This window comes from Notolabrus celidotus, chromosome 22 (genome assembly GCF_009762535.1).
Source record: "Notolabrus celidotus isolate fNotCel1 chromosome 22, fNotCel1.pri, whole genome shotgun sequence".
Lineage (NCBI taxonomy): Eukaryota > Metazoa > Chordata > Actinopteri > Labriformes > Labridae > Notolabrus > Notolabrus celidotus.
The window spans coordinates 13,467,775-13,583,480 of NC_048293.1; the positions used below are offsets into that span (position 1 = coordinate 13,467,775).

At 39.9% G+C, this 115,706-nt stretch overlaps 4 protein-coding genes and 2 long non-coding RNA genes across 13 annotated transcripts; 3 read left to right on the forward strand and 3 right to left on the reverse strand.

The window, feature by feature from the left end:
- The first annotated feature begins 19,569 nt into the window (after window positions 1-19,569).
- Window positions 19,570-31,388, forward strand: chrm5a (cholinergic receptor, muscarinic 5a). Of its 2 annotated transcripts, none has more exons than XM_034674485.1 (2): window positions 19,570-20,229; window positions 28,366-31,388. In XM_034674485.1, exon 2 carries the CDS (start codon window positions 28,436-28,438, stop codon window positions 30,014-30,016), a length of 1,581 nt encoding a protein of 526 aa, XP_034530376.1. In that variant the 5' UTR covers window positions 19,570-20,229; window positions 28,366-28,435; the 3' UTR covers window positions 30,017-31,388. The 2 variants fall into 2 exon arrangements, with proteins under 2 accessions (XP_034530376.1, XP_034530377.1); XM_034674486.1 differs by lacking the exon at window positions 19,570-20,229 and adding an exon at window positions 26,705-26,779 and having other exon boundaries at window positions 28,366-31,357.
- Window positions 30,337-33,633, reverse strand: zgc:194887 (uncharacterized protein LOC571819 homolog). The gene is made up of 3 exons (XM_034674487.1): window positions 33,551-33,633; window positions 33,246-33,427; window positions 30,337-32,194 (listed from the first exon to the last, which is right to left on the reverse strand). Exons 2-3 carry the CDS (start codon window positions 33,391-33,393, stop codon window positions 31,500-31,502), a joined length of 843 nt encoding a protein of 280 aa, XP_034530378.1. The 5' UTR covers window positions 33,394-33,427; window positions 33,551-33,633; the 3' UTR covers window positions 30,337-31,499.
- A 514-nt stretch (window positions 33,634-34,147) lies between these two features.
- Window positions 34,148-74,603, reverse strand: LOC117806096 (KATNB1-like protein 1). Of its 3 annotated transcripts, none has more exons than XM_034674780.1 (10): window positions 74,590-74,603; window positions 36,143-36,255; window positions 35,991-36,031; window positions 35,640-35,910; window positions 35,422-35,537; window positions 35,283-35,333; window positions 35,111-35,200; window positions 34,915-35,010; window positions 34,594-34,687; window positions 34,148-34,491 (listed from the first exon to the last, which is right to left on the reverse strand). In XM_034674780.1, the coding sequence occupies exons 2-10, from the start codon at window positions 36,248-36,250 to the stop codon at window positions 34,459-34,461; spliced, it is 900 nt and encodes a 299-aa protein (XP_034530671.1). In that variant the 5' UTR covers window positions 36,251-36,255; window positions 74,590-74,603; the 3' UTR covers window positions 34,148-34,458. The 3 variants fall into 3 exon arrangements, with proteins under 3 accessions (XP_034530671.1, XP_034530670.1, XP_034530669.1); XM_034674779.1 differs by lacking the exon at window positions 74,590-74,603 and adding an exon at window positions 56,637-56,671; XM_034674778.1 differs by lacking the exon at window positions 74,590-74,603 and adding an exon at window positions 38,013-38,228.
- acp7 (acid phosphatase 7, tartrate resistant (putative)) lies at window positions 37,579-53,162 on the forward strand. Of its 2 annotated transcripts, none has more exons than XM_034674775.1 (15): window positions 37,579-37,645; window positions 39,508-39,592; window positions 39,773-39,893; window positions 40,383-40,583; window positions 40,687-40,869; window positions 42,755-42,780; window positions 44,038-44,135; window positions 48,973-49,035; window positions 49,871-49,985; window positions 50,152-50,265; window positions 51,495-51,561; window positions 51,971-52,038; window positions 52,117-52,188; window positions 52,543-52,680; window positions 52,771-53,162. In XM_034674775.1, the coding sequence occupies exons 3-15, from the start codon at window positions 39,785-39,787 to the stop codon at window positions 52,834-52,836; spliced, it is 1,320 nt and encodes a 439-aa protein (XP_034530666.1). In that variant the 5' UTR covers window positions 37,579-37,645; window positions 39,508-39,592; window positions 39,773-39,784; the 3' UTR covers window positions 52,837-53,162. The 2 variants fall into 2 exon arrangements, with proteins under 2 accessions (XP_034530666.1, XP_034530667.1); XM_034674776.1 differs by lacking the exon at window positions 37,579-37,645 and adding an exon at window positions 37,708-37,830.
- LOC117806097 lies at window positions 59,585-106,411 on the forward strand. Of its 4 annotated transcripts, XR_004629598.1 has the most exons (6): window positions 59,585-59,869; window positions 60,258-60,296; window positions 63,782-63,940; window positions 76,551-76,659; window positions 105,522-105,602; window positions 106,284-106,411. It is a non-coding gene; the product is annotated as an uncharacterized LOC117806097 (long non-coding RNA). The 4 variants fall into 4 exon arrangements; XR_004629599.1 differs by lacking the exons at window positions 76,551-76,659; window positions 105,522-105,602; window positions 106,284-106,411 and adding exons at window positions 67,019-67,888; window positions 70,370-71,076; XR_004629597.1 differs by lacking the exons at window positions 105,522-105,602; window positions 106,284-106,411 and adding an exon at window positions 77,148-77,445 and having other exon boundaries at window positions 59,591-59,869.
- LOC117806098 lies at window positions 99,536-110,846 on the reverse strand. Its single transcript, XR_004629601.1, has 3 exons — window positions 110,780-110,846; window positions 106,336-106,427; window positions 99,536-101,142 (listed from the first exon to the last, which is right to left on the reverse strand). It is a non-coding gene; the product is annotated as an uncharacterized LOC117806098 (long non-coding RNA).
- Between the last annotated feature and the right edge of the window lie 4,860 nt (window positions 110,847-115,706).

Consider the following 115,706-nt stretch of genomic DNA (forward strand, 5'->3'; position numbering starts at 1 on the left):
CAGCTTACTGTGCCGGTAAAATTCTGCCAAACAAAGTGAGATCTGGAGTCACAACAGAGACTGAGCTGAAAGAGAAAAACAACTGCTGCCTTTTGTGTCACAAGTCACCAAATGTTTCCACTCGATCGATGAGGACAACAACTCAAACTCACATGCCAGATCTTAAAGTTTCCCCCTAATGGGATCAACAAAGGACTCGTCTGCAAGGCTAGATTTGGCCAAACTTATGTGTACGTACAATTCTGTGTCCCTCGGGTGCCATTAGAGAGGGCGACTAGGTTGGCCTTGAGTCCCAGTGAGGGGCTAAGCTGCTGTAATTTGTGGCTTCAGAGGAATGGGTAGAGGCGGTCCCACCATGTGGCTGTGTCAGGGCCTCACACAGCTCTGATAATGAGGCAGGTTTGCCTCATTAAAAGCCATGAGACCTGCTCACAAAAGAGCCTGACATCAAAAGCCTCCACACTGCCTATAGTTCGCCTCTGCACACATGCTTTGGACCACAGCACTAATGCCACAACATTAAAGTCACACAAAAGAGTTCTCTGCCTCTGCACAAGCTCTCTTTGCCGTTGTCTGACACCTCAAGGAAGCCGTGTGTCTGCTTCTGGAAATTATTACTCATTCTTTCATATTTTTAAAAGACTGACAAAATAAAAGACCAGTACTGGGCTTTTAGTTCTGTGTGTGGAGGTGGCAGAATAGAGATCATGAAATTATTGGTGGGGGATGCAGATATCAGTGTCTTGACAATTACTCAACTTATTTTTATTAACACATGCAAAGACCATAGCTGTCACAAAAAGGGGACTATAAGGCTGCCTCCATGGTCAATAAGAATATTAGGAAGATCTAGGAATGGAATTATAAGGTAGTTAGCTAGCCTGTTTGGTCCACACTGAAATATTTTGGCTTTTTTCTTCAAACATATATGTCGCCTTATGATGGATTTAAAAAAACAAACATTTATTTCTTGCACACTTGGACATAAAAAGGGAACTTCCAGGTGTGCATGGATTTTATTATAACTTTTGATCCAACTCTCTAGAAATACATAAACACAAGCACATCGGCTCAGCATGGTTGAATACTGCAGAACATCCCGGTCTACCCAATGACACATGTGCTTGCTCACTGAAACCCATTGCAATGAATATCCATTAGCATCGTAGTTCAGACTTATATTTCAAAATATTCTGCACACTCACACAGTTAACATTAGAGCAGGTTACAGGAGGTTCCAGCACTGGATTCATTGCTAGCAAACACAGCTAATGATGAACCTGCAAAACCACAAAATTAAGAGATCTGTAATCAACACGTTAGCACTGTGATTAAAAGAAAATGACAATTCTTAAAATATCACAAGAAAAACAAATTTGTTTGAGTTGAAGAAGTTGGTATTGACAGAAGCACAAAGTGCAATAGTAAGTCCGAAAAAATCTTGAGACACACATCAGCAGTTCATTGAAGTTTAGACCAAAATCCAGAAAAATATGAAATAGAGAAAAGCATTGGATCTGTGTGGAGCACGGAGGTTACAGCAAACTTTTGCAAAATGATAAATGAATCAAACATAAATACCATGTTCCCATCATTTTTACATAATGGACTGGAAATGTATAACAAACCGTCCTTCCACACTGGCTTAAGGGGCTACAAATTTTAGAATAGAAGTACCAACTATTAATCTTGATGAACCATCACTTAGCACTTTGCAGAGGTGGGTTGTCTTATAGGTTTTTGTTGGACGTTTATTCTGCATTTGGACAAACAAGGTACAAGACTGAGGCTGTTTTTGAAACCGCTTACTATACTAGCAGTATGTATTGATTTGGCCAAAATTCACTATGTAGTATGTTAAAAAGAGCAAAATATGCAGTATGCCAAAACTACCCGGAGTACAACATCCGGGAAAATTTCCCAGTATGCATTGGACCAGTTTCCCTCCATGGACAGATGGAACAGAACAGTCATACTACATACTAAATTCAATCGCAGTATGTCGTAGGCTGTACCTACTGCCTACTACATACGTAGGTAGTATGTAGCATACTGTTTTAAAAACAGCCTTAGTCTCAGTTCCGTCACCACTGTTTCTAAAGGGATTTCTGAAGCCCAATATTGCCGGCCCTATTGGAAATTTCAACTCAATCAAACTTCTGGTCAGCTTCAAAGCCAGTGTTGTAGTTGTGTTCAAGACCGACTCGAGTCAGAGTCACCAAAGAAGAATCCAAGTTGAGTTGAGCATAAACCATAAGTTTGTTCAGTGTTTAACTAAAGACAAGTCATATAAGGATGTAGGTTTCATTGCTTATTTTGGTACTTATTGACGTGAAACTTCAAGTAAAGATTGAATTAAGGCATGTAGCCATTAAAAAATCACAGTCCCTACTTTCTCCATAGGCATTTTGATATTGAGCTGTATGGAGTCACTGAGGTTTGCTGCCGTGTGTGTGTGACAATGGAGAGATGAGATGCTCTATGACAGCTCTGCTCCACCACTGCTGGATAACAAATGTCTGCAGCCAGACAGCATATGTACAGAAATGAGTGAGAGAAAGAGAGAGAAGACTGGGCTGTGTTTTATTGGCCCCAGTGTCTGCCATCTGTGTAACATTTTGACCAGTATGAGCATGTTAAACCGTATGAGTGACATGTTGGGGTATTAAGCAGCTTCTTCAAAGCTTAAGGAGTTTGAAGTTGGAGAAATGTCCTTGTGCTTCTACTCTGTCTGTATTTTAAGTATTTAACCATCCCCATATTGTTCCCCAGGTGCATCAGCGTGAACTGAGGTTAAGCTTTAGTGGGTCTGTCACCGGAAAATCCAAAGCTTGTGGACCTCAGGCCATCAGGGGAGAAATGGGTTCTGGGTGAAGATAAGCAGATGCACTTTGCTCAGGCATGAAATGCTTTCCAGGGAGTGCGGACAGAGATATGGAGAGAGGCAGAAAGATGGAGAACTAAAGTGACAGAACCAAGAAAAGGAGGCGGGAAAAGTGAATGAGTCACCGTGCAGGACACAAAACATATTCTGTTGTTCTCGTGGGCATGAGTCACAGCTGATTAATGTACAATGTAGTTTTTGATGGTTTTTCCTTTTTTCATATTGTGGTCTGGTTTTTGCTTGAAACAGGTCAAGTCTTGTCCCGTTAAAGCTCACTTTTTGAGAGATGTCACTCAGCTTATCAAGATTAATCTAGACTTGAAAATGTCTGGTCTGAGAAGCACAAGAGTGTGACCAGAGCACTCTGCACAGCGGTGCAGTGATACGTTCTTATGAGTGTGATTTTGGTATTCAGCACAGTCACCTCAGGGTTTTCCAATGAATGCTGCTGGAGCTCAATATTCACAGAAAAGGCAGAATTTGGCATCAAAGTATTTTGTGCCCAGGCTGTTGCTGCATTACATAAAACAGTGGATATTGTACAGAAGCATAATGCATTTATTAAAATATCCCAATGGAAGCTCACAGTTAGGCTAAGGAAGCAAACATGCATTATTTAGTATTATTTCAGTTTGGGTTTAAGATATTGGGAGGTATACATGTATGTACAAAACATAGATGGTATTGTTGTTAATTTGTCCACTTTGTGCAGGCACATCAGGGCGTTGCAGTTTTTTTGATATAAAGCTGACTCTGACCTTGTGGATGTTGCAGGATCCTCCAGGATCAGCAGAGCAGATATTGCATGCTTCATGGATATAAGATGGTGCACATGACATTATGGTTTATATGTACTGCACATTCACCAAGATGGCAGGCTCTGTTTACACCTCTTCAGTACTATGAGGTTTATTTGCATGTTTACAAGGAAACCAGCTTTACTTACTCAATACACCGCCATGATGCTACTTGCTCAAGAAGATGCTGTGGATGTAGCCTGATGTGTCCCGTCAATACAGAAAAACAGAGCAGATATTAATTTTTTCATAAAAACTTTTAAAATGTTGGCCTAGAAATGTAAGCATGTGCCCCATGTACAGAGGCTGTAGTCCTCTGCCCCGACCATTTACTGCACGTCCCCCCCTGCTCTGTACTCCTCACAATTTCTGTATCTCTTCTGCTGTCCAATCCATTAAAGCCAAAAATGCCCAAAAGTATAACTTTTTTTCATAACTATAACATGTTCATCCACTTATTTTAGAGAAACAAATTTTTTTTTCATGAAGTGAGTATTCTATAATATTGGAAATTTGGCTGTTTTTAAAATTTCACATGAAAAAAAGCTAATATTGGATTTATAAAACTCAATATTAATAAGACAGGCATTGTGGCTCCTGTGGATGTACATTGAGGGTGGACCTCTTTGGCTCATTTTATTAATCTAATAACTCTGTGGTCAAAATGCAATAAAAAAAGGAGGTTATTTGAAATAGTAGTTAGTAATCTGTACCAATTCATGTGCATCTAATCTAATTAATCAATTGTGTTAGATGCAACATAATTAATTGTTTACAATATGTTTTAAGTTACGTAAACACACGTGTAAGTGTACTTCACTAAAAAAGCTTTTGTAAGCTCAAAAAACTTACAGAAGATTGCTTTAATAAAACTCTGTATTTACCTAGTTTTATTAAAGGTGACATATCATGCAAAATTGACTTTTTAATGGTTCTTTACCTGAAATATGTGTCCCTGGCATGTCTACAAACCCCCCGAGAATGAAAAAAATCCATTCTGCCCCTGTTTTGATTTCTCCACCTTTCTGTAAATGTGTGTGAAACGAGCCGTTTCAGACTTCCGTGTTTTTGTTACGTAACAACAATATCTGGTCTGTCACGGAGTCAGAGCTCGGAGCTTGTTCAGCCCATAGACTGTATGAAATAATACTGAATCCCTCCCCCGTTTTTCATTACCTGCACACATGTGTGCTAACAAGGAGCTTAGGAGGGAGGCATGCTAGTTGTAGGCTGTCTTAATAAACACAAAGGTCGGTTTTACTCCCCACGTCTGCAGATTTGAAGATATAGTGGATGATTTTTATTTGTCATGGATAAGTGCTAGCGCTAGTTAGCATAGCCACATAGCTATAGGTTCATAGCTGTAGCTGTAGCTGTAGCTGTGTACCAAGACACACGTCGACATACTGACAAATAAAACAACAAGAAACACTAAATCTGTGACCAATCCTTCATAAAAGGTCCTGCTGCCTTTCTGGTAGAGGTCGGTTTTACTCCCCACGTCTGCAGATTTGAAGATCTAGTGGATGATTTTTATTTATCATGGATAAGTGCTAGCGCTAGTTAGCATAGCCACATAGCTACATGTTCGTAGCTGTGTACCAAGACACACGTCTACATACTGATAAATAAAACAACAAGAAACACTAAATCTATGACCAATCGTTCAGAAAGGTCCTGCTGCAGGCGCCTCTCCGTCAGGATCAGATTCAGAGGGTTGAAGTAACGCGATCTCTGAGCAGCCGTGTATATTCAGCCAACATGTAAACATTAGATCAACGTGCTGGAGAGCCGAGGCACATCCATTTCCGGAGGGGGCGTGGTCAGAGGGAAAACAGAGTGTTCTGATGAGGAATGAAGAAGAGGACTTTTCAGGCATGCCAAAATCTGATTTCAAAGTGTTTTTTTTGAGCATAAACTTTAAAGACATGTTTTGGGGACCTCTTAGACCAATATATATTGATGAAAAAAGCGTGATATGTCCCCTTTAAAGCAATATGTTTATATTCCTACAGTATATATACATATATTTATGTTTGTATGTGTGATTTCACAGTGTAGATTTTATTTTTTAGGAACATTTTTACAAAAGCATCAAATGAAAAGTGATTAAATCTTTGAAAAACTGTATACAAAACTATATTTTATGCTCCTTTATTCAAGCCATAGACTATCTTCATTCTCACTCTTTATATAGTGCACGCCAGCGGTCCTGACGTCCAAATCGTCCGACCTGGTTATAGGGTTGAAAGAGTAATGGAACCACAGTCAGTTAACCACATTTCCGTCTGCTCTTTCCTGCGGGTCTGCAAACCAGGGCTGTGTTGAGTTGGTTTTGAATTCACTCTTTAGATGTGCCAAACATGTAGGATTTTATGGATCTTATGTTGCTTCCCAACTTAAGGCGTAACATTTCCATCGGCATCAAGTTTATGGGCATGGAGCAGAGGCACGAGTAGAAATAATGAGAGGAGGAACGTTACAACAAAACAAACAACAAGAAAGATAAGAGACATCAGGCTTTCTCTTTCTAATGATATGGATCTAGAGTTTTAAATTAGATAAGTGTTTTTGTTTGGAAGGAAAGTCCACAGGTTTCACTCTCTAATCAGCCACTGTTGGGAGCACCTGTGATCTCCCTCAGCTGGTGGCAAGCTATGTAAGGAGGCTAGATCTCTTTGTTTTTTCTCACAAGAGGGTTAACACCTTCAGTTGGCTTTCTTGAATGAATTAATGAATTAATGAATTAATGTGTTTGTCCTATTTAACAATAATTTTCTATACCCCTGAAAAATGACTCCTATTTACTTTTTGGCCAAATTCCTTTGTTAATCTATCCTTCAAATACCCTGACTGACAATGTATAGCAACAACACTGTAACCAAAGGACATGAGCATTCCTCCCCAATGATCAATATGCATTTGTTTGTAGTGAAATTTTAAGAGTGAAAGAGTCTCTCATTGAAATGATCTGATGAAATGACAGTCCATTTGAAACTGCACTGCTCAAAAAACTAAAGGGAACACTTAAAAAACCCATCCTAGATCACGATTAATGAAATATTCCAGTTGAAAATCTTTATTCATTACAAAGTGGAATGTGTTGAGAACCAAATAATATAAAAATGATCAATCATGTTCTTTGGCAAATGTCAATTGGCATGCACGGTGTTGGGCTGTGAGTACAGGCCCCACTTGTGGACATCTAGCCCTCATACCACCCTCATGGAGTCTGTTTCTCACAGTTTGAGCAGAAACATGCACATTAGTGGCCTGCTGGAGGTCATTTTGTAAAGCTCTGGCAGTGCTCCTCCTGTTCCCCCTTGCACAAACGAGCAGATAGCGGTCCTGCTGCTGGGTTGTTGTCCTCCTACGGCCCCCTCCATGTCTCCTGGTGTCCTGGCATGTCTCCTGGTATCTCCTCCATGCTCTTGACACTGTGCTGGGAGACACAGCAAACCTTCTTGCCACAGCGTGCATTGATGTGCCACCCTGGATGAGCTGCACTACCTGAGCAACTTCTGTGGGTTGCAGACACCACCGCATGCTGCCTCTAGTGGTGAGGGCACTGGTAAAATGCAAGTGACCAAAAATCAGGCAGAAAGGATGAGGACAGGGATATGGTCTGTGGCCTCCACCTGCAGAACCATTCCTTTTATAGGGGTTGTCTTGCTAATTGCCTCTCATTTCCACCTGTTGTCTGTTCCATTGATGATTCACAATAAGTGTTGCTTCCTAACTGGACAGGTTGATATTACAGAAGTGTGATTGATTTGGAGTTACATTGTAATTTTTAAGTGTTCCCTTTATTTTTTTGAGCAGTGTATTTGAACTCGATAGCTGTAGAATCAGCAAAAAGCAATGCTGGCTCGATTCCGCCATAGTAATATATTAAATGAAACTTCTTAGACAGTTACTTTCCCTGAGAGTGGAATTCCATTTGAAATGGCTCTAAACATCTGAACTTCTTGGCTGGGTTGTGTTTTTGTTTTATGGGATGTTTGCTATTGGCTTTAACATTAACGGATGGGAAATAAATGTGTCAGTAAGAAAGAAACCTCACCGTACTGTAGGGATAGAGGTGAGAATAAAATGTGTTGATCCCTTGGCAACCAGGGCATGCATATATATTCATTGTCATTGATTACACATGACGAATGATGAATGGAGCATCCCATTAGTTCTTGCAGCGCAGTTTAGTATCAGCTGACTCTTTGATTACCAATCCTATACAAACGCTTACTAATCACATTAAATCACAATAATGGGACCGTTCTTTGCAGTCTGACAATCTTCAGCTGTCACTCTGCTCATGAGGGCTGTTTTCCAAACTGCCTAAAATACTCTTGGTAAGTACTGATTTGGCCAAAACTCAGTATGTAGTATGTGAAAGAGCAAAATCTGCAGTATGCCAAAACTACTCGGATGTCGTACTGATTCAGGAAAATGTCTCAGTCTGCAGCGAACCTGTCTCCCTTGCGTAATGTTTCCCACAATGCACAGTGCTAACTTTCTGCTTTTTCTTTTTTCTTCTTTTTTGAGAGAGGGCATTTTGTTTTTAGGTGCTGTGAAAATGATTCAATTCCATAAAAAACACTTCTTAACTTTTCACATTATAAGTGGATGCTAAAGAAGCATTTTCACGTTCAGCTTGGCCGTTGTTTTCTTCCGCTTTCCTTGGCCCAGCATACTGCATAGCAGATCCAACAGTACAGTCATACTACATACTAAATTCAAACACAATATGTAGTATTCGTAGGTAGTGTGTAGCAGACTGTTTCAAAAATTGCCTTTGTTTCTGATATTTATTGCTTTATATGCCATACTCTGCTGAGACTAGTTATTCTCCTCTATTTTACCACCATATCTGGTGATGTCATTTATCATTAAATGCATAATACGCTCACTGTAGCTTAATTATGTTTCCATTGGGTTTTATTCTGCATATAGCCTCTGTAGGGGGTTGGCATTACAGGATGCATGATATATGTGCAAAGTGTATAAGGGAAAAAAACACGCTTTCAAATAAATTGTTCTAACCTTTAGCTACAACATATGCTTCATATATCATCTGCTTACAACACCTCTGTTCACATGACTTGATTTCATTTGCACTATTTACTCTTTAGCAATAGTTTTTAAAGACATAACTAGTAACTCAATTTTAAATTTCAATTCAGAGGTGGACATTGTAATCTTTAGACATTGCCAAGCAAGCTGTTCACTTGTTTCACATCAATATGCTAAGCTAGGCTGGCCTGCTAGCTGAGGCTTCATTTTACACAGACAAACAATCTGTTTTCTCATCTTACTATGAGAGTAACAGTACAGCAATATGCCTCTACTGTTCTTCATACTGGTTCTCGGTGAAATGATGTCACTTGAAACCAGATTTAAGAAAAAAAACATCACTTAGCTAAAGGGATAGAAAAAAAGGTGAGCTTTAATCTTACAAAACTTGTTTCGCAGTTAAAAAAAAATGTTCGAATTCAGTGTGGTTTTATAAAAGTTAATTCCATGCTGTTTACATTTTCTGAATACTATCAAACCCCTTTGGGCCATGATGGGAAAAAAAGAGAAAACCCTCGCCAGATCTCACAAAAGTTTTTAGAGGTCCCTGCACATTAAAGTCTCAGGCAGCGGTGCTTAGAGGCAAATGTAAGTTGTCCAGCTTGAGGAGCGGCTCTTACTGAGCCAGCTCCCTGTCTGCCTCTTGAAATGAGGTGTCGGTCTTCTCACAGCATGTTCTTCTGATGACTTATTGTCCCAGAATCTCAACCTTTTGAGTTACGAGTGTCTCCTCACAGACTACACTCTCTCCAACTTGTTTACTGACTAGCACTGATGCAATATCTTTATTACTGAAGCTCATCTCTTATTGAATTCAACAAATCTCTCGCTGCACTAAGCTGTTGTTGCTACATTGTGCCTGTAAAGTAAGTAGTCACCCGAATGACAGGCTATTGCAAGGTCTCGTAAAGGTTTCTCAGGTTTTATCTTAAATTATTTCCCCCCTATGTCCTTTAAGGGGCCTCATAGAATATTGCTCCAGGCAAAATCCCGTGTTGGCATTTTTAGCAGCAGTTCTTTATATTCTAGTCTCTGCTGCAGGTAAGGATTTATATTATACATGATATCATTGCTTTATATTCTCACACATTTTATCTGTTGTCATCCTTTAACGCTGCCATAATCATCTTGAGCAGCACAAATGTCAGATGTCATGGCAGTGAAGCAATTTATGATGAATTAAACTGAGTGATGTGCCGCACATCAATGAGGGTTTGCTTTTGTGAGAAAGACAAAGCCTGGTGGGTGTTCTCAAATTAGAACAACTCAATGTGAAGAATAATAAAACCTCAATTCAAATTGCAGAACAGTGTGAGGCATTTGGGAGTGTTCAAAAGGGAAGAAAGAATCATTAAACAACACTTCTGGTTTGGCAAGACCTACAGAACCTGGCATTTTATAGATACTACACAGTAAAAGTTAGCTTAACTTTGTAGTTCATGGGACCTCCTGTGGGGTATCTTTTGACTTTCAAACATTTTTTACTCCGCTATCAGTAAGACGTCTGTTTGTCATGCTCTTCCTGCCTGCCCTTCATCTGACTCATCATCATGAATTCAGCTGCCGTCAGATCTTATTCACAGGTAGAAGCTGTCACTCTGACCCTCCCTCTTCAAGTTTGTGCTGAGGTGTCGAAACAAAAAGAAATACGGGTTAATAGAACACCTCTGATCTTTTTGTCTTTCCCTCATACAAACACAACACAGGTTAGACAAAAGTTTTAGCTCTAGGCCATATAAGGGAGTAATACTTGCAGATTTTCCTTGTGAATGACTGGGAAAGTAGTCTGTCATACTGAATGAGGCCTTTGGGTCAACAAGAACTAGCACTGTTAGAGGCAAAAAAAACTGAGTGTTGTCCATCCCACATTTTTATCTGGGTTATGCTGTTTTGGGTAGCAGAATCTAATCGTGTCTTTCGGGCCCTGAACACTCTTTTGGGGATGGTTTGACAAATTAAAGCATTTTATCTCAGAGTAAGCAGAGACTGCAGCGTGCAGTTGAACTGCAGTCTTTGACTCAGTAACAAGTTGCAAATGTAGGAGCGCTTTGATGTTATGTGTGTGCTCTCACTTGAGAGCCGAGATGTGCTCCATCTTTGAAGCAGTAATTTATATAATTTTAGCCAGGGACATTTGTTGGACAATTTGTATTTGCTTTGACTGCAGCTTCTTTTAGAAGTCAACAGCAGGGTTATGATTCTACTGTAGAGGGGTAAAAAGTGGAGCATAGACACAGGCTATAATCTCCAGAACATGAGCATGCTTGTTATTTGAGCATGAGAACGTGCTGTGGGTGTAATTATGAGCAATGATTGTGCTGAAAGAATGACTTGAAGATCAAAGTAGAGGTAAAAAAGACTGATTCTGATCTTGTGCTTGTCCTCAAAGATAAAACCAGAAACATGTTAGCTTAGCCTAGCAGGAAACCTGAAACTAGGAGTCGGCAGAGTTTCGAGGGCAAATCATCCCAGAGCAGAGTCAGGTGTGTGTGTGTGGCTAATTGGTCCTGATTGAGACGAGGTGTGGGTATATAACTGGGAGTGTCAGTGCTTTGTGCTGACTCTTTGTCTCACTTTCAGAGATAGTGAGAGGTTCCCTCTGTGTTTGAACAATCAAAGTGTGTCTGTATGAAGTGCAGAAGACCTTTTTCTGTGGGTTCGAAAGCAGTTTCTAGTTTATTGCGTCTATAGTACAGTAGTTGGGTTTTGCTGGGCCTATTTTTCACCCAGGCATTTTCTGTTCACCCTTTAAGTCTTTGTGTTTCCTGAAGGAGTTTTTCCAGGGTCTCCCTGAGAGTTTGCTTTCTGATCAGGTTGGCAGCAATGGTTTAGTTTGCTGCCCAGTTTTGTTTTGGTTGTCTCTTGCTCATTATTGTCTTTTTTCACCTTTCCCTTTTCATCACTTGCGATATTAGTGGTCTGGGAATAACTTTCAGAACCTCCCTCTCAGTAAGCAATTGTGTCCCACTCACCTGCATCCTGACAGTAGTGCTGTATGAAACGGATAAGACTGAGGTGTGCAACATCTCATTTTACTGTGACAAGAAGAAAGGAAACATACCAAAATGTTGAGCTACTGTCATGAGTTGATTAGTTCAGTTTTTCCTTGTGTTGCATGCCTCTTGGTTCCTCTTGTGTTTACTCTGTATTAGTTATCCTTTGTGTCCCTTGTGTGTTTTGTGATCCGTGTCTCTTTCTGTACTTTCTTGTGTTTCTAAGTCGTCTTGTGTTCTCTGTTTTGTAGTTCTGAAGCCTGTGTTTCCAGTTACTTTCTGCCCATGTGTGTTTCCCTCCTTTTTGATTACCCTCATTAGTTTCACCTGTGTCCTGTGTTCCACAACTGTGTTAATTACTGTGTATTTAGTTCCTCAGTTTCTCCTGTCCCTTGTTGGATCATTGTTCGTCTTTCCTGTGTTCAGTTTCTGTGTCCTTCTTCTGCTCTCTGTGTGTATGTCTTGTGTTCCCTGTGTCATTTTGGACTTTTTGGATTTTGCTGTTGGACATTTTAGTAAGTTTGTACCTTTTTGTTAAGTAAAACCTTTTTATTTCAAGTCTGCATCTTGGATCCTCCTTCATTTTTCCACACTGTGACAGATACTAGTAACAATGGATAATTGAACTGAACGATAATTTGTACATTTTTCTGACAAAGCTATTTCAGTGGAGACATTGTCTGGTAATACATTAAGTTAATGCAAGTGGATGGATATTGTATTTTAGCCTGTTGTGGCGTCATCATTTTTGTCATCAAGCTGTATGATTTAAGTATTTAGAAATATGATAATGAATCCATGCCATCTGCTGCTGCACAATGTATGTCATTAATTTTTATTTATTGACATGTGATGCCAACCTTAATGTATGAGAAGATACAAATATGTTATAAACCAGGAATTTTTGGTGTCACATCAAAAGATGGATCTAAACATAGTTAAACTAGCAACAATAAAAAAGAAATCACTGTTGTGGTTTTGGTTTTGAGCATCCAGTAGAATCACTTTGGTCATAGATCAATAAAATGACACCAAATTGTTTTTATCATCTACATTCTGTTCCACCGCATGGAGCTAATGATACATTTTTTCCTCACCATTGACCAAACAAAAGACATGATTGCAAAACTTCTTCTGACAGATGAAACTGTCACCAATCATTAGCTGCATCAGAAGAGACTGTCTGTTGGCTTATAGATTTTCCACACTGAGAGAGTGGATACATCCAGCACAGCGTGTCACACAGAAACATACTATACCTCAGGATGTTGCATGAGAAACTGGCACTCCTATTAGGGTTAACGTTGCATGTAAGTAAAGCAGATCAGAACAATATCCTGGGGATGGATACAAAGTATTATCTCCTCGGGGGTGAAAACAACAACAACATGTGAATTAGAATTTTCTCAGCAGGCAAAAGCAACAGTTCAGTGGATTTTATATTTCTACATTTTAATTTGTCAACAGATTATTATGATTAACATGATAGATCTATTTTGTTGCTGTTTGGAAGATTGGAAATCAACACATAAAACCTCCTCCCTTTTTGTGAACCCTCCAATCTCTCACCTCAGAGGAAGGCAGATGGAGGCATCCAGCAGGTGCTCCTGAATTACAGTAATTAAAAAGACACAGACAGTCCTGCAGAGCAGCTCAACATGAGAGCAGTGTGTAGACAGAAAATCAGAGACAGTGAGTGATCAGATATTGAACACCCTTCATCAATTCTTCATTTTAGTCTCTTTTCTCCAACTTTTTCTCTCTAGGATCAGACAGTGGGAGACTTTGTTGAAGTGCTTTCCTCTCACACTGTGGAAATTTGGCTGCTGCTGATAAGATATTCAGTGACACTGGCCGAGCGCATTGAAGCCTTGACACTGTTTTGGAGACCAATAACTCAGACAGATGGTGACTGGAGGACTTGATAGGGAGAGTCTAGACTTCTTGTGTTCATGGTCAATAACCGGATCTGCTTCACTGTGCACATGAGTGCATACACACGTATCACACACCTGCATAAGCAAGGACAATAGAGACCCAGTGATGTCATTGATAGAAAATGGCAGAACCCGTCTCCTTTTGCTTTCTTTTTTCTTGTGTATACCAGTGACATTTACTGACCTTGTAAGCATCAGGAATAACAAAGACATGCAACATACCTTCCTCTGATGTATGGGAGATCTTGGCTCTCAGACAACCTTAATGGCCAGCACTGTTTTCTGATTGATAGTGAAGACCATGAGTATGAATCAAGGCCTTTTATTTACAGTTTGAATCTGCAGTTGCAGATTTAAAGCAAGATAAATGCATATTTCACTTTAAAATGTTAGCCATCACCCCAAAGCCATCTGATCATGACTGTTCTTTTCTTTAGGTACATGTATAACACACAATGTTTACATTTTGACCTCTGTTTCATCCTTTTTTATTGAGTATGGAGATCAACAGCACTGTGTTGATATACACATTTAGTAATGCTCTGTCCAAAGGTCAGCCTCACAGCACCTCTAGAGCTCACTAATAAATACATTTTGTGGCAATCTGAGAGAGATGACATGGCTCCAGGAAGTCAAGACATAGCACTGTGGGACATCGGCTTAGCTCAGCGGTTGAATCGTGTGCTCCATATACAGAGGCTTGAGTCCTTGAAGCAGGCATCCCAGGTTCAAATCCAACCTGTGGCCCTTTGCTATATTTCATCTCCCACATTCTCTCTACCAGTTTCCTACCATATCCACTGTCCTATCCTTGACATAAAGGTCGAAAAAGATACTTTAAAAAACAGCAGTGCGCATACTCGTATGTAGAAAACCACAGTCTTTAGTCATTACTCAAATATCATAACATTTTATATAGAGTGGGACAACAAAGGCAGGCAGGGTGATTAAGTTTTCTTTTAGTTCAATATTTTATGATCTGAACCAGAATAAACCAGCACTAGTCATCAATCAATAGTTTTAGACTTGCTTTACTTTTTACTGATTGGTCACAGAAGCTTACAGATAAGGCTGTGAAGAACAGATTGTTAACTGGCTAAAAAACAACACAGTAAAATGCTGAAATATAACAGATTTTTTTTAGCTTAAAGCAAGGGCAGTTGTAACTCAGTTAGACAGGTATCTCTCAATCAGAAGGTTGAGGATTTGATCCCAGGTCCGATGCTGAATTGGGCAAGACGCTTCTTCCCGAACTGCCCCCAGTGGCTGTGAGTGGGATTAATACTGATTAACGCTTCACATAGCAGCTCCTGCCATCAGTTTCTGAATGTGGTGTGAATGAGTGAATCTTACATTTAATGTAAAAGTGCTTTGAGTGGTCACAAGGCCAGAGGAACCATTTAAAGTACAGTCAATTTAACATTTGTTGTTGTACCTAACTACAGCACTGTTTTTTTTAAGGTCAAAATATAGCATCACATGGCATATGTTGCAGAGCATTGTTACATGAATCTCAGTAAAGGGCCATAAAAGCAACGTTTTTGACAGTTTGGGGCACAAGAGAGGCTTTAATGTGATAGTTTGTAAAAAGAGGTAAAAAAAAAAAGTAACAGCTGTTTTCTAAATTGGCATTTGACACTTGCCGTAATGTGCTATCTACGTATACATTACAGTCATAGGGTGTTGTCTGCAGCTTACCAATATAGCGCAACCTTTTATTTATAAACCTGTTCACACAGGTACTTGCACACTCACACGTGCGCAGGTTAGCTCAGGCTCACATCCAGACAAGGTCACGGTTGTTGACGCAGGCTTGTGTGATGAGTCGGTGTTGGATATCCCTAAAGGAGTGCAAACCACAGGTCCACAATAACAGCTCAATCAGAGCAGCCTGGCACCTAATCTGCTCTGTCAGGGCAGCATTAAAGTTGCATTGAAGAGAGGGATGGCTCATGTGCCACCTAGCCTTAGCTCATTGGTACACAACAAAGCTGGTTGCTCACTCATTAACTCTTGGTCGTTGACCTGGATTCTATAGCTAGACTCTAATTTCAGAGAGCACTTAAGTATGAATGACTCTAAATATAGCTTCTGTTCAGTATAGCTTTGATCATATAGTGTGTACCTTTCAACCAAACAGTCATCAAAAGATTTTTAACAGCAAATTGCTTGAGACATAAAAAAAACGCTGTGTATCTCAGCATCTAAGAGCACCGAACAAACCAGCCTTTTCTATACAGCGATAAAAGCAAGCTCCACAGCAGGGGGGACTTGTAAATCCACCGCAACAGTTCAAGGTATTGGCAAATCATTATGTCAAACAGGAGTTGTTGCTCGGGGCCAGAGGGAGAGATAAAAAAAAAAAGAACAGGGCCGACATAACAGCAGACAAACATTTGTTGCACATCAAAAGACATCAAAGGAGTCGATTATTTCAGCCAGCGTGGAGAGACACGCACGCCGGGGATCAACTAGATTAAAGGGGCTCTAAAGTGAGCCATTGATCGTGTCAGCAGGGTTATACTGCTGGATATTTATCGTTAAAAGTAATTAGGACTTATCTCTAATTTGGTTACTATCAAATCAAGAAACAGTTATCTGAATCAAGGTCATTTACCAGGAAGTGTAAAAAAAAAGAAAAAAAAAGCTTTCAGATCGAGTATAGAGAGATAAAGGGATAAAGAAAAATATACTAGAATTGCGTCATTTAGAAGCCTTTTTTTCCCTCAGCATATTGGTGCACAATTGGGTCAGAAGATAAGCAAACCCCTGGTGACTGTGGACAATCCATATCTGGCTGCGTTGATGTCCTCCCCCATCTTGTCTCTCTCAGTGGCGTGCAGCGATCAGACAGTGACCTGTGGAAAAACTGTCACGCCTTTAGGATTCAGATGAGTAGAGACGAGGACGCCTCAGTTTTTCCCTGACATCTGCTCTCATTTGCTATTATTAGATGTATCGTGAGTGTGTTTTGTTCTTGAGGAGGAAGATCTCAAATCAGAGATATCTGAAAAAAGGACATGGCTTAGTAGGTTTGTTAAGGTTTATTGGTTTACCATTATTTTTTGGCCTCAGGGTTAAAGGTCATTCACCTTCTTTCAGTTGTATCAAGAGCTTTCATCTGCACATTTAATTACAAATTTAATAATGCATTAGCTTGTCACTTTTTGCGATAGACTTTTTGCGATAGACTTTTTGTATTTTAATCAATAAGGCATGTTGTTCAAATATGATATGAACAAGCTTGTAAGGCAGAGCACATTGGTGTGAATGCCTGTGTGTGTTTGTGTGTTGCTGTGTGGGTCTTTCATATGAAAAATATGACAGTGTTCTAAACTTTGTGTTGGTCAGCAAATCAGCGGTAATGATGAGCCAGGTGTCTGTCCTCTGGCCTGCTGCCTAGAAATCAGCATTAGATTAGACTGTCAGGCTGTGAGGGGATATACAGCGCTCCGTAGAACAGTCGTGGCAGGATTTTCATGAAACGCATCAATCAAATCATTGACATACAGGTCTGACCTGGTAGCAAAATCATTTCAGCGGGAGAGCTGCATTATGACAAATGTCAGAATGAGGTATAGGAGGGAGTGACACTAACAAGCTTCATCTGCTGCACAGGGCAGAGTGCAGCTCTCTATGCCTTGTAGGTCAACACATAGGTCCTCTGAACAACTGGATCTTATTACCACTGCAAATCCAGATTATCATGTTCTGTGGGTTTTTATTTTTATCTCACCCCAGCTGGTCAAAAATGCTGCTGTATGTGCTTTGACAAAAATGGGGAAAAGAGGTCATGCTCCTCCCATATTAGGTACTCTGCACTGGCTTTCTATGACATTTAGAATATAATTTGACATTATTCTCACCTACAAATGTCTTAATGGTCAGGCATCATCATATTAAAGAAAAATCATGAAGCTTAAATACACATCTCAGAGTGCAGACATGCTTGTGTACCTAAAATATTCAAAAGAAGTATGGGAGGCAGAGCTTTCAATCTAGAAAGTTAACAAAATGTATATAATTTGCATTAATACTTAAGGTATCGCAGGTAGTTTTTAAGTAAATACACTTGACCTTAATACATTCCCAAACTTTTTGCCTTGTTACCTATAGGGCAAAATAATACTGAACATGGATCCTTTGTCAAAGCTTGCCAGCTGTGTGTGTGTTTACTGTTGATACTTGAATCATTGACTCCTAAAAATATATAAAATCATCAATTAATTCACAAGAAAAAGAAGGGAACATACATTTTTTTTTATAAATTGACCCTACCCCATCAGATCATTTGGCTTGAAGAATACATGCTTGCTTATTTTACCAAAATATCTTCAAGGGTAGTATGGGAGGCACACTCTAGAAGGTAATCAAAATACAAGTCACTTACTTTTTTACCGACATATTGTGATGCAGGGTTGCAGGAAAATGCAAGGTGGGGTGGGAAAATACATAACAAACCCCTAACCTTTTTATTATTTATTATCAACCTTCAAAGTAAAGCCACATTTAAATGTGTCCTAGGCCCCAGCTTGCCTGCTCTACATTGTATTTGGACACAAGCATTTTAAGTACTTCAAATGGCTTTAGATGAATCATTTCAAGGTTCCTGTATATATAAAATGATCTGTTGACACATGCAAAAAAAATAAAAAATACACATCACTACCTTATTATGCTCAATAATTTGGCTTCCTGTGGTACCAAGGAACTCCAAGAGTAGTATGGGAGGCAGATCATACTTTTCCACTGTGATGCAATGCTGCAAGAAAATAGATTTAGGTTCAACAAATTCCTAACCTTGTTATTTATTAACCTTCAAAGGAACGTAACGTCTACACCTCATCTGATCTATATTGTATTTAGACACAAGCTTTTTAGCAGTTTAGATCAGTTTAGGTGAATCATGAGAAGACTCCTGTCAATGAAGAAGGATCAATTAACTCACAACAAAAAAAATCTAAAGTTTGGAAGAAAATACAAATAATACACAAAGCTATTTCCCCACTTGTTACTCATTTCAGATTATTCCATGCTCTCTGTCCTGACCCTTGCGTTGGAACCCATTTTGTGAGACTAAACAATATCAAAGCCTCACCGTTTATCCAGAGCTTAGAGAGTGAGGGTAATTTGATAATCCCGATTCAATAGATGGATGCTGGACAAACAGCCATTTCTTCTCTATGACCTTGTGAATATGAGCCACTTCCATACATGAATTGATGAAAAATACCTACGGTATATGCTGCAGTTTAGAGTAACATATAGGAGCAGCAGCTGGATTTATTAGTCTATCTCTTTGGTGATTTGATGGAAGCTCATGGAACAGATCAGCAGCTCATCATCTGGATTAAAACATATAAGGTCTTTACACCCATCCAGGACAGTTGCCTAATGCCCAAAGAATAATTCCCCAATCAGCACAATGACACGCATCTACACACACTCACACACACACACTCTCTCACACACACACACACACAAAGGTCTGAATGAAAAAACATCTGTCACTTTAGAAGTCTGCTTATCTGTCCCAGCCATGTCAGCGCTCTGCCATGTGAGCATAAAGGCAGGGATGGTGTTTTATGTTTTCAGATGAGTTTCCTGATAACCACACTGCTTCAGCTTCAATGCAGATCAAACACAGAGAGAGCCTGGAGGGCTGATAACCCCAGTCAATGTCTCTTATTGCTTTTGGGTAAAGCGGGCACAAAAGGAGGCAATTAATAGTTTATCTAACACATAAAAAAGCAGGATTTACACCACCCTCCCTCCTGTCCCCACACCCTCCAAAAATGAATCCCTTGAAGCAACCCCCTGGCCACCTCCTCTACTCCCCCCTCCCTCCCTCCTTCCCGCCGTCCTCCTTACTTCTTCCTCCCTCCCACACTCTGAGGTCTGAGCTGCATGCTCACTGTCCCGAAACATGATGAACCATTCAGCCCTATGGGAATTTCTCCTCTCAGCAAGCTCGCGTCAGCTACATCTGTGTCTGCCAGCCAGAGTCGATGCAGCAGCAGCAGCAGCAGCAGCAGCAGCAACAGCAGTGTGGCAGTGACTTCACTCAGACTCACTCTGTTTCAACTTAACTGAGAGGCAGCACAGTTCATTCGGCTCCAGCTCGGACTGGGAGGAAAAGTTATCTCTTCTCTGCCTTTTCCTCCTCTTTCCACTAATTTACGAATGACTGAGGAAGGATGCTCTTGCAACTTGAGGATACTTTAGTCATGTGGACACACGAAGGCTGCGTTGGATGATGAGGGGAACGTGATGCTGCCTTTAGGGATGACCAAAGCCGCCTGCTTCTTCTTCTTCTTTTCTCCATCCTGTTCCTCCTCTGCCTCTGTGCTCCCCTCTGGCATGCGAGGGTCAAGTCAACAGGATTTCTCATCCACCTCAATCCCCCCTGTGACTGGGCTGCAATCCTGCTCCTCAGTGCCACACTTGACCTGAAGGCAAAACAAAGGGATTAACTATGAACTTTGTTCCCTCCTGGAGACACAGTGTGCACTTTAACAGAAGAATAAGAGATCCAGTGAAAGTCAACTGTGAGTATGTATTCCCTTTTACATCAGTGACTTGTCTCACAGTCTTTAAAGAATCAAAAGTGATTGAACAAGCCTTTTTTGATTGATGCAGATAGGCGTGACCTGGATTTAAGGGGAAATAGCATCATGTGTGCACAAGTGCATGTCTGAGAGGTCTCTGCATGTATTTTTAATGTAGCCTTTTACCTTAATGAATGCAACGGAGGAGGTTCTCCCACAGAGATTCATGTGCACGCATGTGTTCTCAGAAGTCTTGGTGAGGGGGAAATTGCCATACATTACATTTGACAAGTATTTATTGGGTCACGCTACTGCTTTATTTTTAAGCCTATAGGTATTATTTCATAGATTGGCAGAGAGGTGTTTAAGTGTGCCTCTTGACAATGTTGAGCATACATTTGAAACTCTTTTTCTGGTGATTCGACATTTAAAAATCATAGCTGTTGTGAATTTTTCATCCATCTTCTAGGTATTTCCATGAGTGCTTTTAGCCTGTAAGTGGTGGACAGTTCTAAATCTCAGTCCTAGTTTTCCACTCCTTGTCTCCCCTTAATCTCCGTTTAGACTTGTCTCTGATAAAAAGTATCCAAAAATCAAAGCTGTATCCTAAAACGCTAACAGTATGGACCTAAAATGATGAATTATTCTATTTTCTCTTATCCTCCAAAAAGAGAGAAAAAATAAATAATTTGTTTCAAAACCTCCGGCGCACAGGCTCTCAGCCTCCTTTCCCTCCTCCCTTTGATTAAGTGGAAATGACAAAACGAGGAAGGATTAAGCAGTGAACCGTGATTTTAACGAGTCCACCCAGTCCCCACAGATCTTGTGAGGTGTGACAACAATTGTGGAAAGGTGCTGGTGCTCATAAAAGCCCAGGCAGTACATTTCCCACAACATGGAAAAGAAATCAGGACCAGATTATTGACTGTTTTTTTTTGCAGCAATTCTAGTTTTAATTGTATTTTCTGACATTTCTATGGTTTGTGTGAGATGTATGCAGGGATATACTTTGGCATTAGACCTTCTTTTTTTGCTCTAATCCTACATACCAGCATGATATATGTTACATAAATGAACAAACTGATTACCACCCACATCCAAATGTGTTAAACCATTAATTTGTTTTTATGCAAACTTTTGTGGGCATTATGTAATAACAGCAGGGAGTAAAAAGGGGACGTTAAACATCAGACAAACTACCACAAGCTTGAAAACTCTTCACACAAGAACACAGATGAGTCTGAGGCAGTGTCATTATCCAAATGATGGGATTTTAATGAAATGTTGCACATAAAAAAGAACTCCTGGAGGCTTGAAGCATTATCGTTTTTATCTCTTCAAAAACCGTGAAACCACTGGGGCGATCATTCAATAAAGATCATTATATTCTTCTAATGGTCAAATTTGTCAACTCCTATTGAAAAAGAGATTTCCAGTCAAAATACAGAAGAGTCAAAACTAGGATGAACCAAAAGCGTTGTACATGCTTTTTTGTTTGTTTTGGTCATATTCCAGCAAAGGCCACCGACATAAGACACACAAAAATGTATTTTAGATTGCATGTTTCAGATTGAGGTCATACACTCAAACATTTATAATCCCCTTTATTTCTCCTCAAACAGACTGGTGCCAGCACTTCTTAGGTCCTGCTTCAGATTGTCACATATGCAAGAATCTGAACCATGGGTCAGTGGTCTGATAGGACGCTCGAACCCTTGTGCCAAAAAGCTCTGGGCTGATTTGCACATCATACATACTCATCCCACACAGACACACACACACACACACACCTACACACACACACACACCGTGTCCTTTGCGCCTTTGCTTTAACACGCCTCTCTTTTGCTCTCTTCTTCTTCTTCTTCTACTACTTCTGTTGGACTCTCTCATCTTCTCTCTTTTTCTTCCACAAATGCCACACACACACACACACACACACACACACACACGCACACACACACACGCACACACATATACACATTTGCACGATTTGCTTTCACATTTCTGCTGTGCAAAGCAGATGTGCTGCAACCAAAGGAGAGTGGAGAAAAAGGTTACGTATGACTAGGAGGCCTGGTGGGGCCCAGTGTATCAGTGTGTGGAGCTACTGCACAGGAGCTCTGATGGCCAGGAGCCAGAGGACCTGAAGGAAGCCACCCTGCAACATGTCTGCCTCTTCACTCGGATGGATAACATCCAAGTCTGTCCTTGCATGCCCATGGCATAGTTAATCACTGGATCAATAACCAATACTTAGACAGAGAACCAAAACAATCATTCAGGAGGGAGTTACTTTTTGGATGATAGCATGTTAAGGGTGTTTTTCATTTTCTTGATGAAAGTGAAAGTAGGACGTCTTTGCACCGCTCTTTGGATCTTGTATTCATTCTTACACACTGTTTAGTAGGTTATAAATACAGGCAGACTAGGTATTCCACAAGCATCTTTAATTCCATCTCCCAGGGCCAGACAGCATCACTTAGCTCTTCCCCAGTGTGCGTCACATTTGATACCAAACTACTTCCGTAAAAAGTCCAAAAACAGAGGCCACCCTGGACCATATCCACTATTTATAGCGGCGCAGCGCCCGTGTTTACCCCACACTCTAAGTTCTGAGTGTACCATTAGAACACTTCCTGCTTCGATTTAGAAGCTATTAGCTGGCTTGACTTGCTCCACCGGTTGAGGTCAAGAGGTAGAATGAGTTCATACTCTGTGTATTTGCGTGTGCCCAGCAGCATAGCATTCATTGGTGAGTCAGGAATCATTCATTCCTCCAACATGTTTAATGTCATCAGTAGTTAATATTATTTTTGGCAAGGATAATCATCAGTTTGGTAATCCACTTTTTATTCTGAAAATAACACAAAACTCAAAACACTCTTTATTCTGTCTTGTGTATTTTGTTGATTCCCAAAACACTGGCTCTAACCCTCCTGTTACCCTCAAATTTAATAACATAATTTATCCTTGAGATCAATTTGACCCCAGCAATTTAAACCTCCAGAAACTGATTGTTACCATGGTTTATATGTCTTTGTTGACTACCTAAATAGCCCTTTAAATAAAATATATTTTAAGCATAAACACAATTTAAAGCATTTAGAAGGACTTTATTTGTAAAACAGAACATCAAACTGCTGCAAGCCTCTCATGCTCTCATCGATCCCCTGCCTTGTTTCTATGTTATCAAAACGTATGACACAGGACACATCATGGAATGTCTTTAGAGACATAGTGGCTGATATTATAATATTATATCTCAATCTACAGGTTGGAAGTTCGATCCCAGCTCCTGCAGTCACATGCAGAAGTGTCCTTGGTTATAGTGACCTCAATATCATCCAAAACAACCAAAACAAATGTGTGTATAATGTTGATATTTCTTATGTTTTATACAGCTAAAACAGCCTGGGGTCAAATTGACCCCAAGGAACACCAATGCGAAACATTTTTTTTCAGGAAATTGGAACATATCGACATTTTAATTTTATGTTTTCCCAGTTGTCCCCATTACATTAGGAAAACACATGAAGCCAAAAAAAATGATGTTAGTCATTCATTGAGAGATGTTAAACATTGAATGGGGTCCAATTAACCCCTAGGATAATAAGAGGGTCAAGTCTGTCTACCATGCAATTAAAAGCATAATCAGTTTGGAAATATGCTTTGAATAACACTAAGAACCTGTAGCTGTGATTTTTGAGGCTATTTTAAGGCACAGCACTGCTTCAGCTACATGCTAACGTAATTAACCTGTAATCCTTATAGTAATACTGCCTAATGTTAAGCATGATAAACATTTGCCATTAGCATGTTAGTAGCCTAGCTTTTGTAAACACTTACTGATTAACAATAAACACACTGACACAGAATGTGAGACAACACAAGACTTGCCTGGTTAAGCAATTCAACACCTTGGCTATTCTTGGGCACATATGTGTTTAAATGCCTAACATGCTAATGTTTTCCATTTGAGCCAAATGGCAACTTCCGGGGCTGAGATAAGAAGCCTATGTGGAATTGAAAACAAGCTGCAGTTCCTCTGATGGTCACTTGAGGCTGGCCCCAAAACATAGACAATCCCCATTGGACCCAATATTAACAGGTCCAACTTACAGCAGATTTAACCACATGTATTTGTAGCCCAGTACATAAGGACCTTTGGTTTTCTTAGCTATTTTTTCTGTACAGGAGATGGAATTTTAAAAGGATCTCACTCTTCTTCTTTTTTTTTTAAAGATAAAGAGCATTGAATTTTTTTTTATAATTGGGGGCATGGCCACTTTGAGTGACAGATGCTGCTGCTAATAACAGCTTCATTCTGTAAACACAGCTAATGTAGTCTTGTTCGTGTTGTTAGTTCCTTTAAGGGATTTCAATGCAAATATTGGACATAGAAGTTGTTTCAGTGATTGAAAATCCAGTAGTTTTCCATGTTAGCATGTTTGCATTATACAGCAAGTAACAATTTCTCAGTGTCTCCTAGCTTGATAGGTGTTTTTCAATATAACCATGGTGGCTGATGTTAAAATGCCAAGAGTGTATTTTCTTTCATAGAGCTGAAGGCTGGTTGGCTTTAGATATCCAGTGCATGTTGTTATTCTGCCAAAGATTTGGGCAAGCTAGCAGCAGGTTTACTTACTTTGACATACTCTAATAGTTTCTTCTAGTCAGAAGGCATGGTTAACAACTTAAGTATGCTACCTCCACTAATGTCACAACTGCTTTATATACCAGCTAATGTGTTATCAACATGGCATAAAGCCAGCAAAATGATACACAGTCTTTGAATTAGCTAATTAATTTTCCCTCTGGATGGAAGAAGGGTAGAAGACCTATATGCTTTTTCTTTATTGTGAGGGTTTATGCCCAGGTTACAAATAAGATTTAAGAGACAAACTGCACAATTTTGCTCACCAGAAATTGGCATGGACTTCTTTGGACAGATTCATACCCCCCCCCCCCAAGCTTAACAGTGTAATGGTGTAGGGATTTGAGTGATGTGATATGAAATGTCGCCATATAACAAGATATGGCAATCCAAGTCCTGCAGGAGGTCCCCTGCAGTGGCTGGAATGTTATTTGTGTGGGCCTCGGGCTGCTGCTGGCTCTCCTGCTAACCTGGAACTGTCAGACGAATGCCAATAAGAGAGGAAGTCATTTCTCAAGAACGGAGTTGGGATTGATTTAATCCAAAGTGTTTCATTATTGGCAGTAGTTGCATCCATACACTTTATGGGGAGCTTTCCAATAACAAGAGAAGATAAGAGGGGAATTTCTGCATAGCACACAAGGGAGTTTATGTGTAAGAAAGCAGCAGAATACATTATTCCACATGAGGTAAGGCAATTTTGGATGAATGTATCAATAAATGCAGCAATTTGGGCATGAAGAGAAAAATTAAGCTGCATACAGGTTTAGCTTTTTAAGAAAACTTAATTTTCTGCACATTTGAATGAGGAATACGTTAAATAAAATACATCATAAAGCTACACTGGAGCCAGAAATGCATTTTTGTAACCTCCGTTTGATATCCCATCCAGCTACCTAAAAGCTGTGTGCCAGAGCATCCACACCTATTTTCCAGCAGTGGAGGAGAGCCTGAAGGTTGAATTGCTTCATCTCCACAGGGCGAGGGATTTTCTCTGTGGAGATGATTAGCCTCAAAGTTCGCTGATGCTCCACACAGAGAGTAACAAATAGTGTCTCCTCTATTGTGGATTCATGCCAGTGCTGCTGAAGTCATTTATAAAAGTAAGGAATGTTTCTGGAAAGTTTGAACATTTGGAGCTTGGAAGATTGAACACCAGACACAGATCCTGGATTGTGACTTGGCACAGAAGATCCCTTATGTTAAACTAAGCAAGTGGCATTGCTGAAAATACCAAAGGCGTAATGCCAAGTTGGCTGGGGTTGTTCCTGCGAGAAGAGTGTTGTTTCTAAATTGACTGACACTGTTATCTCAACTGAAAGTGTGCATTAGTCTTATAGACACGCCTTATGATCAGCTACAGTAAGTAAAAAGTTCGTGTTTCCCCCACAGAGTAGAATTACTCATCCAACCGTTCACAAATGGACATAGCTATACCTCTGGGAATTTAATGCTGCTTCAATACATTTAATAAAAACCTTTGAGGCAAGGGAAAGACCACATGGCACTGTTATGGATTTGTAGGTCATGAAAGATAAAGTATCATGTGTTAGTAATCTCCATGAGTTCATTTTGAAACATATAGGTCCAGGTTGATATGGAAAGCCCCTCTGTCACTTTTGATGGTGCAGAATTTAGAGATGAAAATGTGTGTGTACACCACCGCTCCAATCTGTGAAGAGGTTGTGTGTGTAGGACAGTGTGGAGGGTATGTGCTGCCCTCTGCTGGTTCAGGGCATGTACGGTAGTTATATATAGTTGGAACCAGCACATGTGCACCAAGAGAGGGAGTGACTCATTCTTCACAGGAGAAGTGCTAAAATACAGTGTGTTGCAACATGAATGAAGTGCAGAATCAGGCAGAGCTGCAACATGTAGTGATAATAACACCAGGTAGGGTTGTGCTTATCTGTCAGCAAGATTTCTTATCAATCCTGTTTGCCCTGAAAACATATCAGTTGTGTTGTAAAAGAACTGTCCAGACCTTTCTAGGAAAAACATGACTTGTGCAATTTCGAAAAAGGGCGTATAGGCAGACTAGAAATAGTCTGATTCCATCAGTGATCAATTAGACTGCAAAGAAAGGAGAATTTTGCAGGAAGTGTGCCTATTGGATTATATTACTGTCCTTTTAATACACTGCTAACACTTTTTGTCAGCAAGTTCAAACTGAAAGCATATTTTTTTTTATTTCACCTACCTCAGAGTTTGGCACAGACTGTTTCTGTAATTTTGCACATGTTAATTTAACTTAAATACAGTATGTTCAGCCACCATATTTAGATTCTATGACTCTATTCAAGTTTTATTCCAATATTGACCCCTTCTTATCGAATAAATGCTAGCAGTTGGGAAACTTATGTTGTAATATTGCACAAATAACCTTTGAGACTGCAACCATAAAAAGCAGCATATCAAAACAGGATACATAAACATGTATATTGACCTGTGTACTTGAGGATGGGGATTGCATTTCAATATCTGGGATATAGCTTTGTATAATGATATAGTAGCTATAATGACCTGTCATTGATATTTATATGAATTTACTCATCCACCAGGCAATCAATCTTGTCCCTGCATCCAAAACGTGCAGGTCATATGAATTGCCAATTGGCGCCAGCAGATGTGACTGTGAATTAGCTTCTCTGTGTTTGTGTTGACCTTGCGGAAGACTTCCAACCTTTGTGTATAGTATTTCCAATTTGTTTTTGCCCCTATGCTTGCTGGGTAAGACTTCCCCTCCCACTGAGTTGATGCCATGATTAACAGATTGACGAGGCTGCATGAGAGATCTTCCTCTCTTTGATGCATTCACTCGGCAGGAACTGAACACAGAAACATCACATAGTATCTCCAATCAATCACGCTGTCCTTACACTCAGCACTGAAGTCATCAGGCTTCATTAACCAGAAGTTAACGATATCATTATGGTCCTAATCATTTGTTTGTTAAGAGGATTTTGTCTCAAACGGGCACATAATCAGAAAACGGCCTTCTTAGTGAGATATGAACAGACATTATGCGATATTAAAGTAGCAGCACAAATTCAGGGCAGGAAACAAAATAATGTAATGACCTGTTTTTTTTTTTTTAAATGCATCACAGATGTTTGAAGAGATTGCCTAAAACTCTCCATATGGTGCCTCACATGAGCTTGATTTGATTAAGTGAACAGCGTAAGGACAATAGCCAAATGACTTCATCTAAGTATGGAAGTGGAAGCAACCTTTTCAATATAAAATTCATACAGACTATCATTCAGTAAAACCGTAAAATCGTACATTTGGGATGAGTGACAAAAAATGATTTTACGTTTTTGTTAAAAGAGAAAAAAAGGAAATAAGAGCATGCAAAGGACAACCAGCCGAGTGTGAACATTTGTTGGTCAGTATGCCCGTGTTATGCCATCTTGTGGTGATGAATGGAACTCTTTAAAAGGTAGAAAAATAACATTTTTTCCTTGTTTTCTTTGCAGAATAACTTCAGGAAAATGACAAACTTGGACACTTTTGTCATGGTTGCATGCTACTAAACACAAGAAAACCATGGAGGGAGAGACCATGTTGAACTCCTCTGTTAACACCAGTACCATGGATATCAACCTCGTCTCCCACAGTCTCTGGGAGGTGATCACCATAGCGACTGTGTCAGCTATTGTTAGCCTGATCACCATTGTGGGAAACGTCTTGGTGATGCTCTCCTTTAAGGTTAACAGCCAGCTGAAGACAGTGAATAATTACTACCTGCTGAGTCTGGCGGCTGCTGACCTTATCATTGGTGTCTTCTCCATGAACCTGTACACCTCATACATCCTGATGGGATACTGGGCCTTAGGAAACCTGGCCTGTGACCTCTGGTTGGCACTAGACTATGTAGCCAGTAATGCCTCTGTCATGAACCTGCTGGTGATCAGTTTTGACAGATATTTCTCCATCACTAGACCACTGACCTACAGGGCCAAACGGACTCCCAAACGAGCCGGGATCATGATCGGGCTGGCCTGGCTGGTGTCACTTGTTCTGTGGGCCCCACCTATTCTCTGCTGGCAGTACTTTGTAGGAAAAAGGACGGTCCCTGAGAAGCAATGCCAGATCCAGTTTTTCTCTGAGCCTGTAATAACCTTTGGGACTGCAATCGCTGCCTTTTATATCCCCGTATCAGTCATGACAATCCTCTACTGTCGGATCTATAAAGAGACAGAGAAAAGGACCAAAGATCTGGCCGAGCTGCAGGGGATTAATTTCACAACAGACCAAGGGGTTCCCCAGCCTCAAAAGACCATTATCAGATCGTGCTTTAGCTGTAAATTAAGATCAACTTCACAAGACAGGACTCAAGCCTCTTGGTCTTCCTCTAGTAGGAGTAATGCAGCAAAATCAACAGTTACCACCAACGATGAGTGGTCCAAAGCTGGTCAGCTGACCACCTTTAACAGTTACGCCTCCTCTGAGGATGAGGAAAGGCCAGTATCTCCAGGTGCATTCCAGACGTCCTTCAGGAACCAAGCCTGTGAGACCGTCAAAAGCGGTGTGGGCAGTGAGAGTGAGCAGCTCAGCAGCTACGAAGAGGACAGCTTTTTCCAGACGCCGCCAAAAAGCAACTCTCAGAAGAGCGGCAAAGGCGTCTCCTACAAGTTCAAGCCTGTGGTCAAAGACACTCACGCGGAGCACCACAGCAAGAACGGAGACACCAAAATGGCCTCGTCAACCTTCTCCTCGGCTGAGTCCATGAGCGTTCCATCCACTTCCTCCACGTCGAAGCCCATAGATGGCTCGCTGAAGAACCAGATCACCAAGAGGAAGAGGATGGTGCTGATCAAAGAGAGGAAGGCGGCTCAGACTCTCAGCGCCATCTTGCTGGCTTTTATCTTGACTTGGACGCCGTATAACATTATGGTGCTCATTTCCACTTTCTGCTCAGACTGCATCCCCGTCTCGCTCTGGCACCTGGGATACTGGCTGTGCTACGTCAACAGCACCGTCAACCCCATGTGCTATGCTCTCTGTAACAAGACTTTCCAAAAGACCTTCCGCATGCTCTTACTCTGCCAGTGGAAGAAGAAAAGGATTGAGGAGAAGCTGTACTGGTATGGACAAAACCCTGTGGTTAGCGCAAAACTGACATGAACTATCTTTTCAGATGATGTATGACAGAGATGTAAATTACCTGTTTGTAATATTTAGGTGATATCAAAGCAAAATAAACTATATCAAGGGGCTGGTACAGCATAAAGTGCTGCTTGTAAATCAGTAGGTTGGCTGTAATGTGTGCTAAATGCAGCTCAAAATTTGGAAAATGAAGAATATATCACATTGTTACATTACACTGCAATTAGTGACACTGTAAATAAACTCTTAATTATTAAAAAATTCACAAATCTCCCAAAAATTGATGATAAAATGCAGGATATGCCATCAACTAACACAGATTATTCCATATCGTACTTTACTGTTTATTCAAGCTGCACACTTTAATATCCAAAGATCATGAAAAAATTGCTCCAGTCTATATTGGTTTTAAAATATATAAAAAAAAATACAGATGTTATTCAAGTTGATGCTCTTACATTCAAAATGTCATAAAACGTGCAGGTCTGTTTTACATTGTAGATATTGTGTTAGTATTGAGAATGCACTTTTTGGAATTGCTATTTTATTTTGAAGGGCTAATAAGTATCGTCCTGATGTCTGAATCTTCTTGCTTGGTCAAGATTGTAACTTGATGATAATTAAAGCCTTTTCACGTGTGCCAAAGTCATCTGTCAGAGGAGTTAAAATAGATCCAGCTTCATTGTCTTTCACATTACATGTTCTTCATTTTATACAATCTGTCCTGCAAAATCTCTAAAAAAAAGAAATAATCCCATAAATTATTTTACAGAAAAACTGATGAGTAACCCCAAACTAAACGCTGCAGGGTTACTGTGCAAACTCTACAGTACAAACCTAAAGACTTGATGGTCTTTTTTACAGTTACAACATGCAAACTTGCAAAACAATATCATTGTTTACATTGGAAGTTGCACACATTTTTGATTACAATCTGCGTATATTATTCTTTATCCTCAGGATATTTTCGTTTTCTGTGCACATTAAAAATACAGTATTTGTTTCTCTGAATTTCTGTGGCTCAATGATCATATTTTCATTGTATTTCTGAACAACTTGTTGTGTACTGTGGCAAAAAAAAGCTGTTTGTGAAATGTTCTGTAAGCATTGGATTGGAGATGAAATACAAAATGTGTTTCACATGTGTCATAAGCTAAAATGTCATGAAGCACATTTGTGTAACTGTGATAAACAAGGAATCTGCACTTGTTATTTGGGGAATGAAGAAAATGCTTTGCTGAAAATACTGTCAAGATGAAAACAAAGCTTGAGCTGAGACCATTCTGCGTTTTTATACTGTCTTCAGAGCTTGTGATTCATTTTTTGTTGTTTTATTTTTTCAGTATTCTGTGATCATGTCCATGCATTTCTGAATAAAATGTTGTGAATGAATGTCCATGTGCAAAGAAAACCTTAAGAAATAACTACACTTTCATTCTGGATAGCCTCCACCCAGCACCATGCAGCATAAAAAAATCCTGAGTATGTGAGTATGCCTTCCTTACAGCTCATCCTTCTTGCAGTCTCCACTGTAAACCAGTTTTACTGTGTCTGAGGGTCTCACCATTAGCCATGCATACTTGCACAGTCGCTCCTTGTTGCAGTCCTTTTGCCAGTAGATGACATTCCTGCGATTGAGGTTGGCGCCAGCACAGGCGTCATACCACCAACCTCCTCCTGGGACCCCCTGAAACTCCAGCTTTGCGCAATTTTGGAAGTAGTTGTCATTGTCTCTGTCTTTAGTGGTGAATTTCTGGTTGTCATGCAGGTAGTTCTCAGTATCCAGAGTCAGAGCATCTACAGCTGTGCCCTGGAACAAACCTAGCCTCAGCCTGTACGCCGATGACTCATCCTCCACCAAGACAGGGTCATACTCCCCTAGCTTGGTGATAGCATCTCGGTCGACTAGTTTTACTCCCAGTTTGTAACGGCCAGGACCACGGGTGAGCTGATGGAGATATTCATTCCCAAGCCAATGATCACCAGTCAAAACCCCAAAACCGTGCTTGTACTCAGCCCAGGTTTGATCGAAATTCACGCTGCTGTTGACAGTGATGTGCTGCACCACAGTCCAGCCCCCCTCCTGCATGGCACAGTACGCCACGATGGGAGAGTTCCCTGGTTTTATCAGGTACACGCCATCTCTGGCCTTCCCTGAAGAAGTCATTAGCATTTCATAGCAGTCTCTGGGCAGCCCTGTTGAGCAGATAAACTGATCAGTCATTGCAGTTTATTGAAAGTCGGATTTCTTGTCATTTGGTTGTAAAAGGTCTTTCTCTAAACGTATTCTTTTAATAAGAGCACAAGTATCTGGTGCTCATTTCCAATGTACAGATATTTGAAGCAAAAACAGTTAAAAAAATGGATACTATGCAGCAAGTGGATAGTTAGTTTAGCTAACAAAGACTAGAAATAGCACTAAAGTTGACAGACAAATAATAAAAAATCTGTTAGCTAACATAACATTGATTTACCATATAACATCATAACATTGGTTTGGTAAATCCATAGAAAAATGTTTTAAATGGCTATTCTTTAACACTTTTTTTTGCCTCACCATGATTGAACTGGTCACACCATCATCAAAATGTAAACACTTTGTTTCTGTATTTATACAGTTTAACAAAATGATTTACAATACAGTCATATTTAAGCTTGATAATTGCTAGTGTATATCTTTGATACATTGCTAGTGTTCTGATATCTTTGGAAGACTCCCAGATTTTGTATTTTCTTTTAAGTATTTGCTTAGCTTAAGTAATTGGGTGCTAGCTTTAGCTGCACATTTCAAAGAGTATCGCAGTAGCATAGCGTAAATTACTTTGAAAACTACTCTGTTTACAACTTGAAGATATTTAGCTTTAGCAACACTGTGAAAGGGAGTGATGTCAGGAATTTTTCAGCAGACTATCTGTCAGTCTCCAGGTAATCATAGTTAAACATTGATCATCTAACAAACCATTACAGCTGTTTGTCTGCACAATTATCTTCATCAATGTACCAATCACATTAATGAGTCACTAAGCATTTTTGCCTGGACTTTGATCCTCATTACAAAACCAGGAAACCATGACAATATTCTAAAATAAAGATGATTTAGCATCTGAACACACAAAGACCTGTGCAGGGCTGCACCATTACCAACACTGTGAAGACTCTGAACAAATAAAACAGCTGAAATTAAAATACTTTATGTAAATATTCAGCAAAAAAAAAGGTTAAAACTGAAAGTGAAAGTCTATGTTACCTTTCATTCCAGTGTTTAGGACCAAGTTATGTTGATCTGGGGGAATGAGGTTCAGGTTCTCAGCTTGGAGATGCTCCATGTTAACTCCAGCCACACAGAGAAGCAGCAGCAGGGCAGGCGATGCCAGCCAGTATCTTGAGCTCTTCATCCTTCACGCTCCTCTGCTTTCAAACCAGCTGTGTCTAGATGTTGACAGGGTTCTATCAGTTTCTTGAAAAGTTTAGAACTTAAAAATAACCCCGAAATCTACAAAAATGTGCTAAAGAGGAAATAAAGAAGGTAAAATGTAATACTAGTGTGCTTACCTTCAATAGATCCGTCTGTACCCAAATCTGTTCCCACACTCCGGCTGTATTAAACTACTGACTGACTGAATGCAAACAGTACTTTCAACTGCTGAGAGCTCACTGAAATGCTCCTACACGGCCTTTCCTGCTCGGTTGCAGCTGGACTTCACCCTCAGGTTCACATCACAGTGACATCAACACTCTACTTATCTGTGTCCAGTGGGATAAATCCCCATGTAAATGTAGAGATATGAGCTATTTAAACCATATCTCTGCCTGACTTAAATCACTTCAGGACTGAATGAGGCTGAAGTCCAAATTAGATTGCATTGTGGGGGTTTGACTGAAGTGTGTTGCTGGTGATTTGGCACTTTATTTTTCAGTCTGATATTTCATCTAAGTCCAGCGCTGAGGTTAAGTACAACACGTACAGTTCTACAAAAATGTACTTTTGACTTTTTGCAAAAGTCAGTGTGAACATGCTAATGCTGTCATGTCCTCCTGAACAAAGGAATTATCTACACCTCTGTCACAAATATTCATACAAAGCAAACCACAAAACTTACCAATACAATTTTAAATAAGCATTTATTTATTTGAGAATGTATTGGAGGAGAAATAAAATATAGAACAAAGTTCTTATGGTGAAACTCACAATGTGATCATATTTACAACATCCAACCTAGTCAAAAGAAATAAAACAAACATTTCAATGTATATTGCACACTGTCAGTACTTCTGTTTAAGTTGCTGTGAAAGCCAATAAATACATCAGGTTCTACAGACATCAACACAGTATAAATAAAAATCAGAGTAAAAGGCAGTACTCAGTAGAGAAGACTGCAATCACATGATTTGACCAAGGATTCCACAATTGCACAGAGATTCCACGAGAGAGCTAACTGTTATCTTGCTCTTCGATGTCATCAGGTAAGCTGAGACAGAAAGGAATCAACGACCTAAGGGAAAAAGATGATTCACATTAGACAAGGACATTTTGTATGAAAATTCAGAACCAACTGTGACAGCGGTAATGATTTATTCATACATGCAACACTGACCTTTGCCATGTCTCCTGCAGTACCTGGAACAAACTTCAATGATGGTTCCTGATGCCATAAATCCAACAATTGCTGATTAAAAAGCTGGAAATTTCTGTAACAAAAAAAAAAATACTTTATTACAATGGCTGTGTTACATTGTGCTGATACTGAATATTATGGTAAACTATCACTATATTTACATTTCACTGCAAGGTTGTTTTGCTCTTCAGTTGCTGTTTAAACATGTATTTTAATTTTTTGTTTGCTGTGTGCTATTTTCTTTTCCCCCTAAGTGTTGCTGCTTTAGTGAAATTCTATACAGTAACCCAGTAAACTTACTTATCTGTCGTTGATCCACTAAAGCCACTTGCTCTTAGCTCCTCACACCAGTTTATCAAAACTGAATGTATCCACTTTAAGCCAACATTCAGATACCTGTGGAAATAAAAGAGTGTTTCATTCCTTGGAATTTCTGTACATAAGTTATCTTGCTTTATAAGGCCTGGCTGAGGTCCATTACTGCAGGGATACTCACTCTTCATATGGATTAGTGAGGACTTTCTTAACTAAAGGGAATAGGTCAACACAACAGCCAATGGAGATCCTTGGAGAATCCTCCTCAATGCTGCAGAGAAAAAATATCTGAGTAACATTCACTTCACTTGTAATCAATGTTATTTGATACTTTAAAGATTTAGCTCACTCACCTTTTGCTTATCAGTGGGAGAAAATCAACTAACACGCCAATGTCTTGGATTCTGTATAAAGACAGTGAAGTTTCAATACTTTTACATTTCCAGAGATCCTGTTGCAAGTCACTTTGTTAAGCATTTACACAATATTTACCTTAGAAAGTATGTCAACAGCTCTCCAACATTTCTCTGCCACAGTGTCAAAGACACTTTTAGTCTCAGGTTTCTTCCAAAGAGCACGTCAGTCATAGTGCTGTGATCCCGTGTGAGCTGAAAAACATTGTCAGATTCAGTTTTTATCTGCATATCAGTAACAGTAAAAACACAACTCAAGAAACAGAAGTAAAGTCTGAGGAGTGCAGTATTTCTAACCTCAGTGAGCGTACAGTAGTCTGCTTGTTCAGAACCAGTTCTTCCAGTCTTGTGGTTATTATTGACACTTAAAGGGAAGTCCCAAGGGTCCATGTCAAATATCTCCTGGTGCATGTCCTGCAAGCAGTTCATCTCATTCTCCTTGTTTGCAGCATCATAAGTCCTCCCACTCACTATCTGCTTCCTCCGGGCCACTGCCATGTGATAGGTCTTCCTCTTACATGACACTACCCGCTTCAGTCTGCCGCTGCCAGAGCGACTCACTGGATTCCTGAGTAGGGGGAAGTTTTTTCAACCAAATTGCATCATGCACTTAAACTGTGACAAAGCTACAAAATATGCAAGACCTACCTCTTTTTGATAAAGTTATCCTCATTCTTATCGTACTCCTCCTGCATGTTAAATATATATTTTACATTAGGATAAGTACCACAATTATAAGATAAATACAGTTCTGATATACAAGTGTACATTTGTGTAATATTACGGGTAAAGCAGCTTACATGTTTTGTGTTTCTCCCATGAGTATACGTCACTCTATATGGGGTTTCATCACGATGTAAGGCATGGCCAAGATTTTGGGACTCTCCATCTTCACTGTTGGAGTCCATTATACCTAGACACAGCCACACACAGCCACACACAGCCACACACACACACACACACACACACACACACACACACACACACACACACACACACACACACACACACACAAACAAATTAATCAGATTAAAATACTATAACCCGGACACAAAAAGATCTAACTCTATTCCTTAACTTAAACAAAATATATTGTAAGTAAAGCATTCCAAAATACTGTTTTTGAATTATATCGTATGTTTGTGTCCTAATTATTATGTTTCTTTCTGTTTGTTTCAAATTATGATTGATGTGTTTGTGTTTACATAGTCCAGTACTTTAACCATTTTACTTACTTTTAAACCATCATACACAGTTTTAAGATTGCAATGGCACGTACACTTTAATAGTAATGATGCATATTTCTATTACAGTACGTACTTACATTTTTAAACATTACTGTACTTGTATTACATAAATATTTAAGATAGATATGCTGTTCTTTACTGTGTTTACATTTCCTTACCGAGTTAACATTGGGTGTGCACACAGGTCATCAGGTTTTTTATAAAAATTATCTTAACACCCCCAAGAACCTGCCACTCTCATGCACATGTTCTGGACTTGTCCAAAACTGAACAGTTTTTGGGAGTCCATCTTTAACACCTTGTCAAACGTTTCTGACACTTCATTAGAACCATGTCCTTTTCTAGCCCTGTTTGGAGTGACTCCAAGGATCATCAGTTTGACTAAACAACAGACCAACATGATAGCTTTTTGTACTCTCTCAGCAAGAAGGATGATATTACAAAAGTGGAAAGAACGATGGCCACCTGTATATGGACACTGGGTAAGAGAGGTCATGTACTATGACCAACTAGAAAAGATAAGATACACTATAAAGGGGTCAATTAAGAATTTCTTTGACACTTGGCAACCTTTCTTAACTTTCTTTGAAACTCTAAGTGCTGACAAAATCTTAGTGTGTAATGTGTAGATGTATGTGTACGTGTATATTGTGTAGGTATGTATGTGTATATATATGTAGGAGTGTTTATGTTTTATTATTATTATTTCTACATGTATGTATGTTTTGTCTTTTGATTTCTGGCAATTATGTTCTGGTACTGGTAATGAGACAGGGGGAGGAGAGAAAAAAGAAAAAAGTTTGTACAATGAAAATGAATGTATGTTTACTTTTCTTGTAATATATTAATAAAAAGACCTTGATCAAAAAAAAATATCTTAACACCTGGTTTGTGAGATATTTAATACAACTGTTTCTTGATTATTTAAAAGACGCATAAATTCAATATATGCGGAAAAACCAACAAAAACTCAATTTCCCAGAATCCACGTGGGTTTTGTTGTTCTTTTGTGTAATGACGTATACAGGAAGTCTTTCCAAGCCGAACAGCTGAGTTGTGAGTGTTTTTACTGACTAATCATATCATTCATCAAGTTAAGCTTTCTAATATCAGTTGTATAGTTTTTGAGAATTGTGAAATCCAGCTTCTTTATTGACTTTATCCTGTAAGTGTTAATGAGAGAACAAAGGGCTTTTAATGTGCGTAACGGTGTACGTACGCGACGAAGTTGTTAATAACATGTAAGAATTAGTCCTGTTAAGGGTACATGATATAACACACAAACACCACTGGTTGGCACAGTTAAATATCACAGCAAGTGGTGTGGAAATTATACATGATCCGTATTGTGAATCATAAACACGCTGCAAGACTTTACAGGAAACAAATAACCCAACACTTTCTCATAATGTGGTGTACTCACCATGTTTTCCCTTCCTAAGCAGAGACAAAAGCGTCAAAGGTTTCTGATGACTCTCTAAGACGACTTCAAACAAGCTCACACCCAGTTTGAACTGCTTCACCCGCCCAGCATTAGAGAATAAAGCATCCTATTCATAACGCAGTTTGAGACTGTGCACCCTCTAGCGACCTGTGACACAGAGCTATCAATGGTGCAAATTCAAACACAAACTGAAGCAGTCGTGTACACGTGTAAATCCCAGTCAGCTGATCCCATGAGCCCTGTTTACATGTGGCATAAACATGAACTAGAGAGGCAGTAACCTGAGCTGCTGATACATACCGCAGTAAATTGGCTTGGATTGTTTTTGTAGGTCTTCTCAGCTCCAATCTGCACAGATGAAATGTTCAAACCAAGCCAGAAACCTTGGTGTAGTCTTAGACTCAGTCCTTAATTTCAGCAGCCACATTAAGACAATTACAAAGTCAGCCTACTATCACCTTAAGAATATATCCAGGATTAAAGAACTAATGTCTCAGCAGGATGCAGAAAAACTCCTCCATGCATTTATCTTTAGCAGACTAGACTACTGTAACGGGGTCTTTACAGGACTCCCTAAAAAGTCCATCAGACGGCTGCAGCTCATACAGAATGCTGCTGCTCGAGTCCTAACAAGGACCAAAAAAGTAGACCACATCACTCCAGTTCTTAGATCTCTACACTGGCTTCCTGTCTGTCAGAGAATAGACTTTAAAATCCTGCTGATGGTTTATAAAGCACTGAATGGTTTAGGCTCAAAATACATTGCTTATCTGCTGCTACTTTATGAACCACCTCGACCTCTGAGGTCATCAGGTACTGGTCTGCTTTCAGTCCCTAGAGTCAGAACGAAACATGGTGAAGCAGCGTTTAGTCATTATGCACCACACATCTGGAACACACTCCCTGAAAGCTGTAGGTCTGCTCCAACTCTCACCTCTTTTAAATCAAAGATTAAGACTTTTTTATTTACCACTGCCTTCCTATCTTAGCTTATTTCAACCCACTTTAAATTAAAATTTTAATGTAATTTTTAATATATTTCTAATTTTCCTTTTCTTTTCTGTTTTATTATATTTGTCATTTTAATTATGTTCTTTTATGCCTGTCTGAATGTTTCCAATAGTTTTAATGTTTTAATGTAAAGCACATTGAGTTGCCCTCGTGTATGAAATGCGCTATACAAATAAAGCTGCCTTGCCTTGCCTTGCCTTGGTGAATTGAATCTGTTATATGCTTTTACTTTTTATGAGCTATGACCCTTTTCCTGATCGCTGAGGCTTATCAATTGTTTGTCTTTGCACTTAATTGATCAGGGGCAAGCCATGGCTTGTGGGCTGCTCCCTGCTGTACTTGAGATCACTTTGACAGCAACAACTTCCCTGAATGCACAATGAAAAACAACATCAGCTGCCTTTATTGACACATCATCTCTTTCCATGCAGTTTTCGCTGACTCTGCTGTTTTACTTCTGCAGTTTCACCACTCAGGCTCACTGATGTAAAGGTCCTCATCTGAAACCAACACATGGTCTGCGTGTATGTTGCTGTTACTGAGGTCAGGTAGGATATTTTGGACTTTATTGGCTATTGGTCCCAAAGAGACACATTGGTTATCTCTGTCATGCAATACACTGTCATGTGATGTTTGAATGTGACTTTAAACATCATGTGATTACAGTGATATAAAGCTGTACTTCCTGGTTGTGTGTTTCTACTCTAACCAAGCATTTCTTCCTGCAGTCCAGAATTAAAATGAGACCTGCTCATGCAGCTTGTGCTCTGTTGAGCCTTGCACCCCTGTTGGTGCTTGGTGTTCCTCCCATTTGGACCCAGCCTGAGCAGGTGCACCTCTCTTATCCAGGTGAGTGATTTTCCATCGCTTCCCTTCAAGTGTAATTTGTATGTTGTGCAGGAGTTATTGACAAAACTTTAAAATCTATTCTATGCTACAGCAATCTGTCCAGTTATATGTGTGCTGTTTCATTAAAAGCCCACTGAGAGTCATCAAGGTTAAAGGGAGGTTGACAGTCCCTCTGCTGCCGTACAGCTAATGCAATCCTTGCTTCACAGTCTGCAGCGTCAACTTTATTTTTCCTGCACTGTTCCTTTCAAAGGTAATGCCTTGTAGTCATTTAATGAGGTGATTTCTGATGAACGAGTACCTGGCCAGTTGAAAGCTTAACTCAGCATACCGGTGGTTATAGCAGCAAGATGTAAAGCACCACAGCTGTGCAAAGGCATCCTATTCATTAGCATCACTTGGCTTATATAAATGCACTAGTAAGTAAATGCAGAGGTTCTCTCGCAGTGATTTGCACCATGATTCCAATGATTGGGCTTTTCTTCACAGGAGAACCAGGGTCTATGGTGGTGACATGGACAACTTTTAATAAGACTGAGAGTAATGTGGAGTACAGCCTTCTGGGGGGTCGTCTCTTTGAGATGACAGCCAAAGGTGATGCTACTCTTTTTGTGGACTCTGGAGAAGAGAAGAGGAAGATGTTCATCCACAGAGTCACTCTCAGAGACCTCAAACCTGCTGCTTCTTACGGTGGGTGGAAACTTCATATCACTGACCTTTACTTTTGGCTTGTGAGATAATTTTCCCTCATAAACATGTTGAAATTGTTTTTTCCTACTTGCCTTTCCAACAGTCTATCACTGTGGGAGCGATGAGGGCTGGAGCGACATTTTCTTCTTCACTGCTCTGAATGACAGCACTAGTTTCAGTCCAAGGTTTGCTCTGTATGGTGACCTGGGCAATGAGAACCCTCAGTCTCTGGCTCGGCTGCAAAAGGAGACACAGCAGGGCATGTACGATGCTATCCTACACATAGGTAATCCCCAACCTGAGCTTATTGAATCAATACAAATACGAATGCATATTTGGATAATTTGCAACATCTAATTTTAGTAATTCACTCTTAAGTGGCACAACGTAGCTCAAACCATATTGTAGTAGCATAGATCAAATTGAGAAAGCTATTTACAAAGAGCTCTAATGAAGAAGCCAAATTTCATGTTGGTCATAAATACCATTGGCATGAATGAATTAGCATTCATCTTAAAATGAGTGCGATGTGGGTCACTTGCTTTCACAGTCAAAGATGAAAAGGAAGAGTAGAATCTAAAGAGAGTGCAGGTCTGTTTTGTATCAAAACATGTTTGTCCAGAAAATTGGCCTGAGGCTGTCCTTCACTGACTATTGTCCCCTGTCTGGATTTAATGCCACGGATTAAAGAAACAGCCTTCTGATTTTTATTCTCTCTGTCAGCTTTTCAAATGACTCACTAAGTTAAGCCCTTTTTTACGGCCACTTTTAAAAGCTTACAAAGCTTAAATGTTAAGTCTGTTTTCCTCATTAAACCAGATTAAACATTTCTATGAGGCTGACTGGGGTCCACTGGTCCAGAATACAATATAGTTTGGTATCTTGGGAAATAAGCTTGTGTTTTTTTCTTGCCCAGGGTTAGATGAGACGATTGATACCAATCCTGACTGTTTGCTAAAAATGAAGCTAGAGCCAACAGCAAATTAGCCTAGCTTAGCACAAAGACTGCAAGCACAAGAAATCAGAAAGGGTGGCAACCCCAAGTAAAACAATGAATTTACACTTTTTGTGCAATACAATAAACAAGATAAAACATTTAAAGAGTTAAAGTAGTGTTGGTAGCAAAGTTTGACTTTGGAAAGGGCCAGGCTGGCTTGTCCGCCTATCTCTTTTTTGCCTTTAATTGATAGGACAGCTGAAGAGAGACAGGAAATGTGGGGAGCAGAGAGCGAAAGAAGACATGCAGCTCCCGGCCGGGAGTCGAACTGGCAACCTCTGCAATGAGGACTGTAGCCTCAGTATGTGCAGCGCTTAGACCGCTAGCGCCCCATCCACCGATCTCCATTGTTAATGCAAAGCTAGTCAAATAGCCTGTTGGCTCTAGCTTCAAACTTTGAAAACAGACCTGAAACTGGACCCTGTCTCCTCATCTAAATCTCTTTAAGCATCTGAAATAGCATTTATAAGAATATTTTATTAAAGCAGCAGAGCTTAATGAGTCATTATCAGGGGTCGACCGATCATTGGCCTTGTTTTCATATTCAGCCATTACTCGAATATCAGCATCAGCTATTTATTTTACAGATTGCTAATAAACGAATTGATATAAAGTGTGCTACTTCGGTTCCACTGCCGGCATATCTTTCCCTCTGAGCCTGTTTTCATTCACCACTCTGTCTCCTGATGCTCTGCCCACAACACGATCTGATTGGTTACTGTACAGTAACATCACAGGACTATGTGGCGTAACTGTACTATAACTGGTTAACTGTTAACTCCTGTATATGATGTTGAAAGTTTTAGTTTTGATTAAAAATGAGCTGAAGCCATTTAAATAAAGTCTTGGATCGGAGTCTATAATATTCCAAATTCTAAATATGACAGATTTTTAATTTTATTTTAATGTAAATGCATTTTGGTTCCAAATATTGGTCATCATTCTCATGATCTACGAATAATCAATATTGGTATGGGTTCTTGAGAATTCAATATCGGTCAACCCCTGGTTATTATCTGGACAACTTTTTAGGTGACAACTTTTGGCAAGTGCACAAAACATGTACATATTGTTGTTGCTTTTTAATGTGGGAGGGGGAAAAACTTTAAATGCTGTATAAAAAACTTAAAAGTTCTATTCTAATCGATATTCTCTGTTGTTGTTTTTTTTCCAGGGGACTTTGCCTACGACATGCATGAGGTATTTCCTCTTTCGGCTCTTCGGGATCATAAACTCTGATCACAGCCACTTTCAGTGATTTCTGACAATACATTTCCTTCATCAATTTCCTAAATTCTGAAAGCCTCTCTTGACACTCCACTAACCCCATGATGACTGACGAAATAAGCCAATTCGCCTCTCTCCTCTGCTTCTATCTCACCACGAATGCATTTAAAGTTTGGCTCAGATACACCGCTTACGATCGGTGTTACCGTGAAATGCCTCGGACCGACGGGGAAAGATGATACGTCTGTTTATGTCACCAAAGTATTTCTTGGAAAAATAGCACCATTCATAACCACAAATATGAAATCCGGATATCACTGTAGCTCATCTGTAAACCTTCCAGCTGTCATTGTTCATATTTAGCAAACACAACGCTGCCTTGGATGCTAATATTAATTTTCCCGAATCAAGTTCCTGCGTTATTCATGTTCTTCCTAATATGGAAAACTGCTAAATGCAATCAGCAGACTGCAGAAAAATGAATAACCATAATTCATCCAAGCTGTGTTTGTAACTGGAATGTGCGAGCACATCCTGTGGTTTCACTGATAATATGAATACTAAAACAGAGGGAAGGGAATTAATGGTTTTGGCAGGTAAAATCCATCAGTGCTGCAATGAGCTACAGTGCACTGAAAAGCACAAAGAGGTTTGTTTCGTAGAATTATGATACCTTCCTGAATCTGGCTGGGGGAAAGACTGGTTGGAGCCAAATTGTGCTTTTATTTTGTTGTTGAATGAGAGACATGGTTGTATAGTGTTTTGTATATGTGCATGCAATTTTGACACAAGACTCCAGGTGATGGCAGCCAGGTGTGTGAATTGAGAGTACACAGTTTTCGACTATCAGTGTATTGAAGCATTACTGGAGTTCATCCTTCATTTATCAGCTTACTGTTTTGCTTTCACAAGATTGTTAGAGTTGTGATTGTATGAACTAATCACAATAGACTGGAGAGAATAGAAAAAACTGTAAAAACCCTGATCAGCACAGATCAGCACATCCAAACAGAAAACCCTTTGGACATTATTTTCTGCTATGTGACAAACATGCATCCAGAGCTTGTTTCCCAATTCACCCCTAAGTGACATATTTAAGATAAAACTAGTTTGATAGAAAGTGAGAAAACTCTAATACAGTCGTTCTTTAAACAAGTCTGGTGAAATATTTGGGAATGGAATAGAGTTAAACTTTGTTCTCTAATCTTTGACATCATGTCACTTTTCCAGGACAATGCCAGGATCGGAGATGAGTTCATGAGGCAGGTCCAGTCCATAGCTGCCTACGTGCCCTACATGACCTGTCCAGGCAACCATGAAGCCTCATAGTAAGTGACTTTTAATCTCTTGTCTTAGAAGTCTCTTCACACGTGGATATATAAACACAATTGTTGATTTTAAACACAGAGAAACTTGAACTCTTAACATTTAGAGTGAACATGGAAGCTTTCTGACTGTGTTTCTGTTTGTTTACATTCTGCTCAGGACACATGGGCAGATAATTAATGAGGTTTGGGGTAAAAACATTGGTACGTGCTGTAATACATAGCGGTGAGAGAGCTTTGCCAGACTCCACATGACAAATTACTCACAGAACTGGCTACTGTAAATGTACAGTCTGTGTGCACATTTTTGAAAAGAGAATAACCAACCCCCTTAAAACAACCTCTATGGTCTGCCACAGTTTTCCCCCCATAAAGTACAAACTCTGGCCTGCAGAAGAAAAAAAAACTCTTCATTGTACCACTCGAACAGACGGGAGCTATTTTGGTCACTAAAGGCTGGAGCAGTGTCAGAAACCACCGACATCTAAACAAGGCAGCGCTATCCAAAACAAACATTTATCAGACTGGGAATCATGAGCTTTCACTATCTGTTTTTCAGCTCACAGGGACGGCCCCGTTGTGGTGGGAACTCTGTCTGCATTTTGACTCATCCTCACTGAATGTGTTGATCATATTTGAGCCTGGGAAATGTCCCGGACTGAGCAACCCAATGAATAATTGTTATTATTCGAGCAGAATTTGAAATATCTCTCGGTTCCAGTGTCTCAGATGTGATGATGTGAAGCTTTTCTTTGTCTGGGAGGAATGTTAATTCAATATATTTGAGTTTTGGAGAGTTGGTCAGACCAAAAAATGCAATTTTAACTTGGAATCTGAGAAACTGCTGGGGATGTTTTGGCTTTTTTTTTTTTTTTTTTAGCATTTTAGAGATTAATTGTTAAATTAAAAAAAGATCTACAGAATAACAAACTCTGCTGCTCATGCATATGCATTGGTTGTACATCTACCTTGCTATTGCACTCTCATCACAGTTCTTATGCCCTACATTTAAGACACACAGCCTATCAAATGACCCTAAGTGGCCACCGTAGTTCAAACAGCATTTCGCTGCCACCTTCAACGAACTCAGGCTCTGTTAATGCGAGCTCCAGGTATTGACATTGCTGTTGCTACCAACACTACTACTTAGCTCCTTATGGCCTTTACATCCTGACTTAGAACGAGATGGGCAACAACAGACAACACATCAACAGGGTTATTAAGTGGGCACATCTCTTTGCCGTTGTTTCTTCAAGTTTGGCCCACAACAACTTGGGAGGCTGTAGATTATCAGAACTAGGGGTGTGAATCTTTCAGTCTCTCACAATTTGATTTTGATTCTTGGAGCCACGATTCAATCCAAAGTTCATTTTTGTATTCAAACCGATTCGCAGCTCTCAGCCTCGTCACAGCCTCAAGTCTGTCTGGTGGGTCTTGTTCTCGAGCTCAATGGAATTTTCTTGTAGAGGATTTAAGACTTGAATAAAGCTGAGACAGCAAACCTTGAGCATCCTCATATGCTTTTAATCCCACACATCAGCAGCTGATGCATCCTCAAATTCCAAGCACATCTGCTTGAGTTGGTGGTGTGTGTTTACACATTCAAAGACCTTTGAGGTGCCTCGTCTTGCACCATAATATTTACTTACTGCTGCAATATGGAGACAGTCCTCGCCTGGCCCTGCCATGTGTAATGTGACGACTGCCTGGTTCTTATTAAGGACTAGCGAGCAGTAGTCTCTTTTTCTTGGCGTGGCATCCCGACATGAGAACTTGATATTGCTCGCTTGCTGTGTTACATAACCAGAAATCCAGCTCCTATACCTTAATTTGTGTTTTGCTCTGCGGTGTTAAGACATCCAAATACTCCCAGCAGCTGGCTCCTGCTCTTATCCCTCGCTCTCCCTCTCTATACTTCTCTGTCCCTCTCTTTCCGACCTCAGAAGCTAATGGGTAGAGAGAAATTGAAACAGGGCACACCACAAAAGTTTTTGGTCAGCATTCCAGCAGGATGAGAACAGTGGATCCACAGAAGATGCTAAGGCCCCAATCAAGACTATCTTTGTTCCCTGAGCACAATACGGTTCATCAGACCCTCAGAGAGACAGGGCAGTAACCGTCACTGCCTGAAACAATGTCCTGTGATGGGAGTCAGCGATATGCCTCCTGAAGACTACAACTGCTTCCTTTCATCCCTCTAACGGCGGGGATTGAGCTCATCAGATGATGAAAGGGGAGGTTTGATGAGGAAGGAAAGTCTTGTTGGGACAGTTTAAGAGTCAAGTTGTCCACATTGAATTTGACAGCCACCAGATTTCTATCTCCATAACATTTGAGCAGGAAAGCAAACACACATGGAAAACAAGCGTGCTTTGGGTTACAGAGGATGACTCACGCTCATAAGTTTGTTCTCCCACAGTGCAGATTATTGAAAGAAATATAGGCTTATCATATTTGTACCCAATTGGATTTTCCAGCTCTGAACCTCCGAACAAAAGACTTAAAACTAAGCCTGCAGTTATTTCTACAACTAAACCTTTCCCTCATGCCATGCCCGCTTACATCACTCTGTTTGGATTCCTGGAGAGTGTGTGTATTATAATACTGAATGAAAATAAAATTGTTTATTTCTTCAAAGTTCACAGTGCCTTCCTGTATCCCCTCTGCAGACTTGCCACTACTGTTCTTCACCACAAGATGGGAGCCTAACACCATCTTTAGGACTTTTCTTGCTGTAGTTCCTTCACAGGGATGACAGATTTTCACAAACACCGCTCTGACTCTGCAATGCCCCAAAGAAAATACTACTTTTCTTATATTTTTCATTTAATCAGGAAGTTTCAGCATCTTATTGTGAAGGCTCACATTGATTCATGGTAATAGTAGTATGATTGACACAAATATGGATGAAAAGAGTTGCTGACTCAAGCAGTTTTCCTCTGTGCTGAATGATTAAAGGTCACACACTGGCCTTGCCCATTTAACACTGACCTCAGTGCCTACAGAAACTACTGCTCTCATCATTTCACACTTCATCAGCATTATTCCTCAGTCTCTTCGATCCTCCTCTCGCATCCCTGCTCCTGGCTTTTAACCTTTGACCTCTCTGTTCTCTCGTTACCATTAACCATGCGTTAACTGCAGTCCAGGCAGAATACTGCACGTTTTTCCCTTCACTTATGTAAGATAAGAAAACAATCAATCCCATCACCTTGCTTAGTTAATGGCCCGTAGAGAAGACTGGCTCCTGCCGAAATGAAAAACTGTGAGAAGAGCGAGTCGGGTTGGCGTCTGGGAGAGATTTCCATGAAAGAGTTGTTCTCTTTGGCATGCGCCCATCGTAATATATGGAGAGAATGTAAATAATGGTGCACTCTTGGATGTTATTTTTGATGAATTCTTGTCTTTAAGGACATGTTTGAATGATTTGGTGGTCAGAAATGGAAGTGGTGAGTGTGATAGCAGCGAAAGAAAGACCTTTTTCAGGATTTACCGTTTCCACTTAACCTTAGGATTATAACAATGAATCGAGTATTGAGTAATTGATTTTTAAGAACGTGGTCTGAGACGTTTCTTTCTATCAGATAGAGATATACAGCATGCGCTCTCATATTACATTCAGCCATCAGGGTGGTGTCATTTAAAGCAAAGTGTGCTCCAGGTCTCTGCGATAGCTCTTTTTTATGGGGAGCCATAATTGACAGAACACCGCCCATTACAACTATATGAGGATACCAGGGTGAACTTTTAACGGGACATTACGCCATCTTTGGATACCAAGCACACAGGCTGGTACAAAGTCCCTTTCTAGATAGAGATTTTTTCAAACACTGGCACACCGCTATCTCTGCTTACCAGAAGAATCAGAGCCTCCTGAAAGTGTGATACCAGACTGGTTGTGACCCGGTTACACTCCTGGAATGACTCCTGACCATGTAGACATTTCTGTTCGCTCACTTCTCTTGTTGCAAATTCTCCTCATTTGAGCCTCGCTCTATATGCCAATATTTCCACAGAGATTATTTTATGAGCCTGCTCTGTTTGTTACATTAAACAATTTGCACGCCTCTATATGTTCTGTAGTTATCCAGTAATTTAACTTGTGAACATTTCCAAAGACTACTTGCAATTTGCATCCCAAATCTGGATCAAATGTAAGCCACTAAAACTTAGTGGTCAAATCATTGTGGAGGTCACTTCAGATTTAATCCCTAAAATGGAGCTGCCTGTAAAACTTAAGGAGCTCTTTACGCAAGATGTCATGGTTTTAGAGGGGTATATTTAGAGGTCTGTTTTCCTTGATTGACAGATGCATTACATGATGCATGACCTAATCTCAGCTCCACCCTAGCTCCCTCTTATTGCCCTTATTTTCATTATCTGGCCTCAGAAAATGACCATGATCTTAACTTCAAAACATGCCTTAAAAAGCTTGTAGGGCAATGTCACAGAGGCACGGTCCATGTTCTTTACTACAGTCTTTAATTTGAGGAGGCAGTCTTTGACGGCCGGGCTACAGCAAAGTGTACAGTTCCTTTGAGTATCTAAAAATAGGGACATGTTTTTAAACTTTCACACAGATGTCAGCACCACAGTTTAATGGTCATCTTTATCCAGTGGTATATCATTCTGAGTTCTCTGGCACGGTGACATGGGAAGGAAAAGTTGCAAAAAACAAAAGAATTGTAACAGAACTAGGCAGTCATTTTCAGAATTGCTGCTCTTGGGTCTATTGTGAGTGGACTGTAGTTTTGCTTTTGTTTGCACTTCGTTGTTCATTGCTCTGTCTCAGACATCAGCCAATCTAACTAACCTTTCTTCTTCTCTTGTTTGTTTGCAGTAACTTCTCTAACTACAGGAATCGCTTCAGCATGCCCGGCAACACTGAGAGCTTGTGGTACAGGTGAGTGAGAGGAACTTGTGGAAGAAGTTTGCCAGTTGTTCCTTCAGTTAAAGTGGACTTGGACGAGGTACAACAGGTGAAAAACCACAAGCAGTTTTGGTCAGGGAAGAGGATGCATGCTGTGCACACAGAGCAAGGAAAGAGAAATGATTCATTTTCCAACTGAGGCCCCATGTGAAGTATCATATTTGGGTTTACCAAGCCTACTACTGTATTTCTTTAAGCATTAATGAGCTGTAATAGGCCGCCCAGAGGAGCTGGCCGCAGAGGAGTGCAGAGCTCCCTTCTCTTAGTTTAGTTTACCTCTCCTATCACAGGGACATTGGGATTACACAAAGGAGCTATACATCTTACTGAGTGACTCATAGCTCACTACAGACCCTCTCCTCTCAGACAGAAAGATAAAACCATAGTAGATCATAGACCAGCTGCCCACTCCTCAGACCCAGGGTCTAGACGCAGACAGGCTTGCTGGCTCAGGGCCACAGCTCCATGTGTGTAGTTATGAAAACTGGAGAAACAATCTAACTGCTAGACGACTACTGGAAACTTTTCAGTTCATAACATGCCATACACATGTACAGAACACATGCTTTTCCATGAAGCCTGCGTCAGAACATGGAAGCACTCACAGAAAGTAGGATTTATTATTTTCTCTAAAGTGGATCTGGCTTCGCATTCAGCATTTAAATGCCAGAGACAAGACTTAGTTTTGGAGTATTTTTCACACTATCTTAAGTGTAAAGTGAAGTCTGTTCTTGCTTAACTGCTGACTTTCAGCATGCCTTCTCCTCTGGGTCAAGCTTTGTATCATTTTAACGATGTGTGTCCACAGCTGGAACCTGGGGTCAGCGCACATCATCTCCCTCTCCACTGAGGTTTATTTCTATCTCGAGTTCGGCCTGGAGCTCCTCTTCAAGCAGTACGAGTGGCTGAGGAAAGACCTGGAGGTTAATGACCGAAACAGTTTCATGTGTTGATGATGGCTAAGAGCTCTGCCCACAATTGCCTCTCTGCCTCTAGGATATATTCTCTTCCAAAGTTGTTTCATTTTCTTTTCTCTCTGTGAATCTACTGATATCTTATTGTATTTGAAATGGAATCGTCTCAAACTAGGAGGCCAACAAGCCAGAAAACCGAGCAGTGCGTCCATGGATCATCACTATGGGACACAGGCCCATGTACTGCTCTGATGATGACCAGGACGACTGTACCACATTTGACTCCTACGTATGTAAAAAACAGAATCTTGAATGTTCTTTTTAACACAGTTGCCTACAGTTATAATTTCTGCCACATTGTAAATATAAGGTATCATAAAATTATAACTATAGAAAAGAAACTTGAGAGAAGCTTTAAAGTCCAGCTCATTAAAGGACAGTGATGCCAGCCACTACTTCAGAAAAGTCCTGCAGAAATGGCTTAGGGCCTATTTCCACTAACAGCAGTTTTTGCAATGGACACAGGCCCTAAGCACCAATGCTTAGTGGTTGAGGTTACCGAAGAGTTCCAGCAGTACTTCTACATCCCTTAGTACTTACATTAAGTCTGTTCTTAAAGATTAAGGTACATAGACCATAATCTAATAGCAGCAGTTCTAAACCCTGAAATTACACCCTCCAAAAAAAAAACCCCAGTGTGGTTCGTATCCCCTCTGTACAGACCTTCGTTATTGTAGTTGACAAAGTTGATATCAGCAGTCCCCCCACTTCTTGACTCTGATTGGCCAGTAATTGATAAGTGACATTGACGAGCACAATGGTGTTCCAAAAAGTTGATCTATTTCATCTGAGAGTGCTGGAAGTGAAGCAACAAAATACTGCCCCTGCTAAGGGTGTTTTTTTGCATTTAGAACATTCAGCTCTGAATACGCTGGACTGTATTGGTTTTGTCTCAAAAATAGGTTAGGCCAGCACAAACAAAAAAAAATAATATGCTGCTAGTGGAAACAGGCCCTTAGCTTTTTTCTTATTTTTTTTGCAAAGCATAAAGACTTTATTTCTTTTTTTGCATCAACAAAGCAAAAAAAATGTTGAATCTTCTTTTTCAAAAATCTTCAAACAGACAAGTTTGTTATTCAGTTTTTTCATTTTATACAAAGAGCATTGAGTCAGGATCATAATATACATATATACATGTCTTTGCATTTGTGCTCATATTCTGCTGATTTCCCTGAATCTCTAATTTGCTCCTGCTGGTAGACGTGTCACATTTATTGCAAGCTGGCCAGTACACATTGCAGCCTGTAAGCACATTGAGTACGGCCTGCTGTCATAATCACTGTAATTTGGACTAAATAGTTTCCACCTAGACTTTCTTGTCTCAGCACTTGGCACAGTTTGGACTGAGACTGGCATGGATACAGTGGGGCTGTACCAGGTTGTATTTCAGGTAGCAGGTAGAGTTTCAGACGCTGATGTCAGTTCTTGCTGTTATTATTCCTCTCTGTTATATATCAGGTCCGACGGGGACGGAATGACACCAAACCACCAGCTCCTGGTCTGGAGGATCTATTTTACCTCTATGGTAGGGTTTCCATTTGACAACCAGCAGTGTGCTGCTTATGAATGTTTAAGGTCACACATTTTCACACTCAAATAGACTAATGTTTTACCAATTACTGAGAGCAGACAAGCTCAAAAACCCTTTATTACAAACAGGCTTTTGGTCCCAAAAGCCCATTTGTAAATGTTTTTCCTGTATTACATGTCTCACACTTTTGTTTGTTGCATTAAATTACTGAAGTTGCAGTGGAACTTTGAAGGTTTTTGTAGCTCTGATGTGAAGATTTTGGTCATTTGTGAGAAAATTTCAAAATGAAACTGGCAGTTGATCAGAGAAACATGAGATTTCACAGTGAAATGTTTTTAATTGAGCCATTCAGCTGGTTATTTTTCTACGGAAGATGCTGATTATCATCTAATCTCTTTCACAGGAGTGGATTTGGAGCTATGGGCACATGAACACACTTATGAGAGACTGTGGCCTGTCTACGGCGACAAGGTCAGCTCCTCACTACATTCCTCAATCTATAGTCTTTGCTTTGGATCAGTGACAGAGATGTGTGTTTTTCTCTTTAAGGTGTTCAATGGGAGCAAAGAGCAGCCTTATGTGAACCCAAAAGCTCCAGTTCACATTATCACGGGCTCTGCTGTAAGTAATTTCACATCATAGCATCAGCATTTTTTCCACAGACATCAATGCATAAATTGACAGCAGCATCAACAAAAACAATGTTGCATTGTTCAGAGTCCCTTCTGTGCAGCAGTTGGTCTGCCACATGGTCCAGGGCCAGCTGTTTCTCTGGTTAAGTGTTTTCTGATGTGGTGGAGAGCAGTGCAGGACATGCCTCGTCATCCAACCGCAGAAGGATTAGTCATCAGCATATCAAACTGTAGCCAGACTCACACCGAGGCCCAGCCACAGTTGTAAATGTCACACAGGGTTTTGTGGACTGAGCTGGAGGAGGGCATTTAGCTATCACTAACAGATCCTCTACAAACACAGGGCTGCAGAGAGAGGACCGACAGGTTCAACCCAAACCCTAAAGAGTGGAGCGCTTTCCGCAGCTCAGACTATGGCTACACTCGCATGCAAGTGGTCAACACTACCCACCTGTACCTGGAGCAGGTCTCTGATGACCAGGTGAGCACACGTGAAAAAACATGCACACGAGTACAACAAAGGTAGAAGAGCTCACTAAAGTTATGACAATGTTTTTTCTGTGTGTTCCAGTACGGCAAAGTGATTGACAACATATGGGTTGTGAAAGAAAAGCACGGCTACGCTTCCTGGTTCTGAGGAACATCTTACCAAAACAATCTGCCCAGGGAATGCACTTTGAACTTTAGACAAGCACGTGTTTTGCAAGTTGCACTGACAAATAAATAAACCAATTTATTCATTCCTACATAAATCATCTTTCAAATCAAGAAGAATTAAATCTGCTCGTTTTATTTGCTGTATTTTCCTCTCTGCTTTAAATAATAAGAATGCCACTGTGTGATTATTAAGAACTGTGAATGTATCATGCAACTGGAATTAGCTGTCAGGCTCTCTCCTACTGTTTTGTAAACAGAAAATACAAAAACTTTTAAGAGATTCAATAAATTCTTCTTTTTTATGAATCTGCTGATTTGTCCTTCCTCCCAAAAATTCCCTTTGTTTCATCACTGAAGTCTAAATAAGTTTTTTCAGTTCAACTTTTCATCCACAAATAGATGCTGCCAAAGTATTCCGTTGACAATAGCAATAGACAGCGAGAATCTGTCTGACTCCAGGCGCCGTTCCCTTCAGAGCACATTTCTCATCTCAAAAACCTGGAATTGCACTTACACAGATCAGATCTCCCTTCTATCACTCTGTCTAGATGACAGAGGCTCCCTTGGATAATTGCATCAGGATATTGGAACCTTATTTCACTGTCCATCTGTGTGGCCTTCAGGGCCTGAAACAAAAAGACACATGGATCTCTACGTCTGGATAAAAGGGCAGTTATGTAACAGGGATGTTTGTGGCTTGGGCACATGCAGAGTGAGAGAAGGCTCCTTCCCCAGAGGAGTGTTTATGCCATGACTCTCACCACTATATTGGCGTTAATTCCTAATAAGAGCATGCTGCCTTGGATGAATACTGGCAGACTGGCAGCAGGGATCAACATGCGGCTGTGTTTTCAGTTTTCTTTAAGCGCCAGAGTTTGATGGTGTATCTGCATAATTATGTTGACACAAAATATACAAATCAGTGATTCGTTAACACCACTTATGAGTTTTAGCATACAGCACGTTGCCTGGCAAGCATTTTGATCAGAAGCACATGCAAACTATGAGAGACATTGCAGAAAAGTGCCGTTCATCATCTGAATGGAGGACCGCTTACGGTAAGAAGACAAAACATTACAGCAGCTTTCGCTCAGTCAAGACGTGTCAAAACAAGTTAGCCAAAAGGAGCTGAGGGCTTTTGTAGAAAGTACAAAAATAGTCAGGCGTCAGTAGCATGTGTGTAAATCTATCCAAGGATTTGTTGAACTTCTCTCTGATGTCAACGTCCCGTCGTGCTGTGGTGTCTGGCAGACCAAAGAGACACAAGCGTACGGAGATCACACCTCATACTCACATGCTCTCAGTGTGCCTACCCACTGCTGAACGCCACTCAAACACAGCTGCATGGGTGTTAAAGTATCTTTGCAAAGCAGGCCCTGCACCACTGAGAGTCTGACCTTTGACTTACTCATGTTGTACTGGGTTCATTGTTGTGTCCAACTGAGTGAGAGACAGGAGGAAGAAGCGCTGTTAAAGTGCAGAGTCCAGGGAAGGTATGAGAGGAGAGCGCTGCCAGATTGTAGAGTAGATTGCATCATTGCATTTGTTTACAATTGTTAGCAACCACATTTATAGTCCCATAAAGATTGGTTGTTTTCCAGTTGTTCTTCCAGGTACAATGTATGATGCAGAAAAAAAAAGAAGGAAAGTTCTCGCCGTAAAAAATGAGGATGTCCTGCGGTGTGCACGTTCCTCATCGTTGAGTTCATGTGATTTTCTTTAAATCCATAAAAAAAAAAGAAACATTGATCAGAATCCAGGAAAAAAAGGGCAGGGAGAAAATAACATGTCACATCAGATCGCATGCCTATTGCTGAAATATGATGTGCTTATTACTGCTTATGATAGTGGAACAGCAGGGTTTTTGGTAGTGCGGTTTAAGGCGTTTGTTGACAGAAAATGATTCTTGCTTTTAATAGGGCAACAGATTTTATAGCACTTCCTTGACTCCAGCGTGTATGCCAATTTATTCCTCTCAACTCATGGCTTTGGCAAGTCAGAAATCAGATTTATTACCTTATTACAAGTAAACTGACTTTCAAGAATTTTATTTTCACAACTTTAGGCATGAAGCGGACTGATACCCATGCGAATAACCCATTTCTTTTAGATGGTGTACTCGGTAGGTTTAATTGGAATTAGCTCTGTCATTCTTGGTTGAATACCTAGTAAAACAGTATTTGCTACTAAACTTTCTGCCTTGACATGACCACAAAACCTTCCCACATAACTTAACTGCATTGTCACAGTCTAATTTCTAATGACACTTCAACAGCTATTTATCCTTTCCCAAGCTTTTGACTAAATAAACCCTTCAAGTGATGAACTCTCTTTAGACCACAAGCAAGATTAGGATGCAGATGTCTCTTTATCTCCACCAAACATCCATGAAGCCTCTTTATAAGACTCTCAGAATCCCCTTTGGTTAAACTCTGTGGCTTACCAACATTATTTATCTATTTTCAAGTGTTCCTCGTAGTCCTCAAACTAAAAAACAAACTCCCTAGGGAGAGAGGAGGCGGCTTCTGTGTGGTATTTCTCTCCCTGTGTGATCAAGGGCCGACATTTGATCACAGGGTTAAACTGTGGAGACCGGGGACATGTGTAATGAATTCAAAGCCCTCAGATGCTGGATCTCGGGGATTTTTCAACTATTCAGAAGCTCAGTGTTCTTCCAGACCCAAAGCGCCACTATTAAGCAGCCTCAAACCACCACCTAAACAAACAAGCAAAGTACAGTCTGCCCCGGCACATCACGGCACAGTTCTGCCATAATTACACTCTCAGCATCAACACCACAATGACTTACAGGGCTTCAGAATATGGCATCCACAGGACCACAGCATGTGCTCGTGAACACACTATATTGCCACAGTAAATCTGAGGTAAACACAACAGCGCCACCACTGGAACAAGGTTCTGTTTTTGTACTAAAGTAACGTGTGAGGGAAACACAAAACACATTTTTTTCCATTTGAGAAACATAAACTTAAACAGATCAGACAGAGCACTAGATGAAAGCCGTATATTATTTCTGGGGATATAGGAGGCAGCTCCCTTGGGTCAAAATAACACTAAAGTTAAGTCTAAGGATCTTCATGGACGAGCGACTATAGGGAGTTGAACTGCACGTGTACGGTCTGCACAAAGCATGTAGGGCTCTTAATCACATCAGTGTTACAAGGAGACACGTCTACTTTTAAAATTCCACAGTTTTGAGTGATTCATAAACACATTTACTGTAAATTGGAACCATTAGGATCCAATAGTGCACATGCTGCTCAGCTACCATGTGTGAGTCTAAGTCCACTGAATCCTACAGTCAGCCTCCTCTGCTAACTTTCAGTTCCAGTTGAATTTGAAGTCAGAATTCCTAACCAGGGTTACCTTAACACCAGGTGATTCTTCTACTCTGCAGAAATCTAAATCTTATTGAGTATCTCATTACACTGACCTGACAAGCCCAGACATAAAACTAATTTAAAGGAACTACAAGCCAAAATTAAGGCCTTAAAGGGACAGTTCAGCTTTGTTGATGTGAGGTTGTATGAGGTACTTGTCAATATCAAGTGTATTACGCACAGGAGACGCTTGGGCGGCCCCTTTGTTGGGAAACCAGGCGGAGAACTGGCACAGAAACTAGGCTATCAACTGCTACAGTCGGGGTCAAATCTTCCACAAAATTTAGCTTTTCAAAAACATCTGAAGCAAAATAATACAACCCAGATTAAACTCAAAAGGGCCTTGAGAGCTGGGTGTTAACAAGGACATGCTACCTACCACATTGGCAGACAGAGTTGGGGTCACTCAGTTCAAGAAGTCCATGTTTGGGTCCGTAGAGTCCCCAAACAGTCTAATTTGGCAGACTTCCTATTGTGGGAAGTTGAACTTGCTAAGCTGTGATCTGTTGACATATGATGTCAGACTTTTTGCAGGTGAGTGACTGTGAAGAAAGCCTTGCTATGCTGAAATAAGCAAGATTAACCAAGGGGCATGCATTACATTTTGCACGGGACGTGTTTTGTCATGTCTCGGTGTGGGCTTCCTCAACATCTTACCAATTTTAGACATCTTGCTCCTTTCTCTAAGCCAGGCCACAAGGATCCAACTAATTTAACCACCTCTAATTTTCTCAGGGCTTCGTCATGCCTGCCTGGTTGAGAAAAATTGCACGGAAGAGCTGTCTACTCTCACAGCCTGGCACTGCGGACAAAATGCTCTCACAGAATGCAGCATGCTGTTGAGAACAATGCCAGGCTCATTATGGCCTGTCCTGTGTCCCAAATGTTGCGCATGCCAGGCAGTCTGTCTGCCTACTTCAACTTGTGTCACTGTAAAGTTCTCACACTTAGCTCCAAATATCAGGGAGGCCTACATTGTTGAAATTTCCTAACATTATGATGTTCTTGTTGTTCCTTGTTCAGTCCCTGATCCACATAACTGTAGAGCACAGGCTGTGATAAGGTGAACAGCCCACCTTTGTCTTTTAGGATACAAAGCCTTCAGTCTATCAGCATTTGAGATCAGAGCTCTTGCAACAGAAAAGGTCAGCGACTGGTTTACAATACCTGTCCAGTGCTTTACTGGAATGGTAACTCAAGAGCACAATGAAGCCGTGGTTTTAAAATCCATTTAGATAGGAATGAGGTGATTAATGGGCACTAAACTCTTACCTCTTTAAAAATGGCACAGACAGAGCCTGAAGACTTGGTGAGTGTTCCCCACCTTCGCTGCACGTGCAGACGCCGTACTTCTCACTCCTCACTTTGGGAAGCAAGTACAGGAAAATAAACCACAAGCCCTTTTGAGCCAGTTAAACACATGCCTGCTACTACTATTCAAGATGACAATCACCCAGCAGAAAGCAATCCCAGCGGTGCCCAAAGGAAATCATTTAGCCCAGTCAGAGTGTTATGACAAGGGCATACCCCGACTCTAGACATGAGGTGAAATTTCAACACCTTCCTTTCCATGGGGACTTGGGGCAGGATCTTTTTTTAGGAACTCCACTGGTATCCTGGCAGGGCATCCAGCAATGATAGATCTTTCAGCACTCAGCAAAAAAGACAGCAATGTCAGAGCAGCTTTTTCTCACCCACCTGAGGTAAGCCAGGCCTTCAAGACTGTTCACGTATCTGGAGTTCATGTGTGCAGGAGACCTCTCAAGGTTCAGAGAGCAGCAGAGAGTGCAAAAACACTCAGGAGAGCCCCATGCTGACCTTGGTTTAAACCAAAAAGAGGTCAGCGAGGTAAAACCATTTGTGTTTAGGAGGCAGTGTGCTTGAAACTGAACCAGGAATAAAATATTGAGTGATGACCGGTGGCACTGAAAGCTATCTGTGTCCTTAAAGCCACATTTCAGACTGTCCAGGAGACAGTATCCAGCGTTGTTTTTGTGATCATACAGGACTGTTGCATAGACAGTAAAGCAGCTTTTAGTATTTATGGAGAGATTCAAATGAATGGGTAATTTGGATCTCTAGAGCACCTTGACAAAAAAACATTTTCTCTCTTACCAGACTGGTGGATTGGAATTGAATGACTCTGGCTCACAAGAAAAACACAGATGTCTCCTGTCACAAAAATGAAAGTATTACGAGAATTTGAACAGCAGTAGCAGGTGATTTTGCCATTAGATGAAATTGGCGTCCTTGGCCTCGTGACATGCTACAGTTGGATTCAGCCAGACAGCTATGTACCCAGTCTAGACCCATGAGGATACATTATGTCTCTGGACCTAGATCATCAGATTGAATCAGGCTTGGATCTGGTGCCAAATCTTACCACAGATAAGTAAAAATGCAACCAAAGACTTTTATAGGCTTTACAGACACACAACTAGCCTGCTCCAGTGAAAGGGAAAGTTCATTTTTTGAAAAGGGATTTTATGAGGTACTTGTCAAAATAAGTGTATTACCTACAGAGAATCCAGGTCAGTTGGGCCTGGCGAAAAGAACTGGAACGACAGCTTGGCAATCAGTCTCAATGTTTTTTTCTTGGTGCTATTAATCATGATAACAGCATAGCACTAGGGGTGGCAGTGTTAGCCAATCAATCAGCTGATTTATGGCATTCTGAAATATCTTGATAACTAATTGATGTACTATCTAATGAGTTGGACTTTTTTACCAATCATTTTCACTTATTTCATGCAATGCTGTCTACTGACTTTGATGATTTCCAAACTTTCCAGTGTTTTTGATTTATTTTAACATTGTGATTGCATGATTCAGCCAATTGCAGTGATCTGCTATTAAACTATCGTTAGCCTTTTGTAATAGACTGAATCATGCGATCACAATGTTAAAATAAATCAAAAACACTGACGTTTTTATCTCATTTTCCAACACCACTGACTTTAATAGCGCAACAAGCGTGTCCAGACGTGTGCATCACTATTAGGTGTCCTCTGGAAACACTTCCGTTGTGTTGCGGTCTATTTGCAGTGCGTTTTTCTAATGTGTTGTGTTGTGGTCTTTGCAGCGCGTGTCACTAATGTGTTATGCTGCTGTCTTTGCTGTGCGTCTTTCTAATGTGTTGTGGTCTTTGCAGGGCGTTTTCTAAAGGCTGCGCATGTGTTGTCAAATTGATGAAGATGTTTTCTTAATTTGCTTTTTTTTTTTTTTTTTTTTTTTTGCACAGTATCATCAAGCATTTCCCATCTATTCAAAAATCCTATTTGCACGTTTCTTTGCTTTATGACCAGCTACCTGCAAATGTGACATGTTGATGTGTCAGACAAAACTAATCTATTTCACTTCACTCACCCTTAATGCAACATTTATGTTATTGTTAATGTGCGCCTATCTTTGTTATTGAGGTTTCACAGACAGTGGTAAAGGAGAAATAATCTACAGTATATCTTTATTTTGATCCTTGTGTTTCAGTTTGACTGCTCTGTGATCTACTGGTAATGCCTCTATTACCATGTAGGGAACTTGCTCTGTTTCCTCAGCTAAATACGCGGGAGTGACGCAGGAGCAACATGTGTGTGGTTTTCCTCCCAATTTAAGGTAATTAGCAAATACAAAACATTGTAAACTCACAGAAACATGCCATTAATACTTTTCTCTGTGTTGCTGATATGTTATGTGGAAGAAACTAGTCATGGTTATGTGAGTGTACTTGTAATGTAAGGTGAATGGGTTCATTCCGCCCTTGTGTAGTTCATATGGCAGTGGTAAAGTAAATAGCTACATAAGTAATAAGTTAGAATATTAAAATGCTGTGTGTAATTCATGTGTTTTGTAATGTTTTAGTTAAAAAGATACACTTGTTATGGTACCTGTGGTCCTTAAATTGTGTGTGCTTGTTAACATGTTAATCCTTTGAAAAATATAAATGTGTATTAAAGCTGCTGTTGGTAGGAATGGTGTAAAAAACATTACTTTTTTCCTGTAGGTTTGGAGAAAAGGTCATAATGCCCATCGCTACTCACTGGTAAGTGGAGTAATTTGGAGTAATCTCTGCGTTTTCCAATGCCTTTGTATCAAGCAATGTTATTATTCCCCTTGTTCCCATTATGACAGACCAATCATAGCTAATCTCCAATCCTGATTGGTTGTGGGGTGGCCCCTACTACATCCTCAGATTGGTTATGAATCCGGCACTATCATGACTGCAAACGCCGATCCATAATAATAATAATAATAATAATAATAATAATAATAATGATAATAATACATTTTATTTATATAGCACCTTTTAAAAACATGTTTACAAAGTGCTTTACAGAGTGCAAGACATAGCGAGTGAGAACAAAAATGGGGGGCTAAGAGGAAATCTGGTTGGGAGGGATAGTGTTGACATTCGGAGTCCCTCTCTGTGAACAGAAGTTTACTCTGTGACTACCAACAGCAGCTTTAAAGTTTGAATTGCATAAGGTTCAATACAGGCGTATGAAAGCAAGAGATGTTAGCCACACACTGACAGTATATATCAGTCTTCGTAGGTGATAACAGAAACAGGTGGTTGTACTTTTCGAATCCTTTCAATGCAAGCAGATGAGGCAGCGAACAAAACCATGACTTGCAGTGTTTGTTCTACCTGACAATAAGTATGTTTGACCACCCATTAAATGGACCAAGGCATGACTTTGGGCAGAAAAAGGCACATCATGTCGTGGCTGGGAAATGGTTTTGTGTGGCCACTGGCCGCCCGAGGAGCTTGTTTAAACAGACATAGACTGAAAGACTTAATGACCATGCTGACAACAGTCATTCGAGATGTCTAGTGAGGCTGGAGGACTGTGGCTAACGGCAAAAGAGTCCTGCAGCTGCAGAGAGAAAGGGAGGGATGTTGTGGTCGCTGTCTCTTTATGAAAGCTCCAGAGAAAAGAGTCACAAGGGATTCATTCTGAAGTCCAACTTCAACATTTGTTCTCCCACCAAACCTAAACCAGCAGAATACAGGATATTCAGTCCCGCGGCGGCCTGCTGTGTTTTTCCTGCCACCTCAAACGTGTTCTGTCGTTTGCTCAAATGTCATCTCAATTAGACGTCAGCACATGTGGACAGAGAGCAGCTCTCACTTAAAAGTAGGTTTGTGTTTTTGTAAGGTAGCGGTGAGTTTTGGGTTGCATCCTAAATAATATTGCACATATTTTGAAGTCAGTTTTGCTGACTTGATTGATTCTCTGCAACCCATGTGCAATTCGCACGTGCTTAACACGTGCGGAGCAGCACTGACTACACACATGTTGGGAAAATAGTAGCAGGAAAAGGTTGTGCAGATTCAATGAAGCAACTTCTGAACATTTTGTTCAAGTTTTCTCAAGAACTGAAAGAAATGTTCATTGTCTGAAAGGAAGAAAACAATGTTGCAATCAAGTGTTGATAGTTTTACTTATTTTTATCCCTCAAAAGTGACCTAGTAATTCCCCGATCTCAGACACTGCTCTGCACAGCTTTGACCTGAGCAGATCAGGATAACTGATATCTTTATCCCTGCTGTTCCCCAGGTCTAAGCCCTGCAGAGGGGACCACATGCGTGTTTAACCTCCTCAGGTCTCTGAGCTTCTTTATCTGATAAAGTCGTGATCCCTCCAACTTGGCTCAGGCTAGAGTAATGAAGGGGATCCATAAATCCAAAGCTTTAAAAGCTCATCACAATTTGTATTCTGTACTCTATGTACTGGCTCCCTCTAAAAAGTACGAAACCAAATACTTCTGTTAATGAAGCATCTTTTCCAGTCAGTATAAAGTGACCTGACTCAAACAGCAGACTTTATGCAATTAAAAGTATGCTTTGTGCCAATATAATGAAATAATGGAGTGAAATCATTTAAATGCATCTCCTCCAACTACTAACAAATTTGAATTAACAAAATGACTGCCTTTATTTTCATCAGTCCACAACTCTGTGCTGAGAGACTCCATAGAGCTGAGGGTAATCAGAATTGTGGCATAATTCTGCGCAGGTTCATACACAAGAGGAAGATCTTCTACATTATTCATAGTATTGATGATAAAATGACAATATCATTTGTATTAGAACAGCTTTAAGACTGGGGATAACGTGGCTGCTTTCTGAAACAGAAGAATATAGGACTAAGGCATGCAGCAGGCAAAAGTATTTAAATCTTCTCAAAACAAGAAGGACTCTAACAAACCCAAAAATAAAAACAAGCATACATAAGCAATGAACAGTAAAATTGATTGTTCAAGTTCAGGATGGCTGTGGCTCACTGGGTGGAGTCGGTCATCTATCAATGGGAGGGTTGGCGGTTTGATCTTAGCTCGGGCAGTCAAATGCTGAAGTGTCCTTGAGCAAGACACTGAACCCCAAATTGCTCCCGCTGTTGTTCAGCAGTGTGGGAATGTGCATGAATGAGATTAACTAATACTGATGGCCCTGCACTATATAACAGCCTCTACTATCAGTGAGTGAATAGATGTGAATCAAGCAGCAACCTCAGGCCGCGAGAATTGAAGCCCATGCGGAAGTGTTAAAAACTGCAGTTCATCAAGTTTCCACTTGAGGCTGGCTCCAGAAGTACCGGAAACCACATACACACCAATTCAAAAAAGCTGATCTTTAGAGCAGAAATAAACATGTTTACAGCCTGGAACAAAAAACAAGTGTAGTCTGGATAGCTCATTTCTTGATCGGCACACACTGCACAGGGGTTGAATTTTTTCATAACGCAGCAGTTCGGAAGATTTTAAGATTATGAGTTTTCCATTATGAGAGGCACAGCTGACTTGATTGACAGGGGGGAACACTGTAGCTGTTGGGTAGGAGACTCAAAGCCCAGCTCTTTACCTCACACTAACTCAACAGAAGTTACGTTGACTTCAGCATGTCCAATATGGCTCCCGCCGACGATTGGCCTCAAAGCAGCACTTCTGAAACAGATGGGTGACGTCACAGATACTACGTCCATTATTTATACAGTCTATGGTGTGAATGTGATGAGTAGTGCAAAAGCACTTTGAGTGGTCAGAAAGACTAGAAAAGCACTATATAAGTACAAGTCCATTTACCAAGTTTTGGCAAATTAATAGCCAAATAGGTTTCCCCCCCATCAAAAATGAGTCTGTTTGGACTTAAGTCATTCACATACCAATCAATAGTCTGTTTCATTTTGTCCTGTAACGTCTTGCCCTCAATGAGTCATGAAGATGCATGGGTGAGACCAAGTCATCCCATCGCAGTACCAGCAACAGAGGTGGTAGTAGAGGTATTAAAGGGACTAGACAGGATACGTTTTGTGCTCCCTCAAAGCTTTAAAACAGTGTGAAATCACACACAGGTAAACAAATACTATGGCTTTGCAGGGTCAGAAGGAAACTAGAAAGGTGTGAAGACATTAGAACTTGGTTGCAGTGTTGTTGACATTACAGTTAAGCTTAGTTCACTTGTATTTTCTCAAAATGTGCAAGGGTTAAACCAAGAAAAATGAATCTGAATTGTATTCCTCACAGATTTGACTGGGGAGTAAGAGGAGAAGGCATGAGCAAGCTCCTGGTGGTGATTTAAGACCTCCCAGTCTTGATAATAAAGACGATCATCCACATTCCAGCCTGCAGAAGAACAAGATGAAAAACTTTTGGACAGGGATGCTGGCTGTCCTTCCTGCTGTGGTAAGTACAATTGTCTTCAAAAGAAAATCACAAAGGTTACTGTGATCAAACTTTCCCTGTGCTAGCGGAGATCTGCTTTGCATTCGTCCCAGACTCAGCAGTCTCCTACACCCTGACCCCTGCTTTGGTAAAAATGCCTTTATATGAGAAGTTTAATAAATGGCATCTGAAACAGGTTGCTGTATTTAAGGACGGACTTTATCATGTGGGCTCCACATGATGGCCCAGACTCAAGGAGAAGCAGATAGCTCCTTCTTCAGACAGCATAACTCAGCAAAACAGAAACACACAATACATCTGAGAGAGCTCTAGACGACAGGAAGTGATGGGATAAAGAAACAGGGTGAGCTGCTCATCCTTTTCATCCAACACAGACCTTTCATATCCCCTCAGCGTCTAATTTTAGCTAACCTGGAGCTGGCATGAGGTCAGCTGTGGGTTTCACATCAAGGTGAGATATTCCTCCTGTGTCGAGTTCCTGTCTTTGCTCTGTGTGTCCAGATAATTTGTCTCCTCGGTGGTATGTAAACTGTCATCAGAAAAGCTAGCACTGTGTACCTCTATAAACACACTTTCAGGAGTTTGAAAGGGTCAAAGAGGTGAAGACAAAAGCAGTTACAAAAAGCCACATGTTTGTAGATAAAGTGCTTCAACAAGGATTTAATCTAGAGGGATTTTTATTAGCATCGTTTTTTGCACAACTTTTCACAAGATTTCTGGATCATCTATCTCTGTGTGTGCATGTGTGACTACGTATTTAACGAGCGTGTGGCCTCATCAGCACACACTCCTGTCAAGTATACACATGTGCAGCGTCGTCCCAGTCATGGCTGAGATTCCTGCCATTTCCACGGCTGTGATGGATCCAAACACCAGTCAGTCAGTCAGTCACCGCGCGCCTGCAGAGAAGCATGATTCACTCTTTTAGGCTGCGTGACTCAAAGCTCTCTTTCCCGCCTCTTTATGTCCTCCCCTCACTCCCACTGTCCTCCCAGGACTCCGGCTTGCCATTTGACCTGCTGCCAATTTGGACGTGCTCCCCCCCCGATGGCCAGCTGTGGGCTCGTATTTGGTGCGTCTTCATAGCAACAGTTTGAGGACTTACACTTTGAGGCGTACACATGTAAAAATGGCAAACAGATGGCTGTGGAAGCGGGGTGATTTGCATATTTCCAAATAAGATGATTGATTTCACTTTCCTCCATATTGCCTCCACATACTCTTCATCAGTAATGAAGCAAAAGAGGCCCTGAATCAAGCTGATATAGCCACAACACTGTCAGCTCCAGTGAGAATCAACACGTGCAGATTGTTGCTTTTGGAAAGCAAAGAATTGACTCTTTCATGAGGTGGCAGTCTGCAAAAAAATTCCTTCAAATTGGTCCAAATACGGAGGGAAAAAACTCTGACAAGTCACCACGTCCAGCTGAAGTATCATACAAAGACTGAGCCCGAGCAAGCGGATCTACTGCTGGGTGTTAAAGAGGACCAGATGATGTGGAGAAGGTGTTTTCAGCCGTGGGGTTTCAGATATTCATATTTTTTGACAGTATGGGAAGAGAAGAGGAAATCTGCAGATGTTCAGTGTTGTTCTGCTGCCCTGAGATCTTATTTGTGTTCATATCAATTCAGATCAAGCAGCAACTGAAAGCAAGATGAACTACAGCGGTGGGCAACTGACCTCAGCGGGCCCGCCACTGCAGCATATGTAAAATGGGGTGTGAAGGGAGCCCACTGACAAAAACAGACCCAGGGTGAGATGAGGTTGAATCCAAATGACCTCAGACTCCAGAGAGTTTTCTCTCAGTGCTTCCAGCGAGACGCTTTCCCTCCAGAGGATGTTGTAAAAAGGTTTTCCTGTTTCTCTCCTCGTGAGCCCCGAGCTCATTTCGTCTCTTTCTCACCAGGCCCGTGCAGAATAAAATCCAAGACTATCATAAAACCAGTCACTGAAGTCAAAGCAGAGGGAAAGTTAGTCTGGCCAATGCACAGAGTCATGGTGTCATGTAGGCCTGAGAGCCAAACACCACAGAGGAGCTCACACACAGGGAGGGGCGTCCGGCCTCTGTGTGTCCCTTAAGACCTTAAAAACCCCCTCAAACATGTGTAATAGCCCACATAGGCACATACTGTGTACTGATAGTCATCGTCTAACAACAATAGCTTAACTATCACTAACTGTTGTTGACAAAGGGCTAACAGAATCAAGCACCAAGAGCCAAAAATTACACTTAAGAGACCATTTGTGTTAATGGAGCAATTACATTTAAGAACATTCAGCATCCACTCAATGTAGGGCAGAACCAATAGGAAACCAACACATGTCTTATTAAGGTCCTTTCTGGGGTTTCACTGTTGTTTAACAACACTTTAATTTTACCACAGTCTCTCTCTTCATCTCCTTTATCCCTCTTTCCAACTCTATCTCAGTGAAGGCACATCGCTGTCTAACATGAGTCTGGTTCTGCTTGAGGTTTCTGCCTGTTAAAGAAAGTTTTTCTTTGCAGCTGTAAATGCTAAATGCTGCAAAGTGCTCTGCCCATGGTGGATAAGATGAGATAAGACTGAGTACTGTCTGTAAGATGGGACTGGATCTTATCCTGTCTTGATGTTGGGTCTTTGTTAATAATATAACATAGAGTATGGTCTAGACCTGCTCTGTTTATAGGAAGTCTTGAGATAACGTTTGTTGTGATTTGGCGCTATATAAATAAAGATTGATAGATTGATTTAATTTAGTGTCACGGCAACACAACCCTGGCACAACTGTGATCTAGGGCATCCAAGCGTTTGCTGTCCTTGCAATAACAAAGGAAGAAAACAGGCTGTAAAGGCAAAGGAAAGGCTGACCTTACCTGTAGCGACTTCTCTTTCCAGGCCACCATGCATGGTTTCAAAGACCAGCTCATGCTGCTTCCTTCTTATGACTCCTCAGTGGTTCAGATGACAGTTCATTTGTGATAATAGACTAGACACACAACAATAACTCAAACGCAATGGGAAAAAGGGGGAGAACTTCTCAAAATCTTTCGACGGCTTTTGACAACGGCATCTCTTTCTCTTTTGCCTCCTGCACAGGTGTCTGCCCGAGCTAAATCAAGACCACAGCGTCCCTGTCCCATTGGCCAATTGGTCGCCTGACCAGGGAGGCCCACCCACCTGTAGCTCGACAGCCATAACACCTATACTCAGGGCAGTATCGCCGTAACATTAGTGTCTTATAAATGATCCATACTCTTCTTGTGAAACTAGTCAATATCACTTATTGCATTTGATAATAAGAATAGTACAACTTCATAAAGTCCCCATATTCCAGCACATAATCCTGCACTTTGGCAAATTAATGTTTTGATACTTGGATTATTTAACTAAATGTATTATAGGGAAGCCTCTTGAGATGCAGCATCTCTTTTTCAAGGGGGGTTACAACACAAATACAAAGTAAAGAACGTACAAAAAAAACCATTCATGATTGAAGTGCTGGTAAATAACAAACTAGGCTAATCTAATCTTCTTATCAAAATCTTTGCTTACAGAAGATTAATTGTTTTGCAAAATTGTTGCCCTTTGCCTTTGAAGTTGTAATTTATGAATTCCATGGCAGCATGGTGTTTACTGGTGGTAAGAGACTATAGTTTCAGTATAGTACAAAGAAGCCTGCTTTTTTACTATCCTGTCCAGGCATAACATTTAATGGGAAGCACGTCCAGCCTGCTAATTGTTCTTCTGATCAGTATAATAAAACTGTGGCTGTTCACAATTTACATCAGACCACAAGCTACCCAGAACACCCACATTATCATTCGCCCTTTTACCGTCAGCCAAACTGTTACCACATCACTGAGAGCTCTGCTGGTTTAAAAACACCACACCGGCTGTGAATGAAAACCAAAGCTTACAGCGAGAGCACGTGCCACACACAGCGGTCGACCTCTCTCTTGCGTGTCGGTGAGTAGTTTACAGCATCTGTGTTTTGATATTTGTGCTCAGTTTGTCTTAGCTGGAAAAAAAGTTTCCTTTGTGTCTCAGCTGCTGCTCGGACAACACCTGCTTAACATTTCTGGTTATGTGATTCAGATTCATTTATCCTGGCTGGATTAAACAGGGCAGACAGTTAAACATATTATCTCAACTAATATGATGTTGTTACTTTTCAGAACGCAGACATGATGACATTATTAGCCTTGAGTAGATACAGCTTGTGCCTATGCCTCATACCCAAATCAACACAGGGGAGCCACTTCCTACAATTTGCATGTGCAGCACACGTATGATTTCCATAAATACTATCACAGCTTTTCTTACACGCATTGAAGTTGAACAGACTTACTTCTGCCAAATAAAGCAGAGTTGTGATAAAGGTCTAGGACTATCAGTGTTTCAACCTACAGTTCCTGCAACTTCCAACTGCATTGATGGAGCTTTACATGCACAGTGACGCGTAAAGTGCATACACAAGCTGGTCACTGTAAACAGCGTAGAAAATCTATTAAAAAAGAAGCTTGGGCGCCGTTGGCCAGCGGTCCAAGCACCCCATATACAGAGGCTATAATCCTCATCACAGAGATCGCTGGTTCTGACCTTGACTATTTGCTGCATGTCTCCCCCCACTCCCTACTCTCCACACCCCCTGTCTCTCTTCAGCTGTCCTGTCAGTAAGAAAAAAAAGGCAAAAATGCCCCAAAAAAATATAACTTTTAAAAGATTCTAAAGATGTGCTCAGTCAGAAAGCAAAGCAAATGTATGCTCTTCCATCTTTTGTATAGATTTGACCATCAGTCTGTGTTAAAGGCCGAACACCGGCTGCCCAGATGTTAGTTGTTTGCTAGCTTAACAGGGGTATGGCCAGACTTTTTTTTGACACGGGGTTGCCTAATACAGGCACTGACTTATGCAGGAGTGGTAAGAGAAAGAGTGTACACATATTAATGAGTGTTATTTATTTTCCCTTTCTGTCCCTACTTCAGCTACTGAGATTATTACACAGATGCTTTGGTCCAGAGTGGCAAAATTTTAATCCTTGCAAATAATACTTTGAGGACATAAGAAGAAGATGCTTGTTTAAAGTACTTAAAGAATTGCACACAAACTCATGCAAGTAGTCTATCAAAACCTGTCTTGGCAATGTTAATATTGCCATTTTGTTTTGGTGGGGGGGGGGGGGCATTTCTTCCTTTATTGCAAGGACTCCCAAAGAAAGACAAAGAAAGCATAAAGTAAACTTTTTTGACAGCCATGATGATGCAGAAAACCTCTGTATATTGGGCACATGCCTTAACCCCTTATCCCACCAGTGTCCCTCCAGTAAATGTATATTTGAGACTTCAACAGTCTGCAGGAGTTTGTTTCAGACTATTGAGGGACAGATTCCTCTCCTAAGCACCTGTCTTGTGATTGTGAACTGTAATAATATTCCAGGTATCTTTCACAATTTGAAATACCCCAAATGTTCCACATTTGAATGTAAAGAAAACTACTAGCACCCTGCCCTGGCCACCCGACTTGACACACCTCAGGCTAGCAAAACAAAATAAACGTTACACTCTGTTCAAACACATAGGAACAGCTTAATAACACTGGTCTTTTGGGTTATATGAGCCTTGTCTCAGATTGTGGTTTGAGACATTAGCCATTATATCTTTATTAGGTGATAGTTATGTTAATATTGTGTTAACAACTTGTGCTGCACCCAGCGTCTCTAAGTATATTATTATAATTTAGATTAGGGTATTTCTTGGTGCCAGAAAAGTTGAAGACAAAAGCTATTTACGAGCAGTCCATGTTAACAACAATTCCTCCTGGAGACTTTGAAAATGGAACATTTCATTTAATGGTATTTTTACACTGTAATTTTCACTATAAGACCAATTCTTGCCCTTTGGAAGAAAACACTTCTACTGCAACTAATTTCTTGCTTATTTTCTTGCTGACGGTTAGTTTTACAAATTTTCTGGTCAGAGCAGACTACTTCCAATGAGAAGGAATGATTTGTTGAAGTAAACTGTGCCCAATGATTCTCAAACCTAATGTTTTGGATCATTGAGTGTCTTAGCTTCAGGCAACTCTACAGAGCTGAAAAACAATGGCGCTCTGTGCTCGGATGCTATAACATCTCCTGCTTGCCAAAGTCAATGAACCTAGATTCCTTTTCAAAGCTGGACCAGAGGCTCCAAGCAACAATTAATATGCAACGTGATTTTATCTCTGCCTCTCTCCAGAAAGAGAAACACATTTAGTTGTTTCCACTGGTATCCACTTTTTCTTCTAAAGCTGAAGACAGATGAAGTGGAGTGAAACACAACCCAAGAAGAAGTGGAGAAAAGGCCTCTGCAAGGTCCAGAAGCAGTCAACTCCACCTGGAAGCAAAAGAGGTAAAGGATGGAGAGGTATCTGTATGTCTCCAAGAATTCCGTATGCTGTATTTTCCAGAGAGGCCTCGTGGATAAACATGAAGCGGAGTAGGCTGTCTGAGAATGAGCTGTCAGTGGTCAGTGACTGATCCAGATCTCAACTCCACCGCCTGCAGCATGGTCAAAACAGAAGGGACAAGAGATTCCATAGAGACTCCTCAAATAAGCAGCACGCTGCACGACGCCTCCCTTCACAGGATAACGGGAAGGAAGATGAGATGGAGCGAGACAGAGACCTGCCTGTCCTGTCAGCCAGTGGAATGGGAAAACTAAACACCTTGGTTTAAACACTGAGTGATGGAATCCACTCAGCCGTAGTCAACAGCTCCGACAAAAATGGAGACCTCCGCTTTTGTTTTTATGATTCCTCTTTGTTCTATGCTGTAAAAGTAAACAGCCGTAGTATTCGCTCTACGTTCCAACTCTAAGAATAAATTTCCAAAATAAAGATCATCGCAAGGGTCGTGCTTTTCATGACAGAGTAGCCTGCAGATGCCTTGTGAGTGCATGTGGTGGCATAGCTACTCAGGAATAGCAATCTTGGACCCTCACTTTGGTCCTGACAAGAATGATTTATTGCCATGATTTTTTAACAGACCAAAATACTACTTAGGGGCTGAACTTAATTAGCTTTCTTGATCCCCTGACTCAAACAGCAGCCTTATCGTTTTGATATTTCTTGTCTGTGTGTAAAAATTGGACTAAAAATAAAGTGTTGACAAGACATTATAAGGCGTGGACAGTTTAAGTTGCCATATTGGTTTTGATGGAGAGAGCTAGCGTTTTAGCAGTTATATTAACTATACCCTGCATCAGCCTGTCACTGATAAGAGTCATCAGTCTGTCAGAATATAACAACAAAGAGTCTCTAAAGGTAAGGACTCATCCCTATTACAACACCAAAACTAAAAGGAGGCACCACCCTGTGGTTGCTGATGATGCTGCAGTCATTACGTTTACTAGACCTTCAGTTAAATACTTTGCTGTAACAGGAAAGGCCTTTCCAATCACAGTTTCTTACTGAATGAAGGGCCTTTCAGATTCACTCTGTCAATTACTTTAGCTAGTGGATATACCAGAAAATATAGCATTAGCATAACTTTAAGCTAAATGCTAAACCACAAACGCAAAAATGATAACACAAGAAGTAAGTTGGTGAATATGAAAAATATTATACCTGATAAAAATTGATATATTAGCCAGTTAGTTTTATTTGTATGCTAGCATTGGCAAGTAGCTGAAAGTACTGCTGCTACTTTGTACACTATGACAGATTAGCTACCATGGCTAGATATTATTGTTTTAAACTGAGACTTTTCCTATATCTTTAGTTAAATGTGATAGTAGTGAGGGAGGTTTCCATGTGTTTGGCCTTTATCTGTAAAATATGAATGTTAAGTTTAACACAGAAGCTGATGAGAAGCAAAGTCATCTAAAGATGCCATAAAGATGGAGCGTCTTATAAGAGTAATTGAGGCTTTTGCTTCTTATGCGTGTGTGTTATGTTAAACTCCTGCTCTGCTGTCGGGGCCTGTTTCCTGCTCATGTAGGTGGCCTGTCAGGGATAAATAGCACTAATCTCCATGATGTACACCTTACGTTTCCTCATATATCTTGAAGGAGTACAAACTCTTGGAAGGAAGCAGTAAAGTGAATTTGCAGCACACTGTTTTCCAAGGCTGAAGACACACTGTTTGTTTAACATGTTATTTACAGACTGACATGCTTGAATAAAAATCTAATTATTGTAGATCTTATCATTACAGGTCTTTTTGTAAGCAATGAACATGTCCATAAAAGGGTAAAGGGGAAGTGATGTTAGAGTGTAGCGATTCGGCAGCTGGTCTCCTGTGGAATCCTGGGCGATACTGGGAATGACGGAGACCAGCTGCTGACTCAGTGACTCATTTTTACCTCAGCAGGGAGAAGGAGGGAAGGAGAGAGGGAAATGGCAGAGCAGTAGCTCCCGCCCAGACAAAGACCAGGCACAGCCAGCTCCCGCAGAGAGACGGGCCACACAATTTCAAGTCTGCTTTAGTATATCAATTTGTACCTTCTTTTCCTTTAGCACCACACTCAGATCATGTTGCCATGCAATCATTTGCTTTATAAACAAGATATGATGAAAGAGTCATAGGAAAAGTATTCATCTTTTGGTTCTTTCATTTTTTACTGTGGGAAGCTAAAAATTGTGAAGTATGGTGTTGCATGTAGCTTTTATCTTTCTAGCGAAATGACAGCAACCTAAATGTCTGTTTCTCTTCTTCCCTCTCTATGTCCCTGTTTCACTCCATAAATTTTTGAGTGCAGGCCTGTGTTGTGTCTGGATACTGGCATTAGTAATATTTTAATGTTCTGACAGATGAATATGGAGCAGTAGTTTTCAGTCCTGGCAGGTTGTAGAGTCACTGTCGGAAAGAAAAATGGTACAAACTATTCAAGCAGATGTGAAATTACTTAGATGAAAGTAGTGGAAGATTATGATAAATACTAATAGTTCAATAAAAGTGCTAGCTAGGTAAAAAATGTAGAAAATGCTATTAATTATATTTACTGTCCTCAAGTTTGAAAGCTTGAAAGACATTTCCATTGCTCTCTTTATAATATCTTATGAATATTACCACTGAAACTAACTAGCTCATTGTGTTGCATGAAAGTAGCACTGATAAAGACCTCCCTGTGACCCACTTCAACATTAGACCGACACAGTTAGCGTAGTAGCATAGTGAAGCAAAGCAGAGCAAAACATTTTGCAGCCAAAGAGGTAGACGTTCCAACTCCAGAAGTTAGTGGAAACAAAAAAAAAGGCTAAAAAGCTTGGGACATTGCTCTTACTTCAATGTCATTGCAAACACAGACTGAATACATGCTAATGTAGTTCTGTGTTTTCTGAATGAGCATGAAGACAATTTCTTTGCTAACGTATTGAACACACATGATGTGTGACTATTGTGTTTACAGCTTGTTTAGCTTCCTCAAAGAAGCCACGCTGGAAAACCTGTTATTCCATGGAACAGACGTTTTTAATTGTCATAGAAAGGAAAGTACAGGTGTAACGAATAACACTAATGATGGCTTTTTTCCACAGTGTCCTTGTAAGCCATTCCAGTGGCAAAGCATGGACAATACCAGGAACTGAATCAGCTAAAAGGAATGCAGCCATCAACAGTGTTATTAGTTACATTTGTGCTTTAGGTGCTATGAAAGAAAAGGCAAATGTCTCTACCCTCGTACTTGCTTGATAGTTCTTGTATTCGAAAAAACAACAAGAAGCCAAATAGGAAGATTAATTCAGTTACACCAACTACAATGTTAACTGTTGCAATAACCAATATTTACGTTTGGTTTCTAAAAGGTAACTTGGTTCTAACTTTAGTACGTGTCAATGTTGACAGCAGCTGAACCCTATCAAAGGCTTGAACTCTGGCCCACCTCAGAGCGTCTTAACACAAGAAAACACACTAAGGCACACACTGTTCAACATCACAAATTTAACACAGATTTCCCTTCCTTTTAACTCAGGGATAATAGCATATTTTTCTGTAAACTTTCAGATATTTGAAGCCCCAAACAGCTTTAAGATGTGATTGTGCATTCCTCTCTGACGTTCTTTGTCCCAGATGCTTTGTTTCACAGCTCTAAGGTCGCAACTCCTCACCACACAGTCCTGGAGCGTGTGAGTGTGTTTGAGGTTGTCTTTGAAGATGAATTAAACTGATAACAGTCTCGACTCCCAGACCCCTACGCACCTTTCCCCACCATAAATAAAGTGACACTGTGATTACACACACGTCACATTTGATTGAACACTTCCCATAACTATCAGGGGGGGGGATCCCTCTGAACCCTATGCCTTATCCACCATTAGACAACACAAAAAAATGTTACTGCGGCTTAGTAGCATGTCTGGAGTTACCACAGTGAATATGACTTTATTTGTGCAACAATCAATCAGCACATTTAGTAAGCAGAAATCTCATGACATCAGCCGTGACTGCATTGGAAAGAACCTCTGAAAATAAACAAGTTGCAGACTTCTAGCTCTCACAGTCTCAAACACCACATGAAACTTTAGACGAACGTTTTCAGTTTTAACCGATCCACAAGGGAAGTACTGCACATTTTAAAAAGTAGATGCAAAATGGACAAGCATCAAACAGACACATACAAGCACAGATTTAAAAAAACAAAACCAAGCTAAAAGCATCATAGAATCATCATTTTCTCATTAGTACATACCCTCTCTGTCTGGGAGTGTGTTTTTATGGAGATTATGGGAAGTTCCGCAATGAGACAGTAGCCCTGCCCTTATATGGAAGGTTCTGTCCTCCTACTGTGTCCTGCTGAGACTGAAAGCCAATGTAGAAGTCTCAGAAACAGCAGAGTTCAATTACATAACAGGCCTGGCAGGGACAAAACATGTATGATTAGGGCTTAGACCTTGAGCCATGCAGGATTTGTCAATGGAGGTGGCTGGAATGTCTGGTATGGCTGGTGGTACCACTGGCGTACGAAATCAGAACAATCTGCTGTTTGCTAATCCGGCATGGAACAAACAAGCTTTTATTGTGTGCCAAAGTGAGTTATTAAGACTACGTAACCAAATCAAACTAAACAAACATTTTAAATAAACATGTCAGACGACGGGTTCAGACACTGACATCATTAATCAGTTTGTAAAGACATGACGTCCGACTTTCGAAAGACGTCAAATCAAACTTTTCCACTTTTCCTGTAACGTTGAAAGAGGCCCTTTGATTCTGATATCTTAACTTGCTTTTACGGAAATCGCCATGAGTCAGATATTAAAAATGAACGGCCGGTTCTGATTATGAGTTATTTTCTCATGTGCTTGTCACTGCATTACACCTGCATGATGAACACCATGTGGGAGAACATCCAGAGGGACAGCACAGCTATCAGTTTCTGATAAATGACGTAAAACCAACAGTGGTGTTGATTCCAAAATATGAGACATGATGATACAAGTATTATTTACTGTAGTTTATTGAGAGGTTTATTGTTTAGTACCCAAGAAAAGAATGTGTGATTTCTTTTTTTACACAATTACATTTCTTATCACACATCTGCAACAAGTTAGCGTTGTAAGAACACAGCCAAAAAGGAGTAGCACAGATATCTTGTAACAGCGCTAAAAGGCCTTTGGGAATCTGTCTTGATATGCATGAGTAAACATGGTTGCTATGCACTGAGAGAAACTGAAGAAATACCTCAAAACATAGCAGCTGCTGTTGCAGGTATCCATATTTGCTCACACATCAGGTTCTGGTCGTTTACACTGATATGCATACTCAGGATACCAACTAATCCTGTGAAAAAAGCCCATTTTGAAGAATTTTAAATAAAAAAAACTTCACTTTTAACATTATATGAAAGTAATTCAGAACACAAGTTGAAAAAGAGTATTTCATCAAAGGACAGTTGATGACATAATATAAAAAAAACACTCCAGAACAAAAAAAGCCTGCAGCACTTCAAATCAAACCAGTGATTACTGGCAGTCAACTCTAACTGAGCCAATCAGTGATTGATTTACAATCTGTGGAAGATTATGCATCTGAACATCACCCAACACTGACTGGACATGCAATATGAAATACATTCAGTGACCAATATGAAGCCAACGGTTAAGCAAGTTATGGTAAGTAGACTTTGCTGGTCAGGATGCAGTGTTTCAGAACAGCATGTCCCATCCTTTTATTGGAGAAGTCACCATGTTGGAATTTGCCAAAGGAAGTGCAAATGTGTGATGGAAGAGAAAGAGCTGCCGGCCTTTTGTCATCGTTTTATTGATTACTGGAACTGCTTCTCTTTAAGTCCAGTAACTTAAATTAAAACTGCTGTTTGAGGGATCTGTTGGAGTTCAGGGTGAGTCTAAGTGGAGAGTGGACGTGGAATGGTCTGTAGAGTATAAAAGGTGAAAATCAGACTTGGAGAAAGTAATATGCATGCTTGATATATTTGAAGATAATAGTACTCCATCAATTTATTAAAGAATGTATAAACTAAAACTATCATGAGCATACCTTATACTCCATGCATTCTCCATACATTACTTTTTACGTATAATGGGTCACAAGTAGTGATTAAGATAGTGGAAAATGATCACCCAAATGTGCTGTCCTCCCATCTCAATCGAGCAATCAATCTAGTGTCCTCTACCTCGTTTTTGCTTGCAGAACAATCCTCGGGGCTCTCATCAGTGCCATTCCCTGCAGCAGAGGGCAATTGAAAAAGTTCCCAGAGCCTCTCTCCACACTGCTTTCACAGCATCATGACAATCACACAGTAAGTGACTAACTAGTGAAGTTATATGGTAGATGCAAGTATTTCATGTAGGAGCTGGAGTAAATGAAAAACAGCATAAAAGCTATAAATATTGGACTTTGTTAGAAACATGTCTCCAAATAAGAGCTTCTGTTTCCTCATGTCTTTTGCATGTTTGAAGAAGGAACTGAACTTATAAGAGAATAATATCAACTTCAAATGAAAGAATATAAGAATGGTGGAAGAAGCCATCAGATAATATGATAAAGGAATCATGTTAATCTATTAACTGCATGGGTAATTAACTCTATCTTGAAAGAACATTATCTAATTCGACCAGTCATACAGTTGAGTTAAAGTTTTAGATCTGGGATGTGACATTAAGCATTTACTCCAGAGAGCCTGGCCTTTTTATAAATGAAAGAAGCAAAAAGTTGCACCAAGTCAATTATGCAAAGTCGAGGCAGCAAATTTCTTGTTGAATAAAGAGGCTTTATTTTCCTCTCCAGCTGTGCCTGTTCTCTTTGGCAGTGTGTTTCTTTTTGGGAAGAATCCTGGCCTCAGTATGAACAGTCCGGCTGATGTTTAAACCTCGGGCTGTGATAAATGAGCAAGAAGTGCTATAATTCACCGCTCCTCTTGGGTGGGTCCTTCAAGATTGGTGGTACTATTTTCCTTCAGACGATTTGTATAGTGGTTTATGTTGTCACAAAGTGTGCTTAATGTAAAGTTCAGTAAAGGATGGCAAAGTAAAACTGGTATTTTTTTAATGCAATTCAAAGAAATAAAAAGGTAGTGGTGTGTTTTTCTCGTAGTTGAGGATCCTTCTGTGAACTTTGGAAAATCAGACAGTTGACTCAAAGCCCAGTGAGAAAGCTGACATGATATATACAGTGTTAAAGCTGTCTTGTTTAAATTATCTAATGCTGGATTAAAACAAGAGAACTGTGTTTGTGTGAAGCTCCTCTCAGACCATAGCTGTGGTTAGCCACAGCATTCCTGCCACAGATACCATTTTAGTCATACCTGCTCATGTGCACAGGCCGCAGGAACAGACAGACACCTAAATATTGATTCCATTTCTCCAGATGACTCTACCATTCAGCCACCCAAGAAACAGTGCAGAGCTGAAAACTTCTTATTTTTGAGTTAAAGGAAAGAGAGAATATTAAATCCAATTTGTTACACAAAAGATATGAATTAATATTAGTAGCAACTATTAGTAGTTTCAGCACAGGGTTGACACAGTGAAGATCAGTCTACAAAGATTATGTTCCACATGGAAATTTAGCTGTTAATGATGGATCTCTGGAAATAAAAATTATATAAATATACTCCATAAAGGGAACATTCTTGGGAAAATAAATCCTGCAGGTGTGATACGCCTTGACTTTAAAAATGGCGCAGGTTTCAATTCCTGGTGTGTGGCGTGCTAATAAATGTCAAACAGGATATGCTGTATTCAGGCCAATGCGCTATAATAAAACTGAGTCCATATTCTTTTGCACATTTTAGACCTTGTGTTGGATGAAGAACTGAGGGATCATTTAACACAGTTAGCCTGCCCCAAACCACTTTATGCTCACTCATTTTACCTGTATAAAGGGATTGGTGAAATAATGTTTATACGTTTACTTAAAAGTTAACAGTAAAATAAGAGTTTTTTGTTGCCGCTGAAGTCCAATTTGGTGATAGTTTTTTATCTTATCTGGAGCGAATGTAGCAGTGTTAATTATTCCACTTCTTCACATTTATTTGCCATCATTTGTCATTATTTGCCAGTAATTTGCTTTTTATTGAGTGAACAATGTAATATATTTTGATTAGCTTCAGGCTGGTATTTTGTGTAATATGAGTGCCCCCTGCTGGTCATTACCAAACTTAAGGGGTGCGCCCCATGTTTTGTTGTTATGCAACAAGCTCTGCTTAAGTATATCATAAATTTTTTTTTCTTCTTCTAAAAGAGCTTTCTGTCCATGAGGTATGTGTGAAAGAACCTCAGGATTTAATGTGAAACACTTGTGATGACTTCCTGTATAGTGATTCTGGCTCAACCATAGACTGTAAAAAATATGGACGTAGTATCCGTGACGTCACCCATCTGTTCCTGAGAGCTGTTTTGAAGCAAATCGACGGCAGCAGCCATATTGGTAATGCGGAACTCAACCAGGCAGAGTGTGACGTAGTGTGAGTCTCTTAGCCAATGGCTGTGTGTTCCCAACCGGGAGTCACGTCAGTCATGTCCTTATTTGGGCAAAACTCATAATCTTAATATCTTCTTAACAATCACGTTAGAAAAAAATTCACCCCCCGTACAGTGTGTGCCATTGGAGAGATTAGCGTTGTAGGGCGAAGCCGTTTTTTGAACCAGGCTGTAAACATGTTTATTAATGCTGCAAAGATCGTCTTTTTCCCATTCATGTCTATGTGGTTTCCGGTGTTTCTGCAGCCAGCCTCATGCAGATTTTCGATGTATTGCAGTTTATATCACTTCCGCATTGGCTTCATCGTTTGAGACCGGAGTTTGCCGCTTGGGCTCACCACATTATTATACTTAGCTAGCTAAATATTAGCTTAATCATTAAATTCCAACATGTAGCTAGCAAATATTCCTTTTTTTTTTATATCAAATATAACTTTTTGCATCTTAGCATTTCTGGAGCTTATTGCTAGTACAAATATGGCTGTGAGGGACTTAATTAGCCTCTGTTGTTCTGTTGTTGCATGTTGGAGCCAATAGTGAATGTTAGTGCTTGGTTAGAGAGAGTACACAACCCCTTAAGAAACACAAGACAATAACTTTTTCCCACTAGATAATTCACTTGTGCGCACATGATACAAAGACTCCCCTTATTGGACATTATGGGCTCTGAAGATTTCACATACTTCATTAATGTAAAAATACATCATATTGAATTTTTAGCGGAAAGTAGTGTCCATGGCATTGACACGGCTTTTTTTGTTCATTCCACAACAAACAGGCCACGGTAGGTCAATGGTGAAACAACTTGGTGTGACTCATGTTGTTCCATAATGATATGTGCCAGAATGAGTGTGAATCTTCTAGCAAATAGTAATGTAGGTCAAATCAGATGGTAGGAACATTAGACCTTTGTGGTCATGGGCGTTTGTTGGGTGGATTTTGCAAAAACATACAGTTCAAATTGTGCCATAAATAACATTTATAATATTTAGCAATTTAAAAGATTATTTTGCAACTTATCAGTTTGCAGTTTTTGAAAAGTTCACCATGCAGTAGTTTGGTTCTTACTGTTCATTTTTTGGAAACTGCTAGTACCACTTTAAGCGATTCAATTTAAATTTCCATGTGTTATTCATGGTTAAATTGAATAGGATGAGAAATCCTTTCTCTGTCCTACTTTTAATGTCCTGATGGTACTGGTCAGGCGATCACCACAGTGGGTCAGATTTATAACTTTGATGTGCTGGTGATGCTAGCTTGGAAAGTCATAGTTTTGGGTACCATGTTTATCTGAATAGAACTGAATAAAAATTGTTGTGACATTTGTGTCGAGACAAGTCGCTTACTTTCTGACGTGACCTCACTAGTACATATATGCTATGGTGCAAATCAGTTATGCATGCATCATTTGAGCCTTTGAGTGATGGTATTGACCTCTACAGTCAAAGTCATTTGTCTGTCAACATAAAGCAGGATGTCTGGTTACAAATGAGGTAATGACATAATACTTTTAAAGCTCTTTTTTAGCTTTCTAACAATCTGGAAAATTAAAGGAGTGAAATAATGTCTAACATTAGTATCGAAATTCAGTTTCTGGTCCTCTGAGGATCACATGTTACGCTACTAAATAGACTGTTATTCCAAGAGTTATTACAGACTTTGTTTTGGCTTTGAAAAGTCAATATTTCATAGGTATTGAGTATCACGAGTCTCTGAGACATTTTTATTACAGAAATATGACTCCTTTAGTTAATGGGCATTTTTTTCTGGATAATCACAATGGGTTTCAAATTCCATGTTGAATCATACTTTTGAAGTGTATTCCTTTGATTCATATTCAATGTCATATAAGGGTAAATTCCAAGGATTGGGTTTATTATTGAACAAAGTGACCAAAAAGGAGCCAAAATGCTAATACTTTATGCACTCACTGTGGGTTTTTGAATATAGTATTCTCTTTTTCAGGGATACACATTGATTTTTCTTGTCAAACTTAGACATATAAGAACATAGATGCAAATACAGGAGAAGTGATAGCAAAAACACTGTACTTAGGCTTCATTTATTGTAAAGGTAGTAGGTAAAGGATTGTCAAAAGTTTAGGTTCCTTCTTGCTTATTTTAAACAGACAAAAACCAAAGGTTAAAAAAAGGGGGGTTATGCTTTGGACGATTTCTTGGCTGAGAGTAGTAACTTCCAGGAGTTTCCACCAGCTGCTTAAAAATAAATAGTCTGACATGCATCTCACCACAAAATGGTAGATTCAGCGAGATAAAACAAATAAATCTAATATTTTAATCAGTGGGCTTCACAGTCACAGGAAAGCTGTTGGTTGTAACTTTATAAGTCACGAGACACGAGAGTGTAATCCCCAACTACACTTAATCACACAAGTAAATTAAGGTCTTGAGTTAAAGTGGTTTAAATATATCTATTTATCATTTCCTGACATTTTAAATGCAACCTTAGGCTATTTCAGGCTGCTATCAAACATCCATCAGGAGATACTTTTTGCCAGTTCCTTGTACCTTAAACACCCAACTTTATTGTTATTCTTATGTAATATGTTGCTCCAGACATCTAATTACATCCATCTCAAAAGCCATTCTGTATGAGTCTTCTCTCTTGAGAAACAAAATGTGCGCCAGGGGCATTTACGTGATAAACTGAGTTCAATTTCATGGTGAAAAGCCATGGAAAATCTCCCTGTAAAGGAGGATAATGAGCTTCTGTGGTTGTCTCTTATTTACGTCTCCTGTTGTGTCTGTTTACAATGAGGTCCTCTTAATAGACAATGAATACTTTGGGTGTTGATGAGTGGAACATTTGATTCTGATGCTTTTATGGCTGTCCTCTCTTCCTCACATTGTTAATGTGATGAATGCAGTCATCCTCAGGGGCCAAAAGGCCAAACCGCAGGTCTGTTATATGTATGTTGTACACGCTAGCTCTGATTCCACCAGTAACAGACTTACCCAGATTGTTTTTGGAAATGATGATTTGAGCTGTCGTTTATTTCTATTTTCTAATAACGAATATGTTGATTTGAAGCGATAAATTATCGTCACAGCTTTAAAGAAGCCCATCGATGATTTTGTGGGAGCACATATCAAAAAGAAGTTACATCTAGAAGTGTAATATTATTGGAAGAATCATTTGTGTTTAGCATGTCCCTATAGTAGACATGTATCTACCTTGAATGCTTTTAATTTTGAAGAGGCTTTAATGCATGATTTGATTGCTCAGGGCAGTACCTTTAAACAGCTTAAATCACAAATGTTGGTTGTTTTAGAGCATTAGCATGTTAGTAAAAGTTGATGAGGCTATAAGATAATGCTTATTTATTTGCTAACAGTTGTATTCTATATCAATGATTTACTCATCCAGCCAATCTAAAGCAACATTAGCTTTTATTTGTAGTTCTGTGTTTGTCTATTTGACTTAAGTCCACTATTCACTCTGTTTTAGCAGCTTTATGCTACTATACAGTATTTGGAACTGCTAGTAGCTCAGTTCATTTGTCATTTAATACAGACAGAAAATGTACAGCAGTATTATAGAGCTCTACGCTCTCTTTCTAGCTCTGTTTGTCAACTACTGCTAAAAGTTGCATTGTGTGCACCAGCCAACTGCTAACTTATTCTGTCTACCACTTCAAGCCAGGCAGACAGATTACAATCTGTCAAAAAAACTTTTTGGGACTGACTGAAAACACAGTAACTAAGAAACCCTAAAAGACGAGCTGGAAGATGCTAAAACGTTCCATAGAGCAAATGAAAACTGATTATTTTGGAGACTGTTTCTATTTGTTTCTCCTCAGTGATATATTCCACATTATCCCTGATTGTTACCTCAATGTTCTGAATCTTAATCTGTAAGTAGGTTGCATAATGTTCTTTTCCCTGGTCTTAGAGGAAAAGTAAAAACAGGATTACTTCTTACCTTGATCCAGCAGTGGACTTTATTTTTGAGGTATTTCTGTGATCTCACGTCCTTTTAGTTCTGCCTAGAGTGATAAAATATTTTCCCAGGATGAAACCAGCGTTTAGATCAAATACTTCTGTAAACAGTGCCATTCCGCATTTCTTCTTCTTCTTCTTCCCTGGAACATACATTTGGTAGTGTCTGGCTGAGTCCGTGGAAATATTGTCCTTAAATTTGGTTCAACAGAGGACAAACATTTTATTAGTCCGGGCAGAAAATAGACATCTGTGGGATCACAAAAAAATATGTGAGGACAGAAGCCACTGCTGGATAACAGGTGAAGGGAAAAATGTTTTCATTTTCCCCTGATAATGACTGAAAGTACACCGTGTGACCAAAGAACAGAGGTTCAGAGTGCTAAAGTCAAATGGGACAAATCACACAGATCTTCAATACTATTGTGATCACTTAAGACACATGAATGAAGCGCTTTTAAAGGTTAAAAATGACACAATTGTTGATATCTGTTATGTTTTGGATGAGAATAAACCAGACAGAAGGCCACGTGTCTGGCTGATAAGTAAAGCATATGTTGTTTTTTTATCGAGTAATGGAATAACTGATAAGGTTAAGCTATCAGTCTCTGATCTGGACTAGAATTTAATGTTTTTCTCTTTGTCCCTTGTGACATTATCGAGGCTACAGATGTAGGAGTAGTAATGCCTGGTTAGGTTAATGTGTGGTGTCTTTTTTCAGGGTCTTACTATAAGGACCACAAGATGAAAAAAAATAAACTGCAAGCCAGCATTGATTTCAATGATGCGATTTATGTTGACTTCAAGACCACTCACCAACAGCTACTGTGAAGTAATCAGTGAACCTCAGACATGACGTGTTTGAGAAGACCTGGCCACCGAGAAGGCATCAAATGTTTATTAATGAGCTCCTCAGACTCACCACAGTTATGTTGCTGGATGCGTAGAAAGACATGATCTAATTCAATAAACTTCTATAGTTCGTCAGATTACAGCGTTACTCTTTGCTGTGCAGGCTGCAGATCACTCTACAGTGTCATCTAAGATGGTATTGTCACAGATGTTAATCATCATAATAGATTGAGAGCATTATGGAGCGAGGCAGTGGTCACATTCACTACGTTTTTCTGGCCTGCAGAGGAAGTTGTGTTGGAAATATTAACATGACGGTGAGGCCAAAAGCAAGTCAGAACCATTAACAGTCCAATACCCAGCGTTTGTGGTATGGATATCTCTTTCTGTGTGTCTCAAGAGCAAGATCAACACAAAGGCAGTGAAGCTATCAGAGCCCTAAGTGATCTAGCAGAAGGAAATGGGTTGTCTAATGTCTGCAGAGAGGTTTGTGCAGAGGTATGCTCACAAGTTTTCCATGATTGCATGTTCAAATCACAATAAATATCCCTCTCTGTTGAGCTTCTGAGGCTGAGGTAAAATGTTCAGAGGCCCCACCAGATGTATTTGCCATTTTGAGACCATGGTAAGGTGCTCACATTTTGAAATACCTGCAGCTTTGTTAACTTCTTTAACCACTAGAGGGCGGAATCTGGGTCCTCTGGCTGCAGAATGGGGAAGTTCAACATGTATTAAAACTGATGTATTTTATGTTCAAGCGCAACAGAAGAGAGAAGCGTATCAGTATTCTGTAATGCCTGTATTTTTACTGCTGTATGCCTTTATTGACTAACTTCCAGGTTTTATAAAAGAGGCTTTCACTTTGAAACAACTATGATAAGAGATATAGTCATTGCCAACTGCAACGGTAAACTTGGTCAAGCAAAATGGTAAATGAAAGATTACGGTGTGAAACTCAGCATGTCTTAGCATCTCCTAAAATAGGGGCAAGGTTAGCTTCATGTGGAATGTTCAAAATGTGTATAGTCCCTTTAAAATAAAGATTGTCTCTTTCTTACTTAAAATTGTAGCTGCAACGTCGAATAGACAATGAAATCCTTTCCTGTAACTACAAACCTTTTAATGATAAGGTACCATCATATTTTAAAAATCTCATCTCCTTTAAAAGGCTCACCTCCCAGAGTGCAGGCTTGCTTGTGGTACATAAAGTCTCTGAAAATAGTGTGGGAGGTAGGGCCTTCAGTTATTAGGCCCTTCTCCTTTGGAATCCTCTACCACTTTGGATTTGAGTGAGGCAACACCCTCTCCACTCATAAGAGAAGGCTTCAAACTTTCCTTTTTGATTGAGCCAATAGTTAGGGGTTGCTCAGTCCGGACAGGACCTAGTTATGTTGCTATAGGCTTACACTGCTGAGGGACTTGACACAATAGGCTCCTGCATCTCACTCTCTTTATAAATTTGTATGTCTTCATATTCATTAATGTTTTTTACTTCTACTACTACTCTGTAGCATCTTCCTGGGAGTTCTTTAATTCCCTTCGATGATCATTGTGCTGTCGTGGACTGGCATACCTCCAACTGCTATCATTTTATTTTTAATATTGGTATTGCCATCATAAGCCTGTTATTTGTTGTCGTTAATTTTTACCGTGTTTGTTTGTTTTTATCCATCTATTGCTTCATTCATCTCTCTATTCCACTTTTTGGCCCGTCCAGTTCTTGCTTGATTTTGGTTCCACTTCAGGTTTCTACTTGTGAAAAGGAAGTTTTACCTTGCTCTTGGTGTCAAGTGCTTGTCAAAGGTGGATTAATGTCCGGCTGCTTTAAATAATAAACGCTAACAAAAAGTAAGGCATAGACCTGCTTGTTTGGTTAAGTGTCCTATGATAACTTTGTTATGGTTTGGCACTGTATAAATTCATAATGGTTGATTTGATGCTTAGGTAAAGTATGTGTTTAAGTAGGTACAAAACTAAAATGGGTTTTGCTGGTTGGCAGTGCAACTGAGTAAGCTAGTTCTATTTTTGCTTGTTTTGCGTCGGCGCTCATGTAGGCTTTTAGACTTCCAGTAAATCTTAAAAATATGAGTTCAAATGTTTGACCATCTTTAGGAGGGATATGCGACAACGATATTTATACAAGCAGACTTCTTTATGTCTAGCCTCATAGAACCACAAAAAAGTGTTGGCACTTCCCGAGCACACATGCCCTCCACCTGTGTATTAATGTTATATGCAGTCTGCAAGAAAGTTCACCGACAGTGCAGCCATGAATGTAAAGGAAACTTTCTGGCTTCCTTTTAGGAAATAGGTGAATTCCTCTTGAGTTTATATATCTGTTTATTGCCCCTGATTTCTCCATGTTCTCATGTCAAAATACAGAACACTTTCCTCACCATATAAGAACTGTGTCATAAACCCGGTCGTACGGTAAATGATATCATCGGAATAAAGACCCAAATGAGGTGTGAATCCGACTCATAGCACTCCTGAAATTCTTTTCACTGTAGATAATTTGCAGCGCAGACAGACACCACATGGAATAGCATTTGTGGGGCAATAATCCCGACAGCCACAGCAGCAAACGTGATGGTAAATTCTTGCTGCTTCATGTTTGGACTTTATGTGTTACACTGAGATCAGAAAAAAACAGTCTGCCTCAAATTTAAAATCGTGCTCAGAGGACCCTCGAGGTCAACCCACAACATCAGGAAAGAGCTCAGGAGCACGAGGCTGCCACACACTTTCCACAAGGTTTTTTTATTTTTTTATTTTGCTCAGTTGAGTAGACTTTGGGCTGTTAGGTCAGTTATTACTTTAGAGGTATAGAGGCATAATCAGCTTTTCCATGTGGTGGAAATTCCAGTTCACATCTGCTTTCAATACAGACACATGTCCAGCTGTTTCAGACCTATAGGCTACCAGTCTTTTCACAGCTAGCCCACTGAAGCTGTAAGTGTGAATGGCATTAATATTGATCAAATCCATGCAGTAAAAGGTTACTGTAAAGGACAGTGTAAAGAAAAGCTATGCCATATAGTGTGCAATATTATTGTCAGCATAAACAGTAGCAATGAAAAGATGATGTTTTTAATGATGCACAACTTTTTGCATCTGAAACCATTTGTTGGAAATAAAACTGCAGGCAGTAGATCATCAAGGATTTATCTAATTGTAGTTGTTGACATCTTTCATAACATTTATTATTGAAGAAGCATCCAGAGGATTGTCATTTGCTTGTAGACGTTTGAGAAATTACAGCTCTCCGTGGAGGAAGTGAGCGTACGTCTTAGCGAGACATCTGCTTTTGATGTACAATTTAAATCAAAAGAAACAACCATGTCTTTGCTTGTCTAGCCGCAGCTGTGTGATGAGCATCACATCCTCTCAGTGTGTTATTTCCTTCATCTTTTGTATGTACCACACGTAGGCTACAACTACTGAATTGGGATAAGTTGAACAATCATGCATCAGATACGCGAGTCTGCATCTGGCCACATTTCAACGAGATGGAGATGAGACAGGAGTGGAAACAGTGTACAGTATATGTGCATGTGCATCATACAGACCCTCAGAGACACTCAACATTTTCTTTGTCTGGCCTATGGATCTATAAAACCCCAGCAGATTTATTTAATGTCCCTCTCTACACCCTCAAAGATCTGTTTTGCTTATTCTTGTCGTGCTTCACTTGAACATTTTCTCTTAGTGTGCAGAAAGATGTAGGACGGCTGTTTTCACATTTATCTGCTGATGGGTGAAAGTGTCTCTATACTCACATTAACATTGTTTGAGACTTTCTCATGCACCTCTTACTCCATGCATTACATCAATGCACATCATCTGGATTATCATTGGATTAAGTCTGTTGACATTGTACATTGTCTCCATAATACAGAAAGCAAACTTCTGCACACTTTGCAGCCTCTTGCACATTCCTGTACAAACTATGCAGCTCTTTTCTAACACCGGTATTGTTCCTTATATCCCATTGAAGTTTATATACGTTGGGAGTGCAGTTTTCATTTTTTGTCCTATTCTAAAATAATTGTATGTTAACTGTGGTGCACCAATAACATCATAAAAATGAGATGTACTGTATGTGTAAACCTACTTGGCAATATATGCCTCGATTCTGATTGTGGGGGAGACAGTCTCATAGAAAAGTTCAAAGTAGAAATGAAATCTTTGTCAGAGCAGGCAAACTGAACCACATGAATATTTGCCAAGCCAAAATTAGTCATTGCTTCCAAAGGCTGCTCTGTTTTACTATTTAATCTTTTATTGTGAAGCACTGGGTGACCTCTGCTCATGAAAGTTGCTATATAAATACTCACTCTGACTCTTGTAAAATCTAAAAATACCGTCCTGATTAGGTATACATATCCACTTTGAGACACTTTTAAAGTGTGCTATTCAAGTCTGGGACGCACATGTCTTTCATGGCATTTAGGTGGAAACAAAACACCCCAGAATGAAAGGTGGTTTCTACCGCCTGCATTGACAATAATTAGTTTGGCTTAGAGGAACCGCAATGAGGCAAAGAAGACAAAGCAACAGGAAATTAACTCTTACTGTCACTTAGGTTAGATTTATGCTACATGGATGAAAGAGTTTTAAACAGGGTTGGGTCCACCTGAAATCTAACACTCGAATGCACAAGCATTATTCACATCTGACCTGGTTTTAAGTTGATCCTGGTTCAAAAGAAGCAGAAAAAAGAAAACAGACCTGTGATCAACTTTTCTCATTATATGGGGTGAACTGTTGATGTGTTGTGTTGTCTACAAACACATCCAGCAGATATGGTTTAGCATTTAGCATTAGCATTTAATTGGAGTCGTGTTAGTATCCATACATTGAATGTCTTATTCTCACTCTCTTTTGGTCTCCACCAACTGCTGCCTGCTGTTTGGTGCTGTGTACAAAGTGTGAAGTGAGTTTTTAACAGATTCTTTCCTGTCATGTTGAACTCCCTCATAAAGGGTGGAGACAAAGTAATGTTAGTCTGGCGCATGGATTAAAGGTTCATTGTTGTAAATTGAACTACACAATCTGAACGATACTAAATCCACAAAAATGAGCTTCAAAGACGTTACATTTCTGTAGAACGGGACATGCAGTCACTCCACTGTTTATCCCAATAGGAACTCTTTAGCATTATGGTCTGTTGTTACTGAGGATATTTATTAAAGGCAGTTCATTATGTTGAAATGAAACACATATTGAGAGATTGAGGATTTAAAAGAGAGACGGAATGCATGTAGTTGTAAAAAAATGTAGACAGGCAATCAAACTTTATTATGGAATATCAGTATGTGGTAAACAAATGTGCTTTATCTGTAAATGTTAAAAGGAGTTTTTAGCACACAAGTTTAGGGTTACCAGAGTGTTGTTTCAGTCTCTCATCAGTACTCTTCTGGCAGTCTGAAAACTTGTAAGTAATGAGCTGTGACAACCGATAACAACCCTAACATCAAATGTTCCCAGAATCCACTCGATAAAATGTCTTTCAGTTCACTAAGGGCAGACAACGCATTGAATAAACAAAGAAATCTGTTTTCCCAGCTGGTTAGTGTGTAACTTGGTGTAATTGCTCTTTCACCATCACCACCTTTATCTTTTCTCTCTTGGCTGTCAGCCAATCACTCCCTCCCCTCATCAACTCTAAATAGCCCTTTGCCATCAAGTCACCATCACCGACTTGAGAGTTCATGTGACGATAGAGTCTGGACTCGTCTGACCCCTGTTCTCATCTGGACTTTGGAACTGTGTCAAGCTGCCCTGGAGGGGAGCTGGTCAGACTGGAAAGACCCTTTCCTGGGCGTCTGCAGAGGGACTGCATGGTACTTAGGCTGTCTGTTTGTATTTTCCCAGAAATCTTTCACACATTCCTCCACTTTTCCCATGTTTGCTGGGTTTTATTGTTTAAGATGGAACTAATTATTACATCTCTTTGCTCCAGGACAAATGTCTGATTTTATGTAATCATCTGGTGCTAAACTAAATCAAACAAATCTCAGTCCAGGGACTGCAGCCCTGATTTACAGTAGTTGACAAGCTCTGCAAGTATACATCCAAAAGTTAATAAAGCCTTGATCTGCGTCCAGCGCAGCCTCCCAAATCTCAAACTGTTTTACAGATGAGGAGCATAATGTTGTTCTCAGCAGATACATTTTGCCCCTGGGAGGCGTCAGCATTTCAAAAGTGACAGCTGATGCTAACAGGTCACGTTCTCTTGAGTGTTTAAAGCGTCCCCTTCAATCAAGGAGATCAGTCTCCTCATTGATCCCTCAGGACAGAGGCATGCTACAGCTCCCAGCAGTCAGAGCAGGTGGTCAGCCGTCACACTATGGAATTTGTTAAAAACAATTAACCAACCTTATTCCAAATTAGATTAAGATTATTTATATATTTAAATAGACTTAGACAAATAAATATAAGTTTTTATTTGCACACCCCCACATCTTTTTCGTTCCCTTGTTTGTTGAAACGTGGGCTTGCATGATTGAAAAAGTTACAATGTCAGGTGGACAATAGATCTACATTTTCCATTGGAAAGGCCTTTCAAAATAAAACACAACTATGTAGAGCTGTAAAACTGCTGCTGTGTCAGCACTTTAAAAAGCTAAATTCCAGATAAAGATTGTCCCGCTGGGGAGGGAACTTCCTGCTTGGAAGCAACTTGTTTTTGACTTGTCAAATTACTTGTAAATGTAGAAAGATGTACAGGGGGCTCTGTTTTCCTATTCCTCTGTGAGTTCCTGCAGAGAAAAGATAAAAGCTGCTCCCATACTGAGAAAACTTTAAACCCAGCCAGCACTTACATAACAGAGTGAGACGTGTAGATCAGAATGATTTAAAGCTATAGAGAGGTGTTTGGCACTGATATCGGAAAGTGACTGTGTGTGTGTGTGTGTGTGTGTGTGTGTGTGTGTGTGTGTGTGTGTGTGGTTAATGCTTCCATATGCAATGACCAAAATATGTCTTCAATTATAGGTTTTCAAGGATTCTTTTAATTCATGCTTTGTAGATGTCATCCAGGCTCTTGCTGTGTAGCTTGACAAGTTGCCATATTTTATATTTTCAAATGTCTTCACCCACGCATTATAAATGCTTCCAGGAGTACTTTCCACTGTTGTATTTACAGTATGTGTATGTCTCTTATTTGTTTAAGAGAGTTACTGTAACTCATGTTTTTGTATAACCTTTGCAGGGTTAATTCAGAAAGTCCTCATCTTAAAGGGGCAGTTTAATGTGTTCCAATATTACTCTTGTTTTCAACAAATTATGAAAAGCAGCTGAGCAGTTTAAAGGGAATTTTTCAGACTTGATTCTGATTGGTCAGAACCCCATAGCAACGGTGATTAATTTTTAACGGCACAAGCGATGCCAGGGACAAGCTGACCCCAAATGTCATTTCAAATCACCTGACAGAAAAGAGTTCGCCTCACATCTGCCTGTTGACACTGCTAAAAACGTTATTGTCCTCACTTGTCTTAAGAGTGGGGAAATAATGACAGTTACCTGGCACAGATGTGAGAGCAGCCCCGGGAGCTTCTTGGCCCTCAGCATCCCTGAAAAAGGAAAAGTAGAGCAAGGTCCTGTCCTGCAAACCAAGCGCATCTCTCAGTTGCCTATCACTTCAAAATGACCATAAGTGGCAGCATAGACAATGCAAATAGAAATTACATTACTGTCATTTGTGTTGAAGATGTGTCAACTGAAAAACTGCTAGCGAGGAAGAGCTTAATGATCAAAAGAAACAACCATGTCTTTGCTTGTCTATATAAGCTTAACATCAATATTCCTGCAGAAGTCTAGTTCACCTTGTGTAACGTTACCTTCAATGGAAATGCTCAGTTAAGTTTGAATTATGACAAAAAAGCAGACCAATGTTTTAATCTGACTGTGAGTTAAAACATTCAGTGTGATGTTAATTAATCATCAAGGAGGCTGATACATATCCAATCAGGCAAAAGCATTGCTGAACAAAATGTCGGGGTGGACTCTTTCTTGGCTTTATAAATAGATAAGTAATGGTATTAATGGTATTACTTGATAGCCGAGCAATGAGCGAGATAAAGTATAGGGAGTGGGTGGTTATGTAAATTAGAATCCCGACAAGGTGAGCAAGACCCAGACTGAATCTTACTTATCTTCATAGTTTAAGATAAGAAATAACTTCCTGTGACAGCTGGGCACTGTAGGTTTCAGCAAAAGTACACAAACAGGAAAAGATAGTGTGTTTACTGGGAACTGTTTTGAGTAACAGAAAAATAAATTGTTGCTTGAATAGTGGGTTTCTACTGCATCATCGTGGTGTAATTTGGATTGACCAAAACACTGCAGTACCCATGGAACAATGATGTGATGATTGATGTTTTTTAGTTTTTGGATTACAATGGAAAAGGCCAATGGTAGAGTAGAGTAAAATATGTCAAGCTTTGGCTAAACAAGAAATACTTGTTGGTTAAAGTTAGGTCAGTGTTGGTTTTGGTCTGCTCATGGCATTTTTGACAAAAACAAAAGTACAGATTATCACCAGAAAAATCCCACAAACAAAGAGGTACTGTCAGGCTGAAATCTACACAACCTAACTCATCTTTTCTGTCAGCACGTTATAATGTTTCTAAGACTTTTTGTCATCAATCATTTTGTGATAGCTATCCTGAGTGGCACTTTCAGAAGAAGCTTGTCCGGCTTTCATTTACTATCATCAAAACTGGAATGTCCATAACTCCATTAATTCCCACTTTGGAAAACTAAAGGACTAAAGCCACATAAAATCACATCCTTATATTTCTGCAATTGCATAAAAATATCACTCACCCTTCACCACAATCCCTAACTGGGCTTAAAACAATATTGTGATGGAAACTGAGCAATATACAGCCCAGTCTTTAAAGACATGAATATTAAAATGACATTTTCCAGTTACACTCACTCAAGGTTTCTTTTTTGTCACAATCAAATGACAACCCTGCTGAACTTCTTTGTACATGTCCATGCATTTAAAACGTCTTCCCAACAGCAGTTGTTTTGATAGTGTTTTACTTTGGCAGATATCGACCTCACTCTGTTTATTTGCCAAAGTAGACCTTGTCAAACTCATCAACCCCTTGATGAGTTTGAGGACTTTTATCATTATATAAGATCACCCTATTGGCAGGAATATGCATGGAAAATAAATGTAAGGTATTTTACAACACCATCTATAATATCAAAATATGCACAAAACAGTGGCAGTTGCTGGAGAGAATGTGGGGAAAATAATGCAGACCACACACATATATTTTTGACATGCAGAAAAATTCTAAGTTATTGGTCAGAAGTAATAAGCGAAATTGAACAGATGCTAGGCAAAAAGAGCAGCGTTGGAAAACAAAATATACTCCTGGGAACACGTCCTAAAGGACTAAAAAAACAGTTATACCTCTTCTGTGTATTGAGAATAACTGCGCTCAAGCAAATCACAAGAAACTGGAAAAAAAAAGGAATCTCCAAGTGCATTCAAGTGGTTAGGAACAGTAGAGAACTTTTACTCAATGGAAAAAGTAACCTACAGAATAAATAAAAATGAAAAGTTACTTGAACAAAGATGGCTACCTTTCAAAGCAAGGACAGGATATCAATGAATATAAAGTTATGTGCCTGTAAAAAAGAAAATGTTGAAGCTTATGCCCCTTATATGTATGTATGTATGTATGTATGTATGTATGTATGTATGTATGTATGTATGTATGTATGTATGTATGTATGTATGTATGTATGTATGTATGTATGTATGTATGTGCGTGTGTATGTGTATGTACATATATGTATGTATATGCATATGTATGTGTATGTCTATGTATATATGTGTGTATATGTATATATATATGTATATTTATTTTATTCTACTGGGTTATTTATATATGAATTTATGTATTTTCAATTTTTGTGTTTTGATTATCTTTAGATAACCCTTATTATTTATTTTTCATTTCTATATAATTTACTTTCCAATTTTGTATGGGTGGAGGGTCACAATGTAAAAAAAAAAAAAAAAAGTGTTGTGTCAAAAAATGTTCGAACCTGTAAGAAATGTATATCATGTATATATAACATTGACACAATAAAGTATAAAAAAAAAAACAATATTGTGATGGAAACTGAGCAACATACAGCCCAGTCTTTAAAGACATGAATATTAAAATGACATTTTCCAGTTACACTCACTCAAGGTTTCTTTTTTGTCACAATCAAATGACAACCCTGCTCAACTTCTTTGTACATGTCCATGCTTTTAAAACGTCTTCCCAACAGCAGTTGTTTTGATAGTGTTTTACTTTGGCAGATATCGAGCTCACTCTGTTTATTTGCCAAAGTAGACCTTGTCAAACTCATCAACCCCTGGGTAAGCAGATTCAAACATAACACATCTGTGCGATGTGTTGCTCAGTGTTGAAAGAAAGCTGGTCAGAAAGTGAGTGAGGGAAAGGTAAAAGAACACATTTTGTCGGAGAGGTCGCACCAACAGATGTTTATGTGATTAATTTGCCGATGTACGGATGTGAAAGGACATTTATTTGTCCTTTGTTACTGGCTGCAGTGCAATGCCTTCATCAGGTCTCTGTCTCGCTGGATAGCTGACATTCCTGACTGTCTCCTGGATCCAGCATCAGTCAGACATGATCTGTATTCACAAAAATTACTCACATGGTACTCAGCAAAACTTTTTTTATTGCGAATTAAAGTCAAAGAACCTCAGGTAATCCAGTAGTGCTGGAGTTGTGCTGGGTACTTTTCAACACACACACTCTATTTGTTTATGTCTTGAAGATTTGCTTACAACACCTTATTAAAGTAAGGGTGCTTTCACACCCGGATCAGTTTGAGAGATTGTTGAGGAACAGAGGGTGTTTCTCTCCTAAGCCCGGGTCATTTGAACATATGTGGAAACAGTATTAGTTCTCTAATGCGTAACAAAACAAACAAGCCGATACTACCTGGAATAGGAGATTGGACAAATCAAGAAAAGAGAGAAAAGACAGGAGAGGTTTGAAACATAAAACCTTTAGAGTACCAGAAATAATTCCTCGAAATTGAAGATGACAAATGAAAGTAACACCTAATAGAGTACATTATGGAATATGGTGATAATTAATGACTGGGCAAAAAAACTCAATCAGGTGCAGTGCTGAGTAATATGACCCTGTTTGCCTTTTTTTAAAGTCAGCAACTGTGGAATTTTTATGTTTGATATGAGTAATAAAGGCTAGTTTTGCCTGTTTTAAGAAATGTGAGCAATAACTAAAAAAACTCCCTTTAAGAAGGCGACAGAGTTACTTGTTTGTCACATTTCAAACTGTGAGTGTGATCGATTTTTTAGAGGAATAAAGAAATGAAATAATTAAAATCATTTTCTAATTTTAAGTAAATCAGGTACTGTGCAGGATGAAGTATAGTGAGCAGATTGTAATGAATGCTTAGTCAGACAGTTCCTCAAGTTTTTTCCTATTTATATGAGATACTCAGTATTAAAGTCTGACATCCATTTATAAATCTCTTTGTATGCAGATGACACTACCTTGTATTTGCATATCCCTCCTTACACTCAAACCAGTGTAAGTTTTAATTCTGTCTTTATGTAACTTTAAACAAATTCAAGTGTGCTGTATCCACTTTAGACCAAGGTTGTGTGTGTTCAATAGCTGGAGATGAACCCGGCCAGCTCAGCGGTCTATAGTGGACCACACTGGGAGACCCCACATGTTATCTCCTTCCATCAGACAGCCATTCAATTAGAGGTTCTGTCAAGCATGTGTTTTCTACAACATAAACTCAGACAGACTGCATGCTGTATGAGCAGTCAACAAAGGACCGAGACAGATAAGTGTATCATTGCACAGACTCCCTTTTAAAATCAGTGAAATGGCATAACACAGAGGTGACTCAGTGAAGGTTTTCTACAAAGGAGGTGTTGACGCCAAGCCTGCTGGAATACTCTCAGTGTTGCTCAGAGCACAGCTGCTACAATTAATCGTCAATGTCTGCGTGTTTACACAGTGTGAAGCTACCTCACCCATTAATAAGTGTACTTAGATTAATTAATTATCACTTAAATGCACAAGAAAAGGGAAATGTAGATACAAAAATCTGCAAAAATAAAGGTCAGACTTTATTGGCTTGTTAAACTTAATAGCCTAAGCAGCAGGTCCACATTTTACAAGAACCAAACTGTTGCAAATCTGAACCTTCCTCTTAACTTTTTCCGTGCAACGAACACCACAACAAATGCACACCGTACACTTAAAAAACACTCTCCTTGAGGTCGTGGCTGTTTGTGTTGCTGAAGTCTTCTGTAGGCCGACAGTAGCAGCCGTCCTGTGCAGCAGACTACAGAGGCTGAGCCGCTGTCTGGGACACATGAGAGCCCCAGAGGAGGAAAACGGGATCCTAATAAATCCTTCAAGCAGGGGAGAAGGAGCTCTATAAAAACTGTCCTCTATTAAAACACTCAGCTGTCATGGCTTGTCTTTGTACTCAGCACTGAGTGATTTAATTGTCAACAACTTTACTGCTAGTGCTTTTCTAAGAGCAAAAGTGAATGGGCCATAAAGTTGCTATTTATTTAGGCACTGTTATTGCACTGATTTAACAAAGATAATAGTAAATCAGTGCCATGTTATAATATCATATGTCCCTTTAGATATATAGGGAATTCTATTCATTTTTAAAATAATATGGATATACAGTATATCTTATAGGGATAGCATTGTCAGTGAGAAGATTAAGCTTGTTAGTCTATTACTGATCCAGACAGAACTTTTTTGATAACTACAAGCTGAAGTGCCATCAAATTTTCTACAGACATGAACGGTTTGCTGAAGCTGAATCTCGCTATATATTTTGCTAGCGTGACTGCAAGTTTTCAGTGCAATGTTTCAACATCTTCAGATAGCTTTCTATGAAATTTGGCACAACAAAATAGAATGTAACTGTGGACTGCTTGGGGCACCGTTGGCCTAGCAGTCTAAGCATGCGCCCCATATACAAAGGCTATAGCCCTCGTCGCAGAGGTCGCAGGTTCAATTCCAGCCAAGATTGTATACTTAAGTCCTCCCCCACTCTCTACTCCCCACATTTCCTGTCTCTCTTTAGCTTCCCTATACATTAAAGTAAAAAATGCCCCAAAAAATCACAAGTTAAAAAAAATAGTAAATTGTGGACTGCCTAACAACATCTTAACAAGTTTTTCACTGAGTCAACTTTGCACATATCATTCAATAAAGAGTTCTGAAACAGGAGGAAAAATTCTCTTACAATCATGTCCTGTCAGATATTCTTCAATGCATCACAGAAAACAACAAACTGACTTTAACACTTCATAGTTCTTCTATGCCCTACTTGTATGCAGATGTAGCTTCACCTTGTCAAGGTGTGGGTGTGAGTGGTAGTGGATAGCTGTCAATCATTAGTTAAATCGCTTACTACACTTCCAAAGCACAAAAGTGGTCAATGCTTAAATAGCTAAACATATTTTTGAATGGAGAAGGATTTTTTTTTGTTTCCTCAAATTCCAAGTCCTTCTTTCTTATTTGCAATTCAAGTGTGGCCTTGCCAAAGAAAGGCAATTTAGAACAGCATTTGATGAACATGCGCACATCGTTTTGTTTCATGTGACAATCCACAGAGTGCGTGCCTGACTGTCCTCAGGGTTCCCCAAACAACAGGATTTCTGATTATGAATACAACATGTTTAATATTTACAATTTAAAATTGGTCCAGCCCTGATTGTGATCCGAGCAGATTGGAGGAAGTAAAATGACTCTTATCACACGTTGACCACAGGAAAATCTGACAAGACAATCTTTGGAACCATCTATAAATCAGGCCTTTGTGAGGTTGTGTTTACCTCGCTTAAAAGCAAGCACCAAACAGTGACGGCTGGAGCATTCTCCTCCTACAGGAGATATAATACAATGTAAACTAAAATTCATAGATTTCAGTTTCTGAAAACATAATTCATGAAGGTCCATAATTCTCCGTGTAGAGAGCTTTGGGGTGGTGCCCTAATGTGCTCTACTGACAGCTGCTACTGACATCAAAATATATCCCTTGAAAATATTCCATACATGATGCCTTTTTATGTTGCTTTGACCAGGGTACATATGCTTATTGGTTACAAATGTGTAAAAAAAAAACAGTCTTGTGCTGTGAGAGCAGATTGATGAGCTGTGAGTGATATGATCTTAGTTTGTTTGGAAAAAGCACAGAGTGGAACATGCAGTCACCATTAAGCATTTACCTTCCAACATGTCTCGAGGCATTCGAGAGAAAACAAGAAGAGGCTGCTGACAAAGCTCTCAGTAATCCTATTGATGTTTCCAACAAGAGAGGCCTGATTTTTGAATCAGACCGGCCCACCAGAGACAGATTTAGTGCTTTAGCTGTTATGGGTTTTTCCAACACTTTGAATATCAATGTCACTTTTTGAAGTGGTGGGATCAAATAACAGCATTGCAACCCTCAATCAATGAGAGGGCGGCCTCTTCCTCTTGTTTCTTTGGTTCTGTTTCCTGAGAATACATACCTCTTGTGATTGTCATCTGTTTACATCCTGTTGTCAGTTCTCTGACTTGCTGTGTCAGTAGTCACTTACAGCCAGCAGGTAATGAGCTTAGGTGGCTGGAAAGTAACCGCAGTGTCCTGTCTAAAGTCTGATCTTAGTTTTCGTTGATGGACATTTTTTAGTTCACATGTATTTAGGCCATAGTTTACTGATTTGTGGTAGCTGTGGAAACCCCATTCATTCATCACTTTCACATTCCCCATTGTCCCTCAAATGGTCAGGTTTAATTAAAAAGCTTCGTGGATACATCAGCCAAGAATAACTTTGGTAAAATATTGTGAAAAGTTATAATGAGATTATAGTGATTAATGGAAACTAATTGGGCTGTGTTGTCACTATTAGGATTACTGTTATTATGGGCTGATTCTTCATGATTCATTGACTCTCTGAACATAACTTGGTCACTGGGCTTATGAGCCAGGACCCAGAGGTGACAATGGAGCCTTTCTGAGTTTGGATTAAAACAGAGAGTTTTTCTTTGGGTGCTAGTTGCAAAGAAGATTAGATTGTAAAATGTGCTTTGCACCCTCTGGTCCATCTCCAGGTAATATGTTATATTATAATGAGAGTGATAAATCATTTTCATTCAATATCAGGGTTCACGATTGCATCAATTTTCAGGAAATACCTCCAAAAACGTAATAACAACCTTTAACAAGCAGTATTAATGATGTTATTCTATAGTTAAATATTATAGAATTGCACACTAATTCATGGAAAGTGAGTTACATGGGGCATCAGAGCCCCTCCAGCAGCTTTTCTTGGCTGAGTTTCTGCCTCCTGATGGGGTCTGGAAAACATATATCCCTGCAAGGGGGCTCCATTGGATGCTGCTGCTCATTGCTGCTACCCAGCAGGCAGCACTCCCCTGTATTATCCCCCCCGCTGGGAGCACCACCGGAAAGTGTCAGTCACGAGACTTCGGCATCTGCAACCTCAGGGAAGCCAAACACTTAGCTTCTGTTTCTTTACTTTCCCTGACACAGCACATTGTCAAGAGCGCATGCCCATTGAGCGAGACCTCCAGGGGAGTAAAAAAAACAATGCAGAGAGCTGGACATGAATGTGTTGGGAGGTTTGGCTCCATTGGAGAAGCTGCTCTGTGTCATGTCATTTTAAAAGCCTCATCCATTAGCTGTGTCTGTTGGCTTGTACCATGTCTCCTTTAGCAGATGACTGAGCACCCTCAGAGGGCCAACACTCACAGGCCCAGCAGTAGTTAGATTTGGTTTATTTGTTTCACACAGGAATAAAGAAATATGGCTAATATGAAAACCACACCACAAGGATGGTAAATAAGGTCCAGTCAGGAGCACTCTTAACATCGATTTGTACCATTAATTATATGATAATGCTTGGCGCTAGTGGCTCAGCTTTTCAGGGTGCTCCTCAGGTTTGCAAAGCAGCATGCTAAGGCTTTCCAGAGAGCCCCACGAGGGTAAAACAAAGATTTAAACCAGAAAAGGGGAGGCTGGGGTGGTGTAGACAGGCTCAGTGAGAGGCAGGACATGTTTAAATGGACCACCTTGCTGGGAGAATGGGCTGTGTTATGTAGCCTACTGTCTCCCTTGCCATGTTGCAAGTTATCTTGAATAAATGTTGATGTTTAAGCTGAGAGGAGGAGGTGCACATTCCTCTTGCTCATAAACCACTGGAAGTTTACCCTTTAAAGGTTTGCTTGATTAATTTCATTCACATAAATAAACTTAACTTATTTTTCTGTTTGAATTTTTAAAAGTTAAAGTGTACTTCTTCAACAACAAGCATGCTTGGTCAGACCTAAGAAGGTTGAATCATTATTGCAGCTTGTTAAGCTCCAGGTGAGAGATGATGAAGTCCACCTGGGTCAAGGTGACACTGATTGCAGAGCTCCTGTCTGATTGGCCCAGAAATGAGGTAACTTGTTATAAAAGGTGTGGGGAACTAACAAACTGGTTGATCTATGTCACTTTGAAGGCTGTGAGAGAAGCCAGCTTTCCCTGTCATGACTCCTTTTTCTGCTTCTTTTCCAGCAGGGGGTCACCAAACATTTTTTCTGACCTTGCTGCCCTGAGTAAACTCTCTTTCAAATGAGAAATCCAAATTCAGGTTGTTAATTTCTCCACTCCAACTGCCTGCTATATCCACACTACAAGGGGCTGTGATTGGTCTGTGCTGGTGGAGCAGTGGTTTGTGATGTACTGCCCTTTCTGCTCCAGCAAAACACACGTTTAACTTGCTCATGAATAGGCAAAGTTTCCAGAAGTTGGTAGAGACCACAGTGCAGCTTCTTGTGCCAGTTTGAAGCAGACACTAATGGCTGTGCAGAGTTTAATGCCTCGTATTGGTATTAAGTTTCCCTTTGGCTGTTCTGTCTCTGTTGTGCTGATCTGGTGCAGGAGCCACATTCATCTACAGAGCATTACACCTTATCTAACAGCATTGATTAGCTACTTAAAACTAAACTTCTCATACAGATGAACACCTGGACATAAATGAGCATCATACAACCTAATTATAATGATGGAAGCCATGTTTAAGACAAACTTAATTTGTCCCAGCTGTTTACATGGAGGAGGTGGAAGTGAGATAGTCAGTAGTGGGATATCCAAATGGCCTTGCTTCACCTCAGTGGAGTGGCCATGCCGTCCATCTTTTCATATAATCTGCGGTGTGTGTATACAGTTTCCAATGAATGGGAAAGTGTCAGTTTGAGTGTTTCTTTGAGCCAAACAGATCTTGGCAGTGGATCTCTGCCTGACCCTGCACTTCAGATGCTGGTCCTGGTGGATGGTGTGGAAAACTTTTGAGAGTTTTAATATGAAATCGAAATATCCTCAATCAGTGACGCAGGGAGTAGTGATGTTTCCAGGCTCTCCTCTTCATCCAGTCTCCTATAAGGGAAACAAAAGGGCTTCAGTTCAATCTCTGATTGATTCACCAGTTTGTCTTCATCAGCATTTAGAGGAGTTTGATGAAAAGAGCTCTGACCTCTCTTCTGATTTGGAACATAACTCATGCCCTGCGAGTTCTTAACACTAAAGAGTTTTCTCTTCTCTTCTTCTGTGTAGAATCATCTGCTGAACAAATCTTGTTTAAGCTTTTCAAGAACAGATTTTATTCATGAATCAGCAGAAGAGATCAGGTACCTTTAAGAATAGACTTTACTGGCAGAGAGAGCCTCTACAGAGACGGAAACATGATCTGACATGGGCCATAAACCAAACAGGTACTGCAGTATAGCAAGTATACTGCAGCTGATACACACTAAAGTCTAAAAAGCTTTAAATAATCACTTTGCATAAGTTTTAAAAACCAGCAAGAAGTTAGGGTCCAAATGATGGCATGTGATCGAGCATGTGTTTTTGTTTAGCAGCTGTATCTGTTGCCTTCCAAAGAAAACGGCAGGGGTTACTACTACGTCTGACTTCAACGTGCATCAGAGTTTAATAAAATAAATACACATGCAACTCCTAATTCTGTTTATGCACTTAAAGCCCCTGTGAGGAGCTTAAAAATGGTGGACTGAAGTTAACAGTAAAGCCTGTTTATGGCAAAGGATGATTTTTTAGAAGTGGGGTTGTATGAGGTACTTTTCAAAAGCAAGTGTAAAACTCAGATGGGATGCTGGCTGGCTTTCAGTAGCTATACAGCAAGGGAACTTTGGATGGTGACCGATAGCGCTGTTCGTGAGCTGCTAGTATCCTCTGATTCAGAAGGTACTGATTTACTGTTGTTACCAAAATACTTGTGATTGCAGTAGCTCTCTAAATTCGTGAACCTGGTCTCACAATTTACACACCTGCATTACCAGGTAACTTGGGAGCACTCCTGCTATCCAGTTAGTACAGCAGTGCCTCCCCCTGTCTTCTTCCATTGTTTTAACCTTGTTCTTTCTCTGTAAAATGCATAAAGGTGTCCTCTTGTGTCCAAAGGAAATAGCATGTCAAAGGCATTCATTATTTATTTTAGTTTGTCTCTGTAGAAGCCTGCAGACCTGAGCAGCTGATCGGTGTAGTGCAGGTAGGAGAATGGTGCAAAAACAAATGGGCTTTCTGAAAGCAATAAAAGTGCTGAACATTTTTAAATAGAGCCTTAACTTACATGACATTAATGTTTGGGAAGGAGTTTTTCAAAAGGGCTATACTAAGTGGTAGAGTTGACTCCATCTGCAGCAATTGATAGCCCAGCTCATGTGCCAGTAAATCAACAAACAGTCTAAGCTGACCAGCATCTCCTGTAGGTAATACACTGTCTGTTGTCAAGTACCTCATACAACCCCACTTCAAAAAAAGCCGTACTGTTCCTTTAATGTTTATACTGAACAAGAACTCCCAAATGGAAAATGTTGCATGCAGCTGTCTGGTGACTTGCCTCAGTGTCACCCATGTGCAGAAAAAAATCACATGGAAAAAAAAAAAGTTCCTAATATTTGTTCATGATGAGGTGATGATCTGCCTGTAAGTGTTGTTGGAAAATCAGATCTCTGTAGAACGTTGTCACATAAAAAATAATGGTGGGCACATTTCCTTACCAGAGTATAAGTTGCACACAGTTTTGCTGCTTACAAGTCTTATTACTTTTTTGCATGGTTTTGTATCCTTATAAATGTTATACAGCTGCAGCAGCACTGCAGAGATAACATCATACCTACTTTTTTAATCAGAAGAAAACTTTTCCCGGTATTTTATACGACTGCCCGTCCAGACCTCAGCTCAAAACAGCCGCACAAGAACACAGAATCTCCCTCTGGTCCCCAGAGACATAACTCCAGCATGCTTCAGCTTTACCGTAAGTACTCAGACAGGACAGCAAGAGTTATATCTCCTCTCTTGGAGGGAACCCCCAATTTGGGGGGGCATGGAAAGATCCGAACAAGTATGAGGAGTGGGAGGAGGGTGACGGGGTTCCCGGCACTGTTTAAAGGGTGATGACCTGATATTCCATACTCCTTTCTGAGAAGTACCCTTTTTTTTTCCTTCTTTGTCAGGAAGTGGAGAAGCACCAAAAAACGTGCGGAAAATTCCTCAGATTCTTGCATTTTCTAGAAACTTTGGTTGTCTGTCCAGCTTGTTCTTCTGTTCTCTTTCTTTTTATAGCACACTGAGGTGTCATGTTTATTTCCAAACACTCGCCGACTATTTAAAGGGACTTGCTGGGAAAAAGCCTCTTGGAGGTATTTATTGACTGATTAATGAGGGGTACTTTATCACACATATGGCAAACACATGGGTTAAGAATTATTCACCTCTGAACATGTACTCAAGTGAGATGACTCTGGATGCAAATATGTCTGAGAATCTTCCTATAAAGTAAATTTGTTGAGGTTTTAATTAGAGAGAAGCTTTTGAGACATTTAATAAAACAGACCAAAAAGTATCTCTAACAGTCATTTAGGGAGTGATTCAGCAGACCAACATGTCTTTCAGAAGGAGATACCGCACTGTTTGGCCGAAAGAAGAAGAGAACATATCCGTTTTTTCTCTTTTTAAAAGAAACGTATTAGTCTGTGATATTTATTACATAATGCACATAAATTACAGCTGAGAGTCTTCCAGTGAACATCTGCATGTGCTGGCGTGTCCAGCATTACGAATGACTGGAAGTGATGCAGAGTCCCTCTGAGGCCTGCAAAAGCTTTGTTGACTTGGGAATTAAACTGTTTGCACAACATGCAGGTTGCCCAGATTTCAGCCAATTCACGAGTCATTTCTGAGGCCTGAGGTACAACGACTACAACCGACGATACGTGATGTACTTTTAGAGAGACATGTGTCCAGATCAGCGAGGGAACAAAAATCCAATGAGGTTCTTCGATGGGAAACAGCAAACGTCACAGTCACAGGTAGCACCTGCTGTTTTTGAGCTGGGAATCTAAGGAGATATTTACTGCCATAAATGAACTCGGTGTATCTCAAGATTTCAAATGAAGAAATGATAAATATTTTGTAAATGCGAACCCAGATGACACTGAAAGAAATCCAAAACCAACTCATGGAAAAGTTCAACTTTATATTTGTAACCATGTCTGAAAGTTTGTGTGAAATGAACACAGAACATCTCTCGCCTTATTACTCATTTTCACAACACTAATTGCCCAACAGTCACGCTCAGAGCATTATTTATAGCACCACAGTATTTTAAACACAAATGTGTTGGTTCACTGCTGTTGAACTACAGGATAAATAATCAGACGGACTCTGTTTTAGTACCCTCCTGAGTAACCGAGACAACACGCGGCTCAGCTCGTGCTGCTGAACTGGCCTCATGTTTGGATGAGTTATTGTACGAGAGCTGTTCCACAGTTGTACCTGGCATTACAATAAATCACACACATATTGACTTGAGCTTTAATAACAATGTTGTAATGTTGAGTGTGACAGTGTGTGGTGTTGGAGTCGCCGTTTAAAGCTTTGACTTAATCCATTTGGCTCAGGAGTCAATATGGTGTTTAAGTCGTGTTAAATTGCCTGCAAAGTGTCTCTCTTTCATCGGTGCTGTACCGTGAAACAAGCTAAACCAAACTGGTCTCTCTGCACCAAACTGCAATTACTTGAATGACACCATTCCAGGAGCTGTAATAAGTCAATTTAATGTATATGTTCTGCCTGTGGATGAGAACCCTCCGCTCTCAATAAACCCCTGCAGCTGCAGGAAGAAACACTGAGGGAGATTCACTGATAGGTTTTCAAGATGTAGGGACTACAAACGGTAGTCAGCGCTCAGTTTAAGTGCTCTCCAAGCTGTGAGAGGCCCTTGCAGACTGAATGGTAACAGATTCAACTGAGGGAAAAAAGCCAAGACAATATCTGTGTTTGGGTACATTCTTAGGCCGCATTCCCAGACACCAACAGTGGCTTCAGTGACGCTCGGAGACTGGCCTGGCTTTGCCAAGTTTATCCAAAATGCAGGGACAATTAAAATGATCCAAATTGGTTATAGATGGAAAGAATAAGATGGAAATGAAAAAAAGAAAGGAACTTTTTTGATCAGGCATCATGTTGTGCAAACATCCAGTCAAGCTGCTCGCAGTAATCCATTTGTCTATGTTGTATGCGTCAGTGCTACATAGCAGAAAGAAGCTTTTTGAGTTAAAGTTGACCGGGTAGTTTTCCTGAGAGACTTGGCCGATGTGTTTGCCTCTGACTGGAAGAAGCAGCAGCAGGAAAAAAAAGCAGTCTTTATCAATCACATAGACGACAATAAAATAAAGTTCTGCCATTAATTAGCCTCTTCACTGCAGCCCTGACAGATTCTGTTGATTCTTTTCCAGGAGGAGTGCAGAATAATGGCTTCAGATGGAATTCTCCCCAGAACACAGTGGACACTTACTTTACACAGCTTTGAATCAGCGGTAAACACTGCATGGTACATTTGCAGATTAAGAAGTGATGACAATAGGAACAAAAAATATAAGTAACTGCCATGGAATTACCAAAATAAATGAAATCAATCCTCACATGCAAATGTCTAGACGATGACTAAGTCTGAATAAAAAGGAAGTTTGGGAAGCCGTGTGCTCAAATCTTAAGTTGTACACATCACAAAACTAGTCATGCTGAGAGGGATGGACTCAATCATGTGCAGCGTGAGCAGGGAATTCCAGGACAGCTCGTGCAGAGATGCATAACCTATAGCTTAAGGCAAATATGTGCAATAAAGCCACTGGAAGATATTATATTCCCACCTGGTTCTACTCAGCAAAAACATGTGAAAGAATGTATGGCATTTTAAAGATAGCATCATAACAGAGATTTGAATCAATGGGTAGGTATCACAAGCAATGTTTTTCTGCAGAGAACCTGAAATTGACAATGATGATAACAATGTACATTTATAGTTTTATCATTTAGGTCTAACATGAAAATGCATGCTTGAGCTGCACCGTAAAGCTAGATTATTTTGCTCCTAAGTAGGTCAGTCATTGCACAAAGAGTGCTTTTGATTTTTTCTCTTTGAATGTTTTTCTTCCCTGCGCCTTCATCACACTTTGTTTGAACTTCACAGCACTAAAGACTCCTCTTTTTCTTTGTAGGTCAGTCATATGCCATGGATCGTAAAAAAAAGAGCGTGATTGACACATTTACCTCTAAAAGTCCCTCGGTGCACTGAGGGGTGAGGTGAAGCAGATTCATGTCCCAAACGTGTCTCGGTGGGGGATTGTCTCTGATCTCCTCACCTAAATAGACAAGAATGTTCATCTTATACATGAGTGATGAGGTTCTCCAAGCATGTTCTCCACTTGATTCTCACTCACATGTTCCTGAAGCACATGTGAGTGAGTTCTTTAACCTTGAATAAAAAGTGATTCCCTCCCACTGGTCCCAAGGAATGTTATATTTGGTCTCTAGGACTTTGCTGAGTTTACTTCTTACAAATTTTCAAAGAATTAACGTTTGCACCATATCTTTGCTTGTCTCTTTGTTGACTAAAATTAGGTTGAGTCAGTATTTCATTTATTTATTTATTTATTTATTTTCTCTTTTTTTCTCTTTCTTTTTTTTTCTTCCTCTTGTCTGCATATATATTTCTGGTTTGTGTCATGTTTGTCACAAACTGTCAAATATTAATGCAATTTATTCTTGCAGCAAAAGAAAAGAAAGAAAACATTTTTCTTCTGTGCTGAGTCAGTATTTCAAACATGCAACCAACTTTGTTGAGCCTCAGAACACATCTCAGAATCTAGTGGTTGACGTCACAGAGAGTATGCTCATGTTTTTTTACAGTCTACAATTTATATACTTGCTCATGAAAAAAGCAAGAGATGCAGCAGTTAGTAAGACCTTTTTTTCTGGATGTGTTGGAAACCAAAACAGAGCTACAAAGAGAGTGAAAACAACATTTGCTTATTCAAGTAGGTCTTAAATGTATACTCTACTAAAACTGAAAAATAGTCCTGATGGCTTTCACAAAGTTTATCCTTGCTGCATGACTTTATACTGGCTGATTAACCAATATTTAAATGGCGGTAAAGAAGGAGAGAGTATATTTTTGCATTATTTTCCTATACAGAAAGGTAGTAGGTCAAGGGTCGGCAGGTTTAGGTTGTAGAGGCTCAATGTTCCTTTAGAGAGCTGAGGAACCGGAGGTGTTAAAATTTTACAAGACACCAACACTGAGCAGCAAGACTCCCTGAGGCCTCATACATACAGTGCATATAGTCCATATAGTTATTTCGAAAGCAGTCGACCTTGTGCAATAACGCAAGCTAATGATGTCAATGGGAAAGATACAGAGTGACACACTGACCGCAGGGTGCTGTGTTTAAACGGTTGTTCAGAGCCTGAAGAAGTGGAGGCATTGAGACATGTAGTCTCACCTGACTGCCATCATTGAAAGTTGTTTCCCTGACTTTAATATCCTTCAGGGTCATCATGGCGAGAGTGCACTTCCTAAAGTCGGTGTGGAATTTTAAAAGAACGCCAAGACAAGCAGAGCAAACTGAACTCATTGTGTGTGGGAGGAAGAAATAATGCCATTGCCTTTTAGTTTGTTCTGTACTGAATGCACAATATCATCAGTTACTTTCCTTAGAATGCCACAGTTTCTTACTGAGGAATTGTGGGAGTGACAGGCTCTGATGGTGCTCTCTTCAGGGGTCTTTTCTTAATAATAATAAAGAACACATTTCCCATTGAACTGAAATGATTAACTGTTCTAATGTATTACACCACATAAAACACGAAAGAACATATAACAACAAGAGAGCAGCATTTCCAGTGAAATCCATATTTCCTCAGAGAAAGATTCAACTGCTCTGCTTGAGACGGAAGTATGACGAACAACGATGGAGTATTTCCATTTTTGCATCAAAAAATGTCACAATATATTCAGTGTTACATAACCTGTTGACTGTGACTGTTCATATCACTCCCTAAAGAAACAAGAAGTAAGACAGTGAAACAAAATGTTACTGTCTTGCTGAAGAGTTTCAATAAAACTTTGGCAGTTACACCCATACAAATTTTAGTGCTCCAAAATAGATTTATGTGCTTTCTTTACATTTGGGGAAAGCTTTCTAGAATTGGATGAGAAAACGAATGTTTTTCTCAGATGTTTGCACAAAGAGTATAGATGCTACAGCCACTGCGGAGGCTGGCTGAAAGGTCATTCTCCTTTAGGTTAGCATTAAAACCGGTGGCGGGGGGAGCAAACAAAAGTCTTACAGAAAAACATTTATGAAAAATGATACGCACACATGGCCTAAAATGAATGCTAATGATACTCTTTCTTGAAGCTATGACAAACATAACGTACACTTTGGGACAAGATTAGCACATACAGGTAACAGTTGATGGCTAGCAACTCAAAGTTATCAATTAGCATGGATTAGAGCAGGGGTGTCCAAAGTACGGCCTGGGGGCCAATCGCGGCCCAAGGTCCATTTATTTATGGCCCCCAAGCTTACATCTTAAATTGTGTTGTTTATAGCACAGAAATTAATCACATTCTGAATCAACTGTACATTTGCAGTTTCCTTCAAGCGCACAAACAAAACTAAAGTCAATCCAGAAACGTCTCAAACAGCTTCATATGGATTACTTGTATAAAGCCAAAGCTCTGAGAATTCTGCAAGATGGCAATAAAGAAGAAACACAAGAACTCTTAAAGCTGACAGGTTTTTTAAATTAATGTTTTCATCATGATGTGAAAGTGTTATTGATGAACGCTAAAAGTTCAGAAGACACAAAAGAGGACACAAGACAAGATCAAAATCATGAAATTGTGCAGAAAAGGCAAAATTTGGTGCATAAAAATTGTTCAGAACGCAGGAAAATATTTGTTTAGTTCTTAAATGTTGTCTGCTGGTCAGAAAAGTCTAAGAAACAACATGAAAAAGAAGTGTGATGAAATCCAGATCATGATCCTGCCATAGAAAAATAATGAGAAAATATTTTTCCCACATTGCCCGACCATTTTCCTCCAGAAGAAGATAAAGTAATGTATACATGGCTTGTGGAAAACTGAGGACTACCTAGTTACCGATTTATTGAGAAAAAATGTAAAATAATTGTTATTGAATAGACATCTCATATATAACTCTTATGATTCCTAAGTCTCAGTTGGAGCCACTGGCTCCTGAGGTACTCTGACAACATCAAATGTGGCCCTCTTTGAAAAAAGTTTGGACACCCCTGGATTAGAGGCAGCCTATGAGGAATGAATACTAGACTATGTTTGTACAGCGGTCAAGTACACAAAAAGAATGCTAATGTTTCTTCCTCTATGATATGATAAAGTATGTTAAATCCATAGACTGTATAATTAGTGGACATAGTATCCGTGACGTCTCTCATCTGTTCTGAAGCGCTGTTTTGAAGCCAATTGTGTGTGCCAATAGAGAAATTAGCTATTCAAACCGAATTATTTTTTGAACCAGGCTGTAAACATGTTTATTAATGCTGCAAAGATCGTCACTTTTGAATTGGTGTGTATGTGGTTTCTGGTGTTTCTGCAGCCAGCCTCAAACAGACACTCAATGAACTGCAGTTTATAACACTTACGCATGGGCTTCATATTTTAAGACCGGAGGTTGCCGCTAGTGTAAGCCTAGCATACACTACATCAAAAAGTTAAACGCTAGCTTGAAGTTGATTATTTCCTAGTTGCATAATGTTAGCACTTAGCTGGTTTATTAAAGGCAGGTTGGAGGTAATTTAACACTATTCTGACATTTGTCTTGAAACATGACTCCAAACAAATGCTAATGATTCTGTGCTAGTAATGAACTAGGTTAAACCAAGTGCTTTAAGCAGGCCATGTACGCAATACCACCACTTCTAAATTTTAAACTTTAGCATGCCAAGACTTCTTACCATCTGCATGTACCCTTTCCTCCTGCTGTAAAACTGAAGCAGATGGAGAACGCTCAAACAGGACATGTAAAAAATGTCCAGTTTGTTAAAGGTCTGAATTCTATTTGATCCTTTGTATCGTGGATTCATCAAATCACATCAAATCATGCTGTGTTGAAGATTTGTATTGGCCTCCCATTGGAGATGCTCAACCCTTCTCCAAAAGGATGCTCATGCCGCTCTGTGTCCCTTGGAAGTGAAAGTTGTTTGTGAACACTTTTTATCCTTTAAAGCTTCTTAAACTGATAATCACTCTTGTGCTCTATGACTTCATCCACTTAGACCTCTTACATAATCTCCGACAATACAAAACAACCGCTGCGTGTTTTCACGCTTTTTAACGTGCTCCAACATTAGCTGTCTGACTCAATGTTGTCTTAAGAAGTATTTTTCTTTTATCATTCAGTCATAACATTGTTTTTGTACCACTGAGATTCCCAAAAAGCCATTATCCACTTGTGTGGTCATCAGGAGCTTCAGTGTGATTACAAGCCCCAGTTCCTGTACAAACCAAACACTCGCTCGTGCCTCTTTTCAAATGACCTTTAACATTCCTGCGTACCGTGTTCTTCTTACATCTGAGTGGCATGTGGTCTCTCAGCTCATTAGTCAAAGGTGTGCACTTAACAGCAGAAAAGTCGGAGAACAGCGGCGAACGTTTAGCACCATCACTCACCGAACCCAAAGTTCTCTGTGCCTGCAAAACTGGCATGAAAGGAGCATCACGGATGACTTGGTGTCAGTCTGTAAAAAGTAAGAGAGAAGACAAGCTTTCAGAGAGTCCGTCCAACATAATCAGACTCTGACATCACTTGCCGGAATTGAGTAGACTCACTGCAACCAATTAATCATTTTCTTCCATGCATACATCCAGGGATAAAGCTGCTGAATGCCACCACAAGAAGAAATCATTCAGTCTAGTTCTACACTGTAACACCGTTTAACACAGCAGATTCCTTGGTGCTAAAATGCATTTACATTTTTAACACAAGGCTACATCTGGACATCCTGCATATTTTAAAAACTCATCCAAGTAAGTAGAAGAAAATGGTAAACTTTTACATACATGCTAGTTTTACCACAGACAGAGCCGGTTCTTACAAGCCTGTTTCACAGACCATCATTTTGGCCTGCTCCTAAGCCGCCAGTAATATCCATATTTCCCATTATTATCCCTCCATGGCCAAGCATGGCTTACCATCAATGATTTACTACAGCCAAAAGGTCTAAGCCATTTTAGTGTTCTGGCATGTGCCGGAGACAAAACAGCTGAAAGAATTAAAAAAAAGCCCGGTTTGGCAGCACTCTGCCTTCAACTCCTTTCACAAAGAATATCTTCTGATTCCTACATTTTCTTGGAAAGGCCTTAAGAGCCCCTCTGTTAACGTATGATGGTCAGTTACTTTCCAGCTTTCTGAAATATGTGCACACTAAGTTCAGTAACAACAACATTTGAGGATGATTGTGAGTGCTTTCACCGCACTGACACATGTTCCAAAAAAACACTACAATTGCTGATGACCTTGCTACTGACCAGGTTTCAGTGACTCAATTCTTCTGTGTGTATGACTAGTATCCATGTAGTACTCTTACTCACCTTTTTATCTGCTAGATGTTGTATTTTGTTCTCCCAAAACAGGACTTGCACAAGCTTTCTCCTCAGGGGCATGTTTGGTGTCAGATTAGAATGATGGGCTGAAGCAGGACACGCTTGCCAAATAAAATGTGTTGATTCACGCTAGTTTTATGCACACGCCTCCTTTTGAAAAAAAGACTCCTCTCGTGCTGCCATCCTGCTGAATAAAACCACAGCCGCAGGGGACAATGTGATGGAACCTTTCCAGGTTAAGATGGTACGGACTTGAAATGTTTGATGAGTTATTCAATAAGAATGATGGTTAGGAGAAAGTCTAAACGTGTTTGCACGATAACACTGCGTCATTCGTACCAAATATCAATCCTAAACTGCCCAACCTCAGATGTCTTTCCAGTGCAGTGTGCTGTTTCTATGCTTTGATAAACACAAAACGTATGCAGCTTGGAAGAGGGAAAAACCCACATCAGTTTGATATACTTACAGTGAAAAAAAAAAGGAGTCCTGTTTTTAAATAAACTTCAAATTGAATAAGAATAGTTGGTTACATTTTTGCATAAAGAGCACATGCAATCAAAGAGATTCAATTTCAGCATTATGACTTTTTAAAACAGGAATGTCACTCATTAGTAGGATAATGCACATCACAATAGGAACAGTCAGTAGTTATACAAATTTAGCCACAACCCCAACCACTAACAGTAATGAGGCTTGGTTTTATTTGATTCCTTAAGTACTTAATTGTTAAATTAATGTCTGTCTTTCAACTGGTACATGCACAGATGGCATAAACAAGTTTTCACCTGCATACTCGTGACTTTAAAGCAGCCCTCATAGAGCCACAACCCCATAATATGATAGATGATACCTTCCTATTGTCTTTCATGTTGCTTGTTATACCAGCCTCAGCCTGAGGACATGTAAAATATAAATGCTGAATACAGGGCAGGTATTCTTTTTAATGTTTTAATCTGATCCTTTCACGTGCTCAGACACATGCAATTACTCATCCCTCACACAACAAAGTGTTGCTCTCAGAGTTGTTTTTAAGATTGTTAATGTTGCCATAGAGTCCTTTCTTTACTCGTCCTCGATTTTCTTTTCACAGTTTGTTTTGACTGGATACCTGCCCCCAGCTTTACACTAACTACAGGTTACATAAATCAATATTTACTTACATCATAGAGACGTGACTCCAGCAATATGTCTACGTGCAAAACACCTTGAAGTATAAAGACTCTTTGGTGCCTATAAAGACCAGAAATAGACTTAGCTGTATGAGGCTAAATATCTGTGTTTTATGTAAACTCATGGACTAAGGAGCAGTGAAATTCTGCTATGCAACACCAATTAACCCTCCCACCCTCTGACAGGTGTATGTAAGCTCCCCCGTTGGAAAGAAAACTCCGGGGATACACTCGGAGTAAACACTCACTATCTGAGAGCTGTTTCCGCTGCAGTTCTGGCTCCGTTCAGCGAGTATTCATCAGAGCTTGGCAAGCCTTTTCACCTCCAACACAGTCTTGTCAGTCGCACCTCCCACGCTGTGAGCTCACGGTCACACCCACATTGATGTGTCTGGTCACACCTGCCTATGATATCTCCACAGTGGTTCCCATGAAACCAGAGACTCTTATCCAACCTCTGTCCCATTTCACAGCCTTGGAGCCGTTTTCCAGTTGAATGATAGATCAACCCGGAGATGTGAAGGATCATCACTGCTTATCACCTAGTGTAGGTTTGTGTTTCACAATGACTGCTACCTATCATAAATCCTTGAGTCAGAGTGATCATATCAGCTATTTTGGTATGTTCTGTAAAGTAGATGAAAAACAGGTATCCAGATGTAATGTCTCAGAGGTCCATCTATCGCGTTTACTGCGTCATGGCGTCATGCATCACATCACTCTGTGCCCCTGTTTTTCTTGAGCACTTTCATCTCTGTCATCTGCCCTCTATCCTAAACTTCCCTATATCCACAACTTCCCTATATCCCAAAGTCTACAAGCTAGCATGAGTCAGAAAACCTCTTCAGCTTTGACTTTGTTGGAATGTAAAGTCTGTCATGAGGTTTCTGTTTTACATGGTTCTCTTGCACAGGAAAGGGGTCAAAGGTTATATGCTTGGCTATAAAATCATAGCCTAGATCTGTCTGATGATGTTTTTATTTGGAAATACATCAGAGTGTTTGAGCTCATAAGGATTGGGAATGCTGTTAGACACTTTTGATGATCAACTGGTGTTGGCAGTGTTGGAACTTCACTAAACATTTACTTAACTACTGGACAAATGAAAGGTTTGAGGTGCTTGATATTGTAAAAACACTCATACTGTAAATCAGTCACTACTCCACAGTTTCTGTAAATATTTATATGTAAGGTTAAAAAGGAATTAAATAAATAGATGTGATGCAACATAATGTTGTCAGTGTTTTATTGGAACCCTTATAAAAGAGATCATCAGAGCTGCCATGTGAATTGCAGTTCAGACTCGTTTTAGCTTGTTTCCCTAACAAGAATGAATGAGAAGTGTGAGGGTGAGGGGTCATATTTTACACGTTTTTAGGTTGTTTGCAATTCAGCCATAGAGACTAACTTTGATAAATATGCTTAAAGTTCAGGGATAAATTATCCTCTATTTAACTAAAAGAGGCCAAAAAGTAAAATTCAGTGTTGTGCATCAGCACACTGCTTTAATCCTTTCTACCCCATATATCACCTGCAAGCCCCTCAGATGTTTCCTGTGACCTCTCAGTGAAGGCCAGACTCAGAAAGCTGAACCCACTGGACTGACTCCTTAAAGCTCCTCTGAGAAGTTTTTAGAGGGTTATTAAAAATGACTGGAATTAACATTTATGTCTTTTTGAGACTTTAAAAAGCAGACTGGACCATTAGTAAAAAGATATATAATGACTATATTGTAGTTTTTAAAGCCTGTAACCACTACAAGGCGGTAGATGTCAGACCAGATGATTGTTAGCAGGCTTAAGGAACAGCCTTTCTTTAGTTTTTCCACAGGAAATATTTTTGCTGATGTTCTTGTCTGCCTTTGTTGGTACTGCTGATGTTCTGGCTAGTGTTCTGGCTATCATGGATAGTATAGGATAGGCAGAAATAACCCTTAGGATTCAGTCTGTTTGTTATTTGGTCATTGATTGTGTTAATTTTAGCAGTGCAAACATCTCAAATGGTGTTATTTGTTTTTTAATATTCACACAAATTGTGGACGTCTGTTCTTCTTTTATAAATGACTCAAATAAATATGTACAGTAATTAATACATGTTACTGTTTAAAGAAGGCAGGGTGATAGTTCTTTGTCAGAAAACACAAGATCAGCAATGACATGAGAGGTACCACCTTTTCCACAGGGGTGCACCAAATCAACACAACGTTCCACACAGGAGCTTTAAATTGTTCTGCAATAAAGACTTCCATCTCAACCTGTTTCAAAAGAAGAGTGTGGCCTACCGTTGACCTACCAGGTAGTGGTGTCTAAGTTATTTCTGAAATAGCTCTAGCTTTATATATTTTAAGTACCTTTAACTGTAAATAAAAACATACTTTATTTTGAATGGTAGAGTCTTGGTTTCAATACATTTTGCATTGTTGCAAGTGTGCAGGTGCTTTTATTTAATCTATAAATATTGTTCAAATTATTTGCCTTACAAACAGCATATCAGACATTAACAAATGGATGATTCAGCCTTACTTATTGCTTCAGATAGCAGGAAGTGTCATTTTGGGAGAAAAACCTCTGTTACACCATACAACGTCAAGATTTACCTAAGACATAGAAACACAACAGCAATAAAGATCTCTATGTATTTTATTAAACTGGAAATTAACATTCTGAAACTGCTGTGGTTCAATTATATGTCCCTGTATAATCTTTACATCTGTTTAACACTGTCCTCACTGCTATGTCATTAAAAATGAATGTGATCATTCCTTTGCAGTTTCTCTTTCAATGTTTCCAGATTCCCAGGAACCTGTCTCTGCAGGAACATGG

What these genes read in the sequence shown, in the direction of transcription:
- chrm5a (XM_034674485.1), top strand. Translation starts at nt 28,436, where the DNA reads ATGGAGGGAGAGACCATGTTGAACTCCTCTGTTAACACCAGTACCATG.
- LOC117806096 (XM_034674780.1), bottom strand. Translation starts at nt 36,250, where the DNA reads ATGGACTCCAACAGTGAAGATGGAGAGTCCCAAAATCTTGGCCATGCC. An exon ending in CTGTTGACATACTTTCTAAG is followed by an intron (nt 35,334 to 35,421) that starts GTAAATATTGTG and finishes GTCTTTATACAG; the next exon opens with AATCCAAGACATTGGCGTGT. An exon ending in CTCACTAATCCATATGAAGA is followed by an intron (nt 35,011 to 35,110) that starts GTGAGTATCCCT and finishes TTATTTCCACAG; the next exon opens with GTATCTGAATGTTGGCTTAA.
- zgc:194887 (XM_034674487.1), bottom strand. Translation starts at nt 33,393, where the DNA reads ATGAAGAGCTCAAGATACTGGCTGGCATCGCCTGCCCTGCTGCTGCTT. An exon ending in CCTAAACACTGGAATGAAAG is followed by an intron (nt 32,195 to 33,245) that starts GTAACATAGACT and finishes TCTGCTCAACAG; the next exon opens with GGCTGCCCAGAGACTGCTAT.
- acp7 (XM_034674775.1), top strand. Translation starts at nt 39,785, where the DNA reads ATGAGACCTGCTCATGCAGCTTGTGCTCTGTTGAGCCTTGCACCCCTG. An exon ending in CAAACCTGCTGCTTCTTACG is followed by an intron (nt 40,584 to 40,686) that starts GTGGGTGGAAAC and finishes CCTTTCCAACAG; the next exon opens with TCTATCACTGTGGGAGCGAT. An exon ending in GGCCTGTCTACGGCGACAAG is followed by an intron (nt 52,039 to 52,116) that starts GTCAGCTCCTCA and finishes TTTCTCTTTAAG; the next exon opens with GTGTTCAATGGGAGCAAAGA.